We start from the raw sequence: 112,396 nt of genomic DNA on the forward strand, positions 1-112,396 counted from the left end.
TGGCACATAGACATACAAACACATAGGAAACGAAACTAAAAATTATTTTTATAAAGAAGGGCAAGGATATCTAAAGAGATAGCTCAATTGATAAGGTATTTGCCACACAAGTATGAGGACCTTTCAAATACCCAGAATCCACATAAAGCAGGTAACACTATCTGTAATACCAGTGTTTCTACGGTGAAACGGAGTTTGGGGGACAACCATCATTGATATGCAGTAAATCATAGGAGAGCCTGTCTCAAACAAGGAAGATGAGAGCCGACATCAGAGGTGGTCCTCTGACCTCCACACATGTGCCAAAGCATGCATACTTACATACACACAATAAGAATAATACTGCTTTCACATTTTAATGAATAAAGTTTTCCAGATGCACTGATCAGCCTTACAGACCAGGAAGTGGTGACACGCACATTTAATCCCAGTAGCCACACTAGTTTGTCATAGAAACCAGGCAGTAGAGGTGCTCGCCTTTAATTCCAGCAATAGAGAGAAATATAAGATGGGAGGAGACAGCTCTCACACACAGTCTCATTCTGAGATTTCTGGAGACAGGATCATCATTCCTGACTGAGGTAGAGATAAGAGCCAGTGGCTGGCCATTTTGCTTTTCTAAACTTCAGGTTGACCCTGTCTCAAACAAACAATTTCTGTCTCTGGACTTTTATTACTTGTACTACAAGGCTGACCATAGGTGGCTTTTAGACATAAAGAAAAGAAAACCAGCCTACAATTCACAATCCCAGAGAACCTAGACAACAAAAGGACCCTAAGAGAGACAGACATGAATCTAATCTACATGGGAAGTAGAAAAAGACAAGATCTCCTGAGTAAATTGGGAACATGGATCATGGGAGAGGGTATAAGGGGAGGGGAGAAGAAGGAAGGGGGGTAGAGAAAAATGTATAGCTCAATAAAAATAATAAAAAAGAAAAAGAATGCCATCCAAAGATCCCAGTCTAGTCCTGCATCCCTTGGAGGAGTGTGTACCTATGGTGATCATACAGGGTCCACAATAGTAGGATTTCCCACAACTGGGGCTCCTAACCTGAACTGAGGAACTGCCTCACAGTGAAGGTGAAAGGCTTGGTGAGGAGAACTCGAGGAGTAGGTAGGTCCTGTGACAACCTTGATGACAGGTCTCTGGCCCCCACATACATCCTGGGGATACAAAGGCAAAGATGTGGTATGCAAATGTTTGGCTATCTTGGTGCTCAAGTTATGCTACTGTGGATCATACATAGTTGAGGGGAGCCTCAGGAATTCAGAATCCATGCTGACATATCACATAACCAATTCCCTTGGCACTTGAAGCAGACAGAGCCTCCTGTATGCAGAACATACCTAGTCCTGGTGCATCCGAGATGTGGCTCTGTTTAGGTCATCACAGGTGTAGTTCCTTTTAAGAATCACCCAAACTGTCCATGTCTCAGGAAGTCCAAGCTGATATCACACCACAGTTCACTTCCAGAAAGAAGATTACTTTGTTAAGACCCATGGAGACTGGGGTCTTGTTACCGCTACTTCCCAGTTTTCCTTCATATATGTGTGTATATACTTGAGTATATATGTACACCTGGACACACACACATATGTGAACACACACATATATGAAGTATATATACTCAATAATATATAATATAACATATATATATGAGTGTGGTTTTTATTTATGTATATATGTGTGGGTACCTGTTTGTAAGGGTGCTCATGAAAGTCAGAAGAGGGTGTCAGATCCCCCTAGAGTTGGAGCTACAACAGGTAGTTGTCAGTCAGCCAATGTGAGTTCTGTAGTAAGGACTCTTGACACCAGCCATCTTGAAAAGTCTGCTCTGCAGTACAGGGATGTGTTGAAAGTTACAGCTCACCGGCACCAACTCACCTAACTTCTTTGGCTCCTCTTCACCCAGGGCTTTTAGATGTGTGCACAAACATAATGGGATTTGGCGGGTTGCCATTGACCAGCCAGTGCTTCGTGCTCTGTTTCCTTAAGGAGAATTGGCCAAGGTTAATTTGCCTTCATGTGGCTCAGGAAGCAGTGAAACAACTGAGCTGCCCTCCATGGGGTGTGTGGGACCATAAGAAGAATGAGCTTCCAACATGGGTCCTCTGTATGAACAACATAAACAATGTCTCTGTGGTTGGCTCAGATAAAAGACATGATTTGAGGGACAATGTGTTCCAGGCAGTGAACTTAACTGGCTAGATCATTAATTCTGATAAAAGTCATGGTCAGCCCAATGAAAAACTTTTGAAAAGAATTTAGGTCAGAGCATACTCTAACAAGCCAAGCAAGATTAAGGAAACATCCATGATCAACAAGCTCCTAAACTCCAAGATGAAAGCACCTTAGAGGCTCTCTGGCCACGGATGATTGCACATTCCAGTGCTGGGCATTTCCTTCTTTCTCTGCTTGCCTTCTCTCTGTTAAATGAAACTACAAAGGAAGAGGTGCACAGCTGTGTGCGGTGCACAGCTGTGTGCGGTGCACAGCTGTGTGGTGGTGCACAGCTGGATGTGGTGGTGCTGGGTATTGGTGCACAGCTGTGTGTGGTAGTGCACAACTGGATATTGTTGTACAGTTGTGTGTGTGGTGCACAGCTGTGTGTGATGGTGCAAGTTGTGTTTGGTGCACAGCTGGGCATTGGTGTACAACTGTATATGGTGGCGCACAGCTGTGTGTAGTGCATAGCTGTGTATGGTGGTACACAGCTGTGGGTGGTGCACAGCTGTGTGGGTGGTGGACAACTGTGTGTGTGGTACACAGCTGTGTTTGGTGGTGTTCAGCTGTGTGTGGTGCAAAGCTGTGTGTGGTGCATATCTCTGTGTGTGGTACACAGCTGTGTTTGGTGGTATGCAGCTGTGTGTGTGGTACACAGCTGTGTTTGGTTGTATGCAGCTGTGTGTGGTGCACAACTGTGTGTGTTGCACATCTGTGTGTGTGGTACACAACTGTGTGTAGCAGTGCACAGCTGCGTGTGGTGGTGCATAACTGTGTGTGTGGTGGTGCACAGTTGTGTTCTGTGGCACAGATATGTGTGGTGACAAATACCTAAAATCCTCAGCAATTGGGAGGTTGTGGAAAGAGTGTCAAGTGCCCAACAGTAGCCTCCAAGGCATAAAGAGTTCAGTCCAAGGCTATCCCAAGTTACATGGACACTGTCTTAACTCCGTTCAGTCCATATAAAAGAAGAACCACAGAAAAACAAGACACCTTGCCTGTGCAGTTCTTGGAGGTCCTCAGTTTTATTTGTTTACTTTTGAGACAGTGTCTTATCACACAGAGCCCAGGCTCGACTCAAATTCAATATGCAGCCAAGCATGTGCCACCATCCCCAATTTTGCTCAATGCTGTGTTGGACCAGGGCTTCATGTCTCGCCACTCCACGGCTGTGCTGCATCCTCAGCCCCCTTTGGTTCTTTTACACTGAAAATCTCGACAACATTTGCCCATACCAACTGCAGCTGATAACAGGGAGAGGGTACCACGGCACTGGGTGGGCGCCATTCCTGGCAGCACTAATCAAATGCCTATTGGCCTGCCGCTGGACATTAATAGGGATAGAAAACACCATCTGTGAGTTATTGATGCTGCCCAGACCTAATCTGCCACTTTAGTGGTCAGTTCTAACTGTCATTAAATCAACATGGTACGCAGGAGCACGCCTACTTGGGGCTCCAGAGTCAGGAAGCACTTAGTCCACAGAAGCTCCACAAATAGAAGGTCCCTTCCTACTATTCTAAATTGAAGGCCTTTCCCAAAGGAGGTTCCCCCATGGGACGTGGTCTGGCTCCCTGATAGGTCAACCCAAAGCCACACTCTACTGGATGTCAGTGTTCTTTGCTCTCTACATGGTCAAATCATGACACATGACATATAAGACTCGCCAACCCGAAGGACGAAATCATCCACAATGCAGCCGATAGCACAGGCTTCTGCCAACCCCACCTTCCACATGCCATGTTGCCCGTTCAGATTTCTGGGACATGTGCAGTGGCCTCACTGAAGAGTCTGGAGGATTACAAACAAAACTGTATTAAATCAAGATACCAATCTCAGGACAGGATCTACAGCAAAAACTAGCTCTGTGCTAGTAAGGATGGTGGCACACACCTGTAACCTCAGCTCCCAGAGGGCAGGGGTGGAGGTGTAGGGTCAAGGATGGTGGCACACACCTGTAACCTCAGCTCCCAGAGGGCAGGGGTGGAGGTGGAGGGTCAAGAATGGTGGTACACACCTGTAACCTCAGCTCCCAGAGGGCAGGGGTAGAGGTGGAGGGTCAAGGATGGTGATACACACCTGTAACCTCAGCTCCCAGAGGGCAGGGGTGGAGGTGGAGGGTCAAGGATGGTGATACACACCTGTAACCTCAGTTCCCAGAGGGCAGGGGTAGAGGTGGAGGGTCAAGGATGGTGGCACACACCTGTAACCTCAGCTCCCAGAGGGCAGGGGTGGAGGTGTAGGGTCAAGGATGGTGGCACACACCTGTAACCTCAGCTCCCAGAGGGCAGGGGTAGAGGTGTAGGGTCAAGGATGGCGGCACACACCTGTAACCTCAGCTCCCAGAGGGCAGGGGTGGAGGTGGAGGGTCATCTTGAGTTGTCCAGGACAGCCTGGAAGCAGTCTATATTTCAAAACAAAACAAACAAACAAAAACCTAGCCTGGTCAAAAGACAAAATATTTGTCATTTATGTAAATGGATACAATAAAGGCCTCTCTACCAAACCAATAGCAACTAGAACAAACAGATCAACATGGGCTACTCCAGACTATTAACCATGAAGTTTTCAGGCTTCATAAAGAGAACTCTAAATGCAACCCAACACAAGGCTAGACACACACCTGTGACCTTTTGTTTGAGAGATGCTAAAGATGCAGGTGGTACCTTGTTCCAGGCCTGGTGTGATGGAAGGTTAGTCTCAATGTCTTTTTGACAGGATCTGAAATCACCTTGGAGGTAAACCTCCAGACATACCTGTGGGAGACTGTCTAGCCTCGATGTGTGAGGGATTGTGTTGACAGGATCTGAAATCACCTGGGAAACAAACCTCCAGGCACATCTGTGAGGGACTATCTAGCCTCTAGGGTGGGTGGGAGACTGTCTAGCCTCTGAGGTGTGTGAGGGGCTGTCTAGCCTCTGAGGTGTGTGAGGGGCTGTCTAGCCTCTGAGGTGTGAGGGGCTGTCTAGCCTCTGAGGTGTGAGGGGCTGTCTAGCCTCTGAGGTCTGAGGGGCTGTCTAGCCTCTGAGGTGTGGGACGTTGTGTTGATTAGGTTAAATGAGGTGAAAAGACACAAAGTAAACGTAGACAGCATCATTCCCTGAATGTTGGTTCACTTATTCCTAAAATTTCTTCAAAAACAAGCTGTGGAATTACAAACCACAATCACTACATTATGGATTTAACGTCCCTAATCCACAACTCCGAAATCTTTACTCCCCAGTCTGAAGCTGTTGAAGCACTGATACTATACTACAAGTGGGGATTCCACACCTGTTGTGGCTTGTTGCTAACACAGGCACCAAAATGTCTGACTATCATCACCATCTCCTTCAGACAGTATTGTAACATGTATATGGTCAGATAAACAGATTTTACTTTTAGGCAAAAGTCTTACCTCAGAGACGCCTTGTTATGTATATGCAAATTCTCAAACGTTTGAAAACCATCAAAATCTGACTGCTTCTGGTTCCAAGTATACGGAGCAAGAGCTTAACACAGAGTAGCTTTCAGACTACAGCTGTCATTTTTATTGTTTTATTTACTGTTTGAATGAGAATACCACCCACTTCATAGGCCCATGTGTTTGACTGTTCAATCCCTGGTTGGTGGAACTGTTTAGGAAGAATTAAGAGGTGTGGTCTTATTTATTGAAGGAGGTGTATTATTTTGAGGCTTCAAAAAATTTACATCATTCCCCATTAGTTCTCTCTGCCTCATGCTTGTGGATCAAGATGTAAGCCCTCATACTGTTTTAACACCATGGCAGCCTACATGATGCCATGCTCTCCAACATGGTGGTCATGGATGCTAACCCTCAAGAGCCATGAGGCCAAAATCAAATCATTTCCCGGTGGCCTTGGTCATGGTGTTTTGTCACAGCTGCTGAAAAGTGATGAAGACACAGGGTCTCTGTATGGAGCCCGGCTGTCCGGGCATTCATTGTGTAGATGAGGCTGGTCTTCAACTCAGAAAGACCTGCATGCCTCTGCCTCCTGGGTGCTAAGATCAAAAACCTGCATTACCTCACCTGCCTAGTTGCCATTTAAAAACAAAAACTCTCTTATATCATGAAAACCGTAACAGAGAGTTGCAAACCATTGCTACAGGAAGAGTGGGTTTTCCATTTAAAATTTTAAATTATTATATATCTGTATGAATGTTTTACCTACATGCATGTCTATGCACCACTTATGTGCCTAGTACTTGCAGAGGCCAGAAGAGAACACTGAATCCCCTGGAAGTGGGTGGTTGTAAGTGGCCATGTAGGTGCTGGGAATCAAAATGAGGTCCCCTGCAAGAACAGGTAGTGCTTACACATTGGTCCATCTCTCTGACCCCAAGAGCAAATTTTCCAACTGCATCTGTATTCACCTTTACTGATACCCTTGTTCCTCCACACATACGTGTTAGGTGTTGTGTAGACTTTGTTCTTTTCGCCTGTAGCATTTTCTCTAGCTTTCCTTTTAGAAAGGTTTTATGATAATGAACACCCTCATTGTTTATCTTAGGATGTCTTCATCTCTCTCTGACTTCTCTTCTAAGACAGTTTCACTATGTAACCCCGGTTGGCTTTGAACGCATGCTCTTCTGGCCTCTGCTTCCCCAGTGGTGGAAGGATAAGGATGCTCCACCACACCCTGTCCCTGACATTTAAAAGACAGCATTTTTGTTCATAGAAATCTTGACACCTTTAAAAAAAAAAATTTAAGTACATCAATCTTCTAGGCTTCAAAGCTTATGATTTAAAAAAAAGGAAATTAAAAACTCTGGGCTAGTGAGACAGCCCACTGTGGAAAAGCTCCTGCCTCCAACCCTGATCCACAGTGGGCAGAGAGCTGGCCTGAAGGCTGTGCCCTGACTTCTGCATGCATGCTGTTTGTGCACAAACACACACAGGAGAGAGAGAGGGGGAGAGAGAGAGAAAGAGAGAGAGAGAGAGAGAGAATAATAACAAGTTAAAATTTAGAAAACAAAACTTAAGCCGGGCAGTGGTGGCATATGCCTTTAATCCCAGTGTTTAGGAGGCAAAGGCAGGGGGATCTCCGTGAGTTTGAGGCCAGCCTGGTCTACGAGAGCTAGTTCCAGGACAGGTTGCAAAGGTACAGAGAAACCCTGTCTCAAAAATCAAAAACAACTTAACTTGTGTTTCTTCTGGCATAGAATCTGAACCAAAACAAGGAAAGAGCCTATCTCCTATTTCCTCTTAGAAGTCAGCAGGAGGAAATCATGTCAATGAAAGCAAAAGTCTATTAATTAGTTTCAGTTGGCAAAGAATTTGACTGTGAAGACAGCAATTAAGTAATTAACTTTACTTGGTAATAAAATAATACTTTCTGTCTCGGAGTAGGACAAACATTTTGAAAGTTAAAGACTTGTATAGCCCAGTGGTTCAGACCCCGTAGGTATTGCAAGGTTGACTATATGAGTGGATTTTACATTATTCAAGGGTTCTTCTTTAAATTATCGACTATAATGAAGACTATGAAGGCATCAAATACTGTTTATGGAACATTGCCCGTTTTATTCCAGCCTTGTAAATTATCATAGGAAATAGATTTTCTTTTGAGTCCTCAACAAACTTAACCAAAATGAGAAAATTTTCCTCTGTTTATAACAGTGTCCGGAGTTTCTGCCTATCTGACATTTTAGTTCTATGGAGCAAGGGGGAAGTCTTGGAAGATGGTCAAGAATGGAGAAAATTCAAATGACTTTTGACCACACCTGCTCACCATGCCTGAAACTCAGGCCAGCTGTGGAAACTTAATCCCCACCTTCTTCACTGATTTGGACTTCATTTTAAAGAAAAAAAGTTTGAAGTGATATTGTCTGCTAACACACATGAAATTTTACGTTGAATTATATGCTCGACAACTGTCTAATGGCATGAATCCCCGACTGTGACATCACACAGAATAACTCTGCTGTACCGAATATCTTCTTGCTACATGTCAGTACCCATACCTGCCTCTTAGCATTTACTGAGGTAAGTCTTTCCTTACTGCCAACTCGTGCTCGGAGGACCAGTGGCTTACAAGGAAATTCTAAAAACAACAAAAGGAAGTCATGCTAGCTGCTGGTAGTTAATACGCTAACCGAATGAAATAACAGCTGGGCTTTTGCTGAGAAAGGAATGACTTACCAGGCAGGATATGACCTGGAGATATTGCTGTCACGTGGACACACATGAAGAGGTCCAGCGTCAGGAGAATAAGGTCATAACCCTGTGAGTTGGCTCTGCAGACAAAGCACTGCTGCCAAGCCTGAGGACCTGAGTTCAATTCCTGCACATGGTGGGGGGAGAGAAGTGACTTCCCCAAGCTGTCCTCTGGCCTTATGGATACTCATCTTACTGCAAGTGACCTCCAGAGTGCCTCAAATACAGTTATAACTGTAAGCGTTAATCAAATAACGACAAAGGAGCTGGGCATGGGGCTACAACCCTGTAGTCTCACTACCCGAAAGGCTGAAGCCAGAGGACCCTTAGGCCAGCCTGGGCTATATAGCCAGAACTTGATCTCCACAAATGAAAACAAAAACAAAAAGGCAGGATAATTTTACTTAACCTTTACACCGAGATGGCCATGGCAGCACACACCTGTAAGCCGGTGTCAGGGGGGCTTCCAGTCATGTGCCATCATACCTGGTTTATGCATACAGCTTGAACTGGAAGCCTCAAGCACACTAAGGAAAACCTTGAAGAACAGGACTGCAATCCAGCCCCTGTCTTAATTTTCTGAACGTACAAGCATGCGAAGTGGGACCCTTCCATCTCCAAGTGTCTGCCATCCCATTGAAAGGAGAAATGCGGCGATGCATCATGATGCGATTAACTCTTACCTCCCAAGAGCCCTCACAGCCAGAGTTAATCTGGCCTGCAGCCCCTGAAGACGCAAGACTGCTATCCTGTGTGCTCCACCTGTGTGTCTAACCTGCCTTCACGAGAACAAAGTGACATAGGCCTTACTTGCCTTGCATGTCACAGGGAGTCAAGGTTTACAGCCTAAACTAATGCACAGCTGTAATTTTAAATTATGTACGACCCCGACCCAGATAATGCGTGTGCATCCTTTGCAGAAAGCTGCAGGTACAGAGGTTAAAAGCAGCTTCCTAACATCCGCCATGAAGGTTGGTTGCAACATTTACGGATGTTGGTAGATAAACATGATGCTCACTGTCTGGGTCAGTCGGAGGCAGTGACTTGATCCCTTGTGAGATTCTGTGAAAGACTTCTGTAAAGTACCCATTCCTTCCCATGTGAGGATTTATTCTATGCTGTTCAATAAATGAGAACACAAAGGCCTAACAATTAGGGACAGACACCTCAGACTGTCACACCTGGGCAGACACAGATACAGGAATAGATTCACAAGATGACTGCCTTCTTCAGGCAGGCAACGGTCTGACTCACCAAACAGAAGATTTGGGGAGCATGGAATAGAGAATTCCAATCTGGGCTCCATTTTGGTTAAATGACTCCAAGGGGAAGTGGAAGGAAGAAGCTTTATTTTTTTTTCCTTCATGTAATACGGATTCGTTCCGGGTGACTCAGTGTTAATCACTAACTGCTTTTAATCCATGCAGAGAAACAAAAGTGAAACCTACACAGAATAGAAACTTTGGGATGTCTGGAAACGGGGCTAGTTCTGGGAAGTCATACAGAGCTGGAACTCTACAAGGAAGTGAGAGAGTAAGCATGCACCCCCAGGCCTACCAGGGGAAATAGCCCTTCTGAGAGCCTGAGAGCTAGCTTTTCTTGACTATTTACCATGCTGACCCTTTTCAGGCTAAACAGGAAACACACAGAACAGTCCATGCTGGCTGGGGGAGGCGCACCCAGAATTCAGTGCTTCCTTACTCCAGGATAATAATCATATATGTTATTATATAATAATATAATATATTATATTATTCCCAATATTTGGGAGGCTGGCCCAAGAGGACTGCCATGGGTTCAAGGACAGACTAGGCTACAAATATATCCCCATGTCGCTGCAAAAAAAAAAAAAAAATGAAGGAAGGCGAGAAGAAAGGGGAAAGAAAAGAATTATTTTCTATGCATGAGATACATACCATAATCCCAGAGGTGGAGTCATGAAGGCAAGAGGCTAGCCTGGGCTTTGCAATGAGCCCTTGACTCAAGTCAGACCAAGGAGTCTGCAAAAACTAAAAGTGAAAGAAAGGAGGGAAAGACTTTAAGTCTGAGCATAAGAAAAATCACTCTATTGTACTTGTCAGAAGAAACATTGATTTAAGAAAAACAGCAACAGCTAGACTGGGGTGAGGGCTTGGTAGGGGTGGGAGGGAGTGGCGTGCTGGATGAGGTGTTGGAATATTGACTGGGTGTGGGGTCTGGCCGTCCTGAGTTCAGTGGTCATTTTGGAATCCGGAACTAAGTGTTCATTCTGTCCAGTGTTTTTCGCGGGCTTTTGTAAGCGCGGGCTTCTGGCAGGAAGCTCTTTGTTAGCAATGTCTGCGAGCAGTGGCTTTTGACTGGAAGGGGGCGGGGCTTGTCCTGGGGCCTCCAGCCTAACACTGACAAGGTAGCTAGAGCATTCAATTAGAAGACCATTTCCAGTGGCGGAGGAGAGATGAAGAAAGGGTTCGTCCTCTTTCCCTGTCCAGCTGACTCCCGCCCTTGGGGAAGGAGCAGGCTCTCTTCCCAGACACTTCCATTATAGAAGGCAGGCTAGCCTCGGGCTGAGCGGCAGCAACAGCTCCTGGGGGCACCGCAGTCTACACAGAAGCAAAGTTGTGGAGAAGTGAACTTGAAATATGAAAAGACAGGAAACATGAGGTTCAACCTACTTAGTATCTCTGAGCAGAACCTTAATCCTGTTAGCTGGAGCCCAATGGTTCTAACTAATCATTCCCACCTCTCCTGAAGCCAACCTGAAGACAGAGACTGGTAGTGCAGACAGTATTATTCAAGTGCAGGACTTTTGGCTAAGGATTCCCCTTTTAGATGCTGCTTTGCAGGCGTGCACGGAGGCTTTCTTTTCTCTAGGGGGACCCTAGGATCTAGTACACTCATCATCACGTAGGGTGATGTATGATGGAACTTTTGATTCTGTGCTTGAAGTTGTGTGTTTTACAATGAACATATCTTTTTGATGGCTTTGGGAGGCAGAGCCTTGTTACAGCTGAGTTCCATCCCTGAGGAGAAACTGTCACTGAGTTCTATCTCTGAGGAGACTGAGTTCCATTCCTGAGGAGAGCCTGTCACTGAGTTCCATCCCTGGAGAGAACCTGTTACTGAGTTCCATCCCTGAGGAGAAACTGTCACTGAGTTCCATCCCTGGGGAGAACCAGTCACTGCATTCCATTCCTGAGGAGAACCCGTCACTGAGTTCCATCCCTGAGAAGAACCTGTTACTGAGTTCCATCCCTGAGAAGAACTTGTTACAGCTGAGTTCCATCCCTGAGGAGAACCTGTCACTGAGTTCCATCCCTGAGGAGAACCTGTCACTGAGTTCCATCCCTGAGGAGAACCTGTCACTGAGTTCCATCCCTGAGGAGAACCTGTCACTGAGTTTCATCCCTGAGGAGAACCTGTCACTGAGATCCACCCCTGAGGAGAACGTGTCACTGAGTTCCATCCCTGAGGAGAACCTGTCACTGAGTTCCATCCCTGAGGAGAACCTGTCACTGAGTTCCATCCCTGAGGAGAACCTGTCACTGAGTTCCATCCCTGAGGAGAACCTGTCACTGAGTTCCATCCCTGAGGAGAACCTGTCACTGAGTTCCATCCCTGAGGAGAACCTGTCACTGAGTTCCATCCCTGAGGAGAACCTGTCACTGAGTTCCATCCCTGAGGAGAACCTGTCACTGAGCTCCATCCCTGAGGAGAACCTGCCACTGAGTTCCATCCCTGAAGAGAACCTGTCACTGAGTTTCATCCCTGAGGAGAACCTGCCACTGAGTTCCATCCCTGAGGAGAACCTGTTACTGGGTTCTACCTCTGAGGCCTGCACAAGAAGGAGAATTTGTTACTGAGTTCTGTCTCTGAGGAGAGCCTGTTACACACACATTTTTCAAGTGAGAAAGAAGTCACCCTAAGAGTGCTTCCTTCGAAACCTCCACGTGGAAAGGCCGCTGCAGATGACAGTGCAAAGGGAGGAAGTGAGCTTGGCCGCGCTTTCGTCACTGTGCGGATTCAAACACAGCACCAGGAGCTGGAGAGACAGCTCAGGGGTTGGCCGTACTTGCTGCCTTGCAGAGGTCACATCAGGTGCCTTACAACTGCCTGGAGCTCTGGCTCCAGAGTTCTTTGGCATCCCTGGCCTCTGTGGAAACTCCCTCCATGTGCGCATACCCGCACACAGACATCATAGTTAATAAAGCTGTCTGAGGAATGCTCCTCCCGGGGCAGCCCTGCTCCTTTATCTGCTTCAAGTTGAAATGAGGTAGTGATGGCATTCCAAGGCAGCCAGACTGCCAAGCAACCTTGACTGAACTTGTTTCTGCTACTACAGGTCTTCTGGGCCTTCTGCTTCTCTTCTCCCCAGCTGCACCACAACACAGCTTGTCCTGAGGAAGGGGTTTCACAGCTGACTGTCGTGATCAATGCCAAGCTGTATGCACATTTGTGTAGAATGAATGTATACTAGTTTGCATATCTTTATTTTCACAGGGGCAGGGTTGAGTAGGGGGTCTCAAGCAGTCTGAGCTGTTCTCAGAACCACGTGTAGCTGAGGATGACCTTGAACTCCTGATCTTCCTGAGTGCTAGAATTACCAGTGTGGGCCGTCGTATGTAGCTTGCACATGTGTGTTCTTAAACGCCAAATACTTTTGCCAGCTCAGGTGGAACGCCCTTATTTCCTCTCTTCTCCAGGTGTTGAAATGTCAAATTCTGCAGGACTTGTGGTCAACACTTCCGATTTAGTCCCTTAGAAACTGCTTCTGAGAGGTTAATGTGCTGTTTTTTTAATCTTTTACAAAATAGATAAGATTTGTGTTTGTGTGTGTGTGTGAGTGTATTCCTTGTGTGTGTGTGTGTGTGTGTGTGTGTGTGTGTGTATGCATGCATGCATGTTTGAAGGAGTCGGAAAAGCAGCCAATACTCTTAACCCCTGAGCTATCTCTTTAGTCCTGAGATTTCTATTTTAGCAGGCAGGAAATTAAGTTTGTTTACAATTTCAGGAAACTGGGTGGAGTGTGATGTAGATAAATTTTGAATTGAGTCCAAAATAATAAGCGAGTATATTGTTTTATTGTGTGTATTGTTTTCTTGTGTGTGTATTGTTGGGGGTCAGGCCCTTTCCTACTAAGGAATGTGGTGAGCCGTATTCCCAGCTCTAAGTACATTATCATAGTCAACTAATTAAGTGAGCTTAATTAATGTAAAAAGAAAGAAATTCGAAATCTTCTCTTGCACAGAAAGATGTTCCAAATTGGTTTGTTTATTCATAAAGAAGAGAAAAGCCATCAGAAACCAAATCAAAAGGACTAATTTTCAGACGATGAGACCCTATTGCTGAAGACACAAAGCATTTCAGTTGCAGGAGACAGAAAAACCGAGCTGGAATTGCCCTGCAAATTCCTCCCAGCTGACTGGCTTCCGTAGTGCTGAGAAACACTATGCAGGCTGCTGGGAAACACGTTACCAATGTGCAGTGGCTCCTGCATGCTAGGAGGCTGACTTGCGGGGGAGGGGGTGCTGTCGAGGTGCCTACTGGGCCGTGACTGTCACTGAGGCATCTAACCAGTGTCCAGTTGGTGTGAGACATGTTTCACCGGAAGGAACTCATGCTGGGCTATGTAAACCTGGTCAAAACCCCAAAGCTGGGAAGGTCATGGAATGGCCCTCACAGACTTGTATGCTTGAATGTTTGATCATTAGGAAGTAGCTACTTGGCTGGGATTAGGGGGCATGGCCTTCTTGGAGAAAGTGTGTCCGTATGGGTGGGCTTTGGGGTTTCAAATGCTCAAGCCAGGCCCAGTGTGTGTCTCTCTCCCCCTTTCTGCAGCCTACGGATCCAGATGGAGAACTTTCACGGTGGTCCTCTCCAACGCCATGTCTGCCTGCATGCTGCCTTGTTTCCTGCCGTGGTGATGAGGGACTTAACCTCTGACCTGTAAAACAGTCCCAGTTAAATGCTTTCCTTTAGACGCATTGTTGTGGTCGTGGTGTCTCTTCACAGCAATAGGACAGTGGCGAAGACTCCGGTCCTACCATGAGGATACTGTAGTGATTTTGCTATACGGACATGTTGTTAAACTACCTTCCAAATATTTAAGGTTTGTGCCTGTGACTGGTGCTGTTCCCAAACTTGGTCAAAGAGGCCTCCTTCTGCAGTGGGGAAGTCAGTGCTGAGACCCATCGCTGGCCAGAGCGCTGAGGATAAGAACTATTGTGTGCTCATCCCTAAACAGAAAGCTCAGGAAACAGGGCTGTAACATGGGAGGAGAGCCGGGAAATGCTGTCGTCTGGACACCGTGGGGCCATTGGACCGTCAATCACAGCGGCTGTGGTCATCTTCACAAGAGCAAGCACGGCAACCCCCGCGTGACTGGGACAGAGAATGCTGTGGTTCCCAGATGAGGAGCTATTGGCGGGTGATGGTGGCTTGAGGGGGTGATTTTCCTCAGTGGGGTGGCCACTGGTGGAGGATCTGGTGAATCCCTACCCCTTGGTTACAAAGGTAACTGCAAAGAAGAGGAGGAGGAGGAAAGCATGGAAGTGGAAAGGGGCCGGATTGGGGGAGTCCAGGTGGAGTAGGAGGGGGGATCTGGGTTGGATATGACCATAATGCATTGTTTACGTGTATGAAATTATAAAAACAATTCAACTGAAGTTTTGAATCCAGCTAGGTCAGACTTTGCATTCGTGAATGTAAAGTGATTTACTTTTATTTTCAGTTGCTGCTTTTCCGCAGTAGCTATGTAGCCGAGTTCTTTGTACTTTTCTTTGTCCTATAATTATTGGGTCATATGAATGTTGCTTTTCGTTGTTATCAGTGTAACGCCAAGCATGTGTATTAATGAGAGACACATGGGAAGGAAGGGAGAAAGGAAGGGAGGGACGGAGGGAGGGAGGGCAGGAGGAAGAGGTGGGAGGGAAGTGGGAGGAATGGAGGGGGGTAGGGGAGGGAAGGAGGAATGGAGGGACGGAGGGACAGAGAGAGGGAGGGAGGACTGAAATGAACCTCACATTCCCAGGGAGAACTAGAATGAGCCAACAAGGGCGAGCTGCCTGGTTCTTTGGAACACCGGCCAGCAGATGCCCCAAGTCTTGTTGAGGCAGGATAGGGAGATTAGTGTTTCATTACTCTTTTGTTGCTTCGAGGAAATTCCATAACCAAAGGCTACTTTAGGAAGAGTTTATTTTGGTTTACACAGAGGATTAGCTATCCGTGATGGCAGCCAGAATAGGAAGTGGGGAGATTTTATCTCAACCACACACCAGAAACAGAAAGACCTGGAAGCGCAGTGGCTGTGAGCTGTCCAAGGCCACCCCTGGCGATGCGCTTTCTCCGACAAGGGTGCACCTTCTCAAGGCTGCACAGTTTCCACAAACAGTCGGTGAGCCTACCAGGAATTTACCATTCAAACCACAACAGCAGGGGACATTATTGGGGCAGTGAAGGCCTGGTGTTAAAAGAGGCACCCATTCTGGAGTTTGGCTAAAACCTCGCACCAAATGAGAGTGATGAATTCAAATATAGTTAAAGCGTTTGCTCTGCAGGTTGCCTACATGGAGACAACATTCTTTTTATAGAGATATTTTCCAGCAAGAATATTAAAATAGGACTGGAGAGATGGTTCAGAGCTTAAGAACACTGGCTGCTCTTCCAGAGGTCCTGAGTTCAATTCCCAGCAACCTCATGGTAGCTCACAACTATCTATAATGAGATCTGGTGCCTTCTTCTGGCCTGCAGGTAAACACACAGAACACTGTATACATAATAAGCAAATAAATCTTTTTTAAAAGAAAAAGAATCTTAAAATAGCAGTGAACCATTCTTAAGGCTGCTGTTTTCTAGGAATCTCACAAGAGCCCCCTGTGCAGTGAAAGCTGTGTCTTCACCCTCAGGTTCAGTCTTTCTGACCCATTTTAAAAAAAACAATCTTTTTCATTTTCTGTACCTGTCCCAGTTCCTTCTCCCTCCCCTCCTCCTACTCTCCCCATCCCCCATGCCCTTCCACTCCTCAGAGAGGGCAAGGTTTCCCACAGGGAGTCAGCAGAGCCTGACACATCAATTTGAGGCAGAACCAAGGCTCTTCCCCCTATATCTAGGCTGAACAAGGTATCTCTTCATAGAAAATGGACTCCAAAACGCCAGTTCATGCACTCGGGATAAATCCTGACCACACTGCCAGTAACCCCACAGACTGCAGAAGCCACACAACTGTCACCCGCGTTTAGAGGGTCTAGTTTGGTCCTATGCAGGTTCCTCCGCTCTCAGTCCAGAGTCAGTGCGCTCCCACTAGCTCAGTCCGACACACATTTTTTTATCTTGTCAGACTACAGTCCCTAGGCAAGCCACCTGTGGTGCCATATTATAATCTTATTTATTTATAAGGAGGAAAGGGGATGGAGAGAGGAACTGCTGGTAAGAGCATTACCTGCTCCTCCGGAGGACAGAGCTGAGGTGCACAGCACCCACATGGTGACCCATGACCATCAGGAACTCCCGTGATCCGACTCCTCTCCTGACCTCCAGGGGCTGTTTCAAGCGATCCGATCCCTCTCATGGGCTTCTATATGTATACAATATGCATTCACACACTAAGCACAAGCACAGAAAATAAAGCAAAATTTAAAAATAAAAAAAAGAGGGGAAAATGCATGTCCAGTGGGCTGAGGGAGGCAGACGGGGTCTCCCCAGTGCGGTGGTCCCTACAGAGGGTCTCCAGATGCTCCTGAATGGGGAGGGGCTACGACCGGGCAGCTGCTGTGGCTCTTGCGGATGCCAGAGGACCGAAGACTAGGCCCTGAGTAGAAGAAAGAGAATGGAAGAAGTAGATAACCTTGACAGTCAGTATAAAAGAAAAATGGATTTGTGAACTAGGACCTCCTAACAATTAGCCCCTCAATGATAATCAGCAAAGGGACTGTGAATATTTTGTTGACAGCCTTTTTGAAGAAGCAGAGAAGCTTGGTGCCAAATGTTTGTCTCCCACTGAACAGAAGAAAAAGGCAGATGTAATTATAAAATTGTGGAAAAATGAATTCACAGTCAATGATGATTCTAGAAGTTCCTCTAATGGTGCCCATCAGCAGTTTCTGAATTCAATTCAAAAGGGGGAATTACCTTTAGAATTACTGGGAATTTTTGATAAAGAAGTGGATGTTAAAGTTGAAGATTAAAAAAAAGTATGTGTATCTACAAAGCCTTGTCCCAGCCCTTCTCAGGACAGGGCCACAGACTAGGAATCATTTCTAAAGCAAAGAGTATCAAAGTAGGAAATAAAGTACTTTCTCTGCCATGTCACTGAACATCTTGGATCCAGATCTGGTTGTCCGATGGGGAAATACTGTCCAAAGATTAAACATTTCTCATAGGGTGAGCCACATCAAAGACTTCATTGAAAAGTACCAAGGATCTCAGAGAAGAGCCCTGACAATGGTTCTTCCTTTCCTCAGACTTCTGGATGAGATGCTCACATTGGAAGAAGCAGTTTTGCACAATGCTGCAATTATTCAGAGACTCCAGAAAACTTCTGAACCTTTTAGAAAACTCCAACAGTTTTGATTTTTGAGAGACTGAGAGAAATGACGGTTGGAAGTAGACATGCAGAAGTGAGAGACAGAAGTCAGTTTGAGCTTGTGGTTTGAATGCTACTTAATTCCTTATTGGGGGGGTTAAATGTTCACAAGTTAAAGTTAGGAGACTAATGTATGGCTGGAAACCACAGCTAATGCATTTTTCCCAAAGGCCACGCAGAAAAAAAATGTGTATCTTCAAATACTAGCTAAACAATATGAGATATTAAATAGCTATGCCATTAATCTTAATGCGGCCTAAATTAAGAGCTTTCACAGCATCAGTACTGAAACATTTCCAAACAGCAGATATTAATATAAATGTTAGCTATCTCGTTTTTAAATAGCAATATATTAAAATATTGTACATGACATGTTAAAGCACCAATGTAATTATAACAGTGCCTATGCCTAACCCTCATGGCTTCTCAGTTTTCACTCTGTTGAATTAAGCTTTAAGTAATTAAAATATAAATATAAATCAATAAAAACACAAGTGAGGTATACGTTGTAGCAAAGATTGAGTGGCTCATACCAGCAGCAGTATTCATAGGTGCTGGATATATTTTATAAACTTTTTATGTGAGTTACATGTATATATAATTATTAAAGACTCAAAGTTTGGTCAGGTGGTGGTAGTGAACTCCTTTCATTTCAGTACTCCAGAGGCAGCCACAGGCAGATCTCTGAGTTCAAGGCCAGCCTGGTCTACAGAGTGAGTTCCAGGACAACCAGGGTTATATAGAGGAGCCCTGTCTGGGGTGGGGGAGGGAGAACAACCCTCAAAGTTTTCAAATGTTTATTCACTTAAAGACAATGACTTCTGAAGTTGCCCAGAGCTGTGCATGCCCTGTAGCTCTCGCGCACACCTTCACATCTCCTGAGAGAGAAGGGTCACGTGAGTCTAAGCAACATAGCAAAGCCCTGTCTCTTAACAATAGCAACTTTCACACCTAGAGGGGTGGCTCAGCAGTTAAGAGCACTGGCTGCTTTTGCTGTGGATCCAGGATCAATTCCCAGCACCCACATGGCAACCCGGAACCACTCTAACTCCTGTTTAAGGCTCCCTCTTCTGACCCTGGGCACTGCACTCAAGTGAACCATGCAGGAAAAAGCACATAATTTCCAAAGCATGAAAGAATTTCTTGAGAAAGGTGACATTGTGGTTTTTTTTTTTTCTAACAGTTTGTCTGATGAAGATGAATGACTCTCGCCTGTTTTTCCATTCTCTCTGTTGTAGGATCACTTACCTTACAGCCTCCAGAAGACAGCTCTTTTCATCTGTGAGAATAGAAAGGAAACATGTAACACTATATTAGCAAAGACATTTTGACAAAGGATCATTTGGGAGTCCTTTCCAAAGGGCCAATACCTGGCCAAACATGGTAGTCCACATCTGTGATCATAGTGCTTAGGAAGTTGAGGCAGAAGGATTACCATGAGGTCCAGGCCATCTCAGGCTACAGAATAAGACTATCTTAAAACAACAAAGTCTGTTCCTGCCACCTACCACAAACGTTATGGTTAACTGAGTTGGTGATGGTGCCAGCTCCATTTGGAGCCTTGAGTTTGTAGGGATTTAGTGTAATGCTGCAGGAATCTTGCTAGGCCTGAGTCCTGTGAGAATCCACCCTGTATAGTTCACCACAGACGGTGGCCGACTCCCCCGACATGCACCATGTAGACCTCACTTAGCTGTATCCTCTTCCCATGTTTACTCAGCCTGCCCTCTTGAAGCTGAAGCACTCATGACGTAGTCTCCTACCACAGATGACGTGGGGCTGGGAAAGAGTGAATGAGGTTTGAACTAAGACTCAGGAATAACAGGGAGGAGCCTATGTACGGAACTGGACGCCCTGGCTCCGCCCTTTCTTTTGCAGCCTTCTTTCAAAGACGCTGTCTTCCCTAGCCCCCAGCCTTCCACAGGCCACACCTTCATCTTCTGGGTGGGCAGTGTAGAATGAGGATGAAGGAGAGCATTTTCATTTTGTCCTTTACCTAGGAATTCAGCAGGTATGTAATAGAAAATTAAATATTTATTGTAGATAACGTTTACACAGAGCACTCTTTAGTAAAACAGAAATAATTATGTTCTTACCAAATAAAAGAGGGTAGTAAAATTGATGATTTTGTCTTTCAGATACAGGCAAAACTTTCAAATGTTAATATGTTCAAAAATCTCTAAGGAAATGATTCACATAGGCCTATCATGAAACTTCTATTTGCATTGTTGTAATTGATAAGCAGTTTTCTTTATTTTTATGAAGGGCATTTCACAAGAATGTTTCTCAACCGGAAGCTACAGGGTTTCCTTGTGTATCCTATGAAGTACATGCCAGAGAGACATTCCAATAAGGACAATCATCAGCAATAACTGTGGTTTTCTAAACTGTGAAAATGTTACTTTGTGGATGATATTCTTAAAGATAATCATATGATAAAGCTTTTTACTTGAAAATCCAAAGCTGTGAATTTTCTAGATTCCTTACTACAGGTTGACCTTGGGGGAATCAATTGGAAGGGAAGCAAAGCTTGAGATAAGTGACCATCTTAGGAGGTGATGCAATTTGACCCAACTCATTGCTTCAGATCTGTCACCAGTTATCTTGCGGATAAGATGGACATACAGGAGCACCTATCTGATTTATACATCCTAATCTGCCAGCTAGATTGCTAGGCACTCTCAAAGATAAAATAATCTTACGTTACCCTAACTTATTCTGCACACCTCATAATGTTTCTATACATTGGCAGTGCAGTATGTGTGTATTTATTTTAGTGTCTTAATATACTTTTGAAGTGGTATTTTGTGAATGGTTAAATGAACTGTTCTCTTAAAGATGTAAATGCTATTCATTGAAAGGCTCTGTTAAGTAATTTACACTTGTTATAAAATAGTACATGTGAACAAAAAAAAAAAATAGGGAAAAGAAAGCCAAAGGTCCGTAGCAAACCTTTGAGATGTAATTTGAGAACCACTGTGGTAATTTGAATGTAAGTGTTCCCCATGATCCCAAAGGAAGTGACACTATTAGGAGGTGCGGCCTTGTTGGAGGAAGTGTCTCATGGTGGGAGCAGGCTTTGAGGTCTCTTTTGCTCAAGCTTTTCTCAATGTGACAATCAGTCTACTTCCTGTTGCCAGCATAGCAACATGCAGCAGCTCCCTCTCCGGCACCATGTCTACCTCTCCAGCACCATGTCTGCCCACATATCACCATGTCACACTGCTGTGCCTGTGTGGCAAGACCCCCAAACAAGGCCACAACAGAGTTGCAGCTTCCAAAGCAAAACACACTGGGGTTTACTGAAGCGAGTTTCAACACACCATTGCAGCAGGTGGAGAAAAACAATCCCAAACCTTTAGAGTAAGGGGTTTTTTTTAAAGGGAAAACCAAGCACGGTGGCACAGGCCTTGGCATTTCAGAATTGGGTATGGGTATACAATCTTTGAAGTCATTGGTTGGGTATAGTGGAATTTCAAAATAGCAACTGTCAGTAAGCAGGAATTTAAAACAGTTTGATCTGATGCCCACAAGGACATCTGAAACTAGCAGATGTTGTTTGGACACTCTGGTGGGATCACTTTAACCAATACAGACATAGTGGGTGGCTTTTCCCGGAATTGTTTATAACTTTTACTGGGGCTGAGTTCATCTTTTAGTGAAACCTTGTCTAAAATGGAGCTGTTTTTCAAAATGGAGTTTGTCCAGTCTCTTCAATGCCATGATGATAATGGACTGAACCACTGAACTGTAAGTAAGCCACCACAATTAAATGTTCTCTTTGTAAGAGTTGCCATGACCATGGTGTCTCATCACAGCAGTAGAAACCCTAAGACAACCACCGAGCTAAAGTGGAAGCTCCATGAGAAGCCTCCCCTTCCAGCACATGCATTTTCTTACCCTGAGCACTCTTTCTGGTAACTCCAGTTCTTAAATCTGTGCTTTAAAAAGAATCTCCTAAGCTAGGCGGTTGGTGGTGCAGGCCTTTAATCCCAGCACTCTGGAGGCAGAGACAGGCGGATCTCTGTGAGTCAAGGCCAGCCTGGTCTACAAAGTAAGTTCCAGGACAACTAGGGCTGTTATACAGAGAAACCCTGCCTCAAAAAACCAAAAAGAGAGAGAAGAGAGAGGGGGGAGAGAGAAGAAAAAGTAGGGAGGTAGGGAGGGAGACAGGCTCCAAAGCTACACAGAGACCCAGTCTCAAAAAACAAACAAACAAACAAACAAACCCAGTCTTTTAATCGACTACAACTCCTCTTCGTAGTTGCCTTCCCGAAATCCTTCTCTGCGGTGATGGCCAGACTCCGCCTACCTGGATCTCCGAGAAGACAGCGGGAAGCAGCCTTGGGGAGCTGTGTGTCAGTTCCACGTCCCCGCAGGCACTCCCTGCGTTGTTGCTGTGGTTTTAACCTTCCCGACATAGAGGGCAGTGAGAAGTTAATTCCGAAAGAACAGAAGTAAAACCCGCAATGCCAACGGAAAGAAACTAACACGTCTGTAGTTAACGTTTACAGGCTCTGTGTCCCCAGCCATCCGCCAGCAATCCTGATTACAGCACAGCTGAGGGATGCTTTTGCTGCTTTTCTTAGCGATGCAGAGATTTTGAGCCAAGCTTCCTTCAGGCTCCATAGGGCGGAGAATTGTGACGTCACAGCCTCCACTGGCCAGTGCTATGAAGACCATTTTCAGGCAGAGAGGCCAATGTCACTGGCCTGGATGAACTGCGAGGCAGCAGACAGTGGCAGGCACCCAGGCACACGCTGGCACACAGCCTGCATGCGGCTAGGCATAGGCACACAAGCCGCACATGTGTCTACAGACAGATACACAGAGACCGCCAAGGGTGAAAGGCAACCGGTAAAGGCTCTGACTCTAAGGCCAGATTTATACAGAATCTCATAAAAGCAGCATCCTGCCGAAGCCATCAAAGAACAGATTGTATCAGTGTTTATATTGGATTCCCTGACATCCTTAACGAGCTTTGTTTTGGTTTTTGGCTCATGTCCTCCTTCTCACCGTCAAGCCCATCACTAACCATTTTGACTTATGCGGTAGCTGTGTCAGTGCAGTGCCGTGTGAACAGAAACTACAGAAACTGCCCCATTTCCCACAGGGATTCCAGGCCCAGCACTGCAGCTTCTGATCAGTGAGTCCTTGGAAAGGCTATTTAAAGCAAATGTCATACAAATGGAAAAAAACTTTATTAGTTTGTTTTTGAGATATACTCTCTGACACTATAGCCCAGGTGGGCCTAGAACTTGCTAGGTAGACCAGTTGGCCTCACACTCACAGAGATCCTCCTGCCTCTGATTCCTGAATGCTGAGATGAAAGGTATGCACCATCATCGTCAACACAAAGGAATTTTTTCAAGTGATACTTTAAGATACTCAAGAAACAAAATCTCTTACTTTCACAATACACTAAATACTATCTAAAAATGAGAATACCTAACCTCAAGAGACAGGTAGTTCACATAGAATGGATAGTAACATGGACTTTGTTCATGAGATGACCACTTCAAGACATTAATATCTCCATTTATCAGACCCAGTATTTTCTTACACATCCATTTCACATTTTATTTAATTATTTTACAATCATTCATAAAGATGTATTTCCTAAGAGGCTAACCTGTGCTCCAGTAATAACAAATCATGACAAAATAATCAATGGAGTTGAAATTTTTTTGCTACCAAGTAGCTCCGTCAAATTATTTTTTCTTTTTTTTCAAAGTTTATTAATTTATAAAAGTTTCCATTTCCGCCCCTCCTCCCAACACCCTCACACTCCCCCCACTCCCTCTCCTCCTCCCTCTCCATCCCTAAGAGCAGTCAGGGTTTCCTGCCCTGTGGGAAGTTCAAGTTCCTCCCCCCTCCCTCCAGGTCCAGGAAGGTGAGCATCCAAACAGACTGGTTCCCAAAAATCCAGTATATGCAGAGGAAACAAGTCCCAGTGTCATTGTCAATGGCTTTTCAGAAAGACTCCGGGCCAGCCACATTCAGAGAATCCAGCCACATTCAGAGAATCTGGTTGGATCACGTGCTCGTTCAGTCCCAGTCCAACTGGCCTTGGTGAACTCTCATTAGATCAGTCCCCTTGTATCAGTGGGTGAACGCACCCCTAGCAGTCCTGATTTCCTTTTTCATATTCTTCCTCCTTCTGCTCCTCATTTGGACCTTGGGGGGCTCAGTCCGGTGCTCCAATGTGGGTGGCGATGGATGGAGATAGAGACAGAGACCCACATTGGAACACTGGACTTAACTCCCTAGGTCCAAACGAGAAGCAGAAGGAAAGAGAATGTGAGCAAAGAAGGCAAGACCAGAGGGAACCTTCATCCGACAATGGATGGCGATACCGCCGTCAAATTCTTAATCATTTACACATACTTCTCAAATTGTGATGGCATTAAAATTCTATTTTAGATATTCCAGACTTTAAAACATTGAATGATGTCATGGCAGTGATACTGAGAGTCTTTCTCACAAGTCAACCTGGACATTGCTCAGAGTTACCAAGACTGTTCTTTAGGGTAGGGGATACAAACCCACAGTCCTTTGGGGACATTTATAAGTAATCCATCTTGGATGTGGATAAACCCCAGCTTCTAAATTCTTGTCTACAACAAGGGACCAAAGTAAATGACTTCACAGCCAACAAGCTAATAAAGAGATACTAACCTACTGGAATAAAGTGATTATTAGAAGTGCCAAGATAGTAGGTGGAGTGGTCAAGGGTTAGAGGTGACCAAGTGACCTGAGCTGGATTTTTAAAGATCCCCATGGTGGAAGAAGAGAACTGACTCCTACAAGGTGTTCTCTTTTCTTCACGTGGACTGCAGAACTCACTCCCAAACAAATGTCTTTTAAATAAAAAAAAAGAAAGATTTAATTTTCCTCATTGGAAATAGTCTTCATGAAAAATTCTGGAGTTTTGATCCTTAAGGACAGATCAAGCAGTTTTGGTTTTTATAGTAAGTAATCAAGACAGATAGTAGAAAAAGTATTTTATTTATATGGAAAAAGCTACACTAAGATCTGTAAAAGGTGTCAATATAATATTGCCTATACAGAAAAAAAATTCAAATGTGAAGAGCAACCAAAAAAAAGTGACTCACCTTCCTACTTAGCAGTGCAATTAATTCACATTGCAATAAAGTTAAGTCAAGTATAATAAAATCAAAACAAGGTTCTCTCCATTCTAATCGGTATACTGGGAAATACAGTGTGAAGATCAGTTCCGGCTTAAGAAATATGCATTCATCCCACAGAATATCCTAAGACAAGGAGGCACAGTTAATTCATCATCAGTTGATGGGGGATTCAATACTGTTCACAGGAAAAAAAAGTCATGAGTTGACATAGAATATATTTAGTCTATACAGTAAAAAAATACAAATTATAAAGTGAGCTAACAAAGAATGAAATCTGAATTCAGATTTATAAAAGTGATGACATCTTGGACAATACATACAGTGTTTCTCATGTAAAAACATCTCCTTTCAGCAAAAAAAAAAATCATCTGGTTGTTTCTCAGTCATGTTGCAGATCTTGCTTCAAAGATGCAGGTGTCCAAGTGTCTCAGAAACCAAATAAATGTCCTCCTCAACGAGCACAAGATGCCAAACGCTCTCCGCACAGTTTCAAGTGTAGTTTTAAAGGTTTGTTCTGTCTTGCTTCAGAAACACATTTAAAATGAGTAGAAACCAAAGGGTTCATGGAACAAAGGAACAGCCCACAGCGCTCGATTTACTGCTAGTGTCGAAAAAGACATAGATTTTACAGTACTCTGGTATAAGTGAAAGTGTTTGAAAACATTACAGTTGCGTACTTCTGAGTCCGTTCTCTTGCGTGCCTGTTGTGTTTTTCTTTGTCTGATTTATAGATCTGTGCAATATCTGGTACCAAGGAATCATCTGGATTAGGGTCACAGAGAAGAGAGCATATGGACAACAACATTGTAGACACAGTCAAAGCTGGCGACCACTGGGACCGCAGGATGTCAAGACAAATTCTTCCATTACTGTTTATATTTGGGTGGTAGATTTTTGTCGTGAAAGCAGTCTTTGGTGGTTTAAAGGGATAGTCTGTCGGGAAGTGGTCAGTGAGGAAGAAGACGCCACCTTGATAGGCACTGCCAGGGGGCCCCATGATGGTTGCTTGCCAGGAAACAGGTCATCTCTCACAGCTCACAGCAGTGAGCAGGTGGGTCGCGCTGTAGATCACTTCACTCTTTCTGGATCCGCTTCAGGGCCATGGGGCAGGCGGCTGCTCCCCGTGTCCCGGGCAGTGCGCAAGTGTGCAGGCGGCGGCGCCAGGCACTTTTTCGCCATTTACTTTTTTTGAGCTTCTCCACCTGCTTCTAGTGTGGTTCAGAGTGAGCCAAGACAGTAGTCTGGGAGATCTATACAAAAACCGGGAAATTAGCATATGAGGAAAGCAGTTGGCCAAGGCAACCACGCTGGTACAGATAAAGAGACACTCCCGAGAATCAGAAGTCACCCGTGGTTCATTACCATAGTAAAATGCACACTCCTGGGCTCTGTGGTTAAGAGCACTTGTTGCTCTTAAGGAGTACCTAGCCCACTTCAGGTAGCTCAAAATTCTCAATTTCTGCTCCGGGGAATCTCATGCCCTCTTCTGGCCTCTGTTGGCATTTGGAATGAACATGGTACACAGACTAATACATACTACACAATAATTACACTTTTGATGAAGATTTGAAGGTGCTAACGAGCCTCAGAAGGTAGAAACTTGAATCAAGAACTATGTGTAACAGATAGGGCAGTCCCAGAAAAGTCATAACTTGCAAATGAACAAGAAGCCTGCACCATGCATAGCCAAACTGCTGGCATTATATGACATGAAGTCCTCATCATTTTCGTACAGTGGGGCAAATTGAGCTACTAAATTCTTGCTTTGCTCTCAACTGCTTCCTCCCCTGAACGAGTACCTTGTCTTAATAAACTGACCCACGTCTGTTGCAGTTTGCTCATGGGCATAAGAACTTAGGACCGTTTTGAAAGTACCACTGGAAACAATCTGGGAGGTTCTGACATCAGAGAGGCCCACACAAAATGCATGCGATCTGTGCAGACATGAGGCTGCTCCCAACGCCGTGCTTCCCTTCCTAGGGAGGGTGAGCATGAAGATGTCAGTGTCTCATTCAAAGGGCAGAGGTGCACGGTTTAGGGAATCATCTTGACTTCTAGGTCCTGGGAGGCATTCTGACCTGAAAAGCAGACTGCGGAGGCAGACAGCGTGGATTTAGCAGAGCCGCTGTGACCTTTTGGATCTCTTAGCTGTTCTATGTGATGTTACACTCTTTGCAAAATGAGAAGCCTCCTTGCAAAACACCTGAGACAGAGTGTGGATACAATGAATAAGTCCATCTCTACAGATGTGCCAGGAGCCAAGGATAAATGGTACCATCACAGGGCTGAAGTTAGTTAATCCTTTTATAATAAGGCCCATATTTGAAGGTCAATTACAAAAAGACCTTAAAATTAAATTCTACACGATGAATTGCATGCGTGCACATGTGTGTGTGTGTGCATGAGCGTGCATGTGCAGGTGCATACATGCTCCTGCTCCTCCTCCTCCAGAGAAGCTAGTGACTCCCAAACGCAGCTCCAGAGCTCTGCAGCCCTTTCCCAGCTCCGAGGGCACCTGAACATACGTGTCATACTTCCACACAAACACACACATTCACAAGAATCAACATGTTGAAACATCAATAAGAATAAGGTGGAGAGTGATGGAGAAAGACGCCTGATGCTGACCTCTGGCCTCTGTGTGTGTTCACAGAAAACTATACATACTTACAATTATACTTACAATAGATTATATAGATAGATAGATAGATAGAATAGAGCCTAATAGAATTGTTAGGCTCCTGTTATGCTCCACCCAGGACATGAACTAAACTCTATTATGGATATATATTATAGGAAAGATAATGTATGTGTGGTTTGTCACTACTGGTGGCCTCCAGCGTCCATGTTGGGTTTTGAAATATGCCCCTTTGCACAAGGACCTACTACTACAAGTGCTTGTGCCCACCCAATAGACGTACAAGAGTGTGCGTAAGAAGTGAGTTTGTTTTTATTTAAAAGTAACATACATCCCTGTAGGACTTAAACAATAGATGAAAGCTGAGAGACTCAAGGGAACTAGGAGACCTCCTGATCTGCTGTAAAAAAAAAAAAAAAAAAAAAAAAAAAACTCAAGTCTCAAGGCAGACACAGGGTCAAAGGCTGAACACAGACCTTTCCAGAGCAGAAGGGAAACACGCCTCAGAAGTAGTGGTGAGCAGGCTGGAGGTGGAGCTGCACCAGCAAAGTGCTAGCCCAGCACACCCGAAGCCCTGGGGGAGATCCCAGCGCTGTATAAGTTGGAGGTGGAGGAGAAAGTGCAGAAGCTCAAATGGATAAATTACAGAGGCGTACACGATACAATCCCCCGTGGAAGTAAAAGAACAAACTCCTGAGATATACCAAGTAGTAAAGAAACCAGACACTGGAAATACATAATACATGACTATACAATCTTTAAGAGCAGATAAGCTGGGTATAGCACCATTGATTCTAGCTGGGGTGTATGGGACGAGCCACCTGGGGTGTAGAGACATTCCATACACTCACTCTTAAGGTTCATGTACCTTGTATGCAAGTTATATGCAATTTCTATATTATTACACATATGAATTCATGATGCATAAATATTAATATGAGGGGGCTGGAGAGATGGCTCGGAGGTTAAGAGCACTGGCTGCTCTTCCAGAGGTCCTGAGTTCAGTTCCCAGCAACCACATGATGGCTCATAACCATCTATGAGATCTGGTGCCCTCTTCTGGTGGGTAGGCATACATGCAGACAGAACATTGTATACATAATAAATAAATTTTAAGATTAATTAATTAATATTAATATGAGTTACAGAGTAAATATATATATATATATAACAAAATATAAAAAGCTAACACTGAGAATTCTGTTGCCAAGCAATATAAAACTTACAATGTAAACATTTATTCTTTTGGTGGGTGGGGGAAGGGGGCTTAAGACAGGGTCTTAGTATATAACCCAAGCTGGCCTCAAACTCTGCACCCTCCTGCTTCTAGCTGGGCTGAGACTACAGGGGTCTGGGGAAATGACTCAGTGGTTAAGGTCTCCTCCACTGCTCAAAACACACAGCGCAGTCCTGCCATTCAGAATGTTGTATCAGAATTCTCATCTGTGAGGCAGTGTGAAGGTTGAAGACTTTGGCATTAACTCTCCAGCGCTGCGTTCATCTCAGCCACCTTCTAGCTGTTATGGCAACTTTATATATCATATTAGTAACTTGTATCATTGCTGTAATGAAATACCTAACAAAAAGTAACCTAAGGACTGGGTTGTTTCTGGTTCACAGTATAAGGGTACAGTGTACCATGGCCAGGTCATCCTGAAGGCAGAAGCTTAAGGAGATGCTCACTTTATGACATCAACAGAGTGGAAAGAGGGAAACAGATGGTTGTTTTCATTTAGTCTAGTGCTCCCGCCCATGGAAGGGTGCACGATACAGACCGCATCCAGGAAGTGTGCTCTGTTTAGATTGTTTGGTGACTTGATACAAACTAAGATCACAGAGGATGAAAGGACCTCAACCGAAAAAATGTCTCCATAAGACTGGCCTGTGAGCAAGTCTGTGGGAGACTTCCTTGATTAGTGATTCAGGTAATGTGGCAGGGGTGATATAAAAAAAACCGCAAGCGGAGTAAGCCACGGGGAACCAGCCAATCAGCAGAGCTTCTCTGTGGTCTCGGCTTCAGTTCCTGGTTCCAGATTCCTGTCCCCCTCGGTTTCCTGTCTTGCCTTTCCTTAGTGATGGACTGTCATCAGGATGTGTAAGGCAAGCAAATCTTTCCTCCCCAAGTTACTTTTGGTCCTGGCATCTTTATCACAACAAGAGAAATCAAACTAAGACAGTGGATCTTCCTGGGTCAATTAAGTTACTTTATAAACTCCCTCACAAATACACTCAGAGGTTTCTCCTCTAAATGTTCCGAGAGCCTGGAAAAGTGATAGTCAATATTATCACCCATACTAAGCTGGTTGGGCCATAGCATGCTGTGCTGGTTTGAATAGTAATGCCCCATTAGCTCATAGCTTGAAATGCTTGGTCACCAGAACACTGTATACATAATAATAAATAAATAAATCTTTTTTTTTGAAAAGATTTTTTTAAATATTTATTTATTTATTATGTATACAATATTCTGTCTGTGTGCATGCCTGCAGGCCAGAAGAGGGCGCCAGACCTCATTACAGATGGTTGTGAACCACCATGTGGTTGCCGGGAATTGAACTCAGGACCTTTGGAAGAGCAGGCAATGCTCTTAACCACTGAGTCATCTCTCCAGCCCCCAATAAATAAATCTTTAAAAAAGAAAGAAAGAAAGAAAAACAGTCTGTCGCATGCTCTACCAACTGAGCTAGCCGCATAGGCCAAATCGGCTTTATCCATCAACCAATAAAATCAGCACATATTGGCAGAGTACAGAAGGACACCCCACATGTGTCCAGATGTAAAACTATTGGATCCCTCTTCAGCACCATATCTGGCTATGTGCAGCCGTGATTCCCACCATGATGATAATAGACTAAACCTCTGAACTGTAAGCTGGCCCCAATTTAATGTTTTCCTTCCTAAAAGTTTCCTTTATACACATGCCAGGGTCAAATGTTGTGGATGTGTCTATGAGAAATTTCTGGACAAGATTAACATTTGACTCTGCAGACAGAACAAACCAGGTGTCCTTTCCTCAAAGTGGGAGCCTCACTTCATCTCTTAAAGTCCTGACCAGAACAAAATGCAAAGAGAGAATTCATTCTCTGGTTTAGAGTCTTTGAGCTGTGACCTCGATGTTCTACCGCAGGCTCAGATGCACGAGTCCATCAGTGCTCCTGGGGCTTTGGCCCATCAATTGCAGGCCTTGGGGCCTCCTACCATCCATAACAGTATGAGTCAGTTTTTCAGGATATCTTTTTATTAGTCAGGAATAGTGGTAAATACCTGTAAAACTAGAGCATGGAGACAGAGGTGGGGGGATTTCTGCAAGTTTGATGGCAGTCTAGGCCAACTTAAGCTATAATGTGTGAAACTCTGTTTCCCCACACCACATTTTCAGTTCTTCTTATTATATTTTGTTACTTTGTATACTATATAGTGCATGTATTCTTTTGTAAATTTTAAGTTTTCGTTTATGTGGCTGAGTGTGCATGTGTATGCCTGTCACAATGCACAGAGATCAGAGCCCATGTCGCAGATGGTACCCTGTTTGAGTTTTAGGGATCGACGTCAGGCTACCAAGCCCATCTGCAAGCTCATCACATCCCCAGCCCTCCATATGTTATATACGTGGCTTTGGGGGCTGGAGATGTGTTTCAGGGTCATGGTACTTGCTACTGGTCCAGAGTGCCTGAGCTCACATCCCAGTGCCCACACCAGGGGTACAACCATCACCAACTCAATACCAAGTAATCCTATGCCCTCTTCCGGCCTCTCTGGGAACCAAACACAAGTGGCATATGCTTACACAGACACGATGAATAAAATTAACAAATTTAAAATAAATACAGACAGGGGCTGGAGAGATGGCTCAGACGTTAAGAGCATTGCCTGCTCTTCCAAAGGTCCTGAGTTCAATTCCCAGCAACCACATGGTGGCTCACAACCATCTGTAATGGGGTCTGGTGCCCTCTTCTGGCCTGCAGGCATACACACAGACAGAATAGTGTATACATAATAAATGAATAAATATAAAAAATAAAAAAATAAAAAAATACAGACATATCTTAAAATACATTTATTCAGAAAAATGCACGTATTCTATTTTCTCTGAAGAATCTAGATCAAAACATATGTGATCTTGAATAAACTAATTAACTCATCAAGTTCCTGACTCATACAGTACAAAGGATTGGAGACTATTGGAGGAAACATTTGGGATGTGATTGTCACAAATATGAGCATTCAATATATCCTGTTTCTTATTATTAGTGTTTCCCTCTGGATTTTACGTAGTATTTTTCCAAAAAACTAATATTTTGCACTTTGAATTTCAGGTAACATCGAAAACAGTTTATAAATAGAAAATGATTCAGAGTATCTCGTGTGTCATTTTGTTTTGTTTGATTTTGCTTTTGCGACAGGGTCTGGCTGTGCTTGAACCCCTTAAGCAGGAGGGTGTGACTTTGACTCGTGACCTGGCCTCTCTGGTCCTCCTGCCGCTGTGTTCAGCACGTTGGTACTGGGAGTGGATCGTCACATCTAGGTTAAGTGTGTACGTTTAGTGCTTCTTAATGTCACTGAAATGTATCTACATTTTTAAATGGAAGCTAAACCACACTGTGACAATGGTGTTTCGTGTGCCCATGTTTTCCATCCTACGCTTGGGAATTGAGACACCCTACACTTTCATTGAGTTTCTGCTGCACCCTATATTGCAGTGAAGCCAGGGAGAATGTAGGACACATTACTGTATCAATGGTGACCGTGTTCCCTCTGGTTTATAGCAATCTTTCTCTATTAGGTCATGCCAATTTCAGAACTGGAAAAAAAAAAAACCAACTAAAAGCAGCCATGTCATTATGGCTTAGAGGTCACTTCAATTTGGCTATATAGAACTTGGTGTGCTGTTTGGGACACAAATTTATTACGGCCCCAGTGAAAAGAACAAATGTTGACCGTGAGGGCAGAGAGAACATTGTTCATTACATTCCCGTGTTGTTCAGCTCCTACTCAGCAGAACTGGAACAAACAATCCAAGCTTGACTATAAGAGACCCGTCCATAGTCTCCACCCTAGAAATGAAGCTAGGGGCAGAATCATAGAAGCCATGTGGGTGATGGGGCCAACCCAAGGGAAGTCTCCAAGCAGGGTGGTGGTGAGCGCCCTCTCTTGCTTCTAACCATTCCCTCCCCTCAGGCCCCTCTTTCTCTGTTCTCTCAATGACAACCTCTGCTCTTGACATTCTTCAAGCTTGGTTTACTTTCCTTCTGGTAAAATCAGCTTAAGGAAGGGAGGTTTATCTCAGCACACAGTCTGAGGGGTCAGTACAACCTGGCAGGGAGTCGCGACAGCAGAAGTGTGAGGCCTTGCTCACGCCTTGTCGTCAAGAAGCAGAGAGAGGAATGCTGGTGCTTGGCTCGCTTTCTCATTTGCATTCTGTAGAAGGAGCAGCGGGCTGCGTTCCTGCCTGGATCCTGGCTAGTTTACCCCCGAAATAATTACATGGAAAGTGTATTCTTTTAAACGTTGTCTGGTCCATTATCTCCAGTCTCTTATTGGCTAATTCTCACATCTTGATTCAACCCATTTCTAATATTCTAAATGTCACCACAAGGTCGTGGCTTACCGGGAAAGATTCAGCATGTCTGACCTGGCGGCTGGATCCGTGGCGTCTGCCTCATTGCCTTCTTCCCAGCATTCTGTTCTGTCTACTTCACCCACCTATGTTCTGACCTATCAGGTCAAGCAGTTTCTTTATTAATTAACCAATGAAAGCAACAGAAATGCAGAAGACCCACCTACATCAGGATTCAGCTGGAGACCCTAGACCATTGGACCGTGCTGCCTACGTAGACACACAGACATATCCAGAGGTTTGTCTTGAAGGGGATCTAGATTCTGTCCAGTTAACAATATTAACCATCATTTTAGAGCTCATAACCTGTCAACGAGGGAAGTCAGTCAAGAACTGGAGGAAAGCTGATCACAGGTTGCTCCCTCTGGCTTGCTCAGTGTGCTTCCTTATCCATCCCAGGTCTACTTGCCCAGGATCACACTGCCCACAGTGGGCTGGGTCCTCCAGGCCACCTGCCCAGGATGGCACTGCCCACAGCGGGCTGGATCCTCCAGGTCAGGTGCCAAGGATGGCACTCCCTGAAGTGGGCTGGGTCCTCCCATATTAATCATTAATTTTTTAAAAAACATGTATCACAGACTTGCCTGCAGGCCAATCCGACAGAGGCACTGTCTGAATCGAGTATCCCTCCCTCCAGACAACCACAGCTTGTGCCAAATTGGCAAACAAAACAAAACTATCACAAGAGTCCTTCTTCCAGTGTCTGGTCTGCTAGTGAATGTGGGAGTTGTCACTTTATCGCTGGCTGAAGAAGAGGAACTAAGCTTTCAAGTCAACTAATTCAGACCCCAAGATGGTTTAGTAAGCAGAGGCACTTGCCACAGTGGCCTGCTGACCTGAGTTCAATCCCTGGAACCCACATAAAGGTTGAAGGAGAGAAACAGCTCCACAATGCTGTCCTCTGACCTACACACACACACATACACATACACACACACAACACATACACCCATACACATACATACACACATACCACACACACATACACAAACACCACACACATACATACACCACAAACACATACACACACACGCACACATGCACACGCACCACACACGCACACACACACATACCACAAACACGTACACACACACATACATGCACACATACACACACACCACACACACCACACACACACCATACACACATATACACACATACACACATCACACACACACCACACACACCACACACATACACACACACCACACACACACACCATACACACATATACACACATACACACATCACACACACACCACACACATGCGCACACACACACACACAGAGTCAGTCTAGTGCTGGCTTAGAACTCACAGGGAACTCTTCATATAGGTCTAGTAAGCAGGGAAAGAAGAATTCCTCATTCTTAACATCAGCTGTGTCCCTTGATGGGCCAGCACTGGAGGAAGCAGAGATGTTTCTCTTCAGTTCACCCTTCTGCCTGTGCCTCCCACCTGCCGAACTAGAATCAAGAGAGACTGCCATGCCAAGAGAGACTCTGCATGGGTCCAGAGTCACGTGCAGCAGGATTGTGGGATCTGGAAGGAAGACACTGAGTATGTAGGGTCTAGGGGCTAAATCTTGTATTTTCCAGGACAGAAAATGAAAACAAGGAGCTGCTCCATCTCACAGAGGCAAACTACTTCACTTATGTTGCTGGAGCAATTGCTCCTAAGTAATAAAAGTGATGTTCAATTTTAATGGCACTTGGCAGAAATGGTAGCTGCAGTTGTAGTGTAATATCTATGCCCATTATCTGGGTTCAGATGGATAAAAACAGCAACTAAAAATATACTACTAGCCTGTTTGTTTCCGAGAGAGGATCTCATGGAGGCAAGGCCGGTCTTGAACTCAGTGCACAGCTGAGGTTAACCTGACCTTCTGATCCTCCGCTCCCGCCAAGCACTGGGATAACGGATGCACACTAGCACACCCAGTCCTGGGGTCCTGGGACCCCACAAACTCAGGGCTCCATGTGTGCTAGACACCCTCTCTAGCAAGTGAGCCACGCTGCACTAGTTTTTGCTGTGCTGGTCTTCTACCAGAAGCATTTTCATTATTGTCATTTGTGTTTTGAACTTTATTTTGAGATTCAGAAAAAAAATTGCTATGGCATGATCTGCCTCAGTTCATTCTGAGTTGTGCATTTATTTGCCTACTTTTTAAAAATTACAATTTACTCCTCTTTCGACAGCAAAAATATTATTAACAAGCCACTGGTAATTTCTTTGAAAATTGCTTTCTATCTTTTGCCACTTCCTCCTTAACATCAGTTGTGCACATGTGTGAAGAACGAGAGAGGGAAATGGGCTCTCAGCCCCCACTGTTCGGTGTTTTCTCTGCTCGTCCTAGGCATCAGACTTGACTTGCTAGGGGAGACAATCATCACCTCAACTTTCTGAACAGGAATCTGCATCCTGATGAGGTCCTGGATCGATTCACATATACAGAGGGGCATTTAAGAAGTACTGGTTTTGATCAGGGGTATAGAGAGACAACTCACTTGTCTCTTCCAGAGGACCCCGAGTTGATTTCCAGAGGCCACCTAACCATGGCAGGTTCTCATAGGACCTATGGATGAGTACTCAGAACAGAACCTCTGAGAGAGGACCAGTGTTCTTGGATTCTGAACCATCTCTGCACCCCCTAGCCTGATTTCTTCAAACCTTTTGCATCAAGCTTTCTAAGGACAGCTCTCTGGCGTCTTGTTGCTGTCCTAAGTATCTCGTCTTGGATGTGCGATCTCATTTGTGCCTAGAAAGCCTCCCCTTTGCCTTGTCAGCCTAAGTGTCTGTTCTGTGCACGGGTTAGCTTTCGAAGGGGCACTCTGACATAACCAAAGAAAAGGAAAGTGAGTATTCTGAGTCATTTTGCTGATCCTATATAGAGTATTACTTATGAATAACTTAGCCTTACTTTCTCATTTTAAAAAACGTTAAATAATACACAACAATTTATTAAATTATTTTGGAAGGGAGCAAAGTGCATGTTAAGTGGGGTAAACTAAACCCCAGGGCTCTCCTTCCCAGTACCAAGAAAAGCTGGTTGTCAGTTTCGTGTGTGTGTGTGTGTGTGTGTGTGTGTGTGTGTGCACGTATTGCTGCAGCACGTGTGTGGGAGTCAGAGGAAAACCTGCAGGAGGCAGTCCTCTCTTCCTGCCGTATTGACTCTGGAGACTGAGCTCACGTCATCGGGCTTGGTGGCAAATACCTTTACCTGAGGAGTCATCTTGCTGATCGGTTACTAACTTCCTATAGAAGTTTAAATCATTTTCCATGTACCTTTGATATCTCCTTGTTCACCCTACCAACCCTATTAGAACAGAACAGAAAATAAATTACTTTGTAACTAATATACCTAGAGAGATCCATGACTAATACATGCCACTTGCTGAACAGAGAGTTTGTTGAATGCCCTTCTCTGGCTTTGTCTTTAACAGTCTTTCAAGCAGGCAGTAAGACAAGCACTATTATGTTCACTGATTTAGTATCTGGATACATAGAAGTCTAAATCACACCCTCTGTTCTCAGGGAAGCTCAGTAAACAAATAGTTATGGGATATTTCCTATTGATTTTGCTTTAAGGTAATTGAAGAAATCCTTTATTAAAGCAGTATAGGAAGTTTTTATTGTTTGTTTCTTGATTGATTGGTTTGGTTTTTTTGTTTCTAAGTGAGTGCTACATAGAAACACCATCCCTGGAGTAAAGAGATGGTTCCTTTAGCAAAGTCCTTACCATGCAAGCAGGAGGCCCTGAGTTCAGATCCTAGTTCAGATCTCCGCAACCCCGTTCCTGGGAAACAGAGACAGGCTCACCCCTGGAAGCGGGCTTGTCAGCCAGGTGAGCCCTGGATTCCGTGCAGGACCTTGTCTCAAAAAGCACAATGGAAAGTGACCTCAACCTTTGGCCTACACACACACACACACGAACATGCTCTCCAAAGTGCATACATATAATAACCATGCCCCCCCCACCTACACACCATTATTCCAGGGAAGCTGGAAGATACGTTTTTTTTTTTCCTGAAATGAAGACTAGTGTAGGGTGTGACAGGACATGCCCATAATTCCTGAGGCAGGAAGATCATGAGTTCTTGCCAAGTCTGGGCTACAAATCAGGGCTCTCTCTCAAACAAACAAAATTAAACTAAAGACTTAACCACTGTTGATTTTTGTCTTTTGATTTGGTTGTCAGAGTCTAACTGCAAGTTTAACTCCAAACACTAATCTTCTGGATGGCATGTTCACTCTCACCTTGGCTGTGACCTAATGACCATGGGCACCTTTAGAGTTTGTCACACTAGGGATGGAACCCAGGAGCATGCGGATCCTGCGCAAGTCATTGTGGCTTTTTTTTAAAAAAAAAAATTATAAACAGTGTTTTCTAAGGTGTAGGTATGAGGCAAAGATAAACATAACTTTAAGAATAGTTTTTTATGACTTTGTGGTTTGGCAATTTCCTGTGTGTTTCTAATGCATTCTAATTATTCTTCCCCCTCCCATCCTACCTGCTCGACCCTGCCAGTCACTTTCCTATGCTCATGACTTTTGGTTCGACTTTGTGACCCATTTTGTTCACCTAGGGCCATCTGTATGATCACTGGATCGGAAGTGTCCATCGGAGCCTAGTGAGGCCGCCAGTGGGCACAAGGTAATGACTCCCCATGTCCTCTGGTCTGTCTGCAGTAAAGAGTCCAGCAGGGAGGGATAGAGCCCTTCCTCCTTGCCTGACTGTTGAAAAACCCACTCTCTCAGAGCCAGTGCAAGCCCCTGCTGCTCCTGAGTTCCTGTTTGCCTAGCAAGGTACAGTCAAGACTGGGGACACTGACTCAGACAGACAAGATGGCCAGCAGAGCTACAACTAACACCTCTGCTCCACATGTTAATTCATGCCATGTCCTCTGTTTCACGTGAGCCAAGGGCCAATCGTTTCTGCTTAACCCTGGGACATGTTGTACCGTAGTCTTTTAGAATATGGCATCTCACAGATATCCCTGCTGAATTTCGCTGGACCTGGCCTGGTGTTTGAACTCTCGAAGGCCATGTGATGCAACCTCATCTCCCTTCCTATTTTTAGAGGTGCTTTCTTCACATCTAAGGGACCACAATGCAGTGCATGGGTCTGCCGACAACACATCAGAGCCACTGCGAAGAACAGGCCATCCAAACAGAACAGCATTTTCTCCAAGCGGACAGCAAATATATCTAGCTTGAATAGGAACATGGAAATAATGAAAAGATGAAAAGATGGAAACCTTTGATGAGCGGAGGGCTGACTCATGCGCTCACAAAGGGCTGGTGTGAGTCCTTTTTGTTTGTTTGGAAAAACTCATTTTCTTTCGGGCACTCAGAAGAATTTAAAATTTTCTCTACTTCAAAAACATACTAATTTAATTTATTCTGTGAAAAAATATGACATGGTTTCTTATTCGTTTTTTATAAATAAAATAAAGTATAAACTACTGGGAAACGTTTTCTTTTCAATTTTAAGGAAAATAGTGTACACGTGAGGGGCTACCGTCGCTGACTCTCATGGGCGCCCTCTGCTGGCTTCTGCTAGAGACGTTTATTTTGTTTTTTTTTTTTTTTTTAACTTCTATTGTGGGCTTCAGTTTTTTGTTTTGTTTTGTTTTCCACAGAATAAGATTGAAAGCACTGGGTAGAAATAGGCATCTTTGAGAAAAAGTCTCATAAACCCAGCATGATAACATGCGCCTATAACTGCAGCACTTAGGAGGTGTATGCGGGAGACTTACCATGAGTTCCAGGCCAGCCTGAGCGGTGGCATAGGACATTTGAGCTAGGATGGGACACCAAGTGAAACCCTCTCTTAAACAACAACGGAAGGGGAGAGGAGGGACATGGGTCAGTTGGTTGGGCACTTGCCTAGCACACAGGAAGCCCAGCACAGCGTAAACCTGGCATGGTGGCATGCACCTGTAATCCTAGCACTCGGGAGGTAGAGGCAGGAGGATCAGACGTTCAGGGACATCTAGACAATGAACGTGAGAGCAGCCTAAGATATAGGAACACGTATATTAAATTTTTTTTTTTTAAGATAGGATTTCTTTGCGTAAGCTTTGGGTTGTCCTGGAACTCACTCTGTAGACTAGACTGGCCTTGAACTCACAGAGATCAGCCTGTCTCTGCCCCCTGAGTGCTGGGATTAAAAGCATGGGCTTTACCTAGTTTACCTATTAAAATTTTTAGGAATTAATTTTTCGATGGGAGGGAGGAACAAGGTAGCCCATTGGGTACATGCACTTGATGCCAGACTTGCCAGCCTCAGTTCAATACCTAGGACCCTCATTTTGTTTTGAGACAGGGTCTCGGTCTCATCTCACTATGTAGTCCTGGTTGGTTTGGAACTTGCTATGTAGATCAGGTTTGACCTTGAATCCACAGAGATCCACTTGCCCTTACCTCCTGAGTATTGGGATGTGTATCATCGTGCCCATCACCAAAATAAAAAAAAAATTAAGAAAATTTTAAGAATTCAGGTTTGGATAAGTGATGAAGTGGCAACAGTCAAAACAGGGCTGTGAGAAACAAGCGAAGGAAGGGGAAGGCCAGGAAACAGGGCAGCACAGCGCCATGGAGACACAGGCTGGCCCGGCAGAGCAGATGAGGGTTTGAAGCTGAACCTTGGGTGGTGGAAGATCTGTCATGAAACCTGAGCTTACATCCCTCGTGTTCATTAGGTCTTTTCAAGGAACTTTGTCAGCTAATTCACAGCCCACAGAGGTACAAAGGGACCGGGCATAGCTGAGAAGGCCTATACTTGTCTGGGACGCACGAGGCCCTGTGATTGACCCCAGCGCTACTTACCCAGGATGCACGAGGCCCTGTGATCGACCCCAGCGCTACTTACCCAGGATGCACGAGGCCCTGTGACCGACCCCAGCGCTACTTACCCAGGATGCACGAGGCCCTGTGACCGACCCCAGCGCTACTTACCCAGGACGCACGAGGCCCTGTGACTGACCCCAGCACTACTCACCCAGGATGCACGAGGCCCTGTGACCGACCCCAGCACTATTTACCCAGGATGCATGAGGCCCTGTGACTGACCCCAACACTACTTACCCAGGATGCACGAGGCCTGGAGACCGACCCCAGCACTATTTACCCAGGATGCATGAGGCCCTGTGACTGACCCCAGCACTACTTACCCAGGATGCACGAGGCCCTGTGACCGACCCCAGCACTACTTACCCAGGATGCACAAGGCCCTGTGACTGACCCCAGTGCTACCTACCCAGGATGCACGAGGCCCTGAGACCGACCCCAGCATATGAAGGTGAAAAGGCTGGTTTGCTTTTGATACACAAAAGTCAGCACTTGCATTTTCTAGAAATCATTTTTGTTTTGTGGATAAGTCTGAAGCAGGACCTCGTGTAGCTCATGCTGTGTGGTCAAGGATTACCTTCTCCATCTGATTTCATATCACCTTAACTGCATTTAACGCTAACTTGTTACTTCGAGGAGAAACATAGAGAATAAAAATACAATGCTTGCAAGATGAATTTCTCTTGGGGAGGACAAACTTTTTTTTAAAAATCTGTTGTGTTAAACTAGGCGTGAAGACACACAACTATGAATCCAGCCCTTAGGAAGTGGGGAAGAAGGATTAAGAAATTCAAGATCGTCATCAGTTATAAAGCAAGACTGTGGCCTGGACTCGTGAGACCCTGCCTCCAAGAACAAATAGTCTGCTGTGTGCTCTAAGCGTTGATGAAAGGGCAGACACAGTCCCTGCTCTCACAGAACCTGCACAGGGGAAACTGAGAATGGGCCTGCAAATAAATAGTTTATTTCAGACAGATGAGGGAGAGAACAGGAAACACAACCCTGGAACAAAAGGGCCTGAGCTGCAGGTAGTGGGGGGAGGGAACTTGGTCACACAGTCTGGCTTCTCAAAAGAGGGCAAGTGTCACCTGAAGTGTTCACAGTGAGCCAGCCACAAACACCCAGACAGGCAGGTGATGACACCAGCCCTCAGTGTCCGATGAGACAAAATTATGTGTTGAGCAACATGGCTGAAAGTGCCATGGATGTTTACTAAAAATCACATTTCAGTCTTTCGAGCTGGGTAACCTGATAGTGGAAGCAATGTCCGAGATGACTAAAGAGTGGCTCCCTCAGAAAACATAAGGTACTGCTGGGGGCGGGGGGCATACAAAAAGATTAAAAGACTACTAGAAACTGACAAGATGGCTCAGTGGGTAAACAGTGTCTGTCACAAAGCCTGACAACCCCAGTTTGGGTCACAGTGTGGAGGGAGAACGGATCCCCAAAGGATTCAGGGTGCCCTCTGACCTCCACACATGTGTCACGGCATGATGGAGACCAGAAACACACAACATAAACACAATTTCAAAATGTTGTAAAAAAAATTAAAATTTAAAAGTATTAAAATAATCAGGTTTGGGAGATAGTTCAGTGGCAGAGATTCATAAAACATGTACAGGCCCTGGGTTTGAGGCCCAATAATTGCAACAAAACCAAAAACTTCACTTGTTTTTCAAAGTTTAAAAGGTTTTACTTAAAAGTCCCAGAGGAACGTGGCTAGAATTATTGGCGGGTTTTTGTTGTTGTTTTGGTTCTTCTTGAGATAGGGTGTAATGTGGCCCAGGCTGGCCTCAAACTCCCTATGCACAGTCAAGGATAACCTTGAATTTCTGATCGTCCTGCCTGGATTTCCAAGTGCTGAGAAGACAGGCAGATTTCATCATGCTAGGTTTATGGGTTTATGTGGTCCAGAGCTCTGTGTGATGTCCGACGGACACTCCATCAGCTCCCTAGTATCTCCAGTTCCCACATCTGTCATTCCAACAAAACACACCACACACCAGAGGCTTTTATAGGAGAGAATTAAATAGCCACAGATTAACTGGAAAGCCTAATTTGTCCACTTGTATGGACCTTTTAGTGCATGTGCCAGGGTCTTAAAACCATGACCCCCTGCCTTACCCCACACAGTGAGGGCTAGAACTACAGCATGGGTTAAATGCTATGTGACCATCGATACCAACACAAACAATTCTGCTTCAAACTGCAGAGTCATGCAGTAATTATACAGTCATCTTCTCATGAGGTGAGCTCATGAGGATCAAGAATTCTGCTGAAGGATTAAGTCAAGATGCAAGGCGCAGTGAAGTTATTGCCTTATGAATGAACTGGCTGTTTCTTGCTGTAGATTTCTCCTGTAGCTTACTCCTATCTGTTACAAATTTGGGATTTATCTCCCACAGTTCAGCACGATTTGATCATTTATTGGGCACAATTTCCCCTGTGCATTTGGGCTGTATGGATAACATTTCCCAGCTATGTGTGAAAACAGTCCTACAGTCAAAAACCTGTCTGCCACACCAGGGACCTTGCTGATTGGATTTTAAGATAAACTATTACCAAAGGAATACAATCTTATTTACTAGGACATGCATCCAGCTGTATGATTTGTTTGGACAAGGTAAACAGTGGAAAGCAGGGATGGAGAGATGACTCAGAAGTTAAAAGCATTGATTGTTCTTCCAGAGGTCCTGAGTTCAATTCCCAGCAACCACATGGTGGCTCACAACCATCTGTAATGAAATCTAGTGCCTTCTTCTGGCCTGCAGACACACATGCGGACAGAACACTATAAACAAAATAAATAAATAAATAAATCTTTAAAGTAAATAAATAAACAGTAAAAAGTAACCTATACAGTACCAGGGACAATAATGAACTCTTTGCTAACCTCAGTGTTATGGCCTTTGTTCAGACACCTTGGGAAAAGACTCCATGGCAGGCCAGGGCTAGCTACAAAATATACACTAACTTCATAACCCCAAAAAGGAGTTTCAGGCTTCCATTTCTATGGTAGGGTTACATGCTGGAAAGGATAAAATACCTTAAGATTTAAGATGCTCTTAATGTCACTCTGCCTTGGCGAGTGCTGAATGGGATCCTCTGCCCCGGGTCCTGCAGCTCCAGCTGCTGTTGCATTCTCTCTGAGGACACATTTGTAAACAAACAAGTCTTCAGTCCCAGAAAGCCTGGCCTTTACAACCTCTAATCACAAAATGCTGAAGATGTTTTATACACTCAAAAGTATAGGATACAACACACAGTTTCCTTATTTCTCTTACTGGTTTAGTTCTACAAGGCTACCTTTATAGAGAAGATAATGAAAAGACTTCTCCTTTTACAGTTGTGGTTTGCAGACCACTAGTTCGGGGCCAACTGGAAGAAAGTGATCTTTTCTTCCTATCTGGATTTATTGCACTGTGAGTTGTTGGAACGACCCTGTTTCTCATCATTTGCTTAAGACATGGTAGGTGACCTTCAGATGGATGCTTGCAAGATTTTGTGGGTCTTTATAGCTGTGTAAGAACAAAGAGAACAGAAGCTGGAGCAAAAGTTGGAGCAGAAATGTCCCAGAAATTGGTAGAGATAAAAAGAAGAGGAGGAGGAGGAGGAGGAGGAAGAGGAGGAGGAGGAGAAGGAGGAGGAGGAGGAGGAGGAGGAGGAGGAGGAGGAGGAGGAGGAGGAGGAGGAGAAGGAGAAGGAGAAGGAGAAGGAGGAGAAGAAGAAGAAGAAGAAGAAGAAGAAGAAGAAGAAGAAGAAGAAGAAGAAGAAGAAGAAGAAGAAGAAGAAGAAGAAGAAGAAGAAGAAGAAGAAGAAGAAGAAGAAAAGGTTGGCAGGGAATTGGAACTGGAATTAGAATCAAGACAGAGAATTAGAGCTAAGAAGTTATGGACAAGACAGAAGAGTTAGAACTAAGAAATTATAGACAGTTATGGCAGAAGAATAAGAATAGAGAACAGGAAGAGAGAACCGTAGGGAGACATGGATATAAAAATATGTTGTGAGTAGATTTTTTCTCTTTAACCCTCAGATTTTAGTTCTTTCGCTTACTGTAGCATCTTTTTTTTTTTTTTTTTTTGAACCCTGAGTGAAAGCCTTAGAGGCAGGTCCTTTAAAGTTTTCAATACGATTCAGTCCAGAGAAAAAGCCTTATAAATTCCTATATTTGTTGTTGTTTAAGTAAGAATGGCCTCCACAGGCCCCTATGTTTGGTCACCGGACAGTGACACTATTTGAAAGGATTAGAAGAATTGAAAGGTGTGACCTTGTTCCTTGTTGGAGGAAGTGTGTCATTGGGGGTGGGCCTTGGGGTTTCAAAAACCCAAGCCAAACCCAGACACTTCTCTGCTTATAGATCAAAATATAGCTCTCAGCCACTGCTCCAGTATCTGCCTGCATGCAGCCATGCTCCCCATCATGATGATAATGAACTAAATCTCTGAAACTGTAAGGAAGTCCCCCACTAAATATATAATAATCATTGCCTTGGCCATGGTGTCTCCTCACAGCAATATAACAGTATCTAAGACAGAAGTTGGTACTGGAAGTGGGGGATTGCTTGACAGGCTGACCACGCTGTTTATCCTAGGAATATGGAAGACTTTGGGACTTTGGACTAGAAAAGTGTTTGAACACTTTGAGTGGAGCTTATCGGACCATCCTAGTAGGAGCATGGAACACAGTGCTGTTGAGAGAAATGTGGATTATGATGGCCCTACTCACGAGGCTTCAGAGGGAAAGAATATTAGTAATTGGCTTAGAGACTTGCAGAAAAAAAAAGCTTTCTATGTCCAAAAAAATCTTCCTCAGGCCAAACTGGAGAGTTTTGGATTAATGGCATTGGCAGGGGAGATTTCAAGATACCCTAGACCATGTTGTGTGGTTATTAGTGGTCACTCTTATGTAGATTGACAATGAAAACGAGCAAACTGGACAAAGAGAAACAGAAAATGTAGAGCTTGAGAAAAGGAGCACCCAGAAGTGTGATGGAGCTAAATCCAGTGCATAGAGATAAAAAACTGAAAGAAAACCCTGATGCTAAACGGAATAAAGGAAGTGGTGACCTCAAGGAAAGACCCCACCCAGCTCAGTCTCCAATTTGTGAAAAAGAACTGAAGAAGAGCTTAGATAGTGAAGGAGACCACGGACCACAGGCTGCTTAGGTAGTGAAGGAGACCACGGACCACAGGCTGCTTAGGTAGTGAAGGAGACCACGGACCACAGGCTGCTGGTGTACATGTAACTGAACAAGGAGCTACGTCCCAGCCCCAGCAAGCAGCAGAACTTCACAGTGCAGCCACGTGATTTCTGACTTTAGAGTCGAGCATATAAGGAAGGGATTATGGGCTATTCCTCTGCGACTAAGGAAAGCTGTTGAGGCCAGGCATATGTCAGGGGTGCCCCTGAATGGAGGCCTAAATAGGTCATTGAATGAAGCTATAAAGGTGAAGTCTGGATTGCCTTGGAGACCCTAAGATGATGGAAATGGCAGGGCTATTTGGGAAGCTAAGCTGCTAAGAGGGAGTGAACCCAACCGGAAGTATGTGGCGGTCAACAATGCTGAAAGGAGCTGGAGATCTGAAGAATGCGTTGATATTAGAAACAAAGATGCAGTTTGGTTTTTGATCTTGTTTTGGTTCAGTATTTCCTCCCTATGCTCCTTTTTCTCCCTTTTGGAATGGTAATGTATATTCTGTGCCACTGTATGTTGGAACTATGTGATTTGCTTTTTGCTTTTGCAAAAATAGTGTTAACCGTGGGGTTACACTTAAGAGATTGCCTTGAGTCTCAGAAAAGACTTTGGACTTTCAAAGTCTTGAGACTAAAACACTATGGGGATCTTGAAGTTGAACTGATATATTTTCACATCATTATATGGCTACAAGCCTACGGGGTCCAGGAAGTGGAATGTGTTGCTTCCTGGCATAATGATAATGCCCTAAGCCTCAGAAGCCGGAAGCAAGTCCCCAGTTAAATACTCTCTGTCTTTTAACATTTGCCTTGGTCATGGTGTCTCTTCATAGCAAGAAAATAGTGATTAAGACAATACTGATATGAAGTAAGTATCATATTCAAGTCTGGGGACTTGAGAGATGGCTCAGAGGTTAAAGGCACTTGCTTTTCTTCCAGAGGTCCTGAGTTCAATTCCCAGCAACCACATGGTGGTTCACAACCATCTATAATGAGATCTGGTGCTCTCTTCCAGCCTGCAAGCACACAAGTGGGCAGAACACTGTATACATAATAAATAAATAAATCATAAAAAAGATATATTCCAGTCTGTTAGAGTCAGTTTAATACCTTGTTTTCAGAACTGATTCTCCTCTGGTTGCAATGGTTCAAGCCCACACTCATCTTTTCTATATTAGCATTGAGGGTAGACGAGGGGCTTCACAGACAAGGGTCAGCCTATGGCAGGTTCACTTGGACAGGGACAAATAAAGTGCATTGAGACAAGAAGTTAGTGTCACAGGGAGGACACAAAGACAGCTAGAATCAGTCTAGGGGAGAGGATTCAGGCTGTGACCTGGACACAAAGAAAGTGGCCAGTGACTCCAGTCGGAACCAGAGAGTGTGGGCAGGGAAAGGGACAGAGGAAAACTTCCAGGTGAACCCATTTTATTTCCAAACAAGATTCCAAACACAAACAGACTTTCCCAGTGCCATACTGGATCTTCAGTCCATAAAATGTATTTGTTCCTAAAACTCTTCATAAAATCTGCCTTCCCCTTTGTAGTGGGAATTGGCAAACAAAAAGCCAAAGGTTAAAAGGTCGTGCACAAAACAGTCCATTCACCATCATTAGGCAAGTCTTCAAGTTCTCACAAATGAGCATGAACACCCCACGAGGAATCGTACATCACAGTCTGCAGCACCTCAAGATTCTCCTTCATTTGTTAAAGTTCTGATTCAAAGATCTTAGTATTCTAAAGTGTAACATTTCATACAACAAGAAAACAAAACCAAGCTACATTATACTGAAAAGAGATCGCTTGTGGAACATAACAAACCTCTAAGAATAAAACCCCAAGTATGCTATCAGATTCAGGGTGGTCCCTTTGTCCCCTTCATTCCCTTTTCATCTTTGAGAGCTCCTCAGACATCTGCAAACATTTATTGTCTGTGATTTTTGTAGAATTTGGCTCACAGTTGGGGAAGAAAATGCCATTTTAAGGAATTTTGTGAATATGTTACATTTTCTCCTTTCTTCGAGGTAAAATCAAAATATATTTCACACCTTTAAATGGTGTAGACGAAAACAGCGATGAAGCTCCAGGCATAGCTGAGGGTAAAGCACTTTATCAAGTATGGAAGGACCTGGATGGCGTACCCAGCACCGTGAGAAGCTGGCTGTCACTCAAGCAAGAACTAAAATCTCAGGCTTTAAAAACACCCCGTGATTTTTTCCCCATAACCTCAGTTGAAGATGGGCATCAATTTATATCCTAAATGTGAACAGAGGTAACCCTGTGGAGGCACTGATTCTATGTGGCCAATTTTTAAAAACCTATTCATAAGCAAAATCAGGGTTTAGAGACGAGCGTGTTGGTGTATTCAGAATTACGACCTATCAAAAATTAGCAGAGGGAAGACTGATGTCAGAAGTGACCTCAAAGATATAGTAGTTCTGCGCTCAGATTTCAGACAAAAGGGAGACCGAGCACATCAGCAAGGTTATCTATAACAGTATTTTCATACGCACACAGCACACACAAACACACACACCGCTACATCTGTTTATATATAAAGTAGCTTTTACGATAAATGAAAGTCAGAGTAAAAGTGTCCATTTGTTGCCTCGTTGCTGGAAACAGGAAAGACCCCTCCTTTGTGAAGTGGGAGGCTCTGCTGCTCTCTTCCGCGGTGACCTGGACCATGGCTTGACTGAGTGTTCTCTGTACAGTCCTGAAAGGCAGCACGGATCGGGGGCAGAAGTTGGAGCAACAGGAAGGAGGGCTGGGTGTTCAACTCAAATCTGATCTGTAATTCCTTCCTATGCCCAAGACGCCCACACTGGCAGTGAAGACCATTTATGATGGTAAGACTGGGCAGTTTGGAAATTCTAGAGCTAAATGGAGAAACTCAGGGAGTGGGCAGTGCTGGCGCCTGCCCTTCACCCAGGGAGATGCCATGACGGTTCTCCTGGCCGTCATGGGCACAGATGATCATGCATACCTGTCAGTTATTAAACTACAGGTCGGGTATCCCTCGTCTGAAAGTCTTGGGACCAGAACATTTCAGAGTTTTAATTATTCTAGACTTTGGGATATTTGCATATGTATAAAATATATCTTGAGAATAGGACCCAAATCTAATTGAGACATTCATCTGTGCTTTTTATACACCTTACCTACGTGGCCTGGGGGTAGCTGTACACAACAGGTTTAATAATTTTATACACAAAATAACTTCCATGGTTTGGAATTTTCTATCTGTGCCATCAGACCAGACTCAAAATTCTGGATTTTGGTATAGTTCCGATTTGGATTAGGATGGTCAGACAGCATTACTTGGATGTCTGTACTAGGTAAAAAAGTTTCTAATTATCCTAATTTGCATATGCATATAAATATTGAAGTATTTAATCCTTACTACTACTACTACCTAGCTCCTCACAAAATTACATGTGGATATAACTCTATGGTATTTTTCTTTTAAAAATATTTTTTATCTTAAATTTTTTATAATAGATGTCTTTCAGAAAAATTCTGTTTAGCTATGTATATTAACAATAAATAACTTAAAAAATAAACAACACACTATGCCAAAATTATCTAATTTTCAGCTACACATGAACAAATTGGGTTTTCAAGAATGGACTAGCCCTTCTTCCAAAAATGGACTAGACTTCTAAAAGTATTTCTCATAATTTTAAGGTATTATTAAGCATAATTTATTTCTTCACTATCCCAAATATATACACACCACTCTTAGTAGTTTATGCCAGGAGAGTATTCTTAAGTAACAAGAGGCTGTTTGGTTTTTCTATCTTTACTTACTTCATAATAAGAAACCTACTCTACATCTAAACAAGTTTGTCTCCAAAAGATTTTCCCAGGGACACATCAAGGACATGCACCATCTCCTTTTCCAGAATAGGAGCAGAAAGAAACTTTCAAGTTTCCTTTTAGCCCGCACTGAATGTACAGCATCCTGCTCATAAATTAACACTCTGAGGGAAGAAAAGCCTTTGAGAAGTCCATCCTGCTAGAAATCCTGTGAAAATTCCCACAGGAAACACAGCCGTTGTCAGAGGCCGTCCTGGCACTGCCTCAGAGCGCCCGAGTGCCGGGACCCTGCTCTGCACCCACGTCAACAGGGGAACTGAAGAAAAAGCTCACGTTTATTCAGTTCTCCAGAAGTCATTACCACACCCACCGCTGGAAAAGTTCTTGTGGAAAGCACACAACAGAGACAGGACCTAGGGCTAATTCTAGCTCCTCAAACCACGCGGACGACAATAAAGAATAGAGAAAATGGCCGAGTCAATTTACAACGTAGATTATCATAAGGTCTGCAGGGAACAGGTTCCAATACACATGAGAAACAAAGGAGAGGAGCCGATCCTTCCAAAGCGAACGGAGGTCGAGGGCCTCGCGCATCTGAGGAGGTTACTTCGTCACAGGTTTTGATCCAGCCATTTGATGTAACTATTCTTAGTCCGGATGCCCACAGAGAAGTTAGTCGGCCAGCTTGTGAAAATCATACAACCGTGAAAGCCATCCTCAAAGTGGTCCCAGGTCACGTTCACACCTGCACTCTCCAGGCGCTTAGCATACATGATCCCGTCATCCCGCAGGACGTCGTACTCACAGGTGAGGATGTAAGTCTTCGGCAGGCGCTGAAGCACCTCCTGGTCTGCGACGAGCGGGGAGGAAGCGACATCCAGCAGCTGAGGGATCTCCTGGGTGATCCTGGCGTCACCTGTGGGCTGCACCACGGGCTTGTAGTTCTTTCTGATGGACGGGGGCAACAGGGACGTCCAGTTGAGACGGGCCCTCAGGGCTGTCGCCTTTTCCACATCCAGTGACGTGTGGTTGTTCACAATCATTGCCTGCACGAAGTCATAGTTGCCTTTGAAGTAGTCCACCCAGTACTTCACCATGATGTGGCGGGGCAGGATTGGAGTGTTCATGTTCTGCTGGTAAGACGGTGTGTTGAAATCCAAAGCCTGGAGGACCGGGTAGATTAACGCCTGCAGTTTGAGCTTATTTTTTAGGCTGTCAACGGAAGTAAACTAGAAAAGAAGAAACATATTGTTTTATTTGCATTGGATACTTTTATAGAAAGCAGTTTACAGAATGGTTTAAATAAATGAGTGGTTTTTTTAGAATTAAATAAAGCATTGCGTATCACCAAGCTAAGTTGCCGACAGCTCCTAAGGAACGTTTACTGTTTGGGACTTACAGTTTTGAGTGAGCTCACTGTTACACAGCCCCTGGGGTCTCTAAGTCCCCATTAATGCTCTACTTGTTTCTATCTATCTTTTAGTACTTACACACCTTGGTGCACATTACATGTGAGTAAATTATGGACTTTACTCTCCATGAGGTGACGATATTGTCCCACTTTGTAAATCCAGCACTTAAAATCCTGCTTGTGTATCCCACATCTCAAAAGGAGATGGGAAGACTCATGGTAACCGAACTTTTTATTCCTATTAGACAACAAATGGCAATGACTTCTGAATTGGGGGGGGGATCACAAATCTTCCTCCTTTAGAGAAGGATAGAGCGTGAATACAGGGATAGTGGGACTCCAGGGTTCACAGGCACTTGGCGACAGAAGCTTCTGGTCTCGATGCCGGCACAGTGAGTTCACGCAGGCGAGCAATGAGCGCATGCTCAGAGGAAGCCCGACGTGGAAGGGGTTCACCTGTGACTCTGCATGGGGTGACGATATTGTCCCACTTTGTAAATCCAGCACTTAAAATTCTGCTTATGTATCCCACATCTCAAAAGGAGATGCAGGACTCACGGTAACTAAGAACCCTCACTTGGTTTTAGAACCCATCTCCTGGTAAGATGTATGTGAGAACTGTGTGCACGTGGTCTCACTGAACCCTTGGATGACATCATCTTCACATTTCCAAGGCTCATAGAACAGAGGGATTCAGGCATGGACTTACAGCTCTCCAAGGTGGACCCCAAATTCTGTCTATCTTTGAGGCCTATGAGCCAGGCACGGTGGCATACACCAACAACCCCAGCACTCCAGATGGCTAAGGCAATAGGACCAGAAGCTCTAGTCCAGCCTGGGCTACATAGTAAGACAAAGTCTCAAAACACAAATAAATTGGGAGTGGTGGTGTGGAACTGTAATCTCAATACTTGGGAGGTGGGGACAGGAGGATCAGAAGTTCAAGGCCATCCTAAATTACATAGAAAATCTGATACTACCCAGGGCTGCTACATGATCCCCTATCTCAAAAAACAAGCCAAAAACATCAAATAATAATAAAAATAAATGAAACTTTGGAAAATGGCTTGGTGTTTTAATTTCTCTTAAAACTCGACGAAAACAATCACAGGCATGGAAATTTAAGTCAAAATATCCCATTCTGCAAGTCACACCGTGCCAGGTAGGCAGGGCTGGTTCATGCCCACACATCTTCCTGAGCCTCTTCAGAGACCCTCCTCAGCGCCCCCTTCAAGGAAGCTCCCAGAGCAGCCGTGAGGGTGCTAGCCCCATGCTGAGCAGCCCCTAGGAGTGCAGGAGCGTCCGCAGGGCATGTTCAACCCTCCCCAACCCTGCTCCAGCAAGCACCCCGAGGCCCTGCTGTTACCTGCTGTCCAAGGGCAGCGGCCAGATTCCCACCGGCACTGTCCCCTGAAACAGCAACTCGGCCAGGGTCCACCTTGTACTTGTCTAAGACTTCTGGCCGCAGGAAGTATCTTGTGGCACGGACGACGTCGTAAATTTGCTCAGGAAAGTAGACCTGTGGGACTAGCCTGTACCTGCGAAGACAAAAGCCGAGTTCATTTTAGGACGTCACCACCACACTTTAAAGGTGACTCCACATTGACAGAGACAAAATGAAATTTCTAAAAGCCAGAAAAAGAGAAGAAATTAAAATAAATGTAAAACATAAAAATAAATCATTTATTTCCTTGTAAAATAGGTAGAGTTGGTAACCCGGCACTAACCAAAGTCCTTAGAAGATAAATGCCCAGGCTGGCTCTCCTGGTTATGTTCCGCTGTTAGCTTGGCACAGCCAAGAGTCACCTGAGGGAGTCTCAATTGGGGGGTTACCACCATCACATTGGCCTGTGAGCACAGCTGTCTCTGCAGGGCGTTTTCAGCAGAGTGTCAAACGGTGTGAGGCAAGAAGTCCTGCTCATCATGACTCAGTAGCGGCTGTTGGTTCGAACTCCAAGAACCTGACACTGGACAGGTTATTTCAGGCGTATTGAAGTGCAGCACAGTTTGGAGCAAAGCTTCCTGGTGCACAACAAAGCTTAGGGAATATCTGTACCGAAACTTTATAACCACATAAAGTACACGTGACCTCCCCCATAAAGAAGGGTTCTATAGATGGACTGCAGGCGACGTCTTAAGGGCCTGGAGGTCTCGGTCACAGAGACAGAACCAAGGTCACCGGGCTATTAACCTCAACCATTCTCAGGCTTTTCGGAGGAAATCAGGTTATATCTTTCTTCAAAGAGACAGCCCTGTGTGTTTAACGTTCCTGGTTCCCAGGAGGGGGCTGGAGACTATGACTTCAAGAAGCTCTGCAGCCCCTACAGGTTGAGCTTAGCCTGGATTACACAGCAAGATCCTATGTCAAAACCAAACAAGGCAAAACCAAACCAGCTTCAGACACGGAACTTCCCACGAGATGCAATGTGCAGGCCCCCTTTTTAGGACACGGCAGCTCCATAACGGATTTCTGGACGTCTACACACCGCTCATGGCAGCTCTGGGTTAAAAGCTAACTAAATGGCATTAACTAATTCTCTAGTCTCACGTCTACCACAATTCATTTGATAGATACAATAAATAAATGCAGCTATCTCTGCTGAAGAGATCTGTGCCAGCTCACTGCTAAAGCCAGGAATGCATGCGCTTGCTGGAACGCTGGTTAAATGTCGTTTTTAACTGGAAAAGGAAGGCTAATTTAGCAGAGCCTCGTCCAGACCTTCCTTGTGGAGCATTTCTGGGGCCCCTCCTAGGACACATGTTGCAAGGGCAGAGTTCTTCATCTTTTTCTGTAAGGTGTTTCAGAACTCTGATCTTGACAAGGCCACGCACAACAGGCAACAAAACCAACAGCTCAGTCTGCACCGGCTCAGTCTCCAGCCCCTCCTGTGCTGAATTTCACCTTCCCTTTGAGCCTTAACTGGGAATTTTGACTGTAATTCCACTTGCTTCTGGGGCTAACTAACTTCAAGCAGTGCCTCGGGCTGGGCACATTGCAATCTCAGACACTTAAGAAGTTGAGGCAAAATCCCAACTTCAAAAGTCCTGCTGGGTTACATGAGGAGTTCAAACCCAGTTTGGGAGACTCGGTGAGGCCTTGCCATAAAACAAACAAACAAAAAACGAGAGAGAGAGAGAGAGAGAGAGAGAGAGAGAGAGAGAGAGAGAGAGAGAGAGAGAGAGAACTCCTCCATGGGTGTGAGCGGTTACACCATTTATTCCACTAGGTGGCGACATCTCTCAAGATTGCATTTATCCCTACTCTTCCAAGTAATTTCTGACTGGAAAAAAACAACAAACAAAACCCGCCAAACAGGTGTACCTCAGGAGTCAAGTCACAAAAATAATGTGTTTTTTTCCATTCTATTACCGTCTGAGCTATGGTTTCTATCTATTGCTGTGACAAATCGCCATGAGCAAAAAGTAAGCTGGGGAAGAAAGGGTTTACTCAAGCAGAGCTGGAACCTGGAGGCAGGAGCTGATGCAGAGGCCATGGAGGGGTGCAGCTTACTGGTTTGTTCCAAGTGGCTTGCTCAACCTGCTTTCAAAATAGAACCCAGGACCACCAGCCCAGGGATGACACCACCCACAATGGGCTGGATCCTCTCCCATCAGGCACTAATTGAAAAAATGCCTTATAGCTGGGTCTTATGGAGGCGTTTTCTCAGCTAAGGTTCCCGCCTTTCGGATGAGTCTGGTTTGTATGCCAGGCTGACATCAGACCAGCCTGCACGGCCACTGGATCATGACAAACAGCAGCGCTAGTTTTACAGGACGTCAGCACCCGCGTGACCAGCGTGTGCACACGCATTAAGCCAACCTTTCAGCACTGTTCGGGTGGCACAAAATAAAGCCTGGGACAACAGGTACCTATTGATTAATCTTGCCAGTTAGTAGCTCGCTGAGCAAATGAGATGAACAATCCTGAAAACAAACAGGTCATAATGCTATAACCCACTAAATATCGAACCTCACCCTGCATGGTGTGCCTGTCTGTCTGTCTCTCACCTGCCGCAGCCGCGGCTCCTCACGGGACTGGCTGCTTCATCTCGGTCTTCCACCCACCACGCGGCTCCTGCCTAGGACCCTGTGGCCCTCATGTACCACATGAGCACTCGGGAGCTCCCTGCCTGGGACTGGCTGCCTTCGTAGTCACCACGGTCTCAGGACCCGCTGCCCACTGCTGCCACTTGGGGGCCTGCAGCGTTTTATTATTACCATAACAGTTAGGACGAGAAAAACGATTAGCCCTTATATCCTCTTTAGTAACTCGTGCCCAGTACCTGCACCCGGACTTCTTCCTTCCCTTGTATTTACCCTTTACTTTCTTTTCTATATATTTTACTCAACCCACACTCTACATTTGCTTATATATTTACATGTTTATATATTTGCATATGCTTATACATTTACATATATACTTGTATATGCATATATGCATGCATACTTGTATATACCTATATACTTGTATATGTGTAAATGTATATATGTTTATATATTTGCACGCTCATATATTTGCATGTTTATATATTTACATATGTTTATATATTTACATATGTTTATATATTTACATGTTTATATATTTGCATATGTTTATGTATTTACATATGTTATTGATAGGTTCTATCCTCCCTCTCTCTGCCCCCTCTCCCTTTTAGAGACAAGGTTTCAAATTTGCTAAGAATGACTAGGAACTGATAACAAATTTGCTAAGAATGACTAGGAACCCCTGAATCTACTGTGTGATTGTGGGCGTGTGTGTGTGTGTGTGTGTGTATTAATAAAAAAAAACACATTCTAAAACATATCTATATCCTTCCAAGGCCACAACACTGAAGTTTCACATTCCCTGATCTGTGCAGCAAATCCTCTAACCAGGTTTGGTATCTCACATCATTTGTCATGAATTTGGTGATCAGCAATTATTTCCAATACAAAATTACTACACACTAATAACATTCTTTTCCTCAACAGGAGGGGTGAGACACATCTGTGTACTTAGCACTCAGGCTATAGAGGCCAGAAGAACAGAAATTCAAGGTCAACCTTAGCTACCAACAAAAGTAACATCATAACCAAACACAAAACCTTACCCAAAATAATTCATATTATCTTCCTCACCAGATATGGTACTCTGTACACATATGTAACTCCAACTCTGTGGCAATCCAGCACTGTGGTTATCTGCATACATGTAACTCCAGCACTGTGGTAACCTGCACACATATGTAATTCCAGCACTAAAAAGGCTGGGGATGAGGAATGCCGAAAGCCTAAGGCTAGCCGATCTCCATAGCTACTACAGGCCAGTCAGAACTATATATGCAGGACAGTGTCTCAAGACACAAATGATCAATCAAAACCCCAAACATAGCCGGGTGGTGGTGCTGCACGCCTTTAATCCCAGCACTTGTGAGGCAGAAGCAGGTAGGTCTTTGAGAATTCGTGGCCAGCCTGGTTCACAGAGCGAGTTCCAGGACAGGTTCCAAAGTTGCAAAGAAAAACCCTGTCTCGAAAAACAAAAACAAACAAAAAGATGAAAACCCCAAACATGACACACACACACACTCCTTCTAAACTCTGCCTGCACTTTATTTACCTAATGCTGCTTTTCAAAAATACTGAGGTGTGAGCCCTGCTGCAAATATTCCAATTCTACTACTGTGGGCAGAAACCCTGCATCTATCTTAGAAGAAAAATCCCCGAGAAATCCCAGTGTTGCACCAGGTCAGAAACATCAGAACCACATCACATGCTGCCCCCTCCTCCTCCGCTTCCTGCTTCCATAGCAGACATTGGTCCCCTTTCTGTCCCCAGGACCCTTCCCCATTACTTTCTCATCAAAAGCCCCCACTTCTCACTTTAAATGACATTTCCATCAACAGCTCCTTTATTCCCCTCCTTTCTTGGAGCCAAGGTCTCTAACAATAAATTGTAACTCAGATACCTCAAATTTCTCAAGAAGAAATATGAATATGTCAGAATATGTCAAAGAGTTCCGCTGAGCACCGGCCCTGTGAGCTCAGGCTCTGTTTGTTTTGCTGAGACATGTTTCATGCATGTATCCCAGACTATGCTCAAACCATGCAGCTGGGGATGACCTTGAACGTCTGACCCTCCTGCCTGAGCGCCAGAATTACAGGCATAGTTTAAGTGGTGCAAAGCACGGAAACCAGAATTTCATGCATTGCAAGCTCTCGCCCTTTAGCTCCTAACACTTCATTTAATGTTAACTCCAGTGGCCAGGGAAAGGAGGCAACGTAGAAAGACTGATAATCGAGACATCACTAGTGTCCAGCAAGGCTGGAACAAGCATTGTCCTTCAAAAATAGCAGAACCTGGAAACCAGGCCTGATGCTGTTTACCTCAGGGCGTGCCAGGTAGGTGAAAGGTTGTATGATAGTCGAGAATGAAATCATCTTCCTGGTGACTCAGAGCAACAGAGAAAGGGCCCACAGACTTTCCAGCTACTCCTCCTCCGTACCCCTCCCAAGAAAAATTAATAAATTCACCTTGGGACCCTCAGAAGGCTTACCTTACCCTGTATCTTCAGGAGGGCACATCCAAAATGGTTACTAGTTACATCCAGCTCCTGTCCTCTGTTAGAGATGACCACAGAGGAACAACCTGCGTAGTCCTTTAACAAAGTTATTTCCTATTAAAGGCCCGTACAGTGGGCTCTGGGATGGAGCTCGGATGGTAGTGTTTGCCTACCATGCAGGAAGCCCTGGGTCCATTCCCATCACCACAGACCCAGGCCTGGCAGCACATGCCTGGAAACCTGCAGTTCAAGAGGTCAGGGCAGGGGCCTCAAAGTGCAAGAGCATCCTCAACTGTGTCACAAGTTCAAAGCCAGCTTTGGCTACATGAGACTTGGTCTCAGGAGAAAAAGAGGACGCATCCTGAGGAAGGGCACTATGGTTGTCCTTTGACCTCTATGTGAACACACACAGGGTTGGGGCTCAAAAGATTTGGTAGATATGGGGGGGGGGGTTCCACCAAAATCTTAGACATCAAGTGTCAGAGTTCAGAAGTGAAGTCTTTTCAAACAATGGGAACCTCCCAAATCGCTGATCCCAGCTTGAGACTTCACAGGGCTGGCTGGGCCGTGGTGGCGCATGCCTTTAATCCTAGCACTCGGGGGCAGAGGCAAGCAGATCTTTGTGAGCAGATCTTTGTGGAACAAGAGCTAGTTCCAGGACAGCTAGGGCTGTTACACAGAGAAACCCTGTCTCAAACAACAACAAAAGACTTCAGAGGGCTCACAGTAGCGCCCTCTAGATGCCTAGAATGCATCAGGTCCTACATTTGGTCCCCTAGACTGGGAATAGGAAATGCCTTCCTGAGACATATCTGATAGGCTGAGAGACCTCAGTTCCAGGTGTTCATCTCAGCTGCCTCAACTTTATCCTCAACCAAGACACTCAGCCATTGGTAAAGGAGGAGCCCAGGCAACTCAGGCAACCATGCGCTTCTAGTTTCCTCTCTTGGCATGATTAAAGAGGCTAAAGAGGGATCCACGGGCTCAGTGTGAAGCACTGGGACCAGGTTCCACCAGCTCATGGCGATTTTTCAATCACAGGTTGTCTACAGACGCAACATGGAGCCGTGTGTGTGCACATTTGTCTCCCGATACAGGTGTGTGTGTGTGTGTGTGTGTGTGTGTGTGTGTGTGTGTGTAGGGGTTGGAACTCAGGGCCTCACACATTAGAGCACACTATCTCTCCATGGCTTCCACAAAGAAGAGAACAAAGCGAGGCATACTTCACAGTGGTTACCATGTGGTTTTCAGGTTGCACATACCCAAAGCTACTTACGCACGTGGGCACTGCGTGGCATCCCATTAAAGCACTGAGCCTTTGGAAGTCTGTAGGTCAAAATTTTATGGAGAATAAAACAAGGGCTTAAAGTCTCCAGTGCTTAGACTCTGGTGACCATCAGAGTCTGAGTACGTCAGCATCTTGTGTGACCAGATTCGCAACAGGAGCCTAGAGCTGTGCCTGGCATCCGGTGGGATGGGATGTGGTTTAAGGCAGCTTTGTAAGATGGCATATAAATGTAGAAAATTAAATTATTTAATTAAAAGAAAAATCTTGAAAATTTTCTCATCAGAAAAGGGTGGCATGATAAATCCCTTGCAGAAGTTAATATTATCCAACATCCTATGTGTATTGACAACCAAGAATAGCCATCACACCCTGCTTTACTATTGTGAGGGCTCATTTTGTCTGAGATGGCCACTGTTTGCCTACCCAAATCACAACCTACAAGCCACGCTAATAAATCCTCTTTATATATACAGTTATACATACACACATACATACATACATGCATACAAGTACATTCTATCAACCTGTTCCTTTAGAGAACCCTGACTAACAAAATTATCTCATATTTCTTCTTTGAAAGAAAGATATGAAAATCTCTCTCGTCCCTATATCTTACAGTCTTTGTATTTATGTTATTTACTAAACAAAACAGAGGTTAGAAGGCAGTATGTTGGAAATACCCTACTTTATAGACACAAAATAAGATGGCCCTTGGTGATACAAATAAGAATATGTAAATTCGACACACGGCACCTTCACATGCCCCAGCTACACAATGTCCATTTGCTATGTGGTCACCGCAAAGGAACAACGCAGGGCAATGAGAAGCAGGCCCTAGCTTTACCTGCTTCTTAAAATCAAAGGCCTTTAAGTTAGCCAACAGGCATATTCCTGACCCCAGCCAACACATTTATAGAAATTCCAACCTTCGGCACTTGCTTCTATCACATGAGGTAATTTCATTTCCAGGCTGCCCCAGCCTTTACCCACCAGCTTCCAGGGACATAATCTTCACCAAACCAAACCACAGTGCACAGGAAGCAAAGCCATGATGCCACTCCCTGCCCCAGGGGACGGATGCTGAAGATAAGAAGCCACTGCACTTGGCTTATGAGTTCCAGTGAACTACCTGAAGGTGCCCTGCACTGGGTCCCCCTCTCTTCCCACCGCCCAGGTAGACGAGCATCTGGATCCCTTTGTGTACAGTAAGCACATGGGAAATTAAGAAGAAAGCTGTTGCTTCTGAGTTTTAGCCTCTAAAGACTTTGAATCCATCTCATCTACCCTTCTGTGTTCTCTAAGTCTAGACTCAAAAGGAACACCTGTTCCACTGGAGTCAGGAGGCTTCGAGGTAGAGAAGGGCAGGTAGAAAGAGCTCAGGGCTCAGGGTGTGTTGTCCATGGTTGACACCGAAGTCCCGAGGGCAAGGAAAGAAGATCCCGCAATGAACAAGACTCTCCCAGTGCCAAGTAAGCAGGCCCGACTTCCTTCCTTCCTTCTCTAGGCCTTTGAGTAACTATAGTACCGAGACTATTGAAGGGCCCTCGAGCTTCCTCGCCATCATATTCTACGGCCTCACTCTCAGGGCTTGGCTCCTTCGGGATTCTGTCCCTGGCCAGTGGTCCATGCCTAAAGACACAGTTTGTTAGATGATTCCTGTTTTGTTGAGCTTCAACAAGAATCCTCGGTGATCTGGGAGGCCTAGCTGCAGGTTCAGAAATGCCTCAGGGATGTACAAAGAAAACTCAGCTAAATCTGAGGTGGCAGGCAGGCTCCTCAGCCCTGCTGTGTGGTCCCAGGCATCCGTCCACAGGGTGGGGCTGCCTGGTGCCTCAGGAGAGAGTTTTTCACACAGACTAGAGCGGGAAGGAGTGCCTTAGACCTCAGGTCTGCAGTGGGGAAGAGAGAGGAGAGCCATGAATAAGATGTCAGAGGGAAGGGAGAACGGTGACATAAGCAGGCGGTGCCCTCACTGTCTATCACTTGGCGTTAGCAGCTTTCTCTATTTCCGCTTCTGTAATCAGGAAGGCAGGAGGTCTCTACAGCCTCTAATCTGGAGTCAGCCCCCACGCCGCCGCCTACATGTCTACTTAGCACGTGTGTGTGTGTGTGTGTGTGTGTGTGTGTGTGTGTGTTATGTGTGTGTCTTTGTGTATGTCTGTCTGTGTGGTGTGTATGTGTGTGTCTGTGTGTCTGTGTGTGGTGTGTGTGGTTTGTGTGTCTGTGTCTTTGTGTATGTATATCTCTGTGTGTCTGTGTGTATGTGTATGCATGTGTGTGGTATGTGTGTCTGTGGTATATGTGTGTGTTAGTTCATGCTCCTATGAATGTGTGAGATCAGAGGTGAGCACTGGCTATTTTTTCTATTGCTCTCTATTTTTTATGACAAGGTCTCTCAGTGAACCCAGGACTCAGCAATCCAGTTAGACTACCGTACTCACAAGCCTCCAAATTCTCCTGTCTTTTCCTCAGGGTTGGAATTTAGCATGCACCGCTTTTTTGTTTGGTTGTTGTTGTTGTTATGAGGGCTGGGGATGGAAGCCGGGTCCTCATGCTGCACAGAAAACACTCTGTCTACTGAGCCAGCCTCCCTAACCTTGTTTTCTGAGACAAAGGGCCTTACTGTACAGCCCAGATCGGCCTAGAAATTGTTACACAGCCCAGACTGGCCCTGAACGCATAGCAACTCCCGTCTCTAGTCAAATGCTAGGTTTACATAATAAACCACAATACTATACTTCCTGAGTGATTTATATAAGAATTTAGAAATTTAGACTCTTTCTGCATTCATGATACAGCCGGTAACTTGATGGGGGAAGGTTATCTGTCTATTGTGTTATTTTCATTGGTCAATAAAGAGACTGCCTTGGCCCCTTGATAGGACAGAAAATTAGGTAGGCGGAGTAAACAGAACAGAATGCTGGGAAGAGGGCTATGAGCCAGACGCCATGGAGCCAGCCACCAGGTCAGACATGCTGAATCTTTCCCGGTAAGCCACACCTCGTGGTGTGATACAGATTAATAGAAATGGGTTAATATCAAGATATGAGAGTTAGTCAGTAACTAACTCTCTAGAGATAATGGGCCAGGCAGTGCTTAAATGAATACAATTTGTGTGTTGTTATTTCTGGGACTAAGCTAGCCATGCAGGAGCCAGGCGGGATGAAAAGCAGGCCTGCCCGCAGCCCCTTACAACAGATGGCGCCAACGTGGATAACTGAATCTACAGAAAGCTTGAGAAAGCTTGGGAACGAATAGAGTAAAGCATGTTTTGTTGGTAGCAGCAATTTCTCGGGTCTGCTCTGCTTGCTAGAGGCAAGCAAATGCTCTCATCTAAGAGAGGCTTCCTGACTCAGCTTTAGCTGCAAAACGTTGTAGCTCATTAAGAGGTCCTGCCACGAAACACTTAAACGGTGTTGGTGAAATGCTGAACGCATGCTTTTCGGGTTTTCAGTCGTAGCAGGAAAAAAGCTGCGCTGTTTTAAAATGCCAGCTTTCTGGGCCGTCCTGCCAGGGCAAACTCTGACTCTTTCAGGCAGGCAGTCCGACTGACTGTGGTCTGTGAGCAGAATGATGCAGCTTGCTTGCTAGCAAGGACCTTAAAACACGACAAGTTGTGGCAATGAACACAGCTGTGGCTGGTATCTCAGCTATGAGTCTGGAAAGCTAAGGAATGAGCTGGATCTAGCTGTCAAAGCCACGGCTTCCCATATTGCTTTGTAAATTAAAGGCTCATGTGGTCAGAAAAAGAGAGATAAACAGTAAAGAGAGATTCAAAGATGAAGAAAACCTCTAAATGGTTTACACTGTGTAATTGCAGGCTAAAAGTTAAAGTTCTTAAAGTTAAAAGGAAAGAAAGAGAGTAGTTGGGTGTGGTGGTACACACCTTTAATCCCAATGCCTGGGAGGCAGAGGCATATTGACCTCTGTGACTTCAAGGGGTAGAGGTAGATTGACCTCTGTGACCTCAAGGTGTGGTAGTACACGCCTTTAATCCCAATGCCTGGGAGGCAGAGACAGATCTCTGTGAGTTCAAGGTGTGGTAGCACACACCTTTAATCCCAGCACTGGGGAGCAGAGACAGACAGATCTCTGTGAGTTCAAGGACAGCCTGGTCAACAGAGTTATTCCAGGACAAAGATATACAGAGAACCTGTGTCAAAAAGTAAAAGTAAAAATAAAAGAAATAGAGGTTAAAAATAAAGCTGCATAAAGATGGAAAATACACAAAGAATCTTGATACTGTATGCTATTATGCTCTCTTTAAATTGTTTAAATGCTGAGAAAGGAGCAACAGCTGCTAAAAGACTTTTGTTTATAAATGCTGCTGAACTAATCCAAGATAGATATGTTGAAAATACCTTGACTTCAGAATTTTGTTCTAAGAATATGATGCTTTGGAAAGGAGGTTCTTCTTTTGTTTTCACAGAGGATGAGACCCTGTGGATTGCTTCTATCCCAATATGGTATGATAGACCACGCCCTCCTGAAAGGTTTCTGTGAACACCCTCAAAAAATTTCTTCACTCAACTGCCGACTGAGATGAACCTGGCAGACAGGTTATACCATGAAAGACCTGATTAACTGCGCCCCTATACAGCAGGAAGAAGTTTGGAGAGAAATAACTACGTCCATATTCCCAAATATTGTTTATAAATGTTCTTTTACATTTAAAGGGGGATATGATATAGATATGAATAATTTGCTTTGTTTTGGATTTTAAGGTCAATTTTGTATATATGTTTCTGATCTTGATTGAGGTATTGTGATTGTGTAGTTTATTTAAAAATGCAATGTATAATTAAAAATATAGGTTGTTAATGGATAATACTAGCTTGTAGTAACGTTAGTCTGATTTTCTAGAAGTGCGTAGATATATTTCAGATAGACATTCATATCTTTCAAAGACTACAGAACATGGCATTTAATGTTTTAATAACTTAGGACTTTTCATGACAATGAGACACGTCTGCTCCTGGCAGTACCAATCTACTTCAAGAGGAAGATGGGCATCAAAGAGGCTCCTTATGGAGTTGGTTAGCCATTTGGACAAGAAACTGCTCTTGCCTAGACTGTTATATAAACTGGACACAGAGAACCCGCAGAGAGAGGACTGCTGAACTTGCCTAAAGGTGAAATGATCTTTCGGGGTTCCTGATTCATGAAAGAGTCTGCGAGACATTCTGCAGGACGCAGAAGATAGTGACTGAACTGCCTTTGAAATTTCCTGCTTCATGGAAATGTCTGCTGGATATTATGGGCCTAAAGGCCAAAAATGGATGCCCCAACGATACAGAGGAACTTTGGGTGACTGTCCAGGCAATGAGATGTCTCTGTCATTTCTAGAGTTTTGGAAGTTGCTTACTTCTTGTTTACTTAGGTAATATTATATCCTTCTGGAGTCTTTGATGGAATTGAAGAATGGATAGTCATAGTTATAGTTTTCCATTATTATGATAAAGATATAGTTATAAATATTGTAACTGTAATTCTTGCTTGATAACTGTTTTGTTATATGTAATTTTACTATGTTAAAATGAAAGCCTTTCTTTTTTGTTTAAACAGAAAAAGGGGAAATGATGGGGGAAGGTTATCTGTCTATTGTGTTATTTTCATTGGTCAATAAAGAGACTGCCTTGGCCCCTTGATAGGACAGAAAATTAGGTAGGCGGAGTAAACAGAACAGAATGCTGGGAAGAGGGCTATGAGCCAGACGCCATGGAGCCAGCCACCAGGTCAGACATGCTGAATCTTTCCCGGTAAGCCACACCTCGTGGTGTGATACAGATTAATAGAAATGGGTTAATATCAAGATATGAGAGTTAGTCAGTAACTAACTCTCTAGAGATAATGGGCCAGGCAGTGCTTAAATGAATACAATTTGTGTGTTGTTATTTCTGGGACTAAGCTAGCCATGCAGGAGCCAGGCGGGATGAAAAGCAGGCCTGCCCGCAGCCCCTTACAACAGTAACTGAATTCCCTGTTTATGCTGGGGTGCTTTTGAGCACAATTGATTTAGCAATGAATAAAAAATCTCCACTATCCCCACATGCATTAATTAATATTGCAAACATAATAGGTCACATGTACAGCCTGTCAAACATGGAAGACGGCTTCAGAGAGGTCATAACGCAGAGGACAGCAGCCGGCGTTTTCCATGGGACTGTCATGGAAGGGAGAACCTGAAGGAAGACAAGTGAGCAGACAAAGGGACGGAGAGCATCGGGCAACGCTGGCCGGAGACAGACATGAGATGTGCCGTTACCACAGAAACCACTGCCACATCATTCATGTGCAGCAGTCCTACAGCTGCTCAAGAACACAGCTCATCAAAGAGCCAGCAGAGACGATCCCACCACAGGGTTAGCAATAGCTACACAACTAAGATGTGTCGAGCACACTGCTAGCTCCCCGAGTCACGGAAACTCACTTAAGAAAGCAGTGCTGGCTGTAAACAAGATTCTCTAAAATTCCAACAGTTTTTAGCCTTAAAAAGTTATATCAAACTTACAGGTTGCTAGTTCTAGTTAACTACCCACACATGGACATGGACACACAACACACAGACATGGACACGCACACTCACACATGGACATGGACACCCACACCAATACATAGACATGGACACTCACACCCACACATGGACATGAACATACACATCCATACATGGACATGGACACCTCCACACACACATAGACATGGACACACACACCCACGCGTAGACATGGACACACACACCCACGCATAGACATGGACACACAACCCATACATAGACATGGACACACACACACAAAGACATGGACACACTGCTGGTGACTACTCACTCGATGGACACAATGACGGCGTTCAGCTCCTCGGCCATGGCGGTACACAGCTGGTCATAGTAGCTGATTCCTGTAAGAAAGGAACAGTTGCTACAAAAGTGGCCCTTTGGGTTGTCCACGCTTACATATGTCTGAGCACAGACTGTGTTTAGACTAAGAAAACAATAGCAACAAACACTGAAAAATGCATGTGAGCCAGGTATGGTAGCACTTGCTTCTAATCTTAGTACCTAAGAGGCAGAGGAAGAGAGATCAGGAGTTCAAGGCTAGCATGGAGATGTCCCAGGAATATGTGAGACTATGTCAAAAAAAACAAAAGAGAAGAAGGGGAGGGAAAGGAAGGGACAGGGATGGAGGGAGGAGCGGGGAGAAGATTAGAAAGTGAGAGAAAGAAAACAAGAGATGTGCAAAAAGAGACACATTCAAATGCAAAAATTAAATCTATTTTCTGATAAAATGCAATTACTATAACTAATGAGAAATCAGTATCAGGTTAGTTTTGAGTATGTTTTTAACTTACCAAACATTTATTTCAAAATGGGCTATATGAAATGCAACAAATTAATTCTGACTTTTGAAGCACTTCAAATATACCCTTTCAAAGCAAATCATAAAAAATTAGCAGTTTTCTTTTTCAAATTTTAAGATTTTTGCATGTTTAACATCCTTATATGCCGTGTGACTCAGGAAAAACAGCAAAGTGAAGAATATGGTAGTCTCTTTAAGTCAACACAAAAAGTAAAATTTTAGGTGATTTTAGCATTTCCTAGAAAGGGGACTCAAACATCCTCAGGAACAACAGTAATTTTAAGAGGTCAGATTTGATTTGTTCTCTTTGTTCTTTCAGTATTTTAAATCCCATCAGACAGGGATGTAGCTCACTTGGTAGAGCACTTGCCTGCATACACGAAGCTTTGGTTTGATCCTTGCCCCACATGAACTGGGGGAGGAGGCACATACCTGTAATCCCCACACTTAGAGGTGAAGGCAGGAGAATCAGAAGTTTAAGGTCATTGTCAGCCACAGAGGGAAGCTAGCCTAGAGCACATGAGACCCTGTCTCGAAACAAACAAGTAAACAATCAAAAAAGACTTACTGTCTCAGCAGATCCCCTAATATTACCTGCCTCATGGGCTTGCAAAGCAGCCTTAGAAACAGAAGGCGTAAGAGTGCGTGTCCACCTGCACACGTTCACAGCCCAGCTCTCCTTTGGTACATCAGCCAAACCTGCACACGCTCACCAACCAAACCTGCACACGCTCACCAACCAAACCTGCCCAAGCTCACCAGCCCAGCTCTCCTCTGGAACACCAGCCAAAATTGAGGAGCAATGGCCAGACTGACTTATGATCACAGCCTTCTGCCACCCATACTTCCTGTCTTGACATCTCTCCTGACAAGAGTCCATCTTTCTACTCTTTTTGGATCTCTGTCTCTAGCACACACAAGAGTGACTGTAATGGTTAACACTGGTTGTCAATTTTACAGGCTGGAGAATCACCTCTGGGCATGTCTGTGACAAGTTTCTAGACGTTTGAACTGGGCAAGGAAGACCCATCCCGACTGTGGTGGTACTATTCCATGGGCCCGGCTCCCAAACTGAAAAGAACAACTATTTGTTGATACCGTGTGACAGTCCACCTCACGCTCCTGCCCGTGGCCTTCCTGCCACGATGTACCATACCTCAGAACGTGAGCTACAATAAGCTCGCCCTCCCTCCCTTCTTTCCTCCCTCCCTCCCTCCCTCCCTCCCTCCCTCCCTCCCTCCCTCCCTTCCTTCCTTCCTTCCTTCCTCCCTCTCTCCTTCCTCCCTCCCTTCCTTCTTCCCTCCCTCCCTTAATCTGCTTCGTGTTCAGCATTTTGTCATAGCAATAAAAAGCAACAGATACCCATGGTCCAGGTCTGACCACCGCTGTGAGTATCTGCACTAAAGCCGCAGTACTGGACAAACGTCCATATTCAGTGAGCATGTGTTGAAATTGGGAACAGAGCAGTGAGTGACAGAATAAATGACGGGTGTGTAGCTCAATGAAATGGAGTTGTGAAAGAAAGCTGTACATTCTTATATTTTCTGCATTAAAAATTTACAAATAATATAATAAAAAAGAGACCAAGTTTGCATTGCTTTTCTTTCTATTTTGTTAAAATGACCTTTTCATGTGTGTGTCTATGTGTGGCAGGGCATGCACGACGTGATGTTCACGTAGAGGTCACGACGTGATGTTCACGTAGAGGTCAGAGGACAACTTCTGGGAGTCAGTCTCTCCCTTCACCATGTGGGTCCCACGGATGGAACCAAGTCATCAGGCTTGGTGACCACCACTGTGTCTCCTGGGCCATCTCCTGCCATTACTTTCCAGTCACAGAGAATACCCAAAGCTCCGGCCTGAGGATGAGGAACCATGGTAACCAGAGGCAGAAGCCCCATCCTTCTGAGACAGGCTATGCTAAGCAGCCTGCTTCTTCCAGTCCCTTCTGCTCAGAGAGATGCCCAACTCCACAGGAAACACCCCTGCACTTGGAAATGCTGTTTTCTTTTAGTGGCTGCATATTTTTGGTACACCAGCCATTTGGTTCATAAGCTGATGCTGACGAATTAACGTGGATTAAGCAACACCTGCTTTATTTCGTAAAAGGAGAGCCTTCAAAATAAAGTTGACCAGAATTACCGATAATTACCTTATATCCTGGCCCACTGAAAATTTACCTTATTTTGACACAGAAAGCTAGTATCAATGGATCACAATATGTCTATGATTTAGATCACAGGATTTTTATTTATTTTTAGAGACAGGGTCTCTAGCCTAGGCGGCCTCAAAATTACTATGTAACTGAAGAAGACTTTGAACACCTGTTTCTCCTGCCTCCAGCCCATGAGTACTGAGAATACAACTGTGTGACAGTAAGTAGTGCTGAGCATCGAACTAAGGGCTTCTGGGATTCCAACCAAGGAGGGCCTGCATGCGAGACAACACTGCCGCCTAAGCTACTGCTCCTAGTCTAGAAAATATTACAGAGCAATCTGCCAGCACTAAGACAAAAATCAAGGGCTAGGACTGCAGCTCAGTGGTAGAACCACCATCTCCTATCAAGATACAACTACCTTCAGTCTCAGTATGACAATCAGGGAGAAGAGGAGGGAGGGAGGGAAGAAGGGAGGGAGGGAGGGAGGGAGGGAGGGAAGGAGGGAGACAGGAAGAAAAGACAGAAAGGAGAAAGGGGAACCAATAAGGCAAACCTTTCTATGCCATGATCATACAAATGGCACTGCTGATATAGGCAGGATGACAGGAGAAATCACAATGGTCCAGGAGAACCGGTCTCATTCTTAAACAGTAATCACAGCCCCTCCCAAGCAAAGCACCCTGACCCCCCTGAAGGTGACAGGGACTTACTTGCACTTGCCAAGGCCCAGCCTCCTCCGTGGATATAGACCACGCTGCGTCGCAGCTGCTCATCAGGTTTCGGAGACCCCTCAAACACTCGGACTTCCACCCCATCAAAGTCGGTGTCCGTCACCTGCACTTTCGGAGAAGACTTTGCGCTTTTCTTCCCAAAAGAAACGATGATGAAGTTCAGTGCGATCAGGTGGTGGCTCAGCCCCAGGGACTGTATCAGGTTACTCTGCAGGGTATGGGGAAGAAAGAGGGGTGGTGTTAACGTCCACACCAGGCTGACACCCACAAAGCCATGCTCACCAACTCCACATTTGGAGTGATGGGGATGTCCCTCTGTAGGCTGCGAATATGTCTTATTGCCATTGGTTAATAAAGAAGCTGATTTGGCCAATAGCCAGGCAGAATAGAGGCAGCAAGGAATCCAAACAGAGATACAAGGACAAAAAGCGCAGAGTCAGAGAGAAGCCAATAGCCACCATAGAAGATGTGAGGTCATGCCACGGCCATGTGACAATTACATAGATTAATAGAAATGGGTTGATTTAAGACGTAAAGCTAGTTAGTAATAAGTCTGAGCTAATAGGTCAAACAGTTTGTAATTAATATTAAGCCTCTGAGTGTTTATTCGGGACCGGTGGACAAGAGAAACCTCCAGTTACATGGAGTCAGGGTTTTTGTTTGTTTGTTTTGAAAGCTAATGAGAGATGGGCGTGGGGAGCAAGAAGGAGAACGACCCCTCTATGAGGCCCTGGGTTCTGAAACTTGCTATGCTAGACCAGGTTGGTCTCTTCCTCCTTGCAGAGATCTGCCTGCCTTCCATCTGAGTGCTGGATTACAGGCAGGCAAGCACCAACAACCCGGCTCACTCCGTATTCCAGGTCAGCTGCCAGGAGACGGTTCTCACAAACACTGCTCTTGGACCAGAGAGGTCCAGAGCCACTGTCCTCTCTTAGCAGTCCTGCAACTCTGAGTCAATCACTAAGCCCCTCTGTGCCACACCTTCCTATCCATAAAATGAGAATATTAGTAGCTACGTTGGAAGATTGGTGGTGGCCACATGCAATGCCAGCCCTTAGGAGGTGAGACGGGAGATCAGCAATCCACAGTTACCGCGTTAGAGTCTTAGGCTAGCCTGGGCTGCATGAGACTCTCTCCAAAATAAAATGCAAAACAAAGACTGATAACCATGTTCTGAAACTGCTGTCTAAAAGCTGTACACAAATTACCAGAGAAGGTTTATGTATGGATACCTGTTATGTCAGCTCGATAAAACCAGGATCATTTTAGAAGAGAGAACCTCAGCTGAAAAAACTGCCCAAACCAGATTGGCCTGTGATTCATTTTCTTGACTGACGATTGATGGGGGAAGTCCCAGCTCACGCTCGGGGCTGCTGCCCTGAGCAGCGGCCCTGGATGCTGTGGGTTGATTGAGCCAAGAGGAAGAGCAGTAGCAGCCTTCTCAGGGCATCTGCATCAGTTCCTGCCCCGAGTTCCTGCCCTGAATTCCCTGGATGATGGACTATGAGCTGTAAGCTGAAACAAATCTCTTCCGTCTCAAGTTGCTTTGGGCCATGGTATTTCATCGCAGCAATAGAAAATGTAGTAAGACCACAAGTATTCTTGGGTCCCGGGGAGAGGAGCCCGGGGAAAGTCTGTCATTTGATGCTTCAGCCACATGAGTGTCTCAGTAACTTATAATATGAGCTGCTGCTCTCAAGACTCCACAGCAGCTCATGGCCTGCTTCACTCTCTCAATGTCTGATGGGCTGGGTCCTGACAGTGGTCCTTCCATTTTTCTAGTATAGTCACTTCTTTCTATCTAGTATCTTTTAATTCTTCTCTCTGTGGACAGAGTTTTCCTGTCCTGACTGCCTGCTCCCAAATAACTGACACAGAGGTTTATTACAATTTATAAATGCTCAGCCAATAGCTCAGGCTTATTACTAACTAGCTCTTATATTTTAGGTTAACCCATATTCCTTATTCACGCTCTGCTATATGGTGGTGCCTTTATTAGCATGGCATGTTCATCTTCTGCTCCTTCTGCGTCTGGCTGGCGACTCCTGTCTCTGCCCTTCTTCCTCCCAGCATTTTCTTAGTTTGGCTCTCCTGACCAACCACAGCGACAAATCCTCATGTTGTACAAAAGGATTATTTCACAGCACCTTTCCATAGGCAGCTCTTCTGTACCAACTAGAGCAAAACACACATTTGAACAAATGAATGATTTTTCTGCATCAAAATCTGGTCACATTTTTTTTTAAACACTATAGATTTGAGTGGACTTTTACTACGGTTATTGTATGGAATGGGTTTGTTTTGAGACAGTCGCTAAGTATATATTTAACAGCAGATTAGGGGAGATAGTAACTTAAGACAGGATTTCTCTCTGCAGCCCTGGCTGTCCTGGAACTTGCTATGTAGAACAGGCTAGCCTTGAACTTACAGAGATCTTTTTGCCTCTGCTTCCCAAAGGCTGGGATTAAGGGCTTATGCCACATGATCAACCAAAGTACAGATTTAACTTTGGTTTTTGTTAGCACTCAACTTCCATAACTCTACTGCAGGCTAGAGAAGGGGGGAGGAAAGGGTGGCATAGTGGTGTTTCTGGTTGTGGGTGGGTCTCACATTTCACCCCTTGCACACCTACCCTTACCCAACAAGGACAGAAAGAGAAAGAAAAGGTATCAATGTCCTCACAAAGGCCCAACTCTGGCGACATGACGGAGCTTTGTCCCCACCCCACCCCATTTGTCTCAGCCCTCAGGACAGCTGCAAACCTCCCTGGCTGGACCTGCCCCACTTGAGTTTCAACTCAGAAAATGACACTTTCTTCCCCTTTCCATCTCCTTTACCACAGCAGCTGCTGAGAGCTCCAGCTTGTCACCCTCATGTTGCCTCTCTCCAACACATCACTGTCTAATTCTCTCCTATGCCCATTTTTTATTTTTTTATATGCAATACTAAAAATTTGCAAAAGGAATTCTATGTCCATGTGACATATACAGTCAGGATGCTCCGGCAGGAGGATCAAACATAAGTTTGGAAAAAATAGTGGAACTCTATATCAAAACAAATCAAAACAGAACCTTGGAGAACAATGGAATTTAAGTGGCCACTTGATGTGAGACAAATAAAAGACAGATGATAGATAGAAAGACAGACAGACAGATAGATAGATTAGTGCTATCTGTTAGCAATCTGTTCTCTGGTTCCTTTCTTGGTCCAGGTAAAGAACTGCAAGATTAGGTGTCACAATCCACAGCCAAGTAAAGCAAAGTTCCTCATATGATAATTTTTACAGCGTGTAACAGGGCCAGGTCCCCTTTTCCTTCTTGAATTGGAAGGGCAAGATGCAGTTTGTTGGTTCGGTCACTTTAAGTACAACAGGAACCAGATGGGAAGGGGGAAGATTTCTGAAATACCCATGGAGAAAAAAGCATGTGCCCGGAATAGGAATAAACCCTGCCAAAAGAGGAATTCTTTCAGACAAGAACTGGGAAGTAGGCCATCTTGGATTAAATGGCAAGTATTCAGAGATCAGCATGATCCAGTTCAGGACATCTTTCCTTAGCTATCTACCTATTCAAGAATTAACTATCTCCTGTCATCCTGTCATAGATAGATAGATGGATGGATGGGTGAGTGAGTGGGTGGATGGATGGGTGTGTGGGTGAGTAGATGAATGGATGGATGGGTGTGTGGGTGGGTAGGTGGATGGATAGATGTGTAAGTGGGTTGATGTATGTATGTATGTATGGATGTATGGATGGATGGATGAATGGATGGATAGATGGGTGGGTGGGTGAAGGGATGGATGGATGGATGGATGGATGGATGGATGGATGGATGGATGGATGGATGGGTGGGTAAGTGAGTGAGTGAATAGATGAATGGATGGATGGATTGATGAGTTACAATGCACTGGTTTCAAGGAGGTCAGTCTGAAAGCACACTGTATTCTTTGAAGAAAAAGGTATACTTTGGCTGGGCATGCTGATTCAAGACTATAACCCCCAGTCTGTATGAGTCAAGGGCAAAAAGTTCACTAGTTTCAGACCAGTGTGGACTGCAGAGATAAAAGAGGCAGGGCAGGGGAACTGGGAGGACAAGGGAGGGTTGAGGTAGAACTGCCCTCCTGGAAATTACATTCCCCAGGGGCTGAGGATCACCTTCTACCTGCCTCCTATAAACTTACTTGTGTGAACTCTCTAGGGACCACCCCTCCACTTGCTTCCCATGCCCCATTTCTTCTTTCTTCTTTTAGGATCACAACTCACACCATTCTTTTCTGTGATCTTGTCTGTCACAAGTTTTCTTGAGCTGCACACCCAAGTCATTCCATCCTTATGTTCTTTGCTTTCTCTCTCCTGACCCCTGCCCTCTTTATCTCTGTGAAGCTGTCTGTCCATGTTGACAGGCCTATTTCTTTAGCTCTCCCTTCCAATGCAACCTACGGCATTCTGAGTTCCGGTACTATATCTCCAAACTAGGTTCACCAATGGCTACTCAATCAAGCTCTACCAACACAGTCCTCGGTGCCACCCCCCTTTAACTTCTCTAGGCTCTGATCTACTGTGTCACAAACTCCTATTTATTTATTTATTTATTTATTACTTTGGGATTCTTTTGAGACGGTCTCAAAATTTGAATTTGAGGCTCAGGCTGACCTCAAATTCACCATGTAGCCAAAGAGAGCCTTGAATTTCTGATCCTCTTGCCTATACCTCCCAAATGCTAGGATTAGAGGCATGTATATCGTGTCTGGTTTTAAAGTGCCAGGGATTTCATGGCCTCCTCTACACTATGGAAGGTGGCTAAAAACTGAGCCACATTCCCAGACTTTTCTTTGTTTTTGAGACACGGTCTAGCCTAAACTAGCCTCAAACTCGGAATCTTACTGTCTCAGCCTCCCATGTGCTGGGATTACAGGTGTGGCCAACATGACTAACTCCTGCCTTTGTGTACATGTATGTATTTTATAGATTCGTTCTTTATCTCCTGCCCAGAGGGTTTTTCTTTTGTTTTGGTTTAGTTTTTTTCTAGACAGGGTCTTTCTGTGTAATAGTCCTGTCTGTCCTGGAACTCGCTCTGTAGACCAGGTTGTCCTGAAACTCAGAGATTCGCCTGCCACTACCTCCAGAGTGCTGGGATTAAAGGCGTGCACCACCACGGCCCAGTTCAGAGTTTTCTTAAATAATGGTGTCTCCAAAGTTGTAATTTTTATTCTGTTTTATTTTGTTGTGGTACTGGGGTTGCTCCCACAGCTTCTCCAACACTAGGTAAGTGCTCTACCACACAGTAACCCCTCGAGCCAACCCCACCCCACGGGCCTAAACTATCCTGTTTTGAAGCAGAGTCTCACTGTTTCCTAGGGGTCTTGAACTATTAAAACTTTTCCTTTGACGTATGTGGATAGAGCAGTATGTATATGTCTTTATGGGTCTGTGCACATGTGAGTACAACTGCTCTCAGATTCCCTGGGACCCTTCCCAGCTCGAGTGTGTGTTGTCCCACTACGGACAGTGAGTTCCTTACCCCCGAATCCCTTCTCTGCCTCCAGCCAATCGGAGCACCAGGAACCAAACAGTGAGATAGGGTGAGATACTCTGAGAGCCTTCAGCAAGATCTGGAGTGAGAGGCAGTGGTGAGCCGCCCAACTTGGATGCTGGGAATAGAACCCAGGTCCTTTGCAAGAAGAGCTAGTACTCTTAACCACTAAGCCATCTCTAACCCGGAACTTTTTAACTTTAACCTCTGCGCTAGATAGGTTTTTTTGCCAACTTGACACAACTGATATCATCTGAGAGGAGGGAACTTTAATTAAGGAAATGTGTCCAGAGCTGAAGAGATGGCTCAGTGGTTAAGAGCACTTGACCGCTCTTGCAGAGATCCGAGTTTAATTTCTTGCAACCACAAGGTGGCTCACAACCATCTGCAATGAGATCAGATTCCTTCTTCTGGTAGGCATGAAGACAGCACTCATATACATAAAATACATAAATAAATCTGTAAAAGAAAATGATCTTATGCCTCCATAAGATCAGGGTGTAGACAACCTATAGGGCATTTTTTTTTTTTTTTAGTGATTGATGAGGGAGGGTTCAGACCATTGTGGGTGGTGCCACCCCTGAGCTGGAGGTCCTGGGTCCTAAAGACAGCAGACTGAGGGGCTAGAGAAGATGGCTCAGCGGTTGAGAGCACTGGCTGCTCTTTCAGAGGACCTGGTTTCAATTCCCAGCACCCACATGTCAGCTCATAACGGCCTGTGACTCCAGTTTCAGGGGATCTAACACATACAGGCAAGCAAAACATGAATGTATATGAAATTAAAAATATTTGAAAAAAGTAAGGAAGAAAGCAGGTTGATCAAACCATGAGGAACAAATCAGTAAGCAGCACCCCTCCATGGCCTCTGAACCAGCTTCTGACTCCAGGTTCCTGACCTGCCTGAGTTCCTGTCCTCACTGCTTTTGATAATGAACTGTTCTATGGAACTGTGAGTAAAATCAACGCTTTCCTCCCCAGCTTGCTTTTGGTCCTGGACTTTCATCAGAGCAATGGTCGTCACCCTGAGAAGACAAGGAATCAGTTCTTTCCTTCCATGGGTTGCAGGAGTTGAGCCCAGGTCATCAGGTTTGGACAGAAAGTCTTTTGAACCTGCTGAGCCATCTTGTTAGCTGCAGCTTGAGCTTTCAATCCTCCAGCCTCAGTCCCCTGAGTAGCTGAATTCACAAGCCTGCATTAGACACAGCTCAAAGTTCAGTATGGTATTTTACTCAGCTTCACAGTGCCTGCCTTCCTTGCAAGACAGTGAACCACAACGGCACAGTGCCTGGCACAGGTATACCCCGCTGCATGCTCGGCAGCCGCCTGGTCACATACACATCTAGCTTCTAATGAGACACACCTCGATTCTTTGCTCAGCTCCTTCCTTGTTTCTCATGACTTCCAAGCAATCATCAGCTCAGCTTTATTCTACCCGAATGGGGCTCTAATAGGGCTCGCATGGTCATGATGACCCGAGGCCGAGCCTCGGCAATAGTCCACAGAGAAACCCTTGTGCTCTCTGTTCAGCTACCAGACTGCTGAAACAGGGGCCCTAAACCCATGGCCCCCAGAGAATGCCACGCTGGGGTAAAGAAAGCCCTGATGTCAGAGGACAATGGGAGGAAGAGTTTGCCCAGCAGGGAGTGATCTCACGCTGGTCCAACAGGTTGGCTCACGGTTAAACTGCCTCTGGTTGTTTCCAGGTCTTCCTCTTGTCTTTTCTATAAAACTGTCACATGGGTGCTGACATCAGGCCGTGCCCTGCCTGCAGTAACTACACTGTGCAGAACAGTGATTCGTCAGACCGTCTTGCCCTGAGACTGTATTTGCAAGCAGTGTTTGAGTTTGTGTTAAGGAAAAAGCATGACTGCACCCTGGTGGACATATGAATGGTGCCATTTGTCTGGTATCCCTGTCTGGGTACCTGTGTCTGGAAGGACGCTCCTTTATACATGTATAGGGATGAGCTGAGGGTATAGGATCACGTGGGTATTTTTAAATCACGTGAGGACTACCCAGACATTGGCTTGAGGAAAGCATGTAACTCTCACCTGGACACTCTAGAAGGGAAGACCCCTGAACACAATGGGGATCCCTTCCACCAGCTCACCGCTCCGTGTGTAGTGTTAATAAACCGGAAGCAGAGAACTCCCGACTAGCCCAGGGACTTCAGCTCAGCTCAGTCTCTACCCTGGCGTGGCCAGCTTAGAGCTGTCTGTCGTCTGTCCCTGTCTGTCCTGCTGTCTGGGCCTGCTCTCCACTCTTTACCACATATGTCCATCTGGATCCGGTCCTACTTGCCTTCACAGCTCAAACCTACAGCTCCAATCTTGACCCTGAAGACTGTCCCAGCCGGTTTCATTATCTTACAAGGGCTGTGCACACCCTCAGTCTGCTTTGCTATCACTTTGCCTGTTAGGCCTCCTGGAAACTCTTGACTTCTGCCAAGACCACTTTAACCTTCTGTAGCCATCCCGTAACCTAGCCATACACGTAAGTACATTACAGATAGAGATATGGATAATTCATATTCATTGTATTCATATTACTGTGCTTTGTGATGTGTCTTTGCCTCAGCCAGGAAAGCACAGGACCAAAGGCACCCCTCCGCTTCCGGCACAGGGTTCTCCTATGGGGACAGTGGAGAGTAACAAGGAGACTTTCTTCCTGGCTTGGCCAAACTATAAATACCCTTTACCAATTATTTTACCAATGTCTGTTTCCTTTTAAACTAGTGAGTGGCTTCACGGACCTGTGCCCTAGGAACACCACCACTAACCCCAAGCTACCTAGGATAAGACACCCGGCATTTCCGGAGCTGGCCTATTAACCTGAACTGTAAATCACACTTGCCCTAGTTACCTGTCAGCGACTGTTGTCATCGTCACGGCTGCTAAGAATCCTATTGAACTTCCTGTTTCCTGGGGCAGGGGTTACGTATATGTTCTGAGCATTCCAGTTTGGTTCCATGCTACAGAGCAATCTCATCTCTTGGCGCCCCACCCTCTGTATTCATGCAGGACTTGGCTAACTTATCTTCCGCCTGCTATTTTATTTGGCAGTGCCCTTTGGAAGCAAACAGTCTCAATTAATTGTACGTAAGTCGACAGCAGTCAGGAACTAGAGCCTGGCTGTGGTGGGGATGTTTAAATCATGAAATTAGCACCCACTACAAACGATGGTAGACTGACTCAGACTCCTGGCCTTCAGTAGAGGCTCCATCTGCTTTCAAACCATCCCTGTATCTTTCCTTGCTCTGTTCCTCTGTCCAGTATTATTGTCAAATAAAGCCTTTTCTTCCACTCTGTGAGCATGCTGGACCCAGAGTTCTATATGAGGTGCAGCTGCACAGACTCCACCAAAAAGCAGAAGAAAACATCACTAAGCCACCCTGGGGCTGTTCCTCAGTTGGTAAAGTGCTTCCCTTACATAACTGGGCTCCATTCACGGTCACAGCACTGCATAAACACAGTATGTTTGCAATCCTGGCATTTGGAAGGTAGAGGCATGAAGAACAGAAGTTCAAGTTATCCTCAGCTACACAGCAAGTTCAAGGCCAGCCTGAGACACTTGGAACTTTGTCTCCAAAAGTAAATAAATAAGTAAGCTCTCAAGGGGCCATTCTATTACAGAGCTGTTCGGTTTGTTTCCGATTGTTCATCTGCATATCAAAGAACTCCATTACAAGCTTCAAAGCAAACCTGAGAACCTTACATAACCCCCGAGACTCTAGGCCAAAGAAGAAGGGATCCAACACACCCAAATTTTTTTCCCTCTGCTGCTGTCTGCTGTCTCCCTCCCAGACACCTCTGGGGCTAAGGGGTCATCTCAGAGAGCGCTACGGGGACGCGCTAGCCTCTTCGTTCCGTATGTGTGGTCTGTTTTGTTTTTTTTATTGTCTTTTCACAAGAAGTTTCCATGTCGCTAAGGTGATATAGATATGAATAATTTGCATTGGTATGAAATTTAAGGTCAATTTTGTTATATGTATATGTATTTCTGATCTTGATTAAGATATTGTGATTGTGTAGTTCATTTAAAAATATAGTGTATAATTAGGAAATAAAGGTTGTTAATGGATAATTATCGATAATAGTCAATCTTGTAGTCATGTTAGTTAAATTTTCTAGATATATAGAGATATATTTCAGTTAGATAGGCATTCTTCATATGTTTCAAGGACTTCAAAATATGGCATTTAATGTTTTAATAACTTAGGGCTTTTCATGATAGTGAGACATGTCTGCTCCTGGCAGCACAAATCTACTTCAAGAGGAAGATGGACATTAAAGAGGCTCCTTATGGAGTTTGATAGCCATTTGAGCAAGAAACTGCTCTTGTCTGGACTGTTGCATAAACTGGACACAGAGAACCCTCAGAGAGAACTTGCCTAAAGCTGAGATGGTCTTTCGGGGTTCCTGATTCATGAAAGAGTCTGCTAGACATTCTTCAGGACACAACAAATAGTGACTAAACTGCCTTTAAAATTTCCTGCTTCATGAAAATGTCTGCTGGATACTATGGGCCTGAAGGCTGAAGATGGATGCCCCAACATTACAGAAAAACTTTGGATGACTGTACAGGCAGCGAGATGTCTCTGTCATTTCTAGAGTTTGAAAGTTGCTTATTTCTTGTTTGCTTAGATAATACTATATCCTTCTGGAGTCTTTGATGGAGATGAAGAGCGGTTAGTTATAGTTTTCCTTAGTTATGATAAAAGAGAAAATAGATATAAATATTGTAACTGTAATTCTTGCTTGATAACTGTTTTGTTATATGCAATTTTACTGTGTTAAAATGAAAGCCTTTCTTTTTTGTTTAAACAAAAAAAGGGGAAATGATGGAGAAGGGTCATGTTACTTTCATTGGTTAATAAAGAGACTGCCTTGGCCTTTTTGATAGGCCAGCCCTTAGGTGGGTGGAGTAGACAGAGCAGAATTATGGGAGAAAGAAAGCAGAGGCAGGCAGTCGCCAAGACTCTCCTCTCTGAGACAGACGCAGGTTAGAATCCTCCTGGTAAGCCACCACCTCGTGGTGCTACACAGATTATTAGAAATGGGTTAGATCAATATGTAAGAGTTAGCCAATAAGAGGCTACAGATCATGGGTCAAGCAGTGTTTAAATGAATACAGTTTCCGTGTAATTATTTCGGGGGTAAGCTAGCTGGGATCTGGGCGGGAACGCAGCCGGCTCCTTCCTTCTACGCTAAGGTACTAGTTAAATTCCCAAGGCCTCCCGGAGTCTGAAAGATCACCCAGCAGATCAAGTGTGCTGCCACTGTCTGGTCATCACTGTTCCTGCTATGGAAAAACCGTGGGCGAAATTGGCCGAATTTGCCCCAGCATCCTGGCTCCAGAATGTGAAGCCATGACTACCTATTCTACAAGTCCATCTACTCTCAAATACCAGCAAACACGTCAAAGTAGATCTCCACCATAAGCCACCTGGAGCACTCGGTCTCTCACAGCCACAGACAATGGAACCGGGATCACACTGGACGTTTAAACCTCTTGGAAAGGATCCAGGACTCTCCCAGGCTCTGCAATAATGGGAGAACATCTCCAGCCTGGACTGGTGAGGACCAAGGAGCCAGCACCGCCCCTGCAGCCCTTCTCCTCCCTGGAACACTATCAGCCCTGTGCCCCGCTCGCCCTCCCTGGCCTTCCAAGCACAGAGATGTGAAAATCAGAATAAAAAGAGTTCTGGCTGGGGGTGTACTTAATGCAGGCTCAGCAATAAACAAACAAACAAACAAACAAACAAACAAATGAAGTTCTTTTCTACGCATATTGTAAACAGCCAGGCAGGAACGAAGATATTCTAAAGATACACTTGTACACACCCTAGGCTATCAAACTGTGGTTACAACAGTCCCCAAGGAAATAGAACTTCCTCAAGAACATTGCCTTGGGAAAAGGAAAAAGCTGAAGCCTGTCTCCCCAGGAAGAGATTTCACAGTCTGGATTGTCAGACGCCTGGCAAGAGAGCCTAGATGGAGCTGACCAGAAGGGCCACACTGCAGAGCTGGGCTGACCTTTGCCTGTTGGTACCCAGGCTTTTCCCAGCTCTTCGAGGCGCTATGCAGGGCTGTATCTCCTACCAGTCTAGCTTCCTGTCTTCTCCTCTGCTCACTCCACCAGCTAGGGGAATTAGCATAGAGAGTTTTGTCCTCTTTTGATATGGTAATTCCACCTGCAAGCAAAGGTTCCTGCAGCCGGCGCCTGCCCCATCTGACACTGCCACCAGCTCGATACCCCCTGCTTGGCTGCTCTGCCACTCGGTGCCAAGCGGTCAACACTATGATCTCACTCCCAGGTGGGAGGGGGCTCTCGTCCTTTTGCCCCCAAGTATATAAACCCGACATGTGCTGAATAAAGTCAACATTTACCCTTTGGGCAAATGATCCTGGTCTCTGTGTGTGTGTCTGTTTAACTCCTAGGATATTGATCCAGACTCGCGGTTCGATACGGGAGGTGCGCACCCATATTGGAGAGTAGGGCTTTGCAGATTCGGGCACCACATTTGCCCTCTTGTAAAGCTGAATCCTCCTGTCAAGACACTGAATATGGACATGGAGGTCACTTTACCGGCTCCACTAATTAAATCCCCCCCAACACACACACTATGTTTAGATGTCTACTGTGAACAGGATGCCGAGTCTAGGTGGAGAGGGTAGTCAGAGCTGGTCTCAGACCTCACCGACTCTAGAAACGCCCTCCCTGCTCCTCATCCCAGTGCTAAGGAGATCAGGAGCCCAGGAGGACAAAGACTGGGTCTGAGGCCCAGTTTCTTTCCTGGGCTGGGAATGTAGCTCAGGGTAGCAGAGCACAGCCTAACATGGGAGACCGTAGGTTTGGTCCCTAGTGTCCACAGACAATGGGATCAACACTTTTTATGTGGTTATTACTGAGTTTTAAGAGTTCCTTATATATTCTTAATGTAAGCCGCTTTACAAACACATTATTTGGAAATATTTCCTTCAATTTTGTAGGGTTTTTTTGTTTGTTTTTGTTTTGTTTTTCGGGACAGAGTTTCTCCCTGTAGCTTTGCAGCCTATCTTGGCACTAGCTCTGTAGACCAGGCTGGCCTTGAACTCACAGAGACCCGTCTGCCTCTGCCTCCCGAGTGCTGGGATTAAAGGCCTTCACCACCACCACCTGGTAATTTTATGGGTTTATACCCATTGTTTTTCTTTCTGTATAGGTATATGTGTGGTGTGGCACAGGCATTTGTTAGTGTGGGGGGGAGGGGTGTTCATGTGTGTGTATGTATATATTCATGCATAAGGAGGCCAGAAGTCAACTTTTTGTTTTAATACATGGTGTCTCACTTAACCTAGAGCTCATTGATTCTGCTGGGCTGGCAGTCCAGTGAGCTCCATACTGGAATCATAAGAACACACTGCCATGCCCAGCTTGTTAAAACAACAACAACAACAAACCCAAAACGCAAATGTGGGTTCCAGCACTCTGACCTCAGTCCTCATGTGACTGACAGTTTAACCACGAGTCCTCATTTTCACTTTCTGCACATTGATTATTTTTTAATTATCCACTGAAGTTTTTCTTGCTCCCCCCACCCCAAATAAAAATTTAAAAAATGTTTTCTACTGCTCCTAAGCAAAAGACCCCCAGCGGCTGTGACCTACTGCTGAAGCCCCTTCTAAGGGCCAGGAGGAGTCACTTTGCTTGCACTTCCCTGCTCTGAACAGCAGCTGACTCAACCTGCAGCCTGAAAGAATAACACTTCCCGCTGCCTTCTGGAATGCAGCGGTGCATGCTTGCCCACGCACGCCCTCTGCCTGGCTTCACACACAAGCTCCACAGAGTACAGCACCAACTGGATTCATCTTCCGCTGTCTGTAAAGTTCAGGAAGCAGAAAATTAGATGAGGTCTTTGACAAGCGATTTTATACCTAGGGCTCGCTTATAGCAGACTCTAAGTATGCAAGGCAAAGGATTTCTACAGGTATTTACCAACGACTATGAGTCTGAGGGTGAAGACCGCCCGCTCGTGTACGTCCACACAATGATTATCAACTAATGCATACTGTTAAGTGGGGAAGCGTAACCCCAGCCCCTGGCATCCATCCCAGCCCCCTGACCTGGGAGTTGAATTGGTCTGGACTCCAAATCCCAGCATGCCAGGTCCTGACCATGCATGCCGTACTTAATAAAATGATAGGCATTTTAATTTGGTTTGATCTGACCTAATTGGATGTCTTTGCGCTGGCGGAACTGCCCGCCTTAGGATTTTTTCCTAGCACATCCTACATAAAATATTTTAAAAAGGCGTTATGTACCCTTCTGTTTAGCTTTACAGCACTTGAACTTTCACCTTCTGAGTTCTCTGAAGTCTTATGAGTCGGAAAGGTGAGTAGCCCACTTACTTGATGCTCACTTGAGGTTAAGGTGTTACTTGTCTTGCCCAGACACTCAGCACCAGATTACAGCATATGCCTATCTGACTCAACAGCTCACCTGATTCTGAGTCATCGCTCTGAATTTCGTTGCTGGAAGGCAGCCACTACTCAAACAAGGCACGCCTCTTCATGTGTAATGACACATGCTTTACCACATTACAATGTGCAAAATTTAAGATCGGGATGGAGAAGGGAAGTGGGTTGTGAAATGTTCCCCAAACCCTGTCTTCAGGCAGCATATTCTGTCTGCCAGCAGCTCTGCTCAGCTTTGCAAGGGACCAGGGTGTCACCAACAGGGGAGCCTGATAAAATCAGCATCAGAACAAAAGGCCCAGCCTCTCCACAGCCGCCTCTGCCTCCGCTCCTTCTGCAGGCCCGGCCCGCAAGGCTCAGAGGTGCAGAGGCACAGGATGCAAGTGCAGTGTTGAGGGTTGAGGGTCGGACCGACTGAGGTCACTGCAGCAATGGACTCAGTCTCGGATAACAGTAGTCTAGGGGCTGGAGCAGCAGTTCAGCAGTTAAAGAGAGCGGGCTGCTCTTCCTGAGGACCGACTGTGTTCCTGGCAGCCGTGTCAGAGGACTCACAAACACCTGGAACTCAAGTTCTAGGGGATCCAGTGTCTACTTCCCGCGTCCATGAACATGTACACTCACAAGCACAATGTTATGTCTGTGGGAGCCAGCCATGATAAGCTAGGTGTGGGCAGGTCACCCAATGGAAGTTCTTTACGTCCAACCATTATCACCCGCCAGAGTAATAGTCCTTTCTGAGGGAAATTTATGGGCTAATTGTAAGCAAAAGGGGAACCGGGTCCACGTGTTTATCTGTCATCCACTCTTTGTGGTTTTTTGGTTTTGGAGATTAGGTCTCACCCTGTTCTGGAGGGATGGAGAGGGGACGAGCTGCCCCAGTGCGGGGCAGAATTCTTATGCTTCAGCACACTGCTGACAGACTCAACACAATACTAACCTCACAGTCTTTGTAGTTGGCCCTGAAAGACTCAATGAGCTCTAACCTGGCCTGCAGACATGTTAATGGCATAGTGTATACCAGTAACCGATGAGCTGGGGAAGCAGAGACCAGAGAAGCAGGGTTTCAAGTCTAGACTCAGCTATTCACCAAGTCTGAGACCAGCGTGGACTACACGAGTGTTTGGGTCCAGGCTTCACCCCAGGCCCTGAGCACCCCCTATATCCAAGGGGTCTGAAATGTTAGGTGGAAAGTTCCATTCCAAGCCCCCTCCCCTGGCAGTGGCCACAGTCCAGACTCCACCTCCAAGAAAGCCCCCCAAACCATGACCCCCTCCACAGAGAAGGTCAAGACCACTCCCACACGCTATTTGAACTGCCACCCAGAAAATGGACACCTGGTCTTTCCGGTCTTCCTTTCTCTTCTCCATCCCTGGGGGACTGGAAGGTCACCTGGGAATGCTGACATCCATTAAACATGGGCTTTTTCTAATTCGGTTTGATTTGGTCTGATTTGGATTATTGTGTCCGCGGAGAGGTTTATCGGGCCATAAAAATTTTTCATTGAGATCATATTTTCAAAACACAAAGACAGATTTTGTTTATTTTTATATTATTGTGTGTGTATGTGTGCATGAGTCACCTGAGTACAGCGCCCGTGGAGGCCGGAAGACAAGGTTAGAAGCCCTAGACTTGTAGTGACTAGCCACTGTGAGCCTCCCGACGTGGGTGCTGGAAACCCAACTCTTGACTCTACGAGAACAGTGTCCGTCTTAACCACTGAGCCACCTGCCCATCCCTGATAGACAAATTCCAGATGATAGAAGGCAGAAGCAGAGATAACAAATGAGGACCTCTATTCGTTGTCTTGGTACCAAGTTCCCATTCTGCTACCAGAAGTAACCACGTCCTAAGAATTATCCCAATCTGTTTACCCCTCAAGCAATAAGGACATCTTCAGACCACCTTGCTAGACAGGAGCTGAGAAGATGCTGAGTGAGACCACACCCTGACCAGGACTGCTTACCTATGACTTCATCTGGCCCATGCCCCAGTTCCTCCATTTGACCCTTAAGATTACATCGGCACCCATGATGGACTTGAGGTCACTGGGCCCCTTTATGACCCCTTGTTCCCAATGTGGTCACATCAATCAGACCTCCTCCTCACTTTACTTTGCACCGTTATGCTCTCCTTAATGGGCATACTGGGATAAGCGGCCATGCCTAGGCTGCTGGGGCTGCCTGTGCCCAGACTGCAGGTCCCAGATCTCCAGTCACCCCATCCCCTGTAATGCGGGGCTCAGGTCTCTTCTCAGGGTCACAGCAGCGCAGCTTTTTTGTTTTGTTTTGCTTTTTCGTTTTCGAGACAGGGTTTCTAGAACTTGTCCTAGGTTGTCCTAGAACTTGCTCTGTAGACCAGGCTGGCCTCAAACTCACAGAGATCCGCCTGACTCTGCCTCCTGAGCGCTGGGATTAAAGGCGTGCACCACCACTGCCAGGCAGGAGCTCAGCCTTTTAAAGACACGGAAAAATCCTACAATTTTGGTACAAATGACTTTCTTACACCCTGTTTAACCTTCCCCACTAACTTCTCTTAGTAGAGACCTAGTTGGGAGGTGGACTGAAGCAGAGGCTCAGTGGTGTAGAGCACTTGCTGCTTGCACAGAGGGCCCAGGCTCAGTTCTCAGCACCCAATGCTGGCTCACAACCATCCGTAACTCCAGTTCCAAAATATCCCAAGCTCTCTCCTGGCCTCTGTAGGCACCAGGTACACACGTGATGCATATACATACATGTAGGCAAAACACTCACACATACAGCAGTAAATCTAAAGTTTTAAAGAGTAGTTTGGATAAGCCTTGCCAAGTCCAGCTCATTTGTTTTACAAATGAGGCCCAGTTCCTACAGGACAGGGGACAGGGGACAGGGCCAAAGCTCCAGCACAGCGGAGCCAAGAGCTGGGCCTTCTTCTGAAGCACTTCTGTTTCTCTGCCGCGTCCAGCCACCTACTAAACACTGGCATGCCATCTCTGAGCTGAGCCTACTTCTGTTCCTCTGCCGTATCCAGCCACCAACCAAACGTTGGCATGCCATCTCTGACCTGGAAAGACACACCTGTCAGAAACTATGCCTGTCGGGGGCAGGAACAGCATGGATGCTCACTCTTACCCTAAATCCAAGGGCTGTGCTGCCGGTGCCAACTTGTACAGCTTCTGTGTATGACTAAATGCTGTACCAAAGTCGTGCGAAGTCACCTGAGGATCTTCTCACAGATACCATGAACAAGAGGAACAATCCCAGAGCACTGACTTCACAGCACAGAATGAGTTGGGGTGAATGTGCAGCCCTCTACAGTGGGTACCATATGCACAGCTCCCTGCCCTCTACAGTGGGGTACCATATCCACAGCTGCCTGCCCTCTACAGTGGGTACCATATCCACAGCTGCCTGCCCTCTACAGTGGGGTACCATATGCACAGCTCCCTGCCCTCTACAGTGGGGTACCATATCCACAGCTGCCTGCCCTCTACAGTGGGTACCATATCCACAGCTGCCTGCCCTCTACAGTGGGGTACCATATGCACAGCTGCCTGCCCTCTACAGTGGGTACCATATGCACAGCTGCCTGCCCTCCTTTTCACCTTCTCCTAACCACACAGGGAGCCTTCCCACGCTCCTTTCCCTACCCTACAGCAAAGTGAACCTGGGAGAGAACAGGGAAGGGCTTGGGTATCTGCTTACCGCGTGAACCTGGGAGAGCAAGGCCTAAAACTGAGGAAGACTGAAGCCTCACAGAACAGCAGCCTTACTCAGAGCTCCACACAGTTTCTACTCTGAGGGTTAAGAAGAATCACATGACTAAGGTGTCCAGTCACAAGGACTGGCTGGCCGCACGTATCAGATATGTTTTTTCCATAGAGACACATGAATAGCAACAGCTGAAGTAAGCTCACTCCTATTGGCTACACCTGGGAGAAGCACAGAACACATCCCATGGGCAATTCTGGGTTTTGAATGAACTGAAGTTGCAAAACTCTTGTCTTGGAAATTTCAGAGGCACTCAGAATTCTCGCGTGATTCCCTCTTGGTCTGTGATCCAACAGCACGGACAGGAGTTGTCCTCCTTTGCTGTCTGTTGCTGTGACCAGCAACTCTGAGCAAAGGTTTGTTTTAGCTTACACGCTATATAGTCCATCATGGAGCGAGGCCAGGGCAGGAGATCAAGGGAGGAGCCCGGAAGCAGGAACTGAAGCAGAGGCCACGGAGGAGGGCTGCCTACTGGCCTGCAGAGGTCACGGAGGATCGCTGCCTACTGGCCTGCAGCTTCCAGCCTCATGGTCAGCTGCCCTTCTTAGACCTCAGTGGGCTGGGCCCTCCACATCAGTCATCCATCAAGGAAGTGGTTCCACAGACTTGGCCACAGGCATCTGATGAGGCAATTCCTCAATTTAGAGTCCCTCTTCCCAGAAAGGTTTGTCTCAAGCTGAGGAAAGCGAGCCAGAAGTGGTGACAGAAGAGCTACAAAAGTGTGGAGAAAACAAGAGGGGATGTACTGAAGAGAAGCAGGCCAAGATGAGGCCATGGTGGGCAACAGGCAGGCCACGATGGACTGCCCAGGCCTGAGGCCACAGTGGGCGACAGGCAGGCCGTCCTGGAGAACAGAGACATCAGGACAAGAGGTCTTTCCCTCAGGACAAGAAGTCGCTTTCACAGCCTCAAATCCAGGCAGGGGTCTTGGTGAGACAGTGATTCCTCTGGTGAACAGGGAGGCAGTGGAGAGGAACCCCATCTAACAGTGAATGACTGGAGATGTCAGAGAGAGAGACAGAGAGAGAGAGAGAGAGAGAGAGAGAGAGAGAGAGAGAGAGAGAGAGAGAGAGAGCGCCTATTGTTTAAAACTGAGTAACACTGGAGATATGAGAGTAGGGAATTATCACAAATTAGCAACTTACAGTCCCAGGGTGAGAAAACAAGCCTAGGACATAGCTGTGAGGGCAGGCAGGCCAGCCAGTGGCCAGCTGACAAGTGCAGGTTAGAGGTAGTTCATCTCCAGCAAGAAAGCACACAGGGTTTTCCCTAACCTTTACCTCCATTCACGGTGGAATGGCCACTAGCCGATCTCCACTGAGAATGACCTGAGTCTGAGGTCAACAGGAGGATTGGCCTTGGGAGCCAGCTATTTGCAGAGCGACGGAAGGCTAGAGACCAGCGGCCATTTTGACATCCCCAGCTGAGTCCCACGGAGTGGATGGTTACTGAGGAGGTCCTCTGCCTGCGTCGATCTCAGTGCTACTAGTGCTCCCCACAGTCCCAGTGCTCAGTCCCAGCTAGAACTCGTCAGGGATGTCTGAGGAGGGGGAGAGGACCTGCCCGGCACACACTCTCTAAGTGTGGCCAGCAGAGGCTGGCGCTATGGGATCAGAAGAGAGCAGAGTGAACACAGCTTGGACGCTGCAGACACTTGTCCAGTACAGGTTCAACACAGCTGAAGTCACAGGCACGGCCTAGGAGCCCACACAGGCAATAAGCCCCACCCTGCACAATACACAGAAAAGGTGTCCTTTTCTACAAACTGGACATACACACAGCAGACTACAGCCAAGATGCCGTTATCTGCAAATGGCGCCGGGAAACTGGGCGTACACACAGCAGAACTACAGCTGAATCTTTCACTGTATAGATCCAGCCAAACCGCCCCACAGATCTTAATGCTACGACGCTGAGATGGCCAGAGGAAACGGTAGGAAAGACATTCTAAGGCGCAGGCAGGGGCGAGGGTTTTCTGCAGAGGGCTCCGGTAGAACAAGAACTAATTCCAGGGATTGAAAAGGGTGTGAAATCAAAGAGCTTCTGCACAGCACGGGAAGCAATCAGCAGAGAGAATGCAGCCCCCCAAATTGGAGGAAGACTGCCCGCTATCGGTTGGATAGGGGATGACTATTTGTAATCCACTAAGAGCTGCAGACAGCTGATGAGGTGGCCTGGAGTGAAAGAGCTGCCCTGGCTTCAGTTGCTGGGCCCTATGGGAAGGTTGATGGGGAAACTGATCCACGACCTTGTCTGACCTCCACGTGTGCCACGGCACGTGTTTATACAGTCTAACAAGTAATTTTTAAAAACTACAAAACTAATCACTCAAATCCAAATCACGCATAATCAGACTAATGAAACCAAAAGACAGTTCTCTTTTTTCTTTTATTTTTGAGATTATAATAGTTTTTCCAATCCCTTTTCTTCTTGGTTGTTAAAATAAGCCACTTTTTATTGTTGGCGATGTTTTAATTTTTGAGATTATAATAGGCTTTTTTTTTTTTTCCAAATAGGCAGTTCTCAAAAGAAATAGACATGGACATTAAGTATCTGAAAAACAGTTCAACATCATCAGTCGTGGGAGAAAGCAAATTAAAACTGTCACAATTCTATCTTGTGCAGTCAGAATGGTGTCATCAAAGCAGTGGGAACAAACGCAGCCAAGGTAAAGTAGGAACCCCTCTATCCTGCGCGTGGTCATGAGGGAAATCAGCACCGAGCGCCCACAAAATGTAAAACCAGAACCGTGATAGGCACAGCCGCTCACTTCTGGCGCTTTACCAAGAGGGTCTGAAGTTAATAGAGACACCGCGCGCCCACATTAATTGCTGCAGTGTTCACGGCCGCTAAGAAACGGAACCAGCTTAAGTATCCATCGACAGATGAACAGATAAAGAAAAGATGGTCCATGTACACAACAGGATCTTAATCAGCAATTTCAAACGCGAAATCATGGGTTGGGGTATATAGCTCAGTGGTAGAGTGTTTATGTAGCACAGGCAAGTTTCTGAGTTCAATTGTCAGCTGTGTGCATGCGTGCGTGCGTGCCTGTCTGTCTGTCAGGAAAGTAGGGAGCGGGCTGCCCACGAGCAGAGAGGATGAGATCTTAAGGAAAACAGATGTAACAGAATACAGGAGACATGAGAGTGGAAGAGGGAACAATCTGGGTGCAGGGGGGTCAGCAGCATGGCAGGCAGAGGGAGGACAACAGAGACGGAGGAAGAAAAATATTGGCATGTATGCATGAAATGCCATAATGAAGCCCATTACTCTGTATGCTGAGTTTTAAAAATACAATAAAAGTGGGGCACAGTGATACAGATTTAGTTTTTTTTTTTTTTTTTTTTGATTTTTCGAGACAGGGTTTCTCTGTAGCTTTGGAGCCTGTCCCCGAGCTAGCTCTTGTAGACCAGGCTGGCCTTGAACTCACAGAGATCTGCCTGCCTCTGCCTCCCGAGTGCTGGGATTAAAGGCATGTGCTACCACTGCCCGGCACAGATTTAATCCTTGCACTCAGAAGGCAGAAGCAGGGGGAGCTCTGTGAGTTCAGGGCTAGACTGGTCTACTTAGTCAGTTCAAGATCAGCCAGGGCTACAGTGAATCCTATCTCAAGCAAATTAATAAACTAATTAATTTAGTTAAATGTGGTAGGTAGCCTGAACTTTGGAATCTCAGCACCCAGGAGGGGACAGGAAAACTGGTCATGATTTCAAGGCCAGCCTGAATTAAATATAACACAACACTGTTTCAAAAAAAAAAATCAAAGAGTAGGAAATGGAAGATATTAGGAATGTTTATCGTTGGCAGAACGCTTGCCTTGCATGTTAAAAAGCTGTGGGCTCACTCCCCACATGGCATAAATCAGGGGCTGAAAGATGGAAGGAAGGGGGGGGACAAGAAAAAGTAAGGGAAAAAGACTATCACAGACATTCTCATAAGCAGACTCCAGATATACATACCCACAAATAAATAAACGGAGAAGAATTCTTTAAAAGAAACGGCACTGGCCTATATAGAAAACCCAGGCTGCCTATGCTGTCTCCCTCAGCACCCACCCGGGATGCTACTGCTCGAGTCCACTAAATACTAGGAGGAAGGCGACTTACATGAGTGATGCCCACAACTGTGCTAAGCGTCACAGGCAGTGCCTAACGTGCCTAACCCTGACTCTTCTCCTGGAGGTTGACAAACAGCTGTAGACTATGTGGTAGCCCAGGAGCTCCCTTGACATACAGAGGTGTACAACCAGGAATGGTGGAAGCTGAGAGTGACCTAAACAGAAAACCAAAGTGTTCCCTTGGAATCTCCAGTTGGTTCCTTCTCAGACTATGAGTCTGAGAAGCCCCCCGCCACACACACACACAAGCCCTGCCCTCTCAGAGAATCTCCAACCAAAAAAGGGTGCCAGAAAGCCCAGTTCCACATTTTTGGCAGCTGTGGCAGCTCCTCCCCTGAAGTTGTCAACAGCCCAAAGCGATCAGTTTTTGGCCATAGTTGGGCACAAACCCAGCTTGTGGTGAACACGTGATCACCCCTCACCTACAGGCTATATAACCTCCCTGCTTTAGTTTGGGTGCACGACTTCTCTGGCCTTGATCTCTGAGACTGGAGAACTCACCCGGGAGTTGCTTTGCTCAAATAAACCTGTGCCTTTACTTTTTCAGTTCGGCTTGATCTGGCTTACTGTGCTGGTGGAAACACCAATTCTCGGGCTACAGAAAATCTATTACACAGTAACCACCAGAGCAGGTAATGTCTCCAACTTTGCAAAAGAGGTGCAAATTCATGTGTGATCCTGCATGGCTATTACTTCTCTGTTGTGATAAAAATACATGACCAGGGCAGTTTTTAGAAGAAAGTGGGTCTTTTTTTTTTTTTGTCTCATAGTTACAGAGGGATAAGAGTCCGTCACATCAGGAAGTATGGCAGCAAGCAGCAGGCATGGAAACCAGAGTGGAAGCCTGCAAGCTCACACCTTCAACCACATGCAAGAAGTTGAGAAAGCAAACTAGCAGTAGGGTAAGGCTTTACCTTACTCAAAGTCAGTACCCAACGGCATACTTTGTGGTGATACCTTGTCTGTGCTCTAACAAAAAACCTCGCCTAAAGATCAGAGGCCGGAGCTGGCCACTAGTTAACCATAGAGGATTGGAGGTCTGTACAGAGAGACAGAAAGTGATATGGCTGGGTGGAGAGGGGACTATAAGGCAGGAAGAGACAGGAGGTTGGCCCTTTGGAACTGAGGAGTTAGCAAGGTAATGGTTGGCTGTGGCTGGCTCCTTTATCTCTCCGATCTTTCAGCATTTACCCCATATCTGACTCTGGGATTTTATTATTAAGACCAATCAGAACTCGTTCAACAATACTTCCTTCAGCATGACCACACCTCTGAAACTTTCCCAGATGGCCACCAACTGAAGACCAAGCATGGTAGTCACTGGGGCCAGTTCTCACCTAAGCCTCCACATTACCACTTACTAAAGTATAATTTTACAACTTTGGTTCACTCCTTGACTATAAAGATGAGAGAACAAAAGGTTGGAGAAAGGTCAGAGGAAGCTGGCAGTGTACCTGTCTAGCATTCATAAAGCCCTGGGCTCTACTTCCGTAATTCTACCACTCTAGAAGGAGGAGTCCACAGACACCAAAGCTCTACAACAAGCTGTAATACAACTAAGGGTTTAACTTTGTTCATGAGTAAGGTGAAATTTTACGAGGCTAAAGTTCCCATGGACTCACAGGATGAGGTGGCACTGTTTGTCGACACAGCTTAGCACTGTCCTGAGTACTAGCAATGGCTCCCATGACAGCGCATGCACCTCGGAGCAGCTTCCCTGGAGAAGGCACCTGACAAGCCCTGCACCCGCCTTCCTAGGGCACCGCATGGACCACATGGACCGCGGAGGCTGCAGAACTGAAACCAGCCAGTTTGCAGGACTGAACCCATGCACTAAACAAGCTCCGTCGCTAAGCTATATTCCCTAGTTCTCTTGTTCTGCTTTTTGTTTAGAGACAAAGTTGCCCAGACTAGCTCTTAGGTCTTTCTGAGGCTCAAGCCGACCTTGAACTTGCAATCCGTCTGCCCTAGCCCCATGAGTCAGTGGGGTTTGCAGGCTTGTACCACCAGGCCTAACTGAGATGATGGTTAAATAAATGGACACACGGTGTCACCACTTACGTTTCTCTTCCCCGTCACCTTTGAACAGTTACCCTGCCCACTTCCTACTTAGGTTCTTCGTGGAAAGGAAGCAGATAAGCAGGGCAGAAGCCAGCAGTCTGGCCCTCCAGAGAAGGGGATGTGACCCCTGTGCAGTGTGGTCACCACTGCCCTCTTTGTCAGCTTCTGTGAGACTCCAGGTCTCCTGCCCACCTGTTCCCTTAGGAAGTTTACAAGTTCTTACTTAGTGCCAGGGACTTCAAAGCTAGGTCCACAGGGCGGGGAACCCACGGACATGGCCCGTTTCCTCTAAGAGTCTTCTAGCCAGGCAGAGGAAGACATCGGGGAAACAAATTGCTTAAAGGTAACTGAGCAAAGCTGGGGATGGCGGCTCACACCTGTGATTCAAGCACGGGAGAGGCAGAGACAGAAGGAGGGCTGCAAGTTCAAGGCCAGCCAAGTTAGAGTGGGATGCTGTCGGACCCACTACCACAGAAGGAGGGGGAGATCAAAAGCATCCAACATACAGTTACTGATGGTGTTAGCCATAAACTGGGAAAGACGGGAAGGAAGAACAGGGTGGAGGATGAGAGAGGAGGGCAGGATGAGGGGATCAGACTGGTAGTTCAAATATGAGAGCCAGCTCTCTGCACAGCCTCATCCTTTTGATGAACACACAGAAGCTTCTGCCCCAAGTAGAACACCAAGGCCACTAACAAATTCAGTGCTGAGTGAGATTAAAGGTGGGTACCACCACACTTTAAACAATAAATTTTTTTTAAAGCGAATCCAGATTGCAAAACATACTGTGGCACAGGCTAACCATCTAACAGTATTTCCATTGTTATCTAACCATGGACCTCTGCAACAGGCAGCAGGTTAGCAAATAAAAAGGCTACCAGCCTCAGGCTGTCTCTGGAACCAGACTTTCTGTCTTCAACAAATCAAAACCAGTTCAACATGAACAGTAAAAGGAAACTTAAGGTTACCCAATCAGACACCACCAACTAACCGACCTCTACCCAGGAACCCCGCGCTGACGCACCCCAGGAAGGCCAAGCCTGCAGCTGCCCATCCTCCCTCTTAGCCTTCCGTTCCTGGGTTCATAACTGCCTTGCACCTCATCCCACTTTTGCTTCCTTTGATGCTCCTTAGGAGTTTTTTTAAGTCACACCCTGTAATTTTTGCTTTTTAATTTTGGTACCTCTTTGGCTTAACAATAAAAAGATGTATGGTTTTTAATTAACTGTCTTTAGTATGATCTTTGGGAGTCCTGGTCTTGCCATTCACACAGCTTCAGCAGGCATTTCTCTGACTGCAGCAGCACTGCGCAAACCCAGAGCGGCTCTGCATTAGCAGTGCACTTTATTCTGCATGGCTGGGGCTGCCAACAAGAAAGCAACCAGGTATTTTTGTGAACTGAAGTTGGCATGTCAAATGCATATTACAGGAAAATAGCAGAATAATCTTTTTCTTTTCTTTCTTTTTTCTTTTTTGTTGGGGGGGGTGTTCAAGACAAGGTTTCTCTGTGTATTCTTGGTTATCCTGAAACTTTAACTCACAGAGATCCACCTGCCTCTGCCTCCTGAGTGCTAGGATTAAAGGTGTGTGCCACCACCTCCCGGCTGGAATAAACTTAGTGACTGTTAATACTATGGGTTATTTTATAAATATTCTGATGTTCAGGATTCTTTTTCTCAAAATAAATAAGTCTTTATTAAAGCAGGAAGGAAAAAACAAACAAACAAAAATCTAGCTTTGGCAATGAAATCATTTGTTTCATACCTCTGGATGACCCGAAACTGGCTGTGTAGCCCAGGCTATCCTTAACTCTTCCTGCTTCAGCCTAGGGAGCAGTAGAATGACAGATGCAAGCCCCACACCAGGCTGGAATTTGTGGATCTCTGAACCTCTGCTGATTCATCTGCCAGCTGTTCTGAACTCAAACTGTTCAATTTACTTTTGTTTCAAATTTTTCCTTTAACAATATATTAATACTCTCCAAGACAAAACATAATCATTCATGTTTAAAACTTTTTTTGAAACAGGGTTTCACATAGCCCAAGCTGGCCTCAAGCTCATTATATAGTAAGACTAGCCTATGATGTCTGATCCTAACCTGCCTATACTTCTTTAGTGCTAGGATTCGAAGTGTATATATTACCACATCAGGCTTAAAAGCTACAATATGCTCATCTATGGGTAATCTATGCATTCACAAGGTATGCAAGAGTTTATAGAGTTGGGGAGATGGAAGAAGGGGGGTTAGAGGCTTCTGAATACAGGTGAAGGACTGTGGAGGGCATAGACACTGCTCACTGCTAAGCAGTCGTGCGGCTGTGGACAAGTTTATGAACTGTGCACACACACAGCACAGGGTCAGGGATTTAACCTAGGACCCCATGCAAGCCAAGCAGGTGTCTGCCACTGCTCTCCACTCCAGCCCTCTCTTGCTCTCTTGTAGAACGAGGACATTACTACTTTACAAAGTGGTTGTATTTATAATGTACTACACAGATCTGCTACTGTGTGGAAACCTCACGACAAACATCCCACCTGAAAACCGGAACACATACAAGAAATAGCAAGCTAAACACCTTCACAAAATAGACTTTAAAACATTAAAAAGGGTCAGCAAGCTGGCTCAGCAAGTAAAGGGACCTGCTGCTAAGCCTGATACCTGAGTTCCATCTCTGGGACTGATGCGGAAGGAGGGACTATTCTCCGAAAAATTGAACTTTGACCTCCATATGTGCTCTGACACACTGTACCCACATATTCACACACACAAAATAAATAAAAATAAATTTTTTAAAAATTTTAAGCATTCAAAGAAAAACATTTCAAACAGTCTGCGGTGGCATAAGCCTGTAATCGAGGCCGAGGCAGAGAAGGTCACGTTCAGGGCCATTTGTGGATGTATAGTGAGACCCTGTCTCATTACACAGGGCAGGAAGGAAGGAGAGGAACTCGGGAGATCAAACCAGAGGGTGGTCACCAGTTACCACCCGAGAGAGAAGGTCACGTTCAGGGCCATTTGTGGATGTATAGTGAGACCCTGTCTCATTACACAGGGCAGGAAGGAAGGAGAGGAACTCGGGAGATCAACCCAGAGGGTGGTCACCAGTTACCACCCGAGAGAGAAGGCCGAGACACTCCCACTAAAGACAGCAGCTTGCCAGCCATCTTTGAAGAAGTAGGCCTAGGACTACAGCTCGCTATTTAGCCAAAAACCTGTAGTTAATTTATTCCAAAGTCAAAAACAGGCAGACATCTTTAACATTACGAGGAAGTTAGAACCCAGAAGATAGCAAGGCTTGCAGAAAAAGAGGCGGGAAAAGACTGCAAAGGAAACAAAGGCCACTTCTAGCCAAGTTCAGAGTCAGGGGCACGGGACACTAAGGTCAGAGCCTTGACTCGGTCCAGCCAACAGACATCAGACCCCGAAATCGGCTCCAGCTTCTCTGTTGCAAGTGACTGTCTAAACCCCAAACAGCCAGAGGGAAATATGTTTGGGGGGCAAGAAGGCTGAGGGCTTGGTGCAGATGACTTTAAGCGGATGCGGAAAGACTGTGCACTATTGGCCAGAGCAAGAGGGTGGGAGAGCCTCTGAGGCATAGGACAGGGGGAAGGGTGTCAGTCAGGCACACAACTGTACCACACAGTCCACAGCAAGACTGGAGCAGGAAGCTGGAGGTGGACGACTGGCAATTGGGGTCCTTAGAGCCTGAGGGACAATTTCAGCTGGGCTGGGTGTCCAGAAGCCAAATGTAAGATAAGCGCCTATCTAGGTTCGTCTTGGAATGATTGGCTTTAAAATGCTGTCCTTGGGGTCAGCGAGATAGCTCAGTTGGTAAAGATCTTTGCCAAGCCTGACAACCTGGCCCCCGATCCTTGGGACTTACAGAATGGAAGGGGAGAACCAATTCCTACTGTTGCCCCCTCAACTTACATAAACTCAGTGGCACACACACAAAATAAATAAATAAAAGGTTCAGTTTGTAAGTGCCCTTGGAGCTGGGGAGGGAGCTCATGGGTGGTTTACCTAGCAGGCAAGAAATACCCGGTTCAACACCCAGCACTCAAAAAGCTGAGGGTAAAGACAATGTTCACAATCCTAGCATGGCTGAAGGGAGCAAGAGGATCAGGAGTTCAAAGCCAAGGCCATCCTTAGCTAGCTGGCCGGTTCTAGGCATCCTGAGATAATTTAAAGGGGGGAGGCACAATGCAAACATTGCCTTGCCGTAGCATTAGGGTATACATAGCACCCCAGCCAGGAGCCAGCCAGGAACCAGAAAACCCCTCACTGCCGCTCATCCGGTGAGCTTCCCCATTCTCAGCTGACAAAAGAGAGAACAATGCCAACCACGTAACAGTTTTGTTTTGTTTTAATCTAGTAAATAAGCAGCAAGTGAACCCTTGCACAAATCCGAGAGTGCTGCACAAATTATATAAAAGCCATGTTTGTTCGCCTGGTGGGCTCTTTCTGATTTCCTGAAACGAGGTCTCTGGATTTAGCCCTGGCTAGCCTCAGACTATGTAGCTCAGGCTGGCTTAGCTTCACGAGTGTTGGAATGAGAGGATGTGCCACAAGCACAGGGGAAGACCTCGTCCCGGGTATGTATCCCAGGAATACCCTGGACAAGAATCCCCCTTTGCACCAGAACTCTGTACACAACCATTCATTTGCAGTGACCCTCAAGGCCACATGTGCAGCCGGGTCCCCTTCCAGTGAGCCAGCATGCCCACCTCGTCCTAACAGCTATCTGGATGGACCCCAGCAATGCGCTCCAAGCTCCCGTGTCCTGCCTTCACCCACCAGCAGCAGACTCTGTGAGTCAGGTCACTGCCACCATCTGTGCAGCTGTCAGAGGCTGACCTAGGGTGCTCCCCAGCTCCTTCCTCTCACTCACGGTGGCCTCCCTGGTCAGTTGCCCTCAAACCACTTCTAATCCATTTCTTCAGCTTCTACACTACTAATGGGGACTCTTGCAGGGCCTAGCGGCGTAACTAGGTAATGCAGTCCTGGCCTAGAAAGTATGAGGCCCTGGCAACAGGAAACAGGAAACAAATACACACATTTCTGAGCGCTGGGGGTCTGCATTACTTGGGAAAGTGCTTGCCTAGCATGGTGGAGCCCTGGATGCAGGCAGAACTCATCAGCAGGGCAGGATGGTGCATGCATTCTGTGCACCACCACCCCCCAACACCCGCCTCTCCTGCCAGCACTTAGCTGAGAAGCAGGAGGATCAGAAGCTCAAGATCAGCAGAACTCAAGGAATTCTTGGCCAGTCTGGGCTGAGAGAGTGTAAAAGAGGAAAAAAAAGTGCTTAGGATTACTCTAAAACACAGTTGACCACGTGACTTCCTGCCACTTCTTGCCCAGTTTACGCTGCCCTTTGACCCCACTCAAGTCTTAAAATTTTAGGCTCCAGCTGGCCTAAGCCACTTTTAGGTTCCCAACTATATCACCACCTCCCATGGGGCCCCTCATTCATCCACTGTTGCTCTAGCTAAAACGCCTTTCACCCCTCCCTGGTAAGTCCCGGACTTCCCCTTTCTCAGCTGGTTCCCTTGCAAAGTGAGTCAGCTTGGTGGGTGGCTAACCTCCCCAGCATGGGAGCAAGGCAGTCCGGCCTCATCTCTTACCCTGAGCATGTTACTGCCTTCATTGTGGTGTATTACCAATGAGTCCCACACAGAGCGCAGAGCACAGAGCACAGGGTCTGAGAGAGTATGGCTTGTTTACAGGTGGTAAGTGTGCTGTCGGCACTCAGTCTTGATAACAGACTAGATGCCAAAGGAAAGGGAACAAGCCTTGAGTTGATCCTCCTGCCTCATCTCTCCAGTGCTGGGATTACGGGTGTACACCACCCTGCCCTGACCCCAGGTCAATGTCTGATATCTTTTTCAAGGATATTGCAAGAGCCAATGAAAGCCCCATCTATAACTTATGTTCTGTCATTGAGCCCCGTTACAGTCACTGTCAGATAGTCTATCATATGTCATTCCACTGGCAACTCAAGTGTGTTGTGTAGTTATATCATGTTAATTGAAACACTCCAGGAAGGAAGTGGCTAAGAACTCAGGAAGTAAAGAAAATGCACAGGGCCCAGGAAGCTCCGGAATGTTATAATGTTATAAAATTCACATACTTCCGTCCCCAAGGGAATACAAGAAAACAATGCTAGGGACAGGTGACCTTTTCTTTCTTTCTTTCTTTCTTTTCTTAATACCTCTTTTTATTTTTATCTATAAAGATAAAATCTTTAACATCTGTAAGTTACTTTTTCTAATAAAGATACTTTTACCATTTTAAATGGCAGGAAGCAACTGAATTACTCATTTAAAAATCAGTAGCACAAATTACATACATACAAGAGGATGTCAGTAACAAGTACAGTGTTAGGTAAGGAATTAAGAGTATCCGCTGTATCTAAGAGGTAGAATTCTTAATCACAGTCTTACAGAAAAGACACAGTAGACTCAAGTGTAGTCTGCTTATCAGTTATGGTTCCTATAGATTGCTTCTCTTTTACTTGAAAGTGGAAAAAGGCTTTTTTAGGTCATGATCTCACTTTGTTCTGTATGTGCTGTAGGAGTTTTGCTTACAATACTGGAGCATTTTCTTGGTGGGCTACTGATCCTTTTCTTGGCCGGTTACTGATCATATACGGCATTTATCTCATGTCTTGAAAAGCCTCTGAATAGGGAAAAATAAATTTCTAGTCTTCTCCCAAGAAGAAAAAAATACAGTATATCTCTGTACTATTCTGAGTATAAACTGTAAATGGAGTATTTTTCTAGGTATCATGTGTTGTGTGTGTGTGTGTGTGTGTGTGAGAGAGAGAGAGAGAGAGAGAGAGAGAGAGAGAGAGAGAGAGAAAGAGAAAGAGAGAGAGAGAGAGAGAGAGAGAGAGAGAGAGAGAGAGAGAGAGCAGAATAGTCAGGAGACTTTTTCTGATGGAGCTACAGGGCACCCCATCCATGCTGCGGTGGGCTTCTTCCTGATACAGCTGCCTTTGCATACCCATGCTCCTGTATCACACTCATACACCCATTGGTTCACTAGGCAAGTCTTGAGGGGAATAGTTTTTCTGGCTTGTCATTGATGCCTGTCTTAGTTAGGGTTTTATTTCTGTGAAGAGACACCGTGACCATGGCAAATCTTTTAAAGAAAAACAATCAATTGGGGCTGGCTTAGAGTTCAGAGGTTTAGTCCATTATTGTCATGGCAGAAAGCATGGCAGCACACAGGCAGACATGAGGCTGGAGAGGTAGCTAAGAGTTCTACATCTGGATCAGCAGGCAGCAGAAAGAGAGAAAAAGAGAGGGAGACTGGGCCTGACTTGGGTTTCTGAAACCCCAAAGCCCATCCCCAGTAATACACTTCCTCCAACAAGGCCACACCTCCCAATAGTGTCACTCCCTATGAGGTCATAGGGACCATTTTCATTCAAACCACCATAGTGCCTTATCCTGGATGAGTATATATTTGTTTGCACTTCGTGAAGAAAAGCCATACAAGGAGATCAGTTACCGGTTTGCCATCCCTTCTGCCACTCCTGCATTGTGTTCAGTAAATATTTACTAAGGGTTGGTGAGGGGTGACTCAGTGGTTTAAGCCCTCGCTGTGCAAGCAAGAGGACCTGAGTTTAGCTCCCCAGAACCCAGGTAAATGTCGACTGTGGTTGCTCGCTAGTGATTTCAGGGAAACCTGAGACAGGCCCTGGGACAAGCCGGCTAGAGAGCTCTGGGTTTGACATAGAGACCCTGCCTCAAAGAACAAGGTAGAAGATTTGATTGCAGAATATTCTGGGCTAGGGACAGTGAGATAGCTGAGTGAATTAAGACACCTGCTGTCAAGTCTGATGACCAGAGTTTGACCCTTAGACCCCACACAGTGGATGGAGAGAACTGAGTTCTGCAAGCTGTCCTCTGACCTCTACGTGTGTTGCCAAGACATGTGCATGCCTACACACATCACATACGTGCATACATACAAAATAAAAAAATATTTCAAAAAAAAATCCCTAACACCAACCTCTAGCCTTTTCACGTAAGCACACACCTGCACATGTGTGCCCAAAGACATGTGAATGCACTTGCACACATGCACTCACCACAGACATACACTGAAAAGAAGACAAGACATTTCCTTATTGAATAGGCCTAGGAGCATGTGGCTCAGTGATGGGGGGCACACTTCACATGCATGAGGTTCTGGGTTCAGTCCCTAGCACTCTCATGTGCATGTGCACACGCACACACACTATTTATACACAAAATATATGACACATATACATTATATTATGCATGTATGTATGTACGTATGTATGTATATGAGATGATGACATCCAGGTGGTAGGATTTTAACTTTATTCTAGAAACACTAAAAAATACATTGCTACCATTTCAAAATATGACACATCTTAGATTGTCCTGGGAGTGTGGCCAGGTTTGTCACTGGGCAACGCAATGGCTTTCTTCTCCTTTTTGTGACGCTGGAGAATGAACCAAGAGCCTCAGGCACTGCTGACAAGTACAGTACCACTGAGCCATATTCCCAGGCTCCACAGCTTCATTCCTTCCTTACGTTCATTTCTGAGACAGGGTCTGACTAGGCAGCTCAGGCTGACCCTGGAACTCTTATTCCTCCTGCCTCAGACTCCCAAGATGGGGTCTATAGCTATGTGCCACCCCACACCACGTCTTTTCTTCATTCTTTATAAGAATAAAATAGAGGGGGGCAGAGAGATGGCTCAGCGGTTAAGAACACTGGCTGTTCTTACAGAGGACCCGAGTTCAATTCCCAGCACCCACATAGCAGCTCACAAGTGTCTGTAAGTCCAGTTCCAGGGGATCTGACACCTGCACGCCAGTGCACATAAAATAAAGTTTAATAAAATTACTAAAAGAAATAAAAGAGAAAGAAATGAGTAAGCAAATATTTCAACATAGTCTCATTGGGAGCTAAGATAAACGCAAGCCAGTTCTTTATTTATTATTGTGAACTGTGCTCGAACCCAGCGTCTTGTGTTTGTCAGGTGCTCATTCTACCGCTGTCTGTCCCTGACCGCCCCTCACTTTCGCTTTTATTTTGGTGTCTTACTAAGTTGCCCAGGTTAGCCTTAAACTTGTCATCCCCCTGCGTCAGCCTTGCTAGTCGCTGGGTTTAGACCCTCCCTCCTTCCCTCCCTCTTCACCTCCTCTGGTAAACTAGGAATAAAATCCTGATTCTACTCATGTTGGGAAGGCACTCACTGTTCAGCTACATCCCAACTCATTATAATAAATAATATAAACTGAATAAACTGAATAAAGAACACCTCAGGGGGGGCTGGAGAGATGGCTCAGAGGTTAAGAGCACTGACTGCTCTTCCAGAGGTCCTGAGTTCAATTCCCAGCAACCACATGGTGGCTCACAACGATCTATAATGAGATCTGGTGCCCTCTTCTGGCCTGCAGGCATACATAGAGGCTAAACACTGTGTACATAACAAATAAATAAATCTTTAAAGAAAAAAACACCTCAGAATAAACACCTCAACCACACTTCCACACTTCACAGAAACATACATAGCTCAAGCTCGGGCTGCCTGGAAGAAACAGGATAGGCCTCACAAAAGATCACGTGAGAAGGACTGCTTCTCTCTGCCAGGGCTGTGTTTGCAGAAGCGATGGAGACATTTAGATGAGTCTATTCATTAGCCATTGCCTTACACATCTGGTCAGAATCAACTTGACCTTAATATTTCCTAAGTGCCGCCTGCAGATCACTCATCAGAACTAGTTCCGGTCTAACACTTCCCTGAAGATGAAGTCCTTCCACTGCCCCGTGTTTTAATTTAAGAGCTATGCATCAGCTATGCATCACCATGGTTACCAAATCCTCCAAGCTCCGTGAAGCAGTGTTCTTCACCACAAATCTGAAGGTGGCATATGAAATTTGCTTTTGACCTAGCATGGTGGCCCACAAGTACAGCCCCAGTGTTCCAGAGGCTGACAGTTATGAGTTCAAAACCAGCCTACACTAAGGACATAGTAAGTTTCAGGCCAGCCCAGAGTGAGACAATGTTTCAAAAGAGAAAGCATTGAAACTCATTTATTAATATTTTAAAGTTAAATTAGAGCTTCAGCACCCATGTCTTCTTCCAGACTACAGATGCCACGTGAGCTGCCTGGGGCTCCCATCCCACCCCAGACTACAGATGCCATGTGAGCTGCCTGGGGCTCCCATCCCACCCCAGACTACAGATGAAACGTGAGCTGCCTCGGGCTCCCATCCCATCCCAGACTACAGATGCCATGTGCGCTGCCTCGGGCTCCCATCCATCCTTGCCCATGGACGGTATGCCCTGAAACCACAAGCCAAGATAAACACTTCCTTTTGCAGTTAAAACTTACCTGAGCTGAGTATAATTTCCAGTGTAAACTTATGTCACAGGTCGGAGCACTGGAACGCTGCAGTTTCCAGCGAGGCTGTAATTTCAGTCACACCCCACAACAAGCAAGGCTGGTAGGAGCTCAGGTGAGGTCACATTACAGCTTGAAGTGAGCAAACAGCTAACCGCTTTGCTCAACTAGTCTAAAAGCTTGGGCATCCATAAGAAAAAGGGAGACAAGCCAGGCGGTGGTGGCGCACACCTTTAATCCCAGCACTTGGGAGGCAGAGGCAGAAGGATCTCTGTGAGTTCGAGGTCAGGTTGGTCTACAAGAGCTAGTTCCAGGACAGGCTCCAAAGCTACAGAGAAACTTTGTCTTGAAAAAACCAAAAAGTAAAAAAATAATAATAATAAAAAAAGGAAGACACGGCCTAGTGGTGTGGTGCCGTGTTCAAAAACAGGAGGAAATCAGGTTACTATTTCAGTAAGCTCTCTTTTACATTATGTCATAAGAAGATTTATAACTGACAATCTATGGGTGTCTCTCACTGAACCTGGAACTAAGACTCAGCTACAGGGGATGGGCCAGAAAGCCCCAGGGATCCTCCTGTCTGCCTCTACAGTACTCAGAATACAGGCATGTGGTGGGAATACAGTCATGAGCTGGGAATGTGGACATGTGATGGGAATAATGTGGACATGTGATGGGAATACAGGCTTGAGTTAGGAATTCAGGCATGTAGAACTGGACTATGGACATGTGCACTCTATACAGGATTTATATGAATACCGAGGATTCAAACTCAGGTCCGTATACTCATACAGTAAACATTTTTCTCCGCTGACTGAGTCATCTCCCCAGCACCCGTTAACATTATTTTACAAAGTAGACATTCTAGCTGCATAGCATAAGTAGATGACAATTTCATTTTTTTGCTGTTTAGGGATCAAACTCCTGGACTCACAAATGCTAGGCAAGCACTCCCCGCCCCCCTCTTGTACTACTCCTGCATTTTCATTCATTGAAATGACTGCAGGGTGCTGGGGACCATGAAGTGCCATTGCACACAAGATAACCACTGAGCTGTATCTCCAACCCTTTCTTCTCCCGCCCCCCACACCGACAGGGCTTCTCTGCCTAGCTTGGCTGTCCTGACACTGAGTCTGTAGACCAATGGTGTGGGAGAATTGTCTGTGTTCTGTCAATCATCTTTTAAATAAACGCTGATTGGCCAGGCAGGAAGTATAGGTGGGAAAACCAGACAGGAAGTAGAGGTGATGCAATGAGAACAGGAGAATTCTGGGAAGGAGGAAGCTGATTCCCCCCCATCCTTCACAGACCACCAAGGAAGCAGGATGTGGCCTGCCAGCTGAAAAAGGTACCGAGCCACATGGCTAAAATAGATCAGAATAATGGGTTAATATAAGTCATAAGAGCTAATAAGAAGCCTGAGCTAATGGGCCAATCAGCTTATAAATTATGGAGACCTCTGTGTGATTTTCTTTGGGACTAAATAGCTGTGGGAACCGGGCAGGACAGAAACCCCCAACTAGCCAGCCCTCATGTTACAGACCAGGCTGGCCTTAAACTCAGAGATTCGCAAGCCTCTGCCTCCCGAGTGCTGGGAATAAAGGCTGAGCCGCCTGCTCCTCTATGTCTTACAAATGACCATGTGTTTGGACTAGCAGATGGTTCTCCATGTTCTAGTTACAGCTTTGCCTCTGTCCATCATGGCATAACAAATTCTACCAGAAGGAACTGGTGGCCAAGAATAAACATGCTCCCAAGGTTTCTGATGGGCATTGCCAAAATGCCAGAGAGGAAGGAGTCTTGCATGTTCTCCCGGGCAGAGCTCACCTCTGAAGGCGCAACCCAGCTTCCATCTTTTCACTGCACAACCTTTCCCTTCTCTCTCTCTCTCTCTCTCTCTCTCTCTCTCTCTCTCTCTCTCTCTCTTTAACTTATACCCCAGGCTGGCCCCAGACATGCTTTGTAGCTAAGGTTGCCTCCACCTCTCGAGTGCTGGAATTACAGGCATGTATTGCCACACCTGGTTTATGTAGTGCTAAGGATTGAACCCAGGCCCTCGTTCATGCTTGGCCACCTCTGCCAACCGAGCTACAACCCCAGGCTACTTACACACATAACATGTTGAAAGAGGCTCTTAGACGCGGCTCCTCCTCTCTGGCCTCTGCCCTCCAGCTACACCAGTCACTGCGGTTTCTGTTGTCCTGTCCGATGGCTCTATCACACTGAAATCTGCCTCGTTAGCAATTTACTCCCAAGACCAGTGGTTCTCAGCCTTCCCAGATCTGCAACCCTTGAATACAATTGCTCATGTTCTGGTGACCCCCAACCATAGAACTATTTCAATGCTACTTCCTAACCGTAACCTTGCTACTGTTATGAATCATAATATAAAATCGTAAATATCTGATATGTGACCCCTGTGGGGCTCACAATCCACAACTTTAGACTTTTGAAGACCACCCCACTATTCTGATAACTTAATCATACATGCTGGGTTACCTGGATAGGTTAAATAAAACATGTATCATCTATAATATAGCCAAAATAAATACTATCCATAACAGTATCACATCTTGTTCATATCATAGTACAATTTGGGGGGATTTCTTTCTTTTTTTGACAGAAGATTTCAGAATATACCCAGGTTGGCCTTGAACTTGAAGCAGCTGTCTCGCCCCACCACTCCAGCGCTGGAAAGACTATGGTTTTCACACTTTGCTACAACTGAAATCACCTGGGAACTTCTTAAGGAAGAGACCATTCACCTGGATGAAAATACAGCTCGGGGAACAGGGTAGAAACCCCGATATCTACAACCACAGGAAAATTACTGCTAAAAACACTGAAAGCACCCAGAATCTGAGTAAATGTGGAGTGGGGGTGACCCAGGCAGCAGGAGTGTTTCGGCAGTTCTTACCCCGGGGAGCTGGATACCAGAGGATAAGGGGTTCAAGGCTAGCCCCTGCTACAAGAACCATAAAATGACGAAAAACAAAGGAAAGGGAAAGTTCTGAGCAGCTTCCAGGACCCCAAGGAAGGAAACTCAATATCCAGTCTCAATAGTCTGACCCAGGGCACAAGAGGGAAAGTGAGGAAAGCGGCGTGGGCCAACGAAGCACTCACGTTAATTACTTTTAGACAGGGTCTCACTAAGTAGCCCTGGCTGCCTGAAGGTCACAGTGTAGACCAGGCTGGCCTTGAACCCTCCAGGATCTGCCTGCCTCTGCCTCCCCAGTACTGGAGACAAGGTAAGTATGTACGGCCACACCACGCTGCACTCAAACTTCTGGATGTTAGAAAGTAGGTCCAGCTTAATTTCTTAAACAACTTCAACTCCTGTTTTAATTGAGTCAAACCATCTGAACCAAAATTATTTGCAAGGCATGCTGGGGAAGAACAGCCTCCCACCAGCACACAGACTGCAAGGTATGATGGGAAGAACAGCCTCCCTCCAGCACACAGACTGCAAGGCATGATGGGAAGAACAGCCTCCCTCCAGCACACAGACTGCAGGCTTTTAAACAAACTCCGGGGACACTCGGGAGCCAAGGCAGGAAGATGATGAGCTGAAGGCTTGAACTACATCACCAGGCTGAGGCCAGCCTGCGACAAGGTGCAAGATCTGGATTCCAAAAACCAAAAATAAGAAAACAACCTATAATCTGACACTAGGGGTGTGAAGAAAGAAGGATCAGGAGTTTAAAGTCACCCTTGACTACATAGTAAATTCATAGCTAGCTACATGACACACTGTCTCAAACAACACACACACACACACACACACACACACACACACACACACACCAGCACACAGTGGGGACAGGTCTATAATCTCTGCATAGAGAACTACCAGGAATTTGAAGCCCGCCTGGCTCACAGAGTAAATTCCAGGTCAGCCTATCCTACATACAGTGAGAGACCCAGCCCCAAAAGAGCCAACCAAACAAAAAGTGTAACAGTTAAGGGGCCTTGTGATGCACACTTTTAGTCCCAGGACTTGGGAGGCAGAGCCAGAAGGACCTCTTTGACTTGAGGCCAGCCTGATCTACATAGTAAGAGGCCAGCCTGATCTACATAGTAAGTTCAAGGCCAGCCAGAGCTCAGTAGTAAGAGCCCAGGGGAGAGGGAGACAGGGAGAGGGAGAAAGAGGGAGGGAGGGAGGGAGAGAGAGAGAGAGAGACCCACAAACATAGCTGGGCCAGGGTGAAGTTGTAGCTCACTTGTCCACTCTTTACCCAGTACTTACAGAACCCTGAGTCTAATCCCTGTTCCGATAAAAAAAAAAAAAAAAAAAAAAAAAACTCAGGGAAGTTGTTATCTGGTAGAATATGCTTTCTTCTGGTCAGAATGATCTTGCTAATCTCAGTTTAGCATGAAGGTGACCAGGGCCACACTCTGATTGAAAACCCACTTCCAGGCCAGCACCAGATGAGAGCACTCACTATTGCCTCCTCAGCTCCTCCTGGGAGTGCCTGCATCACGCTTGGAGGGCACACCATTGTGGCCTGCAAGGCATGCTTGGAAAGAAAGCTTCCCTTCAAACCTAATCTTTCCCCCACATTACTCTGATAAGGAAGAGTTCTTCAATGACCTAAAACAAGACTGGACGAAGCACCTTCACACCAATAAATCATTCTTCTTTCATTATCCTGACTTAGTAAAGACGACCAACCCAACCCACTAAACAGCCTTTATTCTCCAGAACCTTTGAACGGGGTTACTTGTAAAGTGCACACTCTTGGAATGACTAAAGAGATGAGAAAACCATTGTTCCGACAGGTCAGCACTCTGTTAAAGTCTAGATAAGCGGTCCGGGCCTGTAATTCCAGTGTTTGGGAGGTGGAAGCGGGATCGAGAGTTCAAGATCAGACTGGGCTACTCATCCAGGTCAGACAGAATTACATAATGAGACCCTGTCTACAAAAAAACAAACAAAACCATCTGGAGCTTAAGGACTAAGAGCACTGGCCCTGGGTTCATTCCCTAACCCTCCACAGCTACAGTCCCAAGTGATTCAACGTGCCCTTCTGGCCTCTGTGGGCATGGCACCCACGTGGTACACAGACATACATGCAGGCAAAACACCCATAAATAAAAAATAAATGATAAATAATGCAATGCATGTTCACATACTTTAAAAAAAAAAAAAAAGACCGGGGCGGTGCTGCACGCCTTTAATCTCAGCGCTACGAAGGCAGGGGCAGGTGGATCCCTGAGTTTGAGGCCAGCCTGGTCTATAGTATGGAATTCCAGGGCAGCCTGGCATTACACAGAGAAACCTTATTTCAAGAAGACCAAAAACCAAACAAACCACAAAGCCCCCAGTATTGAGTTTAGTGTTGGGCAAAGGTAGAAGGTGACTTGATTGTGGAGGAGCGTTGGGAACCTGGATAAGGTAGACTTCTCAAAAATACTATCCACTCATGGGGTTCAGCCTCAGCTGCGGACTGCTTCTGACAGTAAAAACAACCCTCCTACTGTGGAATAAACTAAACAGTTACACTGTCCTGCCCAAGGGGGGCGCAACCTACATAGGCAGGGTACAGTGCAGAGAAATGCCACCCTATCAGGTTAAAGAAGGCTAGAGCACGCCTTAGCTCGGGCCAAGGTTATTTCCCCGACGTCGGAGGATACAAAACAAACGCTGCCGAGCAAACAGAAAGCACTGCCTGCAAACAAGGGCCTTTACAGTCCTCCGGGTCTCCCAGCCTCCTTTTCCAGGGCTGAGCTGAGAGGTGCCAGGGATAGAATCGAAGGTCAGAGCGGTTCCTCCTGGCCTATTGTCTCCAGGTCGGAGCGCTAAGGCCTGGGGACGTTGGGAAGCTGCCCACGGCCGCTTCTGCTTTTCGGGGAATCATAATCCCTTTCGCTAAAAATATTTAACTCCTCCTCTGCCTGCGGGTGGGAAGACGAAGGTGGGGGCGGGGTGATTTTTTAAATGCTGAAGGCTTTGGCTCAAGACACTGTAAACCAAGAAAGCAGCGGTGCAGTCTAAGACCTAGGAAAGGTTAAACAGTTGTCACGGAGATGACAGGCAAGAACTTCACCTGTTTCCAGACGTACGAATGCCCTCGGACTTCAAGGATGCGAACACCACCAGACTAGGGGTTCTGGGGAAGCGCGCACTCGGGAAAGCCAAGGGTAACACCGGGTGTCCCCGTCGCATTGCAAGGATGCAAATACAACAGCCAGAGAATCAGAAGAAGCGATACGGGGGGGGGGGGGGGGATGAGCGTTCACGGGAACACGGGCGACTTGGGGGTATTCCTATTGCAGTGCAAGGATGAAAACGTGACACCCGCAAGGGCCCACGGGCAACCAGGACAAACGATGGGGGTTTCGATCAGGGGAGCAGGGGCGACACGGGGCATTCCCTTCGCTCTGCTCACCACTTGCTGCGCGCAGCGGAAAGTGGCGTCCAGCAGCATCAGTTTCCAGGGGTCGGACACCGCTCCGGGCAATGGGATGTACACGTAGTAGGCGGCCAGCGCCAGCAGCGCGGCCAGTAGGACGCACGATGACCTCATTGTCCTCAGGCCGGGATGTCCGGAGCTGACCACGGTTCGGTGCGATGCCACCGGGAGACTGGCCGGCAAGTTTCTGCCAACCTCAGCTGCTGCTTCACGCGTTCCTCTCAAGGCTGCGAGCCAATCACAGGCTGCGTCGGGAGGAAGTGGGAGCACGGACGTGCCCCCTCCGCGGTGTCCTTGCGAAAAGCTGCGGGCTCGCCAGGTTGCAGGAAGCGCTGTGGTGCTGCAGCGCCGGGAGGACGAACAGCAGCCTCTGGCGGGCACTGTGAGTATGACAGGCTGCAATGCCAGGCTGCCTTCTGCCCGTTTGCGAAGGGGTTTCAGGCCAGCCTGAGCTACTTGAAACAGCCACAGAAGAAAAACTAACAGGAACAAACAAAAGTTGGGTTTAACATACAACATACCTTACGTCATTCACTCTACAAATAACACCCGGCCCACACCAAGAACCAGAAGAGCTGGAGAACAAGACCGTGAAGTCTCCTGTACAAGATATGGTGACTAAATCCAAGACTATGTCAGGCAAGCACTTTACCGCTGAGCTACAACCTAGCCCTTGGATATTTTGAGACAGAATCTCAGGTTATCATAAAACTATCCTCTTGCCTCAGGCTCTACATAGTGAGTTTACAGGCATTTGCCACCGCCTGGAGCTTTATGTATACATATTACATTTTTTGACTCTTTGAGACGGTTCCATGGAGCCCAGGGTAGCCCTTTTCTGTAGCTGTGAACTTCAAATCCTTCTGCCTACCTGAATTTCCCAAGTATGGTTAATGTTATTTGCTAAGAGGCTGCACTTGATCTTTTTAATTTTTTGTCTCATTATTGAGGGAGAGGTTGTGAAGTACAAGGAAAAATACATATGAGAAGCCCAATAATAACAACAATAATAATTGACATACAGAATGCTTATTGTGAGCTAAATTCTATGGTAAGCACTCCAAAAAGATTAATGTGTCTAGTTTTATTAACAATTCTGGGACACACTATTGTTGCTCCCAGAGAAAACAGAGGCCTTGAAAGAAGCAGACAGGCATGCTAGCACACACTTTCAATCCCAGAACTTGAGCGGGAAAGGCAGGAGATTTTCTAAGCATTTGAGGCCAGCCTAGTCTACATAGTGAGTCCTAGACCAACCAGGGTTACATAATCAGATCTTGTCAAAGAAAGGGAGGAAAAGAAGGAGTGAGGGAAAAGAAAGGAAAGAAGGGATGAAAGGGGAGGAGAGGAAAGCAAGGAAGGAAGGAAGAAAAGAAAGGAAGGAAGGGAGGGAGAGAGAGAGAGAGAGAGAGGCAAAGAAAGACAGGAAGTCAAAGATACATGTGTTGCATGAGTTTAATTGGTTTTACTAATAAAAACCCAGATCCAGACAAGCCACAGCCAACTCTTGGGTGCCATTTGTAACTGGAGGTTTCTCTCCCGCCCCGCAGCTCCCAATCACTCTGAGGTTTAATATTAATTACAAACTCTTTGACCTATTAGCTCAGACTTATTAACTAGCTTTTACAACTTAACCCATTTCTATTATTCTATATTTTACCACTAGGCTCATAGTTTGTTACCTCACTTCTCGCTTCTCTGGCAGATGCTGGTGTCTCTCTCGACTCTGCCTTCTTTCTCCCTGTATTCAGTTTGGCTTTCCCGTCTAGCTATATTCTGCCCTGTCACAGGCCAAAGCAGCTTTATTCATCAATCAACAAAAGCATCACATATTGGAAGCACACAGAAGGACATCCCACATGATACATTGAAGAACTGCTGAGATAACCAACCTCATGGACTGAACAACTGCTGGATTCTTGAATGTTCTGTTGGGATACAGCGATTGTTGGGCTAGTTGGATCACAGCATGTAAGCCACTCTAATAAATCATATATTGGTGTGTATGTATGTATATATATATATATATATAATTTGTTATATATGAGTATGTGTACACACATATGTACATACATATATATTCATTTTATCTGAGTTCTGTTCCTTTAGAGAATCCTGACAAATACAGCACACTTAAATTCCCTCTATTGGAAAGCTGTTCCTCCCTGTGCTCTGATACCCAACAAACTCAGGGCAGAGCTCTTCCCTCTGCCACAGGAGTACCCCATATTGTGGAGCAGGCCTTGACTCTAGCCAGAAGACAATTAGTTACCTCCTAACAGTCCTGCCACTGTCGCCCAGGGGGCACATCTTGTCTGTGCCATCAGCACTGCCATGCAGGATCCTGGGCTGAGTAAACCTGTTGGTGCCTTCTCGCCTCTGCAGCCTACCTGGCTGGGGTGGGGAGCAGAAGAATCTTCTTTTTGTTTTTAAGTGTGTGGAGTATTTCACTTTAGAGATTTGCTTTTTGTGGTAGTTTGAATGTATTTGTCCCCATAAGATCACATTGAGTGGCACTGTTAGGAGGTATGGCCTTGTTGGAGGAGTGTGGACTTGTTGGAGGAAGCTGTAGACTTAGGTCTTTAATCCAGACTTTGAGGCTGGAGGGCATGCTGATAATCTGGATCACACGTTCGTGTCACTGTGGGGGCCAGCTTTGAAATCTTTTTCTCAAACTTCACCCAGTGTGGCACTCAGTTGATTTCTTGTTGCCTGCAGGATGTAGCAGTCTCAGCTCCATCACCACCTCTGCCTTCATGCTGCCATGCTCCCTGCCATGGGAGACTGAACATCTGAAACTGTAAGTGAGCCCCTCAATTAAATGTTTTCATTAATAAGAATTGCCATGGTCATGGTATCTCTTCACAGCAGTAGTAAACCCCAACTAAGACGGTTTTGTTTGTTTGGTTTGGTTTTGGTTTTTGGTTTTTGGTTTTTGGAGACGGGGTTTCTCTGTAGCTTTGTAGCCTGCCCTGGAACTAATT

The 112,396-nt window shown here is 45.7% G+C and overlaps 1 protein-coding gene and 2 pseudogenes across 1 annotated transcript; 1 reads left to right on the plus strand and 2 right to left on the minus strand.

Moving 5' to 3' along the window:
- Window positions 1–16,918: 16,918 nt before the first annotated feature.
- On the plus strand, window positions 16,919–18,365 carry LOC125412137 (UBX domain-containing protein 2A pseudogene; annotated as a pseudogene).
- Window positions 18,366–24,799: 6,434 nt separating this feature from the next.
- Window positions 24,800–26,103, minus strand: LOC148118865 (ubiquitin-conjugating enzyme E2 D1 pseudogene; annotated as a pseudogene).
- Window positions 26,104–46,801: 20,698 nt separating this feature from the next.
- On the minus strand, window positions 46,802–109,709 carry Nceh1 (neutral cholesterol ester hydrolase 1). Its single transcript, XM_048452631.3, has 5 exons — window positions 109,389–109,709; window positions 68,669–68,897; window positions 65,273–65,342; window positions 51,986–52,157; window positions 46,802–50,437 (listed from the first exon to the last, which is right to left on the minus strand). The coding sequence occupies exons 1-5, from the start codon at window positions 109,524–109,526 to the stop codon at window positions 49,820–49,822; spliced, it is 1,227 nt and encodes a 408-aa protein (XP_048308588.3). The 5' UTR covers window positions 109,527–109,709; the 3' UTR covers window positions 46,802–49,819.
- Between the last annotated feature and the right edge of the window lie 2,687 nt (window positions 109,710–112,396).

Source organism: Myodes glareolus, chromosome 20 (genome assembly GCF_982192425.1).
Source record: "Myodes glareolus chromosome 20, mMyoGla1.1, whole genome shotgun sequence".
Classification (NCBI taxonomy): Eukaryota; Metazoa; Chordata; class Mammalia; order Rodentia; family Cricetidae; genus Myodes; species Myodes glareolus.

Coding starts and splice junctions, on each gene's coding strand:
- Nceh1 (XM_048452631.3), bottom strand. CDS start 109,526: ATGAGGTCATCGTGCGTCCTACTGGCCGCGCTGCTGGCGCTGGCCGCC. Junction 68,898..109,388: donor TCCGCTGCGCGCAGCAAGTG/GTGAGCAGAGCG, acceptor CATACCCTGCAG/AGTAACCTGATACAGTCCCT. Junction 50,438..51,985: donor CCGCTGCCCTTGGACAGCAG/GTAACAGCAGGG, acceptor CTTCTTTTCTAG/TTTACTTCCGTTGACAGCCT.